Below are 120,790 nucleotides of genomic sequence, written 5' to 3' on the forward strand. Positions count from 1 at the left end.
GGCTTTCACAGAACGTTTGAAAGCAGAAACCACCAAGCAGCTACAAGAGCTGCTGCCTGGTCGATGCAAGGAAGGCAACAGATCTCCATACACTCGGCCACACGTCTGCCCCCCACCAAGCAGCTCACCAAAGAAGGTCCCACCCAATCACGTAACCAAGGGTAGGAGATTGGGCTTCAGCACATAACCAGGGTACAGTTCTAGCTGGGCCACTTATTAGCTGCATGGTCCCAGGCAAAGCTCTCTCAGCCTCAGCTTGCTCCTCTGTAAAATGGGGTTAACAATAACAACCTCCTAGGGCTGTGTGAGACTAAATGAGATAATTTGCATTCAGTGCTTGGCACACTATGAACGTATTAAAACTTCGAGCAATAGTGGCTGTTATTACTAATCACCCCCAGATGAGAACCTGCTGGCTTAACCAAGCGTTGTATGTGTTGTTCTGTCCCCCAGAGTCAAGGCATTTTGGCAGCTGCTACCCCAAATTCCTCAGCCAGCCCATCTCTGCAGCTGCCCCAGAACAGCTGGGCATGCAGAGGCTGCTTCGGAGCCAGCCTGGGCCCCGGGGAGGGGAAGCGCAGGGCTCCCTATAATCAGGCCAGGCCATGGAGGTCTGTTTCATCTGGATGACCAAGCCCCTGGCAAGCTATCATTAGCTCCCCTGCCCTGCCCTGCCCTGGGCCCTGACCTGGCCATGGAAGCCTCAGAGAGAGGGCAGCAGGTATTTAGCCAAAGCCTTTCATTCCCATGGGGCCCTCTCCAGGCTGCCTGGCGACACAAGCAGGAGGAAAAGTCTGCCTGTAGCCAGAGCCCCCACCCCTCCAGGCAGCAATTAGCCCCAGGCAGGACAGAAATTTGGCACTGAGAATCCTGCAACATTGGAGTTGAAGGAAACTCAAACCCACCTAGTGTATATCACACAACAGAATATTATCCAGTCTTAAAAAGGAAGGAAATTCTGATACAGGCTACAATATGGATGAACCTTGAGGATATTGTGCTAAATGAAATAAATTAGGCACAAAGGGCAAATACTGTATGATTCCACTTAGATGAGGGGCCTAGAGCAGTCAAAGTCACAGAGGCAGAAAACAGAATGGGGGTTTCCAGGGGCTGGGGAGAGAGTGCAATGAAGAGTTATTAAAAACAGTGGGGGAGGGTATAGCTCAGTGGTAGAGCACCTGCTTAGCATGCAGGAGGTCCTGGGTTCAATCCCCTGTTCCTCCATTAAAATAAATAAACAAATTAATTACCTCCCCCTGCCCCTAAAAAAACAATTCCCAGGAAATAAAAATAGAGTCTGGGTGATTAAAAAAAAGAGTTATTAAAAAAACAAAAAAGCACATCAAATGTGTCCTCTCCTTCAACGTGGGGAAACTGAGGCTGAGACAGGGGAAGGGATGGCATAAGTGTGCACAATGCGTGAGGGCTAAGAGATGCTCTACGACTGGCTGCGTCTTCCCAAGTAAACCCCACTGCACCCCCCCAGGCTGCTCCAGCAGCTGCATCCGCCTCCTAATCCGGACTCCAGCTTCCCGCTGATTCTTTGACACACCTCCCAGTGCAATTTTTTCCATCCTTTTAAAAAATAACTGTATTCCTTTACTCTGGGTTTTGTTTCTCCCAGTTATAAAATATACCTGTTTCACAAGAGCAGGGAAGTCATCTGCCTGGTTCACCCCAGTGTCCCATCTCCCAGATTTGCATCTGGCAGGGCACGACACAGATTGAATATATTAATTTTAAGAAATTAGGAAAAGACAGAAATGCTTTTAAAAAGTAAAAGGATGATGTCACTTATATGTGGAATCTAAAAGAAATGACACAATTTACAAAACAGAACTTGCTTACAAAACAAATTTGTGGTTACCAGAGGGGAGAGGGGGTGGGGGAAGGGATAAATTAGGAGTTTGGGATTAGCAGATACAAACTACTATATACAAAATAGATAAACAACAAATAACATTCCATTATATGAATATAGCACTTAAAAATTCTATTTGTACATCAGTTGATAGGCATTCAGGTTGCATCCACTTTGGGGCTATAATGAATAATGAAATGCTGTTACAAACATTGATACACTACTTTTTGTGTGGACGTTTTTACTTCTCTTGAGCATGCACCTAGGAGTTGCCTTTCCAGGTCATATGGTGACACTGTTTAGCATTTTGAAAACTGCCAAACTGTCTTCCAAAGTTGCTGCACCCTGTTACATTCCCGCCAACAATGGGTGAGGGCTCCAGTTTCTTCACATCCTTGTCAACATTTGTCATCGTATTTTTTTATTTTGACCATCTTAATGGTGTGAAGAGCCATGTTTGTTTCAACAGAAAAATATGGTTTGAAATTACTTATCATCAAATAAAATCAACCCCCCTGGAATGCACCCCATGTCAGTCACATGGCTTGGAGAACCCCAACACACCTCTCAGGACCTGTGAGAACAAGGGAATCAGCCTGATCTGTGTGGATTAAAGTCATTTCCAAAGTTTTGATATTGTAAACAATGTTTTTCAATAACAACAAAAAAATTACTTTTGATTTATTTGACTACTAGTGAAGTGGAACTTTTTTCATTTGTATTTTTATTTTTTGTATTATTTATACATACTATTATTTATATGTTTCATATATTTATTATTTGTATTTCTTATTTGGTGCCAGAAAGATCTTTTAAATTAATTAATTACTTAATTTTAAGAATGGGGGTACTGGGGATTGAACCCAGGACCTCGTGCATGCTAACCATGTGCTCTACCACTGAGCTCTTCCCCACCTCTGAGAATGATCGTTTTAGAAGGAGAATCTCATTACACCCTTGTTTAGAACTCTGAGTGGTTCTACACTGACTATGGAATAAAGACTCAACTCCCTTACTCGGCCCACAAGGCCCTGTACCTTCTGGCCCTACCTGCTCCTCTGTCCCCTTTTCTCACCATCGCCTGGAAAAGTTGCAGTTTCCCAGAAGAGTCTTTGCATCTCTTTCCTCTGGCCTTTGGCAATTTGTGGACATCACCTCCTCCAGTATGACTCCCAGGTTCATCGGCCACCACATATGTCTGATGGAACCACTTGCGTACTGGGCCAGCTTCCTGGGCGTACGGCCTCTGCAGAAAGACCCATAATCAGCAAGCACCCCTTGACTGGTTTACTGTTCTGCTGTCACCGCTTTGAAATTCTTAATAATTTTTTTTAACAAGGAGTCTCACATTTTTATTTTGCATTGGAACCCATCCATTATGTAACCAGTCCTGCTTTTTTATCTTCAGCCACTTACACAAGTTAATACGCCCCTTGACCTCAGGGTCTGTCCTACCCACTCTGTGCCCTCAGTGACTGGCAGAAGCCTGATGAATGAGTGCCCAAAATGTATGAGCAGAATGAATGAATGGGAGGGAGGGAAGGAAGGAAGGAAAGAAGGAAAGAAGAAAGGAAGGAAGGAAAAAAGAAAAGAAAGATAGAAAGAAGAAAGAAAGAAAGAAAGAAAGAAAGAGAGAGAGAGAAAGAGAGAAAGAAAGAAAGGAAGGAAGAAAGAAAGGAAGGAAGAAAGGAAGGAAGGAAGGAAGGGAACAAAAGAAAAGAAAGAAAACAAAAGAAAAGAAAAGAAAAAGAGAGAAAAAAAAAAGGAAGGAAGGAGTTCACCTGTTATACCTTGAAGAATAAGGAAGGCGGAATTTTCAGTGTAAACAGAAGTTGAAAGAACATTCCAAGCGTGGGCAAAGGCACCCATGGGTGAAAATTCCCCATGGGCAGGACCCAGAGGCCCTGGGAAACAGGGTTGCACTGGCCTCAGCTGAACCACCAGCATCTGGGGGAAGTAGGAGGGGTGGAGGCAACACCTAGTCTCTGAAAGGAGATCTTTCCTCGGCTGGGGGCAGGGAGAAAGCCCTGGAATTCAGAGATGGGGTGCTAATTAGTGCTCCCGGAGGGGCCTCTCTTGTCCTTGGGGGTGGAAGAAGTCAGGCCAGGAAGTTGAAGGGAGCCAGTAGGGACAGCTTGGCTCAAGTTCAGGCCATCAGGGCTGGGTGATCTTAATAACTACAATCAAAATGCCTTCACCACCACTGGGACAGACCTCGGAGCTCTGAATCAGTGGTCAGCATCTCCTGCCTGGTGCCGTATCAGTCAAAAAGGCTTCTCTGGGCCCCAGGCCCTTCACTCCAGCCCACCCTTGGCCCCCTTCCCTTTGGCAGCTAGATAGTCCTCAGTGTCCCAGGACCCATGAGAGGTTAGAAGAGGCCCCAGCTGTGGGTGCCCCAGCTGCAGGCAAGGGCAGCAGGTAATGACACCTTGGGGTTTATGGGCGTAGGGCTTGGCCCTGCCAAGCTCAAGGGAAGAGGACCAGATAGCTGCAAACCCCCCGATGGAGTTTAATATTGCCCATCTGGGCACATCTACCCCTCCCCTCCCCTACTAGCACTGTCTCTCCTTCACACCTGACTTCCCAGCCACAGTGGCTTTCTTTCCAGCCCTTGATAAATCAAGTTCATTCTTGTCTCAGGGCCATTGCATTTGCTGTTCTCTCTGTCTGCGACGTTTGTCCCCAGATCCAGGCATGGCTGCTTCTTATCACTAGGCGGGTCTTACCTCAAACACCACCTTCTCACTCAGGAAACGCTGGAAGGGTCCTCCGCTGGACGCAGAATGAGCCCTTCTCTACCTCGTGACCTTGTTGAATTTTCAGACTGCCTGGTTCTTCCTGGCTCAGAATCCTACCCCTATTATCTACTAGCTAGGGCAAGGTTACTGAACTTCTCTGTGCCTCTATTTCCTCATCTGTAAAATGGGGATAACAGCAGCACTTATGTCATGATTCTTTCGAAGGAGTAAATGAGATGATACAGGCACATAGTAGGGCTTCAAAAATGGTAGCCATGGTGACCATCACTGTCTGTGAGCTGCCGCTCCCCTTGAGAGAAGAGACTGTGTCTGATTGCTCAGAGCTGCAACCCCAGGGCCTAGAACAGTGCTTGGTACATAAAAGACGCTCCAGAAATTTGTATTGATGTAATTGATCTGTTTATTCTCTCTGAATATTTATATTTTGCCCTTTTCCTACTCTCCTGGCACTCCATACAAGCAGAAGGTCTGTTAGGTAGACTAGAGGCTTCCCCAGGCTAGAACAGGAGGAAGGATGGAGAGTGGTGGGAGCAGAGACATCATGGCCCCTGAGAGGGCCCTGCAGGTGGCAGCCAGAGCCCCGAGGGGACCCACCAGAATGACCCCCAAATCACAGTGTGACCTCCAACTCAGCAGAATGATTCCTGCGCCCTCCAATATGACCCAGAAGATGTGGAGAGAGATACTGGCCCCAGAAGGGCCATTCAAAGCAAAAGGGATGGGGAAGGGGGGCAGAGGAGGCAAGGGTAGGCTATGGCTCAGTGGTAGAGTGCCTGCTTAACATGCATGAGGTCCCGGCTTGAAAAACAAACAAATAAATAAAAATAAATAAAGAAATCTAATTATCTCTCCCTCAAATAAATAATGCAATAAAATAATAATAATAATAATAAAAATTTTAAAAATTCTTTAAAAAGCAAAAGGGACAGTGGATGTCACCAAGGTGACCTAAGCAGACACATGGCTGGGAAACACACTAGCCTACTCAAGCCTGAGTTCTACATAAATTCCTCTCCCACCCCAAGTTAGACACAATGCTGGACTGAAGAAAAAGAAAGTTCCACTTCTTACACCCTTGAGTCATGGCCTGGTAATCTTACCTGGCACTCGACTCGGAAGTTCCCTCCTTATCCGACCTCTCTGGGCCTCTGTCTTCTGTGAAGAGGGTTTCACCGGCTCTCCCAGATGCTATGCAGGTTTCAGTCTTGATGTGTTATCTCATTTAATCCTTTCAAAACCCCCTTGAGATAGAACTGCTATAATCTCTGCTTTGCAGACAAGGAAACTGAAGCACCAAGAGTCTGCTGCGCCTGAGTAGCTCGTGTGACTGGAGCCCACCCCGCCTGACCCCAGGCCAGCCCTCTTCTCCACCCACCCAAAGCAGGCAAGCAGAGAGAGCGACAACATTTCCGAAGCCACAAAGACCTGTGTTGATGACAGGGGGCACGGGGGAGGGTGGGGTGCCCTGGACAAAGCAGGGGTGAGGGCTGGGGCACAGCACTGGCCCGTGTGTCTCAGGGAGAGCTGCAGTGTCATGCCAGCCGGGGATGCGGCTCAGCACAGCTTGGTGTGGGGCCAGGCAGGGGGATGGGGGGGTGATGGGGCGAGGAAGATTAAGGGGACTGGGGAAGCGGGGACCTCGAACGGGCGGAGAAGCCCCGCCCTCAGGCCACGTTCCGCCGCCCAAGGAATGCACCTGATTGGTATCAAGAGGTCCAGGTCAAGTGCCAGCTCTGCCTCTGGCTCTCAGGGTGACCTCGGCAAGTCACTCTCCTGCCAAAGCCTCTGTTTTCCCATCTGGACTAAATACAGAAGAACCGAGGCTGGAGGCTCAGTGAGAGGACCGCTCTCCTAGTCGGGCTCCGTTGTGCCCTCTAGTGGACAAACTGGTGAGTGCCTCCCTCAACTCCCGGGTGAGAACCGGAGGAATCCTCCGTCTTGATCCCTGATCCTGGGTACATGGAGGCGGCACCCGCAAGTCTCATTGCCAGTCCTCAAAGGAAGGGAAAGGAACGGGGGAGATCTGGGTGGGACAGAATTCCCGAACCTTGGCTCTGCCCCTCAATTGCTGTGTGAGTTTGTGCTCATCTTCTGTCTAGGCCTGCTTCTCTACCTCTAAGAAGGGAGCTATCAGATGAACCCCGATCTGGGAGGTGTAAAGCTTGTTTTCTAGCCTATGAATGAGCTGTGTGAGCTCAGGCAAGTCCCTGTCCTTCCCCGAACCTCAGTTTCCCCATCTGCCCAAGTTAATAGGACCAAACAGCCCCAGGACCCCTCTGGCTCTGACATTTAGGGGGCCAAGTGGGAAATATGTATTTAGAGAGATTAAGAGGAGGTGCAAGGGGCCTCAAGGAGAGCTTCCTTGAGGGAAGGACCAGGTCGAAATCATCTCCCAGGGCTTATAGGAAGCCCCATGGCATGGAATATATATTCCGTTTTTTTAACTTAACATATTTACTGAGAAAACCCTCAGGGCCAGACCCTGTACTGGCCACTGGCCACACAGTAGCATACATGACAGACACAGCCTTTGCCCTTGAGGAAAAATTCACAGCCTAGTCAATGGCACTGATTAGTAAACAAACCTTCACATTCTTGTCTGAGTAAATATAACAGGAATATGGACAAGTCATAGCCACAGCAGTGCTGGAAAATGAAATATCAGAAAGGTGACATGTGAGTGGGGCTTTGAAGGATGAGGAGGAGTATAACAGGTACTGCATTCTTTTAAAATTAAACGGTTTTCCCCATCACATTGGCTTGTGCAGAGATCACAATCTTAGTGGAAGTTTTACGGACGAGCAAGTGGTGATGGAGATGGAAAAACCCAGCAAACAAGAAGGGCTGGCTCGGGGGAGGGTATAGCTCAAGTGGTAGAGTACATGCTTAGCATGCATGAGGTCCTGGGTTCAATCCCCACTACCTCCTCTAAAAATAAATAAATAAGCCTAATTACTTCCCTCTCCCCACCAAAAGCAAACAAAAATTAAACTAAAAAAAGGAATAAAAGCGAGAAGGGCTGCTTCTCTGGGTGCTGGGTCGAAAATAGGCAACTATAGACTGTGATAAGCTTGGTGAGTCTCAGACACAGAATGGGGTGCAAAGATGGACTGAGGCCAAGGGTCAGGGATGTCTGTTGAGGACTTAATAATTTTTTTAAAAATCTCACATTTTGAAATGACAGGATCAAAATGGCTGTGCCAAACTGGCTGTGTTGATGTGTCTTTGAGTTTAACGAAGTCATTGCTCCAAGTTTCTTCCTCTGCTCCAAGTCACAAACCAGCTCAAACCACCCCCAGGGAAAATGTGGCTTCACCACAGTCACTCCAGTCATAGGGCCCCTTTTGTTGACAGTGTCTCATGGGATGCGTTTGGGAGGAGACTAGACCAGCAGTGCGCCAGAACTGTTTTACGCCAACTAGCAGGAACCAGCTGCTAAAGTTCCAGGAATTTCGCAAGCTGGTTGTTGAATGGGCATTATTCAAAATTCAATCGCATAAATTTACAATTAAGAAATATATACATGAAAGTTACTTGTTTATATGAATGTTTATCATTACTTACATCTATAAGAGCAAACAATGGGAATAGACTTAATGCTGAATTCTATCTCTTTGTGGAATTCATTTTCATCCAGAAATATAAATGAATTAGAAAAAAATCCCTAGCCATTTGTTGAAGAAGTACACTTGTAATAAATGTTTACTTTTAATATTTAATAGCTATTTATCAAATTGTGTACTATATTTCTAGTGTTTGGGTTAATTGTGTTCTGATAATAACTAACAGATAATCCAATGAAGATTTTTTTAACCCCCCCCCAAAAAGAAATATATACATGAGAGACAAGTTTTTCATTAACACTACAAGGGTCTCTGGCCCAATGAGTGGGGTTTGATAGTAATACTTGCTACAAGTAAAAAAAAAAAATACATATATATATATATAAAGTATATAAAAATAATCCTCAAAAGTCATGCCTTCCTAATGATTTTACTACCCTTCACTATTCTCTGTTCTCTTGAGGTTATCTGCACCTATCGTAGCTGACAGTGGAATTTGACATGACGGTGCACTTCCACACACCTCTTCCCAACTCTGTCCTTGGTGACATCACGTTGGTAACTTGAGGTCGGCCAAGGTGGGAGTATTTACAACACGGGAATTGGCAAAGGTTACAAATCAGGCCTTGCTTTGTTGTTTTGTTGACTTTCTAGACTAAAGAAAATGATGGACCAAATAGTAACAGTGCAAACTAAATTGAAGTGCTGAAGCTGAAAGAGGTTTCAGTTTAATGGATATATTTACGGGAGAGTGAGAATAGTGTAACAGTAGATCATGTATCAGACTATATGGCAATACATTTATTGGGAAGAGAGTTAGTACAGGCTGGAATGCAGCTCCGTTTCAAATTTTAGTTGAATTGTAACCGCTGGTTGACTAGAAATACTAGAGTTGGGCAAAAATTAACAAAAGCAGGAAGGTTGAGCTTAGTGGTAGAGTGCGTGCTCAGCCAAAAAAAAAAAAAAAAATTAGCAAAAGCCTTCTGGTGAATCAATTGACAATATGGAATTTACAATCAACAGTTCCTACATCATGTTGTTATTTGTAAATTCTGTTCTACACATCCTTTATATCAGTAAAATTTATAATAAATATATATGCATATCTATATAATGTCTACAGTTGGATTCCTGAAGAAACAATTGTCAAATATTTGTGGGCACACCACCGAACAAATCCAAGTTTTTTTGGTGGGGGCAGCTAATTAGGTTTATTTATATATTTATTTTTAATGAAGGTACTTGGGGATTAAACCCAGGACCCCCTAGGTGCTAAGCATGCGCTCTACCACCTAAGCTATACCCTCCCCCAAGGACAGATCCAAGTTTAATAGAGTCCTTTGCAAAGCACATTTCTGAAACTGAGCAAAGGGCTCGTGTGCCTGCGGTGCATGCAGAAAGCCAAACTCTGACAGCAGGAGCTTGTGGCAAAGTAAGGGTTTATTGCAGGGGGCCGACCATGCAAGGGAATGGGAGACAAGCCTCAGATTCACTCCAGCTTGGCCTTTGTGTTGGGGTTTCCTTTTAAGGGGAAGAACAAAGAGGCTGGGATTAATCATTGTCTCGTGACATTTCTGTGACATTTCTTAGTTTCAGGAGCCAGGGTGTTTCTGGTTTATGATTCTCTGGCCAGTTGGTCCATGGCTCGTGAGTCTGTGAGCTTATGTTGCCCTGGAGAAACAACCTGAATTTGTACATTAATGATGGTTATCTATCATAGCAATTTTAGTACATTAACGATGTTCCTGACAACAGCAATTTTAGTTATCTGACTCTGGTTGATGAGTGTTCAGTTAGCACAGGTTTGAGGTCAGTGGGGACAACAAAGGGAATAAGTTTTGGATAGAGTGATTAATCATAAACTCAGTAAGGACACTTGGTTTCATATCTTCTTGGGAAAGCCCTCTCCACTGTGGGAAGTATTTTCAAGACAAAGAGACAGATGACTTCAAACGTCCTTTGGAGACACTCCCAGGACACAGGGACCTCTGTGCCTTTGGGGTCTGTCATTTTCAACAATGCCAATACAACTAGCACATTCAGGGACTTTGTGGTATTTTTCTTTGACGTTTTCCAGTTTAAACTTAGAAAAGGCTGTTGGACTGCAAGTAACAGCAGTTTCTCAGGCTAACTGAAACAAAAGCAGGAGTTATCTTATGGAAGGATGCAGGGGAGGAAGAGAAATGGCAGCCCCCACATATCCTTTCATCCCTACTTTATTCTTTTCTTCTCCTGTACACAGCTTCTGGCCTCTTTTCTTTGGTGTAAGCAACAGTGAAGGTGAAGGCAGTTGCTCTAGGTTTACCTGTTCTTAGGTAAGGGACCAGCCCAAGCCGACTGACAAACAGATCCGCAATCCCTAGACAAAAGATCTGATTGGTCCGCTTGGACCGGGTACGCATTCCTGGACCAATCAGTCATGGCCAGGATGTGAAGGGGCGGAGTCACAGGGTTCAGACCGGCGCTCGGGGGCCACACCGAGTGGAGAGGAGCAACTCTGGAAGAAGGTGGGTAGGTATGGGAAGGTCTATGATATTAAAGGAGGCCAGTTGGACGCCCAGGACTCGCTGGCACAATGCGTTTCCCTTCATTCCAGTTAGTGGGAAAGTCTTTTCCATAACTGGCCACCATGTGGACTCTCCATTTTCCACCCATGTAAACCGTTGTCAGTGAAAAGGAGCCTTCATTATATATTTGACATTTCTGTTTTTAGAAAGAAAAAAGGGATATATTTCTAGCTCAGACATCTCCTAAATAGTGAGACTGTAATTAAGGCAATCATCTCTGTTTCTGCTGTCTGATCCCAGCCACGGCTCCGGGGTTGTCCCTGGGTCCTGGTCAAGGTGATGGTACATCATAATCACCTTTTTTCTTCCTTTCACAGGAGGCCCTGGGAGCTCTGGGTTCACAGTGCCTGACATACTTCCTGGTGCAGCGCCATGGCAACAATTGACAGCTTGGATTCAAATCCCAGCTCCCTTCCTAACTGTGTGATCTCAGACAGGAGACTTAACTTTTCTGTGCCTCAGTTTCCTTATCTGCAAAATGGTGACATATAACAAGAGCCAGCTCATAAAGTTGTGAGGATGAAATGAGTTAATATTTGTAAAGTGTTAGAAGCGCCTGGGGCATGGTAAATGTTCAAGTGTTGGATATTATTTCTACTATGGGCATCTCACTGACAGCTGCTCCCCTGCAGGCTGGCAGGCAGGGTGGGTGGAGGAGTTGGCATCGCCCTGTCCTATGTCATCCACCTCCAAGCCAGCAGGCAGGGTGGTGTGTGGAGTAGGTGGGTGGAAGACATCATGGCAGCCAAGATGAGGGGTGGGTGTAAGGGGACTGCGGCAGCCCTGGTGGGGGCAGCTGGACCTGCCCAGCTGGGAAGGGCTCTGGCTCAGTGCAAGGCTCCAGCAATCCGGGACCTGGTTGCAATTGTGTGTTCCTGGAGGGAGAGGAGTGTGTGCCTCAGTGGTGGCGGGTCTAGGGATGTGGTCAGCTTCATGGGTGTGAGATCTATGCTGTTGAACAGGGCCCTGCACTCAGAAGGACCTTGCTCTTGGTTTAATGCTTGCTGTCATCATCTTGAAATTCTGCATAATTTTTTAACGAGGGGCCAACATTTTCACTTGCACTGGATCCCACCAATTGTGTAACCAGTCAAGGGTAGGTGACATGTGAGTTGGTTTTGAGTGTGGTTATGTGTGTGTGTATGTGTGTGTGTGTGTGCAGGTACATGCCTGGGATGTCTCTTCCTCGGGATTTGAGGAATGCTGGTCTTTGTGGGAATTCCAGAAACTGCAAGGCAAACCTACCCCATCCCACCCCAGATGCAGGGAAAAGCCTCTGTTCTCAGTTCCTCCCTGTATCCTCAGCCCAGACTCATGCCCCTGCCTCTACACAATCCCAATGCCCCATTGCACCCCCAGCCCCACCCCTGTGGGAAGATAGGAAAGGCAGCTGGAAACTCCCAGATCACCAGTCCCTGGCACAGAGGAGAGGAAGCCACGCTGTCTGGGCTTACACTGTGCGCCACGATCTCCACAGGTGTCACCTCTGTCCTCCCTGCTCCCCAGGGATCAGGGAGGGGTCAGTCTCCTCACTTCTCAGATTGCTCCTGCACTTCCCAATCAGGGCTTCCTGTGAGGAAAAGCTGACACGGGTGGTCAGGAGTCCTGGTTCTGGGCCTGGCTCCACCCCCAGCCCATTCTGGGACCCTGGACAACTGGTGGCCTTCCTCGGGCCACCTGTAAACCACCTGACCCCTAAGTTGCCTTCAGCACTTGCATCCTACCTGACTCTCAGGTTCCCCGTACCTGTGACAGCCATTCCTGGCTCTCTGCACAGTGGGACCCTGGCCCTGGGTCAGTTCCAGACCCCTGCCCCAGTCTGCTTCCAGACACAGTCACTGACTCCTGGATCTGGTCCCCTTACACAGATGGGGAGAATGTGGCCCCAAGTGCAGACAACACACACTGATTCAGTGGTAGAATCCAGGCTCAAACTAAGCCTTCCTGCTAGCCCAGATCACCACCACCCCAGCCCCTCCATGCCTCTGGTGCCGTACCCACCACCCCTGCCTCTGAATTACAAGCAGAATCCCGTCTCTCTTAGGAAACTCAGACCCACAGCACAGTTTCCAACCCCACCCCATCCTTCCCCCAGTCACAAATGAGAGGGTTTGAGGATAGCATCAAATTTCCCCATACAGACGGGGAAACTGAGACCCAGAGAGGGGCAGTGGCTGCCCCAGATCACTTAACCCGGCGGCACCAGGCACTTCCTGATGCCAAATCTCATGGTTTCCCCTCATTTCTTCTCTCCTTATCCTCCTACTCAGGACTCCAAGCCCTGCTAAGCATCCAGAGGCCCTGAAATCTGAGGGTTTTCTCTGGGGCTCCTCCTACCATCCCAGGGACCCCAGAAAGGATCACTGTATCTTTGTGGGTGAGGTTGGCTCCCAGAAATAGAAGGGCAACCGGGGAGGGACTCTGCCTGCTCTTTGCCGAAGCTACTTAGACACCCATCTCCTCACCACCGTCCCCGCCCCCACCCCTAGGCTGCAGAAGGGACAGGCAGCAGTAGGGCAGCCAGCCCCACAGAGATCCAAGCATCCATCCTGGTGCTCTTCACACTGGCCTTGCCGGCCCGCTAGACCACACAGGTAGGTTCCAGGCCCCCTCCTGGCATCCACTGGTGCAGCTCTGCTCTACGTTTCACCTCTTGGACTTCCACCTAAGAACTTGTTTAAAGATAGGAGTCTCTGGTGTGAAATGGCTCTCAAACCACAGCGCCTCCTCGTGCTGGTCAGATGGGAAGACCGCTCCACAGGGCAAGAGGTTTGTCCCAGGACACAGAGCAAGGCAATGAGGGTGTCTTGCCTGGGACCCGGTCTCCTGCCTCCCAGCTGCATTTCTTTCCGCTCAAGGCTGACTTTCAGATCTTCCTCTGAGCAGAGTCTGGGTGGGGGGCTTCCTGAAGGCCAGGGCAGAGGGTAGGGAAAGGAGGCTGCTCAGGCAGCCAAGGAACTCTGACAGCAGACCTATTTTCTGTGGGGGCTTATGCCGTGTCCTGGAGGTGGACAGAGAGGTGAATGAGGCACAGCGCCTGCCCTCAGCAAGCACCCCATCAGGTCCTGAAGAATGGATCTCTCCAAGGCTAACTCTAGACAGCTCCCCACTCACATTAAGCTTCTCCTCCCAGCCTGCGAGCTCTCAATCTTACCACTATGCTTCTTTCCTGAAGTTGCTATATCTTCCCCCTACTCCTCCCTCCCACCCCCAGCCTTCTAGGTTCTTCTCTCGCTCCCACATCAGCTCTCTTATCTCACCCTGCTTCACAGCCAGTAGCCTGGGGAAGGGAGCACAGGCCACAGTGGGGAGGTGGGACAAAACTGCAGTGCTCCCCCTTCCCAGGAGAGGGCGCCCTGTCATCTGCAGCAACCCATCCCACCAGGCGCTCAGCTTTGCAGGTGCAACCCAATTCCAGAGCCAGGACTAATATGCAGTCTTCACAGTTACGTGGCAGGAAGGCAGGAGTAAGTGATCCCAGCTTCCAAATGGGAAGACCCAGGTCCAGAGAGGGCAATGGTGGCTGGAGGCCTGGGGTCACACAGCAGCTATGTGTCTGAGCCCTTGAGCCCTGTTTCAAGTGCCCTTGACTCAAAAGAAACCAGCTGCTCCTGGTCCTGGGAGGTCTGCTGTCCTGCGAGGGGAAGGGGCTCCGGGCTGGGCAGTGTCTGAAGATCCTAGGTCCAGACGTATCTTTTCTTGGGCCATGTATTCTTGAATTCTTTCCAAAACTGATATCCCCCACTCCCGGACTCCCATGCCCTGCTCCCAGCATCCTCTGCCTCAGCTAAACCATGGGGTTTAAAGGAAAGGGCTAAATAGTCCTGGGGCCCTGGCCATACATCCGCTCCCATGGGTGCCTCAGGGAACTCAGGCATTACCTGTCCCCAAAACACTCCCTTTCCTCAGAAACCAGAGACAGCTCTGGGCCTCACTATGTGCCAGGCTCCGCCCTCGGACTTGGTGTGTTAGCTCACTGTACCCTCAGGGGAGGCGACTGAGGCACACAGAGAGCAAGTGACCTGGCCACATGGCCAGTAAGCGGCAAGGCAGGACTGAAACTCAGGAAGTCTGATTTCAGAGAGAGACTTGTAACTACTATATCAGAGACCTCTGGTCCCCTGATATCCATTCTCTCCTTTTTCTAGACTAACAGGCTGTTTAGAAGAATGACCATGTTGCCCAGTCTCACTTGCATGTGGACGTGTGACTAATTTCTGACCCAGGGAGAGATGTGTGCAGCTGCCCAGTCACGCCTTTAATTAGGAGAGGTGTGTTCCTGTTCCCCTTCCGGACGGCTGTGGGTGTGAGTGAGCAGACTGGGATGGCTGCCACAGCCTCCTAACCAGTCTCCGGTCCAGGCTCCACACAAGAGCCAGAGAACTCTTAACATGTGTCAGATCATGGTGCTGCCCTGCCCCAGATCTTCCATGACTCCCCATTTCTTCAGAAGAAAGGCTAGCCTCCTCCATGATGGGCAAAGCCTTTTCTTGTCCGGCCCTAAACTATCCTCCCAGTCTCATCACTTGCCACTTCTATCCTCTGCCCTCATCCCAGATCAACCATCAGGAAAAATCTCACCCTTGCTTACCTATTCCCTTTCCTCTGCCTCCCCAGTTTCTCTCCCACCTGGCAGATCCCAATGTATTCTTCAAGACCCAGTCCAAAGGGCATCTTCCACATGAGGCCTTTCCTGACCCTCCTGGCATAATGAGCTGTCCCCTCCTCTGGTCTTCCATGGTCTGGGTACAGCCCTCTGGGATACCGATAGCCTTTCTGCATTGTCATAATCTGTAGACACATTCACTTCTCCCATCTCTCAAAAGGGTGAGAGTCGAGTCTGGGCTATTTGTTGACTGTCAGTACCCTATACAAGGCCAGACACCAAGCCAGTGGTAATCGAGTTCAATGAGAGAGTGTGTGTGTGTATGTGTGGTTTATGTGGGTGTCCTGAGCTGGCTAGAAGCCCAGACCAAGGAGACAAGGAGGACATCTAGAAATAGCCCTATCCCAAGCCCCAGACTGGCCTGGTGCCCAGATAAACTGACCCTGAGTAAGAAGGTGGGGGCCCGGAATGGCTGGGTGGAGACTAGGAGGTGTGGCTCTGGCTGGCTGTCACCTCGCTGCCCTCTGAGGTCTGCTAGCCGAGGTGGACAGTCCTGGCACTCAGAGTTCAGTGACCCTCAGTGACCAGTGAGTATTTCAGGCTGGGGCTAAGCATCACCTGCTCCCTTGGCCCCAGAACTTGTAGGGCAAAGGGGACCTGCTAGTCTACCCACGAAGGAGGGGCGGGATTGGGACAGAGATGCTGGAAACATTTGCCCTCTCCCCGCTTTGGCTCCAACTCACCCTCTTCCCCACTTGGAACTTCCCTTCCTGAACTACCAGCCGCCAAAGCTGGAAGGATTAAGGAGATCATCTGGCCCAGCCCCCCACCATGGAGGTGGGGACACTGAAGAAAAAGAGAGTGGCCCAAGGTTGCAGAGCAAGATGGGGCGAAGATGGTTACAGGGAAGGGCAATGCAGCATAGTGGTGAAGCCATACAAACTCTAGAACCAGTCTGCTGGGCCCAAATCTCATGTGTACGTGGGTGATGGGGATAACGACCTACATCACTGGGTTATCGTTAGGATTACAAGAGTTGAAAGACAGAAAACTGCTAAGTCCAGTGATTGGCACTTGGTAAGGGCTCTGTCTATGGCTGGTGACTAGGTTCTTGTCCTGCCGTGGAAAGAATTCAGAGACAAGACCCAAAGATTAAGAAAGTAAAATGGAGGTTTATTAAGGGATAGATAGCCCACTCTCAAGGGGAGAGCGGACAGGCTGAGGTGAGCAGCTGCCCTGAGTTTCTTTGGCAAGTTGGTTACATAGAGGATAAAAATGAATGGGTGGAATATTCATTGGGGAGGGAAAGGTTTGGGATCATTATCCCTGATTTTCATCCCAACTCCATCTTCCCGAAGGGAGGAGGGATTTTTGCCCTTATTTAGTCTGGATCGGAAGTGTCATGGCGTTGGTGCATGATGGGTACTTCTGATCTGCAAGGCTAACTTTATTGATCTGAGGGCATAATGAGCAAAAGGTTACATTTGGACACTGGTGATTCCTGCCTTTTCCCACCTTTCTTTGTCAGCCTCCAGGCCACTTGTCATCCCCAAATTTGTGACCGTTTATCAGCCCAGAGGTTCCTGCTTTTCCTTCTCTGCCCAGGGACCCCTGTGGTATACACGATGTAGAGTTTCCTGCATTTGGCCCGTGCCCGTCCTTTTTTGCTCTGTTCCTGCCATTTGGCCTGCATCCCCCTTTCTCTGCTCATATCCAGCCATCTGCCTGCTCTAACACTTCAATGGCAGCAATCATTTTCTGCACCACAGCATACAAAGCTTCTCAATGCCCACAGTCTTATTTGTCCCTTCCAACAACCCTGAAGGGTGGAGATTACTAACCCCATCACACAGAGAAGGAAATAGGCACAGAGATTGACTGGTCATGTTCACAGAGCTGGTATCATGTCTCCCAACTGCCCTACCAGCAATCTCTCCATACCCAGCCCCCTGTCCCTGGCAGCTCATATGCTGGTTCACCAAATGGAGAAGGCGACCAGACGGAGCCACATGGAGAGCCAGCGCTTGACTCCTGATGCTGCCCTGGGCTCTTCTTACCCCTGCATCGGATGGCCCATTGCAGGGAGGCCAGCCTTGGTCATTTGACATCATCCCTCCTGACTCTGATCCCAGCCTTGTAATTTCTCAGTCTTGTCACCTCCCACCCCTAGAAGAGGGGAAATGTCTCACCATGGGCTCCAGTCCTGGTTGTCCAGAAGCCTACCCAGTCCTTCCTGCAAAGGACTGTTCACTCTTCCTATCTAGTGTCTATTTATTACTGAGCCAGGGGATGCTGCCCCTCACTGACCTCCAGCCAACCCCAAACTCCTAGGCCCCTAAAAAGCCCAAGCCAGACCAACAGCCTTGGCTCTATACCTGCTTCCTAGAACATCTCTGGCCCCAGGCTTCCGAGGCTAACACTCATTCCCTGCCAGGCCCCCCGCCATGGCTTGCCAGCTCTCTTCACCTAAGGACAAACAGCGCTCACATGTCCACACCAGCCAGGCGCATTAGGTCTCCTGGAGCTGCCTGAAATTTTCCAGAATCTTGGGCAAGCTACTCCTGATTGAAGTGCACTCAGGGGAGTGACCATTGAACCATCTGTTTGGTGCCAGGTCACATGACACTTGAGCATGTCACGGACCTCAGGATGGTGTGAGGTACTGCTTTGTAAGCGTTAGGTTTAACCTGGCTAATTATACTTTGCTTAATCCAATATCAGTTGTATTTTTTTCAGAGGCAAATTTTTCATTTGATAGAGGAGTAGTTCTGGGAAGGAGCCAGGGGTAGCCCCAAGTCTTGTTTGATTACTTCCTGCGAACTGCCTTTTCCCCAAAGAGATCTATTGAAACAGCAGGACCCTGTGGGGTCCTCCCTGGTACAAATCTTTTCCATGTCCCCCATTTCTTGTTTGTAAGAAATAGGCTTCATTCAGCCTCCTACACCTTCCCTGAGTTCCAAAGGACAGATCCAAACACTTGCTAATCAGAGAAGGGAGGGAAAGCAGAAACTAAGGGAGGAACATAGTGTAGCCATGAGGGAGGGTCCTGGTTCCTCCGGTAGGAACTAAGGTCCCCAACCAGGTGCAGGATGGCAACCTCAGGCAGAGCACAAGATTCTTGCAATACCGCCCTGTTACCTCACCACCAACCAATAAGAAAGTCACACACCCTGCAGCCCTCATCCCAAATTTTGTCTATAAAACTTGTCCCCCAAAACCATCTAAGAGTTCGGGTTTTTCGAGCCTGAGCTGCTCGCCCTCCTTGTTTGGCCCTGCAATAAACCTTTCTCTGCTCCCAACTTCAATGTTCTGGTTTGTTTGGCCTCACTGTGCATTGGGCACATGAACTTTGGTTCAGTAACACTACCTCGGAGGCTCAGGCTACATTTATGTGCCCAGAAGGGCAATTTTCCCCTGGGAGTACTTGGGGCCCCACTCTGCACAGGAGAGGGCCTCATCTGGTGGCCCTCAGGGATGGAGTGAGAAAGAGGACACGAGAAGGGAGACTCTGGCAGGAGGAAAGTTGAGAGCAACAGACAAGGGTGGGACCCTGGGGGAGGGGGAGACTTCAAACAGAACACTGATGAGGACAAGTAGCTTTCTTTGCTCAAGAGAGACTGTCCACTCCACAAATCCATGCCGGCCCTGCACCACGCCCTGTGGGCACAGTGGGGAGCCCTCACACCATTTCAGGTATAATGGGAACAGACTCTGAAATAAAGATGATAGAGGAAAATGGGGTGTAAGAAGATGGCCATGTCCCAGGTCCCAGGTAAGTCTCTGGGAGGGTCCTTGGCTTCATGCAGGAAAGAATTCAAGAGTAAGCCACAGTTGAGTAAAGTAGGTTTATTCAGAGAGATGCACACTCCATAAACTGAGTATAGGCCATCTCAAAAGGCCAGAGACCACGAGGTTTTGGGGGAGGGTGGTTAAAGTAAAAGTAGATACGCACTCCATAGACAGAGTACGGGTGAGGGAGCAAGACGCCACAAGGTGTGGTGTTGCTGGTTTTTAATGGGCTCACTTGTTAGCATATGAAATGCGAAGTATGCTAACAAGTGAGAGGATTATTCCAACTACTTTGGGGAAGGGGGCGGGGAGTCACAGGAATTGGGCCACCACCCTCTTTTTGACCTTTCATGGTTGGCCTTGGAACTGTCATGGCACCTGCAGGAGTGCCATTTCCCATGCTAATATATTACAGTGGGCGTATGTTCAAGCTCAAGGTCTACTGGAAGTCAAATCCCCTACCATCTTGGGCCTCAAGGTCTATTGGGAGTTGACTTTTTTGCCATCTTGGTGCTTATTGCTGTGTCATTCCTTTAATGGCTGCCCCCTGCCCTTCCTGTCTCATTGGGACCCCATGAAAGCAGGACACCGTGCTATGGCAGGGAGGACGGGGTTTCCTGGAGGAAGCAGAGTTAAGCTGAGAGCTGAAAAGGGAACAGGAATTAACTAAAAGAGTAAGGCCTGGGGAGGAAGAGTATTCTAGGCAGACAGCAAGCAAGAAACATGGCACCCCTTCAAGGCATATAAAGGGCAGAGTGACTGCAGTGTGGAGAGCTTGAAGAGGCAGGTGGGAGCCACAGTATGGGGGCTGTGGAGCCGTGGCAAAGGATGTGGGTCTTCTGCTGAAGGCCATGGCAGCCAGGGAAGTAGGCTGAGAAGAAAAACAACCTTTGTACTGCATTCCCAAACTTACCCTATCTTATCTTCCTAGAGTCCTTGGGAGGCCTGGCTGGGTAGGAATTCTATTGTGCTTTTTGCAGATTGAGAAATGGAAACCCAGAGAGATTGTGACTTGCCTGAGGTCACACAGCTACTGTGTAACAGGGGCAGAATAGTGAGTCTCATTCCAGAGCCCTAAAGCTGGGGAGGTAGATAGATTCACTCACTCACTCACTCACTCATTCATTCAATATACTCATTCACTCACTCAGTTAGTCAATGGTCATTCACTCATGCCTACTGTCTGCCAGGCACTCCTCTTGGAATAGGATTTCAGTAATAAAGTAGACTAGTGCAACAGATGAGACAAGCTAAAGAGTTTGAGCTTGATCCAGTCAGCAACAGGGACGTCAACTGGTTTCTGGGAGGGCAGGGGTGACTGTCCAACGCTTGGAGCAGCACCCTCTCCCCTCCCCCACCCCAGGCAAGGAGAGCCATTGTTCTCCTTCCGGGGAGCACCCTGCCATGGGCAGTGGTTTCTCAGAAGCAAAGTGGTGTTGAGTAAGCCTCTATCGTTTGCCATTATTTGTTCTTTCAGACCCACAGTATCTAGAACTCTTGGGGAACGAGGAAGCAATTTCCTAGTGGCAGAAAGAACACTCCATTCCACTGACTGTGGCCGCAATCCTCCCACACTGTGAGCTCAGGGAGGGCAAGGCTGCAGCTGTTTACCCTGGGTCCCCACTGGGCCCAGCACAGGGCCTGGCCATGGCAGATGCTCGATGAGACTGGTGGAATAAATGAATTCTTTCAAAAGAAAGGGAGGATGAGGAAACTTCTCTGCAGCATCTGAAGGCACTCAATGATGTCAGCCAGAAGGAGATGGAGATTCACTGGGGTCCTCTTCTATTGGTTCCAAGTCTCAAAGGGCTCATTCTTGTGCACCGCTGGGTCAACTGCCCTGGGGAGGAGACCCAGAAGGAAGAAGGAGGTCACCATTCATTGAGTGTTAATGAGTGTTAGGCTTTCCGTATGTTATCTTCTTCAATCCTCAGGTTGATTAGGGTAGTAGATGGCCCACCTCCATTTGGGAGGAAAGGAAACTTGGAAGGGGGAAGTGCTTGCTCTGGATCTTTAGCTAGTAAGTGGCAGGCTTGGGACTTAGAACCAGGCCTCTTTCTAAAGATCCTGCTTCTGAATAGACCAGGCACCAAGGGAAGGGTATGGAGGGTGTGGAGAAAAGGGTTGTCTAAGACTTGATTCCACGGCTGGCAGAGTCAGTGAGCCCCACCCCTATTACCAGCCAAAGAGAAAAATTTCTAGTTGCAGGTACTGGGGTTGGGGTGGGGGTGGTCAGCATCCACTGATTTAGACCCTGAAGGGGCAAATGAGGGGTGTCTTCTACGTCCCTGGGTCAGTAGAGCCTCCACACTCAGCTTCTTTGGCCCCTACCTCTCGCATCTCTCCCTGTGCCAGCAGCACATCCCCTTGCAGAGGCGTGCGGATAGCAGGGAGGGCCAGGGAACAGCTGAAGGTGCTGAGTAGGCCTTCCTCTCCCCGCCTCCCCATGGCCCCACAGATCATCCGGTGCTGCCGGCCCATCTCATTGGCTCTCTTCTGGTTACTCATCTCTCCTCTTCTCCATCTTCCCAGCCTGTGGTTGCCGTGGAAACATAGAACAGTGACATCACCATAGGGTGAGGGCTGGGGCGATGCTGCTCTTGGCAGGGGCTGGTCCTGCCTGCCAGATGTTACATCCACAACTGGATCTGACAAGGGCAAGAATGGGGGGCTGGATAAGGGACAGGGTTCACATTCCCTCCCCTTGCTCCTCTTTCCCCAAATGTAGTGGGCATACCAGGACAGGGAGGGTGCAGGTAATCAGAGGAACGAGGAGAAGGCTGTACACACTTTGAATGGAGAAGGCTAAAAGTCGAGTGGGAAGGAGATAGGGTGCGAGTGGCTTAGGAGTCAACTTTGGTGAGCCAGGTCTGAGTGTGGTGGGGAGGCAGGGGTTGAGCAGCGAGAACAGCAGGCCTGGGGTTTGTCTAGAGTTCCTCAAAGCACCACACTGCTCAGCTTAGGCAGGACCCAAGAGAGGAAGCAAAAGGACTTTCTGGCAGTGTCCCCCTCAACCCATCCTAAAGACCTCTATAGCCCCTTCCTCACAGCTGCAGCAGTTTCAAACTGTCTCAGAAATGAGAAAATTTGAGGATTAGGGAAGCAAAGCAATCTGCTTTGGGTGGCCCAGCAGGTGAGGATCCGAGCTGAGACCAGGTCTGAGGAATCCTGCACTGTCCATGGAGAGGGTAACAGCAGTGACAGTGAATATTTCTTCAGTCTACTGTGCTCTGCATTTTAAATGCGTTATCTCATCTGATCCCTAGCACCTCTGTGTGGTCATTACTGCCATTCCCTCCATTTTCAAGATGAAACTGAGACTGGGTGGCTTAAGTGAATTGCTCACAGCCACATAGCTGGTACCCACGGGAATCAGAATTAGAACCTACATCTCTCTGCCAGCAGCTGTTGGCCCAGCCCCAGCTCTCCACCATCATAAAGACCATGTAGGGAGAGAGCTCTGGTCTCTGGGTCTCTAGCCATTCAGTGTTTGAGAAAGGAGGAGGCCTTGTGTCTAAAGGCCGTGACCTTCAGTCAGAAACAATCCCACTCCCCTCCTCCCTCTGCACCTGCTCCGGCAGTGAGGTCATCAGGGCTCCATGCCCAGCCCTGAGGCCTGTCCCTACAGCTTTGGCAGAAATAGGCCCTTTGGTCTTCTGGAAAGTGGGTCTGTCCAAAAGAACCAAGGCCTTGGGGGAGAGAGGGCTCTTCCTCCCTGGCCATCTTCCCAGAAAGTTAGGGGAAGGGAGGTGGGGGCAGATGTTCTCCACTTCACATGAAGAAACAGAGGTCCAGGAAGGAGGGTTGCCACACTACCTGTGTGTGGCAGAGCTGGTGGCACCCCAGGGCCCCTGGGCTGGGTCCTGCTTCCCCACCCTGTGCACACCTCTGCTGGCTGAAGTTTAGTTGGGCACCACTCCCTTATGTTTTGTGTCTTCCTCGGTAAGTGTGTGTCTTGTTCATGGTTGTCTCTCCAGAGCCTAGCCCAGGGCCTGACACAAAGTAGGCGCTTTCATAACTGCTGGATTAAGAAATGAATGGGTTCCTCTAAGCTTAAGTTAGCTCCTCCGTAAAAGGGATAATAATAACACCCATTTCATGGACTTTGTTTTAAAAGTTCAGTGAGACAATGCACTTAAAGCCCTCAGCATGCAATAAACATCCATACAAGGTGGATCTTATTAACAGTGCTTTTGAAACTGTAAAGTGTCAAACAAGGTCTTTACAGGAGGTGACTGCCGGTCTCTGAAAGTGCGGCTGCTTCCTGGTGTGTAGAGGTCGGAGAAAGCGCGGCAGGTGGGAGCCGCAGCAGTCAGGCATAACGGGGAGGTGTCCTTGAGCCTTGAAGAGCTGGCTGGAAAGGCAGAATTTCTGAAGTAGGGTGAAGAGGGAACCGCCGACCGGAGGAAACGCTCGTAGCTGTGCGCAAAGGTCAGAAAAGCCTGGAGCATTGGCAGGGTGGAGGGGGGAGTTGGACCGCCGGGCGGAAAGGCGCGCGCGGGAGGCATTCTGCGGGGAGGGGCGAGCACGTGTGGGAGCAGGCGCCGCGCGACCGGAAGGGTCACGCTTTTGCCCGGAGGAGGCGGAGGGCACACGCTGCCCCTGGTGACTCTCCCAGCCACGGGGCAGTGGGGGGTGGCAGGAGATCATGGGGTCTGGGGCCAGCTAGACCAGGCTTGCGATCTGGATTCCAACACACCCTCTCCTTATTTCTTGTGACCTTGTCAGTCCCCCTCTGAGCCTCGGACTCCTCACCTGTTAAATGAAGACCACGATGCCTGCGCCGCGAAGAGTGGGCCAGAGCTTTCCCAGCTTGGGCATCAGCCCAGGGGCGAGTTTCCTTTCGCCTCTAGTCTCTGATCTCTGTTCCGACCCCAAGCTCGGGGAGGAGCGGAAGATGTCCGCGGCGTGCGCCCCAGCTCGCGGGCACAGCGCCCCCAGTTGCTTCCTTCTCAGATTCCTAAGAGCGCCTTGAGGCCAGGAAAGGGAGCAGGTGCTGCCAGCCCGGGGCAGGGACTCGGAGCCCGGGGATCCGCGCTGACGCAGGCGAGCTGGGCGCCACTGGCTGCCCCTTCCCACTTTGGCGGGTTGGGGGATGGGCGGTCAGCCCCTGGAGAGTGAGCGCCAACCTGGGGCTTCCTATTTCGGGAGCGGGGGTGTGGGCCACGCCCCGTCACGTGATGCAGGGGCCATTTAAAGCGGCAGCGCGCGCTGGGAGCCGCCGGTCCCAGAGTCCTTACACGCCTGCTCTGTTGCCTCTTCTTTTTCAGCCTAGTCTCACCATGGTGGACGCGTTCGTGGGCACCTGGAAGCTAGTGGACAGCAAGAATTTCGATGACTACATGAAGTCACTAGGTAAGGGCGGCTCAGGATGCTGGGCTGAGGATGCTGGGCTGAAGGGAGCTGGCCGCGAGCCCGGCGTGGAGCAGGGCTCCAGCCCTGGCTAGTACCTGCAGGCCTCTGCATCCCTCCGGGTCAAGGTTGGGGAATCTCAGGACGCGGAAAATGCGGCAGCCAGGGCTAGGACGTGCGAAGCCTGTTGGGAGGGGGCTATCATTGTCTGAACCTGGCAAGAGGGATTCCCAGGGAAGGAGGAGCAAGGAGGCAGCTGTGTCGGTCGGTGTGGGGGAAGGGAGGCGCTTTCGAGGAAGAAGGGTATATGATCTGGAGGTAGGGGGCGGGTTTGGATAAAAGGAAAGAAAGCACTGATCCCAGAAAGTGGGAGACTAGCTAGGGGAGGAAAAGAACAGAAGCTTGGGTGGTTTAGGAACTGGAGACTGAGCACGGAATGGGAATGGGGTGGATAGGCGTGTCCAATGGTCTAAAGAAGTAGGGAATCCCTGGGAGGTGGAAGATAAAGGCGGAACCATGATGAATGGGATATGAGGAGAAGTAAGACTGGGGCCTGCACAGTTAGCAACAACTCCTGCCCCTCTATGTTGGGTTAGTAGGGTAAAGGATTTTCACTGGACGGTGCCCTTTCTCACTAGCCAGTCTCTGTCCTGCAGTGGTGTGTAACCAGGCTTTAATCACTCAGCCTAGTGGTAGGGTAGAACAAGAGACCCTATCACCAGCTGCAACCCGAGGATCACCATTCATTGGGTAGGTGTCTGGTGGAGGGGTGCAGCAAAGGGGTCTGGAGCAGAGCCAAGACCTGGCAAAGGCAGGGAGGGTCTTTGGTCTAGGAGGATGTGGTGCTGGGATGGGGAAGAATGAATAGTCAAAGAATCTTGCAGAGGAGAACTTTGGAGATCCCCATACCTTACCTGGTTTGACAGATGGAGAAGCTGAGACCCAGAAAAAGTAGAAACTTGTCATATCACTTCCATAGCAGAGCTGATATGAAAGCCTAGATTTCTAGACTGGCAACCCAGAGCAGATCCCACTATGGGCCCTGGGGGTGGGAATGGTAAGAACTGCTTAACTAATGATTGACCTCAGCCCTTCCCCTCCTGATAGGGGTTTAGACAAGAGAGGGTGATATCCTTTCTCTGGAATCCCCAGCTTTGAGATTATCCTAGCCTCCCCCCAGCTGGGATAGGGAAAACAGGATGGCTGTTCATGACTGAGCTAGGTACCATGCCTTCCTCCCAGGGAACGGGGGCAGGATGACAGCACATGCCAAAAGAAGGGTTGGTTCACTCCAGGCACCTCCCCACTCTGTTCTTGCCCCCTGAAATAAGGACCACAAGTGTTGGCTCTTGAGGCCAAACCAAAGCGCTCAACTGCCCCTACTCTATGCTGGGCACTATGCCCAATGACTCCAGGAAGGAAGTCATTCTTGGAGAAGCAGGGGGCCCTGCTGGGCAGCTGTTGGGGAAGTTGGAATGACCAGAGCTAGTTCCTCTCCCAAACCTCTTCCAGCAGACATTAGAACAGAAGACCTGTGTCCCTGAAGTGAGTTGCAACATCCTTAACACCCTTGCTCCTTTATTTTGCCCCAGCTTGGGCTAGGGTGCTGAAAATCCATCCAGCCTGCTTGTTGTACAGACGGAAAAGATGAGGGGCCCAGGGGAGAGAAAAGACCCTCCTCAGCTTTCTCAGGAAATAGCTTCAGCTTCACTTCTCAGTAGAACCCAGCTTTTCCCAAGTCTCCTAATTCTGTAAGTTTCTCTTAGCTCAGTCCCTCACCTACTCCACAGTGCTTTCCTTCCTCAAATACTCCACACCTCTAGGTAGGTCCTAAGTAAACAGAGCTCCTTGTGCAGCGACAAGGCCCTGCTCTGTGCTGGGGATGGGATTGGCCTGACTCACTCTGATAGCAGGGGACAAGGCCAAGGCCCTCAGTGGCCAGGAAGGTGGGCCAGCAGCTGCACAGCTGCAGAGGCTGCCTGTGCCCCTCTTGTTTTAGACCAAGAGTTCTCAGGGGACAAAGACGCTCAGCCTAGTGAGTACTAGTCATCTCAGGCACACTTGGTGGCCTTAGGGCCTGGATGAATTACATGCTGGGAGGCAGAATGGCCCAGGAGGAACAGTGAACAGTTTTAGAGCTTAAATTCACGTCTAGGTCAGCTACTTACTCTTTGACTTTGGGCAAGTCACTTCACTCTGTAAGCATCATTTCTTAATTGGGAATAATAAAGCTCATCTTTCAGGGCTGTTATAAGCATTAAATAAAACAACCCACGTAGCCAGGCACGTTTGAGGACTTACCACCCACCACCTCATCACAGCCTCTGCCCTTGGAGGACAGCTCAGTAGAGGCTGCTGGGAGTAGAGGGGAGGTTGGAGGTAAAAGGACAGATCTCAGGGAAGCCACGACCTGTAGGGCTCTTTGTTCCACACCCTCTCGCAGCACTCAGACCTTTGCCCAGCACCCAGGGAAGCCATGCTTGGGTCCCGAGGGGTCCCCACAGGGCCTTAGACCAGGGGCCAGGAGACCTGGACTGGAGTCTTGACTGCCTACTACTTTAGGCCTCTCCTAGGTCTGTACACTGAGATGAACACTCCCCTCTGCCCGCCTCCTACATCATGGAGAAGAGGCTTTGAAAATATCTTTGTTACCATATATGGGGGAAAGAGCACCAGTGTCTCAGGGTAAAACTTCCAAAGGTGGGAAATTCTTGTCCATAAAGCCTGGAAGGCAAAGTCCACATTAATCTACTTTCTCCCTCAGCCTGTGCCTTGAGAGCTGCTCAGGTGCCCTGAAAGGGAGCCTTGTGCTCCAGTCTTGGGAGGCAGTACAGCTGAGCAGTTAAGTGAGCTCTGCACTCAGACACCCTGGGTTTGAATTCCAGATTTGTGACCCTGGGCCTCAACTATTGTCAGTTTTTGCACCTGCAGAGATAATAACGTCATTGGTCCTTCAGGGAGACTGGATGGACTGAAGATTACACGTGCAGTTTTTGCCACACAGAAAGCACTTAACAGTGGCTTATTTTGATCTCAGCTCTGCCACTTTCTGTGAGGCATGTCTGTCCCTTAAGTTTCTCATCTGTCTAATGCGGTCAGCAGTCTCTCCACCTCACAGAGCTAGGAGGAAGACTGAATTTTAAAATGGCCACGCAAAATCTTTGAAAGTTCTTGCCCTCCTCTTCCCCCTTCCCCACATCCAGGCCTGAGAGTTGTTCACTGAGCTCCTTGCACCCTACCTCTCTGCTCCAGCTCTTACTCATAACCTTCCCTCTGCCCTCAGGTGTGGGTTTTGCTACCAGGCAGGTGGGCAACATGACTAAGCCTACCACAATCATCGAAGTGAATGGGGACACAATCACCGTAAAAACGCAAAGCACCTTCAAGAACACGGCAATCAGCTTCAAGCTGGGAGTGGAGTTCGATGAGACAACAGCAGATGACAGGAAGGTCAAGGTGAGTCAAGGAGGGGGTCATGGGGAAGGGAAGGCCCTGAAAGGGAATAGGATGGCGCCCTATTATGGCACCTTGACGGGTAGGCTATTGTGGGGGAGTCCACGAAGCCTATGCCGTGCTGGATGTCCCAGGCGCTAAATGCATGTAGTCCTGTCCTCTTGTTTTCCTCCCTCCCTTCTTGCGAAGCATCTACCTGTTGCCTCCAGGAGCCGGCAGCACAGAGCCAGGATGTCCTGACCTCTGAAGCGTCTACTTCAGCTCCAGCTGGGTGACCTTGAGCATGGCATGAAACAGCTCTGGCTTTCTCTCCCCTTCCATACATGGGGGGAGTTATGTGGACATGGCTGTGACCTCAAGTGCTTTAGGAACAATGCCCAGAAGTCAGGGTCTTCCACTGAACAGGTCATCCTGGCTTCCAGCAGCAAAGGAGGCATGTAGGGGCAAGAGGTTGAGACCCACTCAGATGCTTCCTCTTCTCCAACCTCACTTCCTGGGCTTGGCCAGCGACCCTGAGGAACTATTTCCAATGCTGCCAGCCTACAGGCAGGAAAAGCTATGTTCTGGATGGAGAATTGTCTTAGGTGTGTTTGTAGTGTCTTCTCGCCAAGCCTTAGCCCCTCCCTCCTTCTAGGGAGAGGGGACATCCACTCCCAGTCTCAGGGCTTGTCACCCTGTGGTGGCTATCTTGGCAGCCTGCCTCAGGCCTCCCAGCCCCTAGGCCAGGCATGGACGAGAGAGAACTAAGGGATTTTGCCCTCAACAGGGTGTCCCTATAGCAGTATCCTCCCACCAGACATCATTCAGCTCCTTAGCTGTTTCCTCTTCCTCACAGCTGCCCCCAAGGACAGGAGAGGGTCTAGTCTCCTCCTTGTGGAGGAAGCTGGAGCCCAGCCCAGGCTCACACAGGAAGCTGGCAGCAGAGACAGGATGATACCCAAAGATGGCAGCCTACCTTGGAGAGAGGTGCCTGCCCTACCACATGCCTTCACCTCCTTGAGCTCACCTACCTGGCAAGAACCCCAGTTAAACCCAGCAGTAGTTCTCTGGGATGCCTAGGCTAAAATAACCTACTCTGAATGGAAAAAAAGTAGGGGAATGGGAATGAGGAGGAAGGTGGTGGGAATGAGGAGGAAGGTGGTGGTATGGGTGCACAGCCCACCCAACCAGCCCTAAACACTTACACAGATTCTGATTCTCCTACTGAACCCTGCTCAGTCAGGGTCCCTAGCCTGGCTTAGAGCCCCCAAACTTATAGAGAAGAGAGACCTGGGAGAGCTGCCATACGAGGACCAGCTGATGCAGGCTGGCAGCACTCAGAAGAGTAAGTGGACATTTGACTAGGGCTGCGGAAAACTCCAAGGGCACCCAGTCCGAGTCTGGCAGTTGCTGCCCACTTGTCAGCTGAAGGGGTCATGTGATGTGGACTAATAGGAGTAGGAATACAGGATAGAGTCTAATTTCCTAATACCTCCCATCCCCAACGGTCTTTCAGACATTACGTATGATCAGTACTAGGCTGGAGACTCTTAGGACTACTCCTCCTCCTCAACAGTCTTTCCCAGGGGTTAGGCTGGTGCACGCCCCCTATATCTTGGTGGGACTGGGGCATCACCTAGAGCTTGGGATAAGTGCCCATCCTGAAGGCTGGTGGTGCTTCTCAGAGCCAAGATGTCTGACTCCACTATATGCCTCTCTCCCCCTACTCGCCCAGCAGCTGAAGGCCCCTCCCCGGGCCAGGCAGCCATGATGAACCAGACATCCTGCGGGGCTAGGCTGGAGGTGGGCTGCCTGAGCTGGCCCTCACACCATCAGTGGTTCTTTCCGGCTAGAGGCTGAGTCCTCTGTGGCCCCAAGGACCAGACTCCTTCCTATCCCTCAGTCCTAGCTTAGATCACAGCTCAGGCCTCTACCCTCTTTCCACAGTCCACTGTGACGCTGGATGGAGGCAAACTTGTCCACCTGCAGAAGTGGAATGGACAAGAGTCAACACTTGTGCGGGAACTCGTTGATGGGAAACTCATCCTGGTAAGATGGACAACTTTGGAGCCTTACCCAATTGGTTACTACTACCTCTTCAGCCAAGCCTATTGTGAAAAGCCAAGGTCATCCCCTGGGACCATGGAAGCTGGAGCGGTGGAGGGTTAGAGGCAGGGCCTGGTGGTATTAGGTAGGAATTTTCTATGAAGTGGCTTTGGACTTACACAAGCCTAGGTTCAAATTTCAGCTTACAGGCTGCATAACTCTGGAGAAGTCACTTTCTTCAAGTCCAACTATAAAGTGGGTATTAAAACACCAACCTGTGGGGCTGCAGGGAAATCTGAAGGAGACAGTGGCTGGAGAGCACAAAGCATCACTGGTGTGGCAGGACTACAGTAGGTGTCCACAGCCTTAGTTTCATCCTCTGTGTTGGCAACTTGCCTCACTCCAGCAAGAGGAAGAAAGCAGGGCCAAATCTGATCCCAGGCCCGCAGGAGAGGCTCCCATTTCCTAAGCCTTTGGGCAGGGGACAGGCTGGTGATGGGTGGGGCCGACTGACAGCACAGTCCTTTAAATTTTATTCCAGGCTCACCTCTTCTCAGTGCTTTCCGTGCCTGCCTTATTACAAGTAGCTGACTATGGCCTGGGTTGGAGGTGACAACCAGGCTGGGAGATCTGTCTATTTAGGCAAACTTGAGGACCTCACTCAAAGAATGCAGTCTTGACAGAACACCTCCAGGCCCAGAGGCAGAGACAGCAGCCACCCATGTTCTCTGCCTCCTAACTCTGTACGGCCTCGGGGTTCTGCCTCAGCACCTTCACTGCAGACCCTCTCGGGTCAGTGTAACCTGCTCACTGCATTTCTTGTACTCACACGGGGCAGGAGACCCTGTGGAGTTAAGAGTGGGATACCCAGCTCTGGTGGGAATGTGACAGGCAGGAATAGATACTGGGCAATCAGGCTATGGTGAAACCATGGGTGATGCTGGGCTGGATGATGAGAGTTTGGGCCTCTGGCCCTGGCCCTCCCCTAAGTTAGGGAAGGGGTGGAGAGAGTTGGTGGCCTAGTACTGTCCTTCCCTAAGAGTCTCTGGACATTTTTATTTATCTTTTTGTTTACTATGTGCCAGGCACGATTTTAGGCACTAAGGATGAAGGGAGAGGAATGGTACAAAGGAAAGAAACACTCTGGGATCTTGACCAAGTTACTTCCTCCCTCAAAGCTAAATTTTCCCAAATCTTGAAAAGAGGAATTATAATACCTAACTTAAAGACTTGGCGTAAGCATTAGGAAAAGATACATGGCACGTAGTGGGGAGTCAGTAAATGAAGATGATTAGCATGAAGGCAGAGGGCTCACCCCTTCGGAACGGAGAGTGCTCCCAATACCTTCCGTGCCCTCACCCCTGCCCTAACCTGACTGTCTTTTCTTCCAGACGCTCACCCACGGCAGTGTAGTTAGCACTCGCACTTATGAGAAAGAGGCATGACCTGCCCATTCCTTCACCACCTGCTCCTCTGCCAACTGGCTGCTCCTGGACTCCGTACCAGATTGCCTCATTTTTCCTTCTGGCATTTTGTACAAATGCACTGATTGGGGAAATTCTTCTGGGGCCAGGTGGCACCAGCCTGGATCCAGTTCCAGTTCTCATTGTGTATGCTTGCTTTTTAAACTGCATCCAAAGGGTGCTCTGAGGTCAATAAAGCACAGCCAAGGCCACCCAGTTGCCTTTTTGCCTTTGGTGACATGACTTTGGGAGTCTCAGTTTCCGTGTGTGTCAGAGTGGGCAGAAATGACTGCCACTCAGGAAGAAGCACTGGACAAGAGACTGAAATGGACAGTCTCAGGGACAGTGACAGCTGATCACCTTACACCTACAAAAAATAAAACAGCTGTACCTACACCATGACTTTCACTGCCCCCTCCCTGTGGACAAATGAGCTAGTCTAGCCTGGAATAATCACTCGGTGGTGGAGCTTCTGAACCGTCACCCCAGGCCCACCCTGCACTGAACGCCCTTAGGTCTGGACAGCTGCTCTTCCGGAATGCTGTGATCACTCTTTCCAGAACGCAGGCTCAGGACACAGGATCCAGGCTTGTGCCAGTGGTGGTGGGAGAAAATTTCCACTGGCCAAGAAGCTGAGCTTCCACCTATGCGCCAGGCCATTACTCATACAAATTATTACTGGTTCTCCAAGCCCTGGGGGAGAGGTCATCTGATCATTACAGAAGCGAGGGCTTGTAAGTGATCCCCCTAGAAGGCTGTGACCTGCTAGTACTCTGGCTCTGTACCTTAGCTGGGCCTCTCTCCAAAGTCTAAGGTAACATATTAAATGTTTTTCTGTCAACTAATGCAGACTCAGTGACTTTTAAGTCCGTAAGTTACAGAAAGAGATTATACCAGTACAGACTCTCAGTACGTTTAAAACCAAACACACTTCCATATAGTGCCAGGAATTTAAGCAGAAACTTCAAATGGAACCAGTTGACTCACACAGTAGTAAATACAAAGCAAAGCAATGATCTTGGCTTGAGCTGTCTGGTTCAGTGGTCTGGAGGAATGTCACACACAAGCTCAGTCACTGCAAACAATGGTTTTCTGGCTGTGACCACTGGCTGTCACTTCTAACATAGTAGAATCATGTTAGGGGAAATGGAAAAAGTGAGCACCACTTCTCACCATGTTCTCCCTCTGCCCCTGTGTTGGATGCAGCAGACCCACCAATCAGCCCAGGGCAGACGAACAGGGAGGGGCCAATCACTGTTCTCCAACTACAGCCAGACCCCCCTCCACAGCAGTGCCTGTGGCTGTAGACTGGACTCCGGTACAGGAATCCGGCTCTGGCAGTGGCAGCTGGAGAAGGTAATAGGACCTGCTGCTGAATGAAGGAAGTTGGGTGAATGAATGGGTGAGCTGCAGGGGTCATTTGCAAAGGGACCAGGAGTGGTAAGGGAACAACTCATTCAGACAGATGCCTTTGATATCTAACTCCCAAACCTGCCTGCGGCATGAGGGGAAGCTGTCTACCATGGGAGAGAAGTCATGGGGTGGGAGGCCATATTCTCACTATGGAGTCTTTCGAGGAACCAGGGTTTCAAGGCACAAGGCTGCTGGTTCCTTCTTCTCTCAACCACCCCCTCTATTCTTTCCACTCTCACTCCTTGTGCTTCTTCTTGTGTTTCTTCTTCTTTTTCTTCTTCTTTGCTGCCTTGCTGTCTTTTGATGTATGTCTTGCTTTCTTGCCTGTATCACTCTCAGAGTCTGAGCTGTCAGAGTCAGATGACTTTCTGTCTCTATGTTTCTTTTTCTTCTTTTCCTGGAGGGAAAAAAAAACCCTCAACATTGTATGTGTATATTTGCTTTAAAAAATAAATTACATCTTTACTAATAAGAAAAAATGCTCAAAACAAGTGAAAAGGGATTAAGTCATAATGCAGTATATATTCTAGGTTCCAGGGTGAATAACATATATATATGTATGTTTATACACATATATACATGCACACCATATATATTATATAAGCATGTATAAATTAGTGTATTAAGTAATATACACTTAATATATATACTTGTACATATTTATGCAGAAAACATGGGAAGTACACAAGCAGGCAGCAAGTGCTACCTCAGGAATGAACTAAAAACAGAGGCGCTGGGGTCTTTGTCCTTTTTCATTTTTTTTAAACAAGCATTTATTACTTTCATTTTTTAAAAGCACAGGATATTAAAGCTGAAGGAGTCCTCAGAGATCACCTAGTCTGTCTAGAGATAGTACCTCATGGACCCAAGGATAAGACAGTCATGGAATAAGAGAGTAAATAGATTAAGGATTTCTGCCTCCCAGTCTGGTTTCCATTAGCTGCCAGGAGAATAACTGCTATCAATGAATAAGGCCCCACCTGCTGCCCTTGAATGTTTATCATCTCTAACTTTTGCAACAACCTTACAAGAGCATACTGATAAATAAAAAAGCTCAGAAAGAACTTTCTCAACCCTATACCCCCAACACCATGCTGCCAAATTCACAGCAAAGACACACACAAAGGAAGAGACACACATTCCCAGGCTTCTGCATTCTGTACGGTGCTCAGAGCAGTTTTTATGTATTGCACAAACCTTTTCTTTGAATTGTAAATGTGTATATTGCCTCAGAAAGGTTTCTAAGGAGAGATTATGGGCGAGGAAAGAGCAGAAGAGGGCAAGGCTCCTGCTCCTCCTATGGGCTTCCAACCAGCATCCTGAGAGCTGTAAGTCTGTCGGATAGACTAGGCCTTAGCAACTGGCTTTGAGAAACAACACGTGGAACCAGGTGTTAGACCCAGACTTGAGTTTGGTTCTGCCACTTACCATTACTTTTCTGTAACCTTGGGCAAGTCATTTCACCTCACTGAGGCGTAGTCTCCTCAAATGTAAAACAGAGATAAGAAAAGCACCTACGTCCCAGGGCTGTGGTGAAGATTTAACGAGACAGCATCTGCAGGTGGAAAGGCTGAAAGCCACTTGCCCCAGATCACACAAGGCAGGGCTGGGATCTGCATGTAGACCATATGACCGGAAACCTCCTGAGTTTTCTTCTATAGCACACGGTCCTTTTCCTGTACAGAGACAGGAGGCCTCATGGTGCAGTGGTCAGAACAACAATTTTGGAATAAGACAGAATTGAGTTCAAATCCCAACTCTGCCACTTATTATGTGATTTAGAACAAGGGACTTAATTTTTTTGAACCTCAGTAAACCTTCAGTAAATTACCAATAATAAATACCTACTTCAAAGGATGCTATGAGGATTAAACATGGCAAGTACTAACCATAGTGCCTGACACATGGTAGGCATTCAGTGGTTGCTAGAAGCATCATATTATTCTCTCATTTCAGAGACCTCCAGAATGTTGTGACAGTCTAGCCAAGTTTCTACAGAAGATGAGTCAACATTTTGAGAGGAGATTAAACCAAAATTCTCTCTTGGAATCTCCGATGGAGTAGAGAGAGAAGCTTCCCAGCCCTCATGACCAAGATGCAGGAGCCATGGCTGAGAGGAGCTGAGAGCTGGCAAACCAATGGTTTGGCTTGTGGTGTTGCAATTTCCTGGATGGCAGGAGCATGGAAGCCAGTCACAGGCTGTATGGGCTGGCAGGCTCACCAGTTTCTGCCCCTTAGGTAGGACGGAGTCCTGGGAAAGTAAAAAAGCAAACGCAGAGTTTGACACCAGTTCCCCCAGGCCTGGCCCTGCCTGGATAAATCAAAGAGAAAGGAGAGTATAACACCTCCTTACAATCAAATAGCACTTTAGCTTATCAAGCTTTCTGCATCCTGTATCTTGTGACAATAACCTGGTATGGTCAAAAGGCATTTTACAGAGAAGGAGACTGCAACTCAAAGAAGTAAAGTGAGTTAAGCTACACCAAAGACAAGAATATTGTACTTTCTAACTCCGAGTTTGGCATTATTTCCACTTTGCTTTCTCTCAATGATGCAGGCTCAGGAGGAGGAAAGAGAAAAACAAATTGCTAGAGAACCCTGGCATGCTGGAACATGGACCGTAGCTAGCAAGGAGGACTAGGCAGATGGCCTTCTAGACCTCAATCTTGATATAAAAGCTCTTCTGCAACCTGAACAAAGAAAATCCAATGGCCTCATTTTCACTGTGTATCTAACCTTGAGATAGAGAACAAAAATTACTTCATATGCTGTAGTTCAAGACAGAAGTTCGGAGTTGGGGTGAGTGAAGATGGAAAGCCAGAGGTGAAACTAGCTTGTAGCCCCTTGACTGCATTCTAGGGGGGAGGGGAGCTAAAGGGTAATGACCCAGGGATGTGAGCTCACAGAGGGGCGGGGGAAGAAGCGTGGCTCAAAACCACTCTCTAGGAAAGGTACGTGTCATGTGCTACAACAGCCAGCTCATCCACTTTGTCTAGGGTTCTGAAACAGGACAGCAGCAACCCTGTATAAGAGAAAAACAATAACTGACAAGGGAGAATAACAGCAGCTAACATTTACTGAGTACTTCATTTTCTCGATGCTGAGTTAGACATTTTGCACACATACCTCATGACCCTCACAACAAATCTATTAAGTGGGCATAACTGTCTCTGTATTTTCAGGAAAGAAAATTACAACTTCAGAGAGGTTGACTGAGATAAAATGACCTGCCCAGGTGGTAGAACCTCGATTTGACTCAGGCTAGGCCCCAAGTTAGATGTTCTTTTTAGCCCTAGGCAGCACCTAATAACCTAGCATTTCCCGAAGGTACCGATTTAGCCAGATATCAAGCAAGCAAACATTTATTCTTTTTTATTTAGTATTAAGAATTATTCTTGAGAAAGCATTGGTTATTAATTCTCTTATTCTTTAGAAATTGATGGATTCTCAAGAGATAATTTGATTCTCAAACTGATTCACTAGGGCAAACTTTTGGAAAGTAAGATAGAATGTGACTCCTGGCTAGAATTTGCCTGCAAGTACTAGTTTATTATAGCTTGGAAAGGGTAGGACCAAAAGGAATAGGTTTATTAATCAACTCACAAATATTTACTGAACTTTATTACCTACAAAGCACATTAGAGAGCCACAGTTTACAGTATTGCTAAGGAGATAAGAAAAACACACAGATTTTTAATAGAAGTCAGACAAATAGAGAGCGCCTACTAGTGCAAAGCCTACTAGCAGATGTGAGTAAACACACTCAGGACCTCAGTACTGGTGACTGGCACCATTCCTCCAAACCTGAGCCAACCTCATCAAACAAGGGAAAGAGTAACTCCTTGTAACCACACAGTATATTCATTCAACAAATATTTGTTGAGTACCTTCTATGAGCCAAGAATATCTATTAACTAATTTGTCTTTTATAATAGCTGAATTACATTAGAAATCAGGGATCAGGAGCCTTGAAGGAGTAAATTCATCAAGGAGAAAGGCTAGTTAAGATACTAGGCAGCCCATGGAAGTGACGTAAGAAAACTATAAAAAACATGCCATGGACACACAAGGGAAAGAAATCAATTATGTCTGAGGAATTTGAGGATGGCCTCATGAAGGATACGTAATATGTTGCACTTTTGAAGGATGAACATGGTTTTTGGCAGGTGGAGTGGTGGTGGTAGTGCCGATGGACGAAGGGAAGTAAGGGCCTTGCAGCCAGAGCGAAGATGGAAGGAGGCAAATGCCTGAAAGACCTTGTGCTTATTTACCTGCCATTGGATCCCATCCCTTCTCTCCTATTCAAAGACATCAGCCCCAAAATTGTACTCTCTCCTGCATCAATTTTTCCTTTTTTACTGGCTCATTCCCAACAATAAACAAATATGCTATAATAGTTCCCATTAAAAAAAAAACCCTCTTAAACAATTTCAACCAGGTTGTCACCCTACCACTCGACTAAAACAGCTCTTGTCAGAGTTGCCAGTGACCTCCATATGGCCAAATTCATGGTCAGTTCTTGGGCCTCATTTACTTGATCATTAGTTGCACTTGACACAGTCCATCTTCCTTAGAACACATTCCTCACTTAACTTCCACAACATTCTCTGATGAACGTAATGAGGTGAAAGGTAAAATATAAAATGAAAGTTCATCTTCATCTCCATAACCTCTAAAAGTTGAAACACTCTGGGGCTGAAGTCCTCAAACCCCTTCTCTTCCCTGTATTTACTCTCCATGTAATCGCATATATGAACTTAAATCCCATCTACGTGTAGATGACTCCCAAATGTGTATCTCTCACTCCAAACTACACAACCAACTGCTTCCTCTACACATCCATGTGGATATCTGATAGGTGGCTCAACTCCGATGCCCTGCCCCCCCAAACCTACTCCCTGCTCCCCTCTCCAGCTTTCTCTCCCATTTGCATAGATAGTATACTCAGACTAAAGTTGATTGCTCTCTACTCCCATATTTACTTCTGCATTCCTTCTCTTAATTCAGTTAGTCCAAAACCTTGCAGTCATCTTCAGCTGGTCTCTTTTCCACCTCACATTCAATCACTCAACGAATTCTGTCAGCTCTACCTTCAGAATATATCCATACCTCAACTCCCTTCTCAGAACCTCCACTACTATCATTCTAGTTCAAGGTACCATCATCTCTCACATGGATTATTAACATTGTCTATTAACTAGCTTGCTACTTTCACCTTGACCTGACTATCTAATTTCCACAAAGTAGCCAGAATAATTCTCTTAAAAGATAAGTCAGATCATGTCATCCTTTTAGTCAAAACCTCTAATGACATCCATCATATTCTAAGTGAAAGCTGAAGTCCTCATATTCTCCCATAAGGCCCTGGTTTCCTCTAACTCATTCACTTCCTCCAGCTACGCTGGCCTCCTCACTGCTCCTTAAACATGCCAAGCTCACTCCTAATATCTAGCTATTGTATTTGTTGAAATGCTCTCTCACCACTTTTCTGAGTAGCTTGCTTTCTCATTGCCTTCAAATATCCACTCAAATGACACTTTATGAGAAAGACCTGCCCTTACATCCTATCTAGACAGGCAAGTCACCTACCCTCTTCCCCCCATTCTAGTACTCCCTATCTCTCATAACCAAATTAATTTTTCTTCATAGCACTTACCACTACTCGACGTATTAGTACTATTGTGTATTTACTTACCAACTCATTGTCTGTGGCCCCCATTAGAAAGTAAGTGCCTTGAAGATATTTTACCTGTTTTGTTCACTAGAGTACCTGCAATGACTAGAGCAGAGCTTTGCACATAGTAGCTCTTTTAATGAATGGTGTAGGGGGAGGACTGGTGAGAGATGATGCTGGGAAGTTGGACAGACAGGGAAGAGTCTCAAAGGAACTTAGACTTTATTCCATAGAAGAAAGGGGATCACTGAAGGCTTTTAAGCAGACTACACTGGACAACTCTCTGTGCTCCAGCAGAATGGGCCCAGGCTTGGCAACCTCTAAGATAGGCACCAGAAGTTCTCTGGACAATGGAACAGAGCCAGCACTGCAGCCAAGGGATGACATTCCCATTTCTATTCTTATATATATAGTACAGCAAACAGTAATTATAGTAGCCACATCAAGGGAAGAAAATTATATTCTGGACCAAATATAGCTAAACTTCACTATATTAAGTGGGCAGCCTGATCCCCAACACAGATGCTTCCTCCTAAGATGGTATGAATGATTCAGAAAGACCTATGATGGCACATGGTAAGTGAAAGAGGCCAGCAAGGCACAGACCACAGGTTCATGAAAAGATTATCCAGAGCTTCACTATAAAAGCCTCTATTTGTATTTACCAACTGCTTCATAGTCCATTTCCATTTGCAACACACAGTTTCCTCTTGTTCTAATTATGCCCAACAAAAATGACTTAACAATTTGCAGACACTGGGATGTGTCACGGTACTGAATAGGTATAGCATAGAAATAAACCAAAGCACATGAGATTTTTGGACAAGGACATGCATTCAGTTCATGTATGTTTGATGAGAAGAGGCTCAGGGCTAGGAAGATCTCTCACTCCTGCCCCTGCTCCTTTCATTATGACCCACTGGTAGCAGCAGGAGTCAGTCCTTATTACTCTCCAAACTGAGGGCAGGTCTCAGTGAGTGAAAGAATCTGAGGAGCTACAGAGAGCAGAGATCATGGAGTCTGTCCCATCCAAGGCACAGGTCTGTATGTGCCAGGCACTATTTGGAACAGGTGACATCCTTTCTTTATCCTGGGCTGTTTCTTGGTTCTGCAACATGCCTAGCACCTTCTCCTGTCTTAGAGGCTTTACATTAGACATTCTCTTCACCAGACTGCAGAAGGAAGTGGGACAATGAAGCAGTCTTGTGAAGAAGCAGAGATGAGAACCCAACAGCGTGTTTCTGACTTTCTGGGTTCTAGTTCTGCATGGTCCGGAGCCAACTAATGCTGGAACAGGTGTCCAAATCTGTCACTCTTGCACACTCCAAAATATCCATCTCAGGTAGGTTTTACTGGTAAGGAAAGCCAACCTCCTGTTGGAATCAAAGATTTAGAGGGGGAAAGGAAACAGACAGGAGGCCTGGAATCTTGATTTATGATTCTGAACAAAAATAGATCAACAGAGAACATCAGGTAATTGCTGAGGGTAGCTAGTAATAGGGCAAAAGTTGCAAAAAAGTGACTTTATAAATCCTGATAAGTCAATCACCTAACACAGTGCACAACAGATGTGTATGAGGCACTCAATACATAGTTGTTGAGTAAATAAATAATTGAAGAGCTAAATGAATTAATGGTAGCAGTGTGGTATACAGAAAGAACACTGGGTTAATAAGCTGAAGAACTGGGTTCTTATTTCAGCACTCTCTCTTGTAGCTGTGTGTCTTTGAGTGAGACAATTTCTTTTAATCTCCATTTTCCTAATGTGTAAATTGGTGGGATAATAACACCTACCTACTCTGGTTACCACATAGGACTCTATAAGGATAAAACAAAAAATGAAGGTATTTTATAAACTGTAAGTATTAAACAAATATAAGGCATAAAAGATAATAAAGGGATTAACAATAAGATGAAAAGACAATGATGCTAGATGATACCTTGACAGAAACAATGACCATTAAGGGAGAAGTTTTCACAGTTTCAGCTCCCCAGAGCACTTCTTAATCAAAGAGAATTCATGAGTTAGAAGTTAATATACGCAAAGGTACTTTAAAAAATAATAAGGTATGATGATTATTACTGCCATTGTTCATCAGACCATTTCTTTACTAACTGAAGAGCGATGGAGAGTAGGAGAATGGGCTGACTAAGCAGGCCATAAAAACCCTCATACCTAACAGCTCCTTAATAATTATTGGTGAACTTAATACACATCTCAAAGCAGCTTTAGAAACAAAGCAATAACTAATTGCACCAAATATATCAAGCAATGCAAAAGCAACTTAACCAAAGGCTCACAGAAGTGAGATATCCACAGAATGACTTTAGGAATCTAGCATATACCATTTAACCCCTAAAAGGTTAAGAGAGAATGAAAAACCCTTGGAACATATAAATAGGATCAGAGTTAAAAATCTAGCTCTACTAAAGAAGCAAAATTACCTGTTTGCAGACATGATCTTATATGTAAAAAATCCTAAAGATTCCACCAAAAAAAAAATCTGTTAGAACTAATAAATGAATTCAGAAAAGTTGCAGGATACAAAATCAACACACAAAAATTAGTTGCATTTCTATATACTAACAATTAGCTATCCAAAAAGAAAATTAAGAAAACAATTCCATTTACAATAGCATCAAGAAGAATAAAATATTTAGGAATAAACTTAACCAACGAGGTAAAAATACTTGTACACTGAAAACTACAAAACTGCTGAAAGAAATAAAAGACAACACAAATAAATGAAAAAAAATGGGAGACTTAATATGGTTAAGATGTCAATACTACACAAAGTAATCTACAGATTTGATGTAATCCTATCAAAATTCCAATGACATTTTTTGCAAAAATAGAAAATTTCATCCTAAAATTCATATGGAATCTCAAGGGTCCCAAAGAGCCAAAATAATCTTGACAAAGAAGAACAAAGATGGAGAATTCACATTTCTTGATTTCAAAACTTACTACAAAGTTAGAATCATCAAAACAGTGTGGCACTAGCATAAAGACAGACATTTAGACCAATGTAATAGAATATAAAGAGTCAGAAATAAATCCTCATGTATATGGTCAAATGATTTCTGACGAGGATGCTGAGATCATTCAATGGGGAAAGGACAGTCTTTTCAATGAATGGTGCTAGGAACATTGGATGTTTGCATGCAAAAATATGAAGTTGAAACTTCCTTTACACCACGTTTAAAAAAAAAAAAACCCAAAATGGATCAAATATCTAAACTTAAGAATTAAGACTAAACTCTTAGAAGAAAACAGAAGAAAAAAGCTTCATGACATTAGATTTGGCAATGATTTCTTATCTGTAACATCAAAAGTACAGGAAACAAAAGAAAAAAATATATATTGGACTTCACCATGACTGAGAATGTTTGTACATTAAAAGACACTATTATATACTTAAAATGTGAATATACTTAACTCTCCTTCTGAATTGTATACTTAAAAATGGTTAAGATAATAAGTTTCATATGATTTTTCACTGCAATTTTTTAAAATGTAAATCTGAAAAATAAAAATAGACTATCAACAGTGAAAAGGCAATCCACAGAATGGAGAAGACATCTGCAAGTCATAAATCTGATAAGAGATTGATACTCAGAATATATAAAGAACTCCTTGAACCCAGTGTCTGTACTTGAACCCAGTCTCTGACCACAAAGCCTCTATTTTTAAGCAACAGCTAATTGTAGTTGACATGCACTGGACTTTGCTTTTTGCCAGGCACTGTGCTTAGAGTTTTATGTGTATCACTTCATTTTAACCACTTTATGAAACAGATGCTTATTGTTCCCATTTTGTAAACAGAGAAACAGATTCAGAGAAGTTTAGTAACTAGCCTAAGTTCCACAGTGAGGTGACCCAGCTGAGATTAGAACCTGGGCAGTCTGTCTCCATAGCCCAGGTTCTTAAGTTCATCCTCTACTGCCTCCAAAAATCAATTCCTCAGCACCCACCTGATGCAACACTGCAGAGACACTGCAAATGAGCATTACAAGATTGCATGGCAAAAATGGAAAGATGCTATGACAAAGTAAAAAAGCAGGAAATAAAATGGTACATACATTTTAAATACACCTAGGTAAAGCATGAATTTGAAAACAGCTGGTAGGAAATATGTGACACAATAATATAGATTCTGATAAAATTGTGAGATTATGGGTTGCCCTTCTTTTGCTTTACATTTTAATGAGGTTACATGGGGGAAACTTCCCATCTCCCTCTTTAAGTCAAGTCCTCAGAGCTCTATGAGGAAGGATCTAGAAATACCAGCACCAAGGATAAAGGTAAGTTAGGCTCTGTTTACAAAAATAAGCAATACTCAACTTATTATGTATAAAATAAACTACAAGGATATATTGTACAACATGGGGAATATAGCCAGTATTTTATAATAATTATAAATAGAACATAACCTCTAAAACTTGTGAATCACTAAACTGTACACCTGTAACTTATATAATATTGTCCATCAATTATACTTCAATAAATTTAAAAAAAAAAAAAGTAATACTGCAGGCAAGGTGGGTCACAGTTGCCTCTGAGGGAGCTAGACGAAACATGGCAATTCTGAAGGTTTGCAGGCAGCTTCTGGAGGGCAGCACTTGGAGTAGGGATCTTTGTTAAATTCTATTTCTTTGGTTCACAGGAGAACAGTACCAAACTCAGATAGTAGCCCCGCTGCTTTAAATCAGTGTTTTCCAAGTGCCATTGATTCATCTAATATTGCCACAATTTTTTCTCTGAGTGTTTTACAACTTGCTATTTTTTCACTTAAATTTTTTTCATAAAATCTGAATACTTTCCTTTTAACTTTAAAAAGTCCTACTTAAAAGAGAAATATTATAACAGAACCACATAAGTTAAGTATGTGTAAATACAAAACTTGCAGCCCTTGTCTTAAGTAGAAAGTAACTATAAAAATAAGCACATAAAAAAAGGTACAACAATGATTTAGCTAGATATAATGTACTGTCAGTGCTAAAGGCAGTAGCTGAAGAGGAATACAATTAGACAGTTTGTTTTCACAGGAGGCAGTTTGGATTTTAAGTACAATTGGAAATCATTGAAGGATTTTAAACAGGAAGAGACATGGACTGACTAGACAGTTTAACAACTCTCTCTTGGGAATTAAAAAAAAAGAAAGAAAAAAAAATGAGAAAAGACAGAACAACTGAACAACTGAACAACATCATTATCCACTTTGACCTAATTACCAATTGTAAAACACAATGCTCTATTAGAACTCTTGTGTACTACTGGTAGGAATGTGAAATGGTATAGTTGCTGTGAAAAACAGTGTGGTGGTTCCTCAAAAAAATCAAAATAGAATTACTATATGATCCAGCAACTCCACTTCTGGGTATATATTCTCAAAAACTGAAAGCAGGGTCTTGAAGAAATATCTGTACAACTATGTTCACAACAGCATTATTCACAAAAGCCAAAAAGTGGAAGCAATCCCAGTGTCAACAACAAATGAATGAATAAGCAAAATACGGTATACGCACACACTGGAATACTTTCAGTCTTGAAAAGGAAGGAAATTCTGACACACGCTATATCATGGATGAACCTTGAGAACACTGCGCTAACTCAAGTAAGCCAGTCACAAAAAGATAAATACTGTATGATTCCACTTTATAAAGTACCTATGGTAGTCTAAAGCATACAGACAGAAGGCAGAATGGTGGTTATCAGGTGCTGGGAGGAAAGGCGAATACACTACAAGAGAACAAGTATTTCTGACCAAACTACAGCATAGTTTTTTTTCATTTCCTCTCTGTGCTGCACGCTACAAATGTACTGGTTTTTTTCTGCACCACAATAATGTCTGTTTCCTGAATTGTTCTGCTGTAAGTAGTAGACGGGAGACACAACTCAGTGAGACAGGCACTTTTATCCACTGCTGGGTGCAAATAAGTACATTTTTGAAAGACAGTTTTATCAGATGTATCAAGAGCCTTAAAGCCCTAACTCGGTAATCTTATATAGGAATTTACCCAAAGAAAGCAGTAAGAGATGTGGCCAAAGATTTAGATATGAAGTAATAAAAATATCTAACAATACAAAAATTATTAAATAAACCATCATACAGCCATAGGGTAGAATATCATATGTTGCCCTTAAATCAGGTTCCTGAAGAACACTTAGAAGATACTAGAAAATGCTTTTGTTAAGTATAACAAAAAAAGATATAAACTATACCTAGTATGACCATGATTTTGTGTTCATGTGCAAAAACAGACGTATATACATGAAAATTATATATCCACATTTACCTTGAAAATAGTATGTTTATTTAGAAAAAAGATTGGATTTTCCAAAAATACTATAAGAGTCTCTCTGGGTGCAAAGATGACAAGAAATCTGAATATTCTTTATGTTTTTTAGTATTTCTAAAATTTCTGCAAAAAGTACATTTTTATTTTAAAACTCAAAAAAAAAAAAGGTAAAATATAAGCAAGACAGCACTCACCTTCTTTCTTTTTCTAGAAGAATTTCTCGTGGGGTCAGGCTTCTCAAACTCTGCTGACTTTGCCTCTTCCTTCTCCTCCTCCTCCTCAGGTATCAGTGAGTACTTGGTCCCACCTGGCTGCATGAAACAATCCTTTGCAAAGTGGCCTGTGGAAGAGACGTGGAAATGGTAGGGAGGGAAAAAGCAGTCTCTCCCCTTAGCATGCCAACCTTCCCCAGACCGAGGCTCCTGAAAGGGGCTAGCTGGTTCAGGAGGTACTACTGAGCTCACTCAGAGCAGCTGTTGCATTCAGAGAAGATTTCCTGTCTCCTGAGGATGGCACTGCTCACTCAACCAGAGCTAGACTTGCAGCTGGTCCTAGAGCTGTGGGGAGCATTTGTCACTGCTTTGGAAATGGCACAGGATATGAGGACACAGACTTGCGCTGCCCTCCATTAGCAACTGGGCTTAGTAACTTTTAAAGATCTATTTGGAACTCATTACTGACAATGAAAGGCTGCTCCAGAGAGCACAACACTTAGCAGAGGGAGCTGAGCGACAGGCCAAGCCCTAAAGGAAGATAGCTCTTAGGCAACAGGCAGGAAGGCAGCACTCAGATTCAAGCTAACGGAGAGACAGCACGGTCACCTAGGGGCCCTCAACGTTCAGACTGTCAGGTCTGGCAAGAGCCTGAGAGATCAAGTCCAACACTGCATGTGCAGAGGATATGAAGGCACAGAGTGAAGCACCTAAAGGCCACACAGATAGCAGCAGAGCTAAAACGTACCCCAGGTCTCATGCCTCTCTGCCCTGTGCTTTCTACTGTACCAAAACCAACCACCTTTGGCCTGCCTGGGCCAAATTCCACCTCTCATTATTCTTCTCTACCTCATGTAACACCTGGTGGACACAAGCTGAAGTTAAGAGAACCCCAACCTCCCTGAGCCTATAGTGCTATTAAGGGGTCCCTTAACAGATGCTACACAGCTGGTTTTTGCCTGAGTTTTTTGTAGATCCTGTCTCAGGAGCACAAAGAATTTGATGAGATCATCAAAAAGCTACATATAAACTACTTTGCAACTTGGAGTCCAGAAGCTGGATGGTGTCTGGAAGGAGAGAGAATAAAGCATAAAGTTTTCCAAATATCTGGAATGTTCCTATAATAAGAGTGAGGAAGTATTCTTTCTTTCAAAATTTAGTTTTCACTTCCTCCCTCTACTTTAATGATAAATTGGGGCTTAAACTCCACAACCTCAACCAAGGCAACCAGGGCTGCTACCAGTCATTTTAGAAAAATCAAGAGAGCAGGGTAGATGGAAGGCTAGGGTAAAGGGGTGACAAATTGACGTCCCTCTGAAAATGAGCAGCTGGCAGTCCCTTTCATTATAGCTCCAACAAAGGAAGTCAGGCTGAAAAAGCTCTTTAATATTTGAGTAGAACTAAAGAAGACCTGAGGAAACAGAGCTAAAAGGAAGTGATTAGCCGGTATTCTCTACTACTAAAAAGATACTGAATTCAGAACTCTGAAGTTAAAGAGATAAAGGTAAGCAAGAAAAGGTTTGACTTGGATTCTTAAAGGCTGTATTTCCAAGTTGCTTAATTTTTGAAGCAAAACAATAATGGTCCTTCGAGATAAAAACTGAGTGTTAGTCATAATCCAACACTCTTACCCCTCCTGGCATAGTATCTGAGGACCTTGTACAGGCAGGGCATCAGCTGTGGAGAGAGGGGAGTCGTGATGATGGTATAGTCCCGGCAGGGACAGAATTCAAAGGAACAGAAGAAGCATCAGGCCATGAACTCCGATGTGAGTCTAGTAGGAACAGTAGAATAGCAGGTGAGGCCGTCACTTGGCTAAAAAACAGAGTGAGCTAAACATACACTGGGTGGCTTCCCTCATGCAGTAAAGGGTCTGTCTGTAAGGAGAGAAAAACTGAAACAGCAGAGGCTTCGCCTTACCTTTACAGCCACACTTCTTGCAGGTAGTGTTCAGGACAGCCTCGAGGGTAATCTTCTGCCCAGTGTAATCCTGGAAGGACCGCCTCCGCCTCTCTTCTTGCCTGTAATGAAAAGGATACTGACTGCTGGCCCTCTTAAGAGATGTGGTCAGAAACACTACAAGTTAATACTGTATGTTGGTTTTTTGCTTTGTTTTTGGTGGGTAGAAGGGAGAAAGAAGGAAAAGCACTAAGCCTAAGGAGACAGGCAGTGAAAGCAATGTGAAATAGACAACTTTTCTCATTCAGGACAAGGCTCTGAATTAATAATTATAAATGAGACTAGGTTTCATCTCCCTGATGTACAGGGGATGAAGATATAATTACTCACCCCACTAAGCCCACTACAACCTTTACACAGTCACTCCTGGGTTTAAAAGACCTTCAATGACTTCCTAGAAAATCAAGTCCAAATTGTTTACCTAGGTATTCAAGGCCTTTCACAGTCTGTCGCTAACCTACTTTCCAGGCTCATCTTTACTTGTACAATATGCTCTGGCCAAACCAGACTATTCTACTTTCTCCAGATGGTTCACTGCTTTTGCTTAGGCAGTTCTCTTTCTGAAATGCTCTGCTTCCCCTCTTTACTCCCTCCTCACCACCTAACTACACCCAAACACTTCAAGGCTCAGCTCAGTTACTGCCTCTCCTCCTATGAAGTCTTCTTTCCTGAGCCCCTCAACCAGAATTAGCTCTCTGTTCACATTCCCATAACACTTTAAAAATATTCTAAACATTTGACCAAAGTATAATATACATAGAGAAAAGTGTTCGTAAACACACAGCTTGACTGATTTTCACAATTTGAAATACCCATGTAACTAGTACTCAGATAAACAGAACATCACCAGCACCTCAGAAGCCCCTCTGGTCACCATGCCTCCCTCCCCCAAGGGTAACCACTATTCTAATTTCTAACAGCATAGATTAATTTTACCTACTTTTTATGAATTACATGAATGGAATCACAGTATGGACCCTTCTGTGTCTGGCTTCTTTCACTTATTTGTGAGAGCCAGCCATACTGCTGTGTGCAGTTGTGGATCATTCATTCTCACTGCTGTAAAGTATTTTGCTATTGATGCGCATTTGAGTGATTTCTATTATGAACAGTGCTTCTGTGAACCTTCCAGCACATGTCCTTCGGTGAACATATATATGTATATGCATTTCTGTTGGGAAGTGCCTGGTTCCAAGTAGGAGTGGAACTACTGGGTTCTAGGGCATCTACTTTAGGAGACACCACCAGACAGTGTGTTTACCAATTACACCTCTACCAGCAGAGGCTAAGCATCCCAGTTGTCATAGCTCTTGTTTTTTACCCTTCCTCTAACACACAGGACCTGCAGAGCAGGTACTCTTGAAAATGTTTAACTGAAGAATATCACCCCGATCATTCTTTCTTTCAAACTCTGTATTCTACACACACTTCAATCCTAGCACATATCACAGCAAATTTACATTTCTTCTCTAGATTGTGGGCCCTTTAAAAAAATATCTTACTTGCATTGGTTTACCTGGCACCTTAGCCCAAGGCTTGGCAAGCAATAGCATCAATAACTCCTTGTTGAAATTTCTTTATTTTTCATCCAAAATATTTTCCTTTACCTGAACATCTTTAGCTTTGAACTCTGACTCCACCTAAGAATTTCTCACTGTTCACCAGGTCTCTGTAGAGTCTAGCAAAAACCGAGAACTATCCTGCCAAAAGAGCCACATTACCCAGAGAAATGCAGGGTAACAATATCAAAGCAGAATAAAGCCATCTACTTCACATATTTTAGCCAACAGTTTCATGGGATGCATGGGCTCAGGAGAAGAAACAGAGAGGATAAAGGTACTCAGGTCCTCCATATTCTGTCCCAGTTATTCTTCAAAGTTCAGCTAAAATATTGCATCCTCTATGAAATGCTGCCTGCTACCATAGGCAGAGTTAATTACTCATTTTATTTTACTAGGTTTGTTTTACATTCTGCCTCACCCTCTGTCCTATGAGTAACAAAAACCAAGTTGAGGAGAGTGAAGAAGGGAATGATGACGTATCAACAGCCATAAAGTCTCAGTTAAGGAAGATGAGTAAGTTCTAGAGAGCTAATGTATAACATTGTACCTATAGCCAACAATACCGTATCACACACCTAAAATTTTGTTAAGAGGGTAGATCTCATGTTAAATGTTCTCAGTATACTAAAATTTAAAAAACCCAACAATAACAAACAAAAAAACCAAGGTAGGCTCTTGGGGACATAACCTGAACAGTCACAAAAACTCCACGGCTTTCAGATGTCCTTGTTTATAGAACTGAGTTTCAAGTGGCTATGAGTTACAGCTTAAGCAAACCCTCATTATAATTAATTCCAATACTCTGTGGATTCAAATATACTATAAGCCAAATCAAACCTCCTACCTGACACTCCATTCAACAAATGTGTCACCACAACATGTCTCCCTTTCTGTCCTTATCGCCATCATGCTAGTTTAGGCTTCATTACATTTCACCTAAACGGTAACAGTTCATTTACCAGTGTCCCAGCCCCTAATCCAGCTAGCACACATAGTTGGATTAATCTTTTTTTTTTTAAGTTTAACTAATAAATGGCAAGCACCAACGCTAGTACTAATGATACGAGTAAATATATTAAAATGATAGGACATGGTCTTTTTCCTCAAAGAGTGGAGGGCAATATATAAACAGATAATTTCAGTGTGGTAGTACATAAATGTTCTTTCTAAAGACTATACTATGCTGGCTAAACCTAACTGGAAACTGCACTTAGCCCCATTCCATTTGCAGATTCCCTTATTAGATGACCTTGTTAATACTTTGGGGCCTGAGGGAATGAAACAGATGACAGCTAGATCTTGATGGAAAATGAAAGGTAGTTGACAAACTGTGGGTAGCTGGAAAGAGCATGAAGATATTGAGCCTAATGGAGTGAGGCCAGAGAATGAGGTACCTGGAGAGAATAATTTGATGAGGAATGTCTCCCAGTCAAAGGCTTTTTAAAAATTCATATTATCTGACTGACATTCAAAGCTCTCTGCAATCTGCCCCCAACATACCTTGCAAGCCTTACGTTCTAGTACTTCACTACACCCTCTTCTTTCCTTAAGCGAGACTCTTGAATATGCATGTGCTTTCCTGCCTCATGCTTTTCCTCAAACTATTTCTTCTGCCTAGAATACTATTCTTTCTCTTGCTGTCTGACAAAACCTTATCCATTCTTCAAGACCTAGCTCAACTGCCACTTCTTCTCTATCAGGGCCTGATATCAACTCTTCTTCTTCAAGCTAATTTCTAGAATCCTTCCCTTATGCCACTCTTTTAGCATTTATTACATGTTGCCTTATGTTAAAGTTATTTGTATAATTATCTCATTACACCAGGCAGTAATGTCCTTAGGTGGAAACCCTGGTAATGCCATTTTACCTCAAACAGAGTATGAACCCAATGTATACTTGTTGAATGAGTAAATGGATGCACTAACTAAATGACTACTACACACCAGGCACTATGGGAGACAATAAAGATAAGAAGTGACCCTTGTTCTCATGGGTCTTATATATTCTTTCAAAAAAAGGGTATATATAACCTCAGATATTAGAGGAAAAACAAAGAAACACTTTATAACAATAACTACAAGTAGCTACTGTGTATTAAGTTTCTACTATAGATCAGACAATAAGCTAGGCTCTTTATAAACAAGATTTTATTTAAATTGTACCATCATTTCTGAGATGTAGGTGTCATTACCTCCATTTTATAGTGAAGAAGTTGAGGTTCAAAGAGGCTAGGTAATCTGCTCAAGGTCAAATACTAGCTTGGGCAGAACTAGGACTCTTTCTGACTCAAGTCTAATTCTAAAACCTGGGGGGAGGATATAGGTCAAGTGGTAGAGCACATGCTTAGCATACACAGGGTCCTGGGTTCAATCCCCATGTACCTCCTCTAAAAATAAAAGTAAACTTAATTACACCCCCCCCAAATAAATAAATAAATAAATAGAATTAAACAAAAACAACAAAAAAACCTATCATTATTCCACTATGTGATGCCTCCTTCCTGGATGCAGTCTAGAAATAGCTGCATAAAAACAGGGAGTCCTTTCTCTTCCCTACCCTTGTTGTGACAGAGGCAGCTCTTTTATCTTACTTATTTTATATTTTATCCTTATAAGGGTGAGTTTGGGAAATTTCACTGCTTTTTGATGAGTCTGTATACACAGGGTTCTTTGGGCCAGAAGTCATTTATTACAATGCATTCAATCAATGCTAGGCTTAAATAACACTTCTGAATTACAAAAGATTCCTAATGTAAGTGGAAAGTATCTGTCACTAATCAGGCCTACAAATATCAATATTTAGAGACTAAACTACAGAAACATGAAAAACTCTGTAAGTCACATGAGACACCTAGAAACATCCTGTGGTGAAAGGGCATTAGTTTAACATCAGGGAGACCCAGATTCCAGTTCCTGACCCACTCTAACTTGCCATACAACCATAGGCAAGTTATCACCAAGCATCAAGCTAGAAACTAAGAAAATAAAATAAATGGGGATAACACCCACTTTGCAGGTTGTTATGAGAAACAGAGGCATTAATGTACATAATGTCTGGCATATAGTATGTATTCAATAAATATCACCTCCCTTCCTTTTAGGTAAATTTCCTTTGTATCCAAAATGATTTTGCTCAGAACTATAAACACACAGGTTTCCAAACATTTTGCCACCAAGATCCCATTCAAACAACATTTAATTTTTTTTTCTTGTTTTTAAAAAAATAATCAATAACATGATGGCCACTAAGAGCAGTTGATTAGCATGAGATAAACAATTTGATATTTTATTATCAGAAGCAACAAAATAATGTCACATTTAACCTGAGGATAAACGTATGATTTTAGTTGTTTTCTAAAACACTAGAAATAGTTCATAAACCCCCAAGACTCCTTCAAGGGATCTTAGGGATCTAGGAACCCCTGGTCAGAAATCACTGGCATATACAGGCATACCTCATTTTACTGTGTTTCACAGATACTGCATTTTCTACAAATTGAAGGTTTGTGGCAACCCTGAGTTGAGCAGGGCACTATTGGCAGTGTTGGCACTATTTTTCAAACAGTGTTTGCTCACTTTGTGTTTCTGTGTCAAATCTGGTGAATTTGTAATATTTTAAACTTTTTCATTACTATTATTATTAGATCTGTTACAGTGATCCGTGATCAGTGAACTTTGATGTTACTACTGTCACTGTTTCAGCATTTTTTAGTAATAAAGTATTCTTTTTCTTTTTTTTTCAAATGGAGGTACTGGGAATTGAACCAAGTACCTAGTGCATGCTCAGCATGTGCTCTGCCAACTGAGCTATACCCTCACCCCCAATAAAGTCTTTTTTAATTAAGGTATATACACTGTTTTTTAAACATGCTGTTGCACACTTAACAGACTAAAGTGTAAACATAACTTTTATACACACTGGGAAACCAAAAAATTCCTGTGACTTGCTTTATTGAGATATTTGCTGTATTGAGGTGGTCTAGAACCAAACCCACAGTATCTCTGAGGAATGCCTATATTTAAGAAAGATTGAGAGATAGACAGAAAATTCCCTGAATCATCAGACAGTAGCCTACATAGATAGAAAATCTTTCATTTCTAGGTGAAAGGTCAGAAGAACCAGTGAAAGTAAGGTATTGTGTTCCCAAGATGTAGGAGTCTAAAACCCCACTGGAGTTGCTCCTCCCATGTGGTCACAACATTTTTTTCAGCCCTAGAGCTAGGAGAAAGGCAAACAGAAGGTACCTCATGAATGCTTGTTCACAGTTAAAGGGTAGAAGCAGGGAAAGAGTAAGAGGAAGGAAACGAAACCACTGATAGAGTACTTCTATGCTAGGAGCTGCACGTTAGCATTTCACCTCAGAACTTTATGCAGTAGAGTGTTGTTTATAACACTTTATACCTCTAAAACCCAAAGATTACATAACTCATCAATGTCACAGTCTATCTATGGTAGAGTTCCCAGGCAGGCCTGATTCACTAGAGCATTCTGTGGTTTAAGAGGTAGAAGGACTTTAGCCTTTCCAAAACTTTTACCTACTCAATGATAACGTTGTTGGGATCAAGGTCCTTCCCAGTCCCTTGGTTGACAACTTTCATCGAAAGGGATACTTTTATCCTATCATTTTTCATCTGAAAAAGACAAAAGCAAAGTCAGCAAAAGCTCAACATACATCATTTAGACTGCTGCTCTAAAATTATCTAAGAATTGACATAACAAACACTGAGCTCCTCTAATGGCTGAAGTCCTGTGCTAGGAAAGTTGGGGGTACTAATATGCATAACAGGCAGATCCTGGGGCAAAAGCCTTTTAGGAAATAGTTTTCATCTCATTCTGACCCTCCTGGAAGGAAAGACAAAAATGGCTGCTCAGAAATCCAAGGCCTGTGGAAGTAACCAGATAGAAAATAACAGTTGTTTCTTTCAGATAGTTCAGCGTAATAACTGGTTTGGAGATTCAGGAATGCAGAATGGGTTTCAGAACATTCCAGTAGACTAGGTCTCTTGGACTTCGTCTAAAAGCTTCTTAAACATGAAGACGAGTAACAGCATCTTTAAACATGAAGATAATTGTTAGCCACATTGGTCTCCTTTCACCTCCTCTAGCACTTGAAGGCCCCCTTCACTTTGGGGTCTTTGCATCAGCTACTTACTCTCTTTGCCTCGAATATTCTTATCCCAACTTCACATGACTAGTTCCTTTCTCTTTACCATCCCCCATAAAGCCTGTTCCTGACCACTTTATCTAAATCTACCTCGGATGCTGTCTGAACCTATTACAACACTTACTGTAACCTGTGATGATTTTAGTATGCTTACTTTTTGTCTCCTCCAGTTATATGCTATGTAAGTTCCATAACCGCTGGAGTCATTCATGTTTGGTTAACTCTTATATCCCTCAGACCCAGTACATATTAAGCACTCAAATGTTTTTGAATAACATCTCTTTCAGGCCTGTCTTCCCTGCCATTCTCTGCTAAAAAAACAGGCCTCAGTGTATGTACACATTTCTCTTGTGGTCTGCCCACACCCACAGCCCCTTAAGTGAGTTTTTTAACAGGGACTTCCAGTGCTTTCTCACTTCCCTCACACTGCATGGTACCAGGTATTAAGAAAAATGACTGTAAACTCTGTCCTTTTTTGTTTTGGTCCACGCTGAAGTGCACCTGGCAGCTCTGTTATAAAAGCCTGGCCCACAGATTAAGTTTTCTCTCTTTTTGGTTCTTTATTTTTTTGGTTTTTTTCTTCACACCCACCATTTGGGTGAATTTCAGGGAGGGATGTTTTATAAACATGTATTTATTGCACCACACTTCTTACTGGTCACACCATTCCTTCTGAGTTTGCATGACAGACAGCCAAAAGGTTTAAATTCAGGTCAGATTATAGCAGCAGGAAAATAAGATTATCAGCCACAGTTAACAAAAGTACACACACTCATGAAATATCATCATGAAATACTAAGAAAATATCAGCTTTTCCTAAACCTTTTTAAGCAGTTAAAATTGCAGAGAATTTTACCTCTCGGCCAATAAGCTTCACCCACACTTTGTCTCCAACATCTACTATCTCAGAGGGCTTGTCCACGCGACAGGATGACATGTGAGTTCGATGGACCAGACCTGGGCACAAGAAGGAGAAAGGAAATAAAGCACAAGGCATGTCTGGTATTCATACTCTAAATAACACAGTAAGGAAAAGATAGGAGCTGGGGATTTACTGAAAAAGTTTTCGTTAATTTAAAACTGCAAATTAAAACAACTGAGGTCACTTTTTTATATCTAATCAACTGACAAATATTCTTTAAAATAATGCTCAATGTTAGTAAAGATGTGATACAATAACTACATTTATATAACACTGGTAAAAATACAAGTTGGTCAAATTCTTTTAAAACAAAGGGCACAAAGATGTTTGTATCTTTGATGCAAGAATAACACCACTGGAATTTTTCTGAAATGAAACTCAATTGAGGCAAAAACCTATGGCATATAAAATACTTCCAGTATTATTACATACAGAGGTTAAAAGTAAAAATTATAAAACAGCCTAAATGATTAATAATTGGAAAACAGCTTGGTAAATTATGGTACGTCTTTCAAAATGAAGAGTAAATAGCCATTAAACTGCAGTTACAGAAAATAATTATGATAGGTGTTAAGTGAAAAAAGGAAATATAAACAAGGAGCCATTTTTAATCTATTAAATTAGCAAAATAAATTAAAAAAATAAAATTAATAATACCCAATGTTGATGAGACCACAGTAAAATTAGAAATATTGCTGAGGTTAATATAAATTTTTAGAAATCATTTAGCAATGACTATCAAGAATGATAAAATATTTAATAAAATTAAATTAAAAATATGTAATAATTATTAAACAACTTAATAATGACATTTAATAAAATATTTATAGTAGACATCATTTTCCTGTCTGACCAAGGTCTTTTCCTGGGAGAACTGTCTTTCTTACATTCTATAAAGTAATCTGGTCAGTCCTTATAATTTGGTTGGAGCTGACCTAACTCCCAACTGTGGGCATATGACACAGACTTAGTCAATCAAGGTACTTCATCCCCCTGGTCACAGTAATTGACTGGTTCAGGGACAGACACAAGACACTAGCTAAATCAAATCATTTGTCTCAAGACTTCTGTCAGGATTATAAACTACAAAAAGTTAGCAATGTCCATCTTTACCACTAGATGGCAAAAGTCAGCCAGAGGGAAGCAAAGAAGAGCTTGCATAAACAAGAGACAAAGCCCTGAAGGCAAAAACTGAGCACCTGATCCAGCCCTGGGGGAAGCCAGATTTATCTTGCACTCCCCAGAAAAATTAGCCAGAAATTAGGCAAAATGTTTCTCCTGTGTTTCTGTCCCTTGCAACCAAGAGTTCTAATAATTAACTTGACCCATAATCACTTCTGAGACTAAGAAAATCATCTTATACATAGAAAAATCTACATGTATCTAGAAAAGTGATCTACATCAAAATATTCAACGTATTTTTACAACAGAAAAAAATCAGATTAACAACCTAATATCCAGAAATAGGGTAATGGTCAACTATGGTACATGTAGCCACATGATGGTCCAATAAAAACAATGTTCAAAAGATTATGTAAAAATACATAAATAATTCATTCTTTCGTAAATATTTATCGAGTGCCTACTATGTGCCAAGCTCTATAGGCAACTAGCATTTTCTCATTTAAATAAAAAAATGATTAAAATAGATTCTAAAAATAAGGAAGAAATAATCCAAAATACTATAATAATGGTTATGCTAGGGTATAAGATTACAGGTTAATTTTTTCTTTTATTTTTAAATGTTTTAATAATAGAGAAAATTTTATCTATTCTGAGGGAAATGAATATAATATACAGTTATTTTGAATGAAAATAAACCAGGCATCTACAGAAAAATCTTGATAAGTCAAACAAAGATCAATATCCAGAAAAACTGCCCTCCCTGAAGTTTCCTGGGAGAATTACTAATCTTTACTCTCTCTCAGTCTCTTTCTCACACATGTGCATCCACAGGGCTGTACCCAAAGTATCTGCCCTCTCTGGAGCTCCTATGCGAAGCCACTGCCTTCTCTGATCATGGTAATTGGTTCTCTCAGACCTACTTCAGCTGATTCTGAAGGCTGATATATCTCTCTGGATACCTCCAGAGCCAAAATGTTTTATATACATTATATAAACACATTTTAAATTTTAGACCATCACATAATCTCCAAATTGGATAAAATTCATGGAGCTGGGCTTTTTTCTTTTTCATGATGGTATAATGAGCAGACTAGCCTAATTGGAAAGTCAGGAGAGGAAATTCAGATACCCTAAAGGAAAGGAAATCTTTCACTTTGACATGTTTTTGCTGCAACTGTCCTCTAATTCTAAAATTCACTTCTTTCCTGGATGCTAATGGAAGTTGTGATGAAAATTAATGTTGAGTCTAATATACTTGAGAGAACATTTTTTTCCCTTTCCTGAAACAGGCCTATTTATTGGAGTACTACAAAGAAGGAAATAATGAATTAACCATTTGTCCTTCTCTCACTGATCCCAAAGCAGGATATATTTTGGCCCAAGCATCACTCTTAGTTAAATATGATACTTCTCAAAGCACTGATAATGAAAAATTACAGACAACTTAAAATGATTATGTGGTACATCTGAACGATAGAATAATGCCATTTAAATGTTTACAAAAAGGATTTTAAAAGATATAGGAATGTTTAACATTCATTAAGTGTAAAAGCTACAAAATGGATATATAGAATATACTCTTAATCTCAATATGTTCATTTTTATGCACATATGTGACTATAAAGAAATATACTGAAATATTAATGCCTATCTCTATGTGCTAGTAATATCACATAATTATTATTTGCTTTTGTAGTTTATTTTTCTATAAGCATGCAATATTTTTAATCATAAAAACCAAAATGTATACTTTTTAAAGCAAAATGTGAAAATGATATGCACACTATGATTGAAATTATGTAAAACTACGTCTCATGTGGACACAGATGAAAAGGGAACATAAGGGAACATAAAAATAGTTATGCTAGGGTAAAGGGTTTTTATAGTTGAGGCATTAATGGATTATCTCCAAAAGGCCTTAGCTTTTTGGGGGGGGGTGTAATTAGGTTTATTTATTTATTTATTTAAGTGGAGGTACTAGGGATTGAACCCAGGACCTCATGCATGCTAAGCACACACTCTACCACTGAGCTATACCCTCCCCACAAAAGGCCTTAGCTTATTAGGTGAATTAAACAAGGGAAATGATCTAGCTCACGGTCTTGAATGTGAATGTCAGGTAGGCAGTTGGATATGTAAGTAGCTCAGAGGAGGGGTATCAACTGAAGATACAAATGTAGGAGTCTTCAGCATGCAGATGTTTATATGCTAAAATACATTAATCAGACTATGAATTTAGTGATTGGTTAGGGGACAGACACAATTCACCAATTTATTAATTTACAATAGAGGATATACTTCTCTTATATCTGGAAGGTTCCAAATCCTTATCTAGGTAAACTACCCGCTGACCCCAGTATCAAATACCTGAAAATTAAATTAGTGATCAGAAATTGCTTCAACATGGAATCAGAACAAGAGGGAGACAAACGTTTTGAGAAATGTTTCTAGCCCATGAAGGTTTAATGGACTATCACTTTCTCATAAAAGAGTCTATCTCTCTAGTTCCTATCATCAGGTTCATTTCTGCCTTAGTAAAGCAAGATAAACACTGCCAACTTCAGGCTCTCAGGCTTCTTTTACTGTGTTCCAGAGGCTGATTATCTGTTCATATAATCTCCCCCTAGATAGAATGATACAATCAATTAGATTTCAGTCTCCTAAATGCAATTTCATTCCAATCTCTTTTCTCTGGAATTAAACCCAGATTATCCTATGAAGTCTTGAATGCTCCCATCTCTTCAGTCACAGATTTACAGGCAATTACCTGGTATACGTCTATCTATGGCTAATCCTATATACTCTGTACAGGGGATTCAACACTAGTTTCATTCTCAGAAGACAGTCTGAATTCTTGGGCGGTACTTCATTGATACCCATATACACCACCAAAACTTGAATTAAGTGTATGTGGTAGAGAGCATCAAATAAAACATGAGACTCCCTCATTCGGTGCTGGGTACCTCACTAGATACAGTACATCCACTGATTCATTTAATCCTTACATCAGTCCTGTGACATAGGTTCACATGAGGAAACAATCCAGAGGTTAAGTAAATTGTTCAAGGACACAAGCTGATAAAGAATTGCACTTCAAATATGACTCTGTCAGGTCTTCTAAAACATATTGATATTTCTCCATTTTCTCTTTATTATTAGTCTGTTATCTTTTCAATTAAAGAGAGAAAGATGATCTCATCTACAATAGCTGGAACACATCTAATTCTGTTCTAGCATATGCTCCAAGACAGAAACAAAAATGCTTTGCTCATCATGCCACATGGAAGAGCGCAGTTTATGTCTGGATTTAAGCCATAAATGCCCAAAGGGCATATCAAGTCCATCATCACATTCAATAAACCCAACACAACACTTAAACAGAAGAGTCCCATCTGAGGGTCTGCTGGGAGAAGAAAAAAAAAATCTGACAACTTGAAAAGAGTTAGCATCTCAATCATCATATGAGAAAAATAGAGATAGCCTATTATAGTTCCCTTAAAAATATTCTCCCAACTGTGTTAGGTTCAACTTAATTTCTTTCACAAATTCCATTGACAATAAAGGAAAGAGGTAAAAATTACAATCCAGTAGAGGAAAGCTGAAGCCAAAAAATGTCAAAATAAGAGATTTCCTTTACCTTTGGGGGATCTGAATTCCCTCTCTAGACTTTTCAAATAAGTTACCTTCAATCAGCAGGATATGACAATAATGTAAGCACATAAGTTAAAGTGCTTTCACATCCTTTATCTTGTTGGGATTTTGGATTCATTCAAACATTTACTAAACACCCACTATCTTGTAAGCAAAAAATGGATCCAAGGATGAGTAAGACATGATCCTGCCAGTCAAGAAACGCTAAAACACACACATCCTTCCCATTTCACAGATAAAGAAACTAAGGCTCAAAAACTAAGCAACCTGCTATAGTCAAGAAGCTAGTAAACGGTGAAGCTGGGACTAGGATTCATTTATTCATTTAATAAAATTCACTGAACACTCACTATACCTCAGGCACTGTAGTAGGCCAACTCATCCCACTAGCCTAACTATTCCACAGCTCAGTGGATTGACTGCAACTTCACTCATTTTATTACACCATATTGTAATCTCTTTAGATCTCTAGACTGTGAACAATCTGAGAGCAGCAGGGGCTATGTTTTCTTATCTCTGTATTCCCACATAATATCATGACCAAAAATTAGAACTCAAAAATTATTGGATAAACTGAATTCACTACTAAAATATTTGCACTTCCACCACAAACAAGGTACTTTAAAAGCCTAACACTGAACAATCTCGACTCTCAAAATTTCGTCGTTTACTGCTGGTGGGCAGAGGATAGTAGAGGGAAAAAGAACTTCATAAATACATAGGACTGCATCACCCACCACGATAGTCACTAGCTCTGTAGCTATTATTAAGTTTACATTTAAATTAATTAAAATAAACCAAATTTAACAGTTGGTGGGCTACTGTATTAGACAGCACAGATGTGGTATAACAGAAAAAATATATTTGGTTTTTGTCCCTGGTCCCTACACAGAACTCTCAAAACTCTCAGAATTTCCCCAGTGACAAGAGTGTCTTTGTAATTCATAATAAGCCCCTTTTAATAACACTAGAGTTTATGTTAGTGAGGTGAACTAGTTGTGGGGCCCCTTGATAGTTTCTGGATGGAGCTAGTCACCAGAAAGACCAAGTGATCAAAGGATTAGAACTTTAGCTCCACTGACCTCCAGGAAAGAGGGGGTAGGGGCTGGAGACTGAGCTCTACAAAAACTCTTGAACAATGAGGTTCAGAGAGCTTCCGGATTAGTGAACATATCAGCTTGCTGGAGGTTGGTACGCCAGAGGGCGTGGAAGCTCTGCATACTGCTCCCCCACCTTCCAAAACTTTGCCCCATGCATCCCTGCCATATGGCTATTCCTGTTTGTATCCTTTATAATAAACCAGCAAACAAAAGGGAAGTGTTTTTCTGAGTTCTGTGATGCGCTTTAGCAAATTATGAAACTTGTGGAAGGAGTCTTGAGAACTCCTGATTCACAGTGGGTCAGCTGGAAGTAAGAGTGGCTCAGGACTTGCAACTAGCATCTGAAGTGGGGACATTCTTGTCAGAATGAGCCCCTTTAACTTGTGGAAACTGACACTAACTCCAGGTAGATAGTATCAAAATTGAACTGAACTATTAGACATCCAGTTGGTGCCCAGAGAACTGGAGATGTGGTTGGTGTTAGAAAATACATCAGAACAGATACAGAATGTGTCCATCGTTGTATAACGGGAAAGGAAATCTGAGAAAAATAACTCAAATTAGAGTCAACCTTCTTGAATCATAGATGTTAAAATCCAGAGAGCAAAGTTATTTCATAAATCAGTCCTTTCAAGATGGGACTTTATGCACAATCTTCCCCCATTTAAGGGCAGAGAAGCTTTAAAAAAAAAAAAGCTTTTCTACACTGGAATGCAGAAAAGCCAACTGCTCAAGTTACTCAATAAACCTACAGAAGGGCCCAGGATTAGAACTCACAGAGTTTCCACCTAATTATTTGGCTCCCTGAACGCTCCCTCGGAGGCCTGTCTCAACACAGCTGTCAGATGGAGAGATTCACTTGTAAACTGGCAGCCACCATCAGAGGCATCACCTGACAGGGTACGGACACAAGTGAGTTGAAGACTAACTGCTAGAAGATGGCAGGCCTGTAATCCCCACACAGTCCCCAAAGTGTCAAATAAATGCTCAAGTAAGGATGGGACTTCCAGGTACTGGCAGCTAGGGCAAGTACATTGACAAGAAAATCTGTCTTCAGACCAAAAGAGGTGCATACCCTACAGGGATGAGGATGAGTTATGGCTCACTAAATTCCAGCCAACATAAAACAAGAAACTTTATTACAGATTGCTGACTGCTAGCTTGGAAGCTACTAGTAAGCTGTTTCTAATTCGCCAAGATGCAATTTGCAGAGTAGTCAGTCTTCAAGGCTAGAGGCATGGCTTTAAGCTGAAGATCAGCTGTTGGACTTCTGTAAAAGAAAAATTTGGGAAAAAAAAATTGCAAGTAGTGAAAGTCCCTTTTCCACGCACATCTCCTCTCCCTTAGCAAGCTAAGCTCCCTGGAGGTGACCTTTGTTATAATTTATTGAATATTCTTCTAGACTTTCTTCTAAATATACACAATAATGTTTAAACATAAGCATATATAAACATGCTTTAAAAGGGGGAAAGGGTCACACTATACAAATTCTTGTGCAACATGTTTTTTCATTTTGTTAGTTTAGGCACCTTTCCACGTCAGTAAATTGAGAGTTAGTCTGCTTTATCAATGCACTTTCCCCCCCACTTTAAAATCTCTGAAATTGGAAAGCTACTTATAACCACTGGTGTCTTATATCACTGTGGTGGAATTATATGAAAACTTTCCACTGACTTTTCTGGTAAAATGAAGAAGGGACCAGCACCAGAGTATCTTAGAAATACAGTTATCATTCTTTTTATCATCTGTATAGTTCACTGCATAGAGGTACATAATTTATCTAATTCCATACTGCAAACCAAATTCCTCAAAGAATCACTAGATTAAAAGAATAATAAGCACATTAAAAATGTTCACAGGCATTACCAAAGTCTAACAATTTACATGCTCTCAGTAGTAAGTGAAACTATTGTTGGAAATACCCAACACTTCAAAAAATACTTTAAAAATAATTTTAAAATGTAGTTGAAATAAATCATAAAAAAAGATCTTATGAATCCTTAACCCAGTTTCCTCCAACGGTAACATCTGGTAAAACTATAGGATGCTATCACATCCAGGATATCGGCACTGACACCATCATATAATAAGAAATATATATTTGGTCTTTGTCCCTGGTTCCTGGCACAGTGCTCCTAAACTCATGGAATTTCCTGAGTGATAGGAGCATCTAGTTACTTATAACAAGCCCCTTTCAACCTTGTCCAAATTTATGCTAATGAGGTGATTATTGGTGGGACCCTAGAGAGCTTCAAGGTATCACCAGAGGAACCATCATATGATTGAAAGTTTAGTCTGATTAACGGGTTGGAACTTTCAGCCCCATCCCGACTTCCAGGGAGGGGAGAGAGGTTGGAGACTGAGTTAAATCACCAATGGTCAATGATGGGAACAACTGTGCTTACCTAGTGGGACCTCCACAAAAACCTGAAACAATAAGGCCTGGAGAGTTTCTGAGTTGGTGAGCACATCCACATGTCAAGAAGGCGATGAAACTCAACTCTACAGAGACAGAGGCTCTTGCACTCAGGGCCCTTTTGGACTGTGCCCTATGTACTTCCTCATCTGGCTGTTCATTTGTATCTTTTATAATAAACTGTAATACTAAGTATGGTATTTTCTTGAGTTCTGTGAGTTGTTCTAGCAAGTTATCAAAAGTTGCAAAGGTGGTATGGGAACCTTGAGATCTGTAGCCAAGTCAGACAGAAGAGTGGGTAATGTGGGGACACGATACGTGCAAGTGGTGTGTGAAGTGAGGGAGTCTTGTGGGACTGAGATCTTAAACCCATGGAGTCTGACATTATGTCTAAGTAGTTAATGTCAGAATTGAACTGAACTGTAGGACACTCACTTGGCATCAGAGAATCAAAGAATTAGAGAGCTGGTTGTTGATTCCACACATTTTGGAATGGCAATAAAAAGGAACGAAGTACTGATACTGCTACAAAATGGATGAATCTTGAAAACATGCTAAGTGAAAGAAGCCAATCACAAAAGACCACGTGTTGTTATGATTCCATTTATAAGAAATGACCAGAATAAGCAAATACATAAGTTGTCTAAGGCTAGGGGGCTGAGGGAAGGGGGAGATGGGGAATTTGGAGTGACTGCAAATAGGTACAGAGTTGCTTCTGGGTGATGAAATTGTTCTCAAACTAGACTGTGGTGATGGTTGCAAAACTCTGTGAATATACTAAAAACCACTGAATTGTATACTTTGGATAAAATGTAGGTATGAGAATTGCAACTTAATAAAGCTGTTAAAAATGTTACATAAATGGAATCATAACATACATAACTTTTTGGGATCAGCTTTTCACTCAGCATAATTCTCTGAGATGGACTCAGGCTATTGCATGTATCAATACTTCCTTCTCATTCCTTTGTACTGCTGAGCAGTATTCCATTGTAGGAATAAATTACAGTTTAAGCTATTTTTTTAATCAATATTGAGAAGAGTATCTTTTAAGATACTTATTGCTCAATTGCTATTTTTTTCTCCTGTGAATTATCTTTCCATATTCTTGCCCACTTTTCCTATTTCCTTCTTTTTTATTAGTCCTTTGTCATTTGCACTGCAAATTCTTTTTCCTAACTTAACTTCGGTTATGATAATTTTTGCAATAACATTTTTGACTTTTATGTAATCAAATATACTCCTATATCAACTTTTATGTAGTCAAATATTTAAATATTTTCAAATAATACTTTTATGATTACATCTTTTACATTAAAATCTCTAATAAATCTTTCACTTACTTTAGCACAAGGAATTAGCAAGTTGGGTCTTTTGATTCACTAGCAGTGTAACAGAGCAGAAAGCCCACTGGGCTAGGCATCAGGAGGCCTGGGTACTAGTCCTGGCCATGCCATGACCTAGCTCAATCATTCTGAGCAGCCACCAGTCTTAGAACCTGCCTTTTCTACTTAACATAATTGTTTTGAGAAACAAATAAGACTACAGATGTGAAAAGGATTCTCGAAAAATATTCCAAAGATACCTACCAATTTATGAAGAAAATTTAAAACATTATATGTATATTTGTATTGGTTACAATACTATTTCCTTTCCATATGCCATATACTAGAAAACTCACAATGTCAGCCTCAGAGACTAAGTAGCTTGCCCTCTCCCAAATTCTAAGTCCAAAGAGGTCAAGTGACTTATCTAGGGTCAAAGGTGAAATTTAGGGAAGAGCTAGCTCCAGAAGTGAACACAAGTGGCTATGTACCAGCCCTTGCCCCAGGCCAAGAGCACTGTTCTTCTGAGTTAAGAATTACTAAAAATGAACTGTCATCAACTACCTATATTCGTATCTATACACTAAAAACTAGAACAAACTACTATCTGAAAAATGTAGAGCCTATAATTAGGATGTGGTGGGGGTAACAGGAGAGAGAGGGAAATGAGAGTGCTGAATTTCAAGATATAGGCTCCCACCTTGCTTCCGACAGCCTGGGATTTTGATAAAGGCTCCATAGTCTGTCACCATAGCAACCTAGAAAGACAAAAAATAAAGAATCTATGTCACACAAATGACAATCTCTCTCCCACAGCATTTAACCTAGTCTCCCTAAATTTTTACTTGGTACTGCCTGCCTCTGCTGCAAAACTGCCTAAAAGTGATATTCTGTCAAACATTCTTTCTGTTCCTTTTGAAATTTAGACTGACAGGTATGTGTGATCATATTAAAAACAATGGAGAGCCTGAAGTGTTATCAGATGATATGACAGTATTTGGGAATGCCCAAATCCTACACGTACTAAAATCCCCCAAGAAAGGTATACAAACAAAAGGAACAAACAGCAGAAAATTAGGTAATAAATTTACACTTTTATATTATCTGGAACTGAGACCTCCCATTTGAATACAGAGAAGTTTGGCAATTTGTGATGGTTCATGTAGGAAATATCTTTTTCCTAAACTTCAAATCAACCAGACTATACGGTTTGCTCCGTTTCACTCCAAACGAGGGTAAGGTTTTATTTATCAAGACAATTAGAGAAAAAGCCAATATGCAGACTTTAACAGAACCTGAAAAGATGTAATCAGAGAGAAAAAAAGTTGTCTTTTTCAGAGCTGACAGATGGAGAAGCTAGAGGCTTGATGGATCTATGTAATAGTAACAAAAAGCCCAAAAGCCTTACCAGATAAGTCACTATCCCAGACTCTACCTCTACTCTTCTCCTACCCTCTGTCTTCCAGCCCAATCCCCCAGCTTGGGAACCAGGATTAAAATTGTCACTCATACTATATTTATCACTAAATTCATTATTACTTATAAAATATTCAATACAATCTTACACATATAAACTTTGTTCTTTTCAGTGACTTTAGTTGTTTAACCTTGGGCAAGCACTGCTTCAGCTTCACCGTAACTAAAACAACAGGAAGGAATAAGATAACGCCTGCTGCACTGCCATTCTCTAATATATACTGAATACTCACTACATGCAAAACACTATTCAAAGTGCTTTACATCATCCTTGTGACACCATATGATGCTGGTACTATTACTATTCTCACTTGATGGATGACAAAACTGATGCATGGAGAGACCAAGTAACTGATCCGATTTCCAAAGCTAATAAGGAGCATAGCTGTGATCTGAACCCAGGGAGTCTTGAACTACACTAGAGGTGCTCATGGGTTCACTTTAACTATAAAATTATAATGGCCAAAGCACTATGACATTTGATTATCTTATCTGCTCCTGACAACAATCAGGCGTACATATGGTAGGCCCCCATGTTCCAGATGAGGCAGAATAGTATAGATGGAGAAAAAGCACAGGCTTTGGAGTGAAAGATGTGGCTTCCAACCCCAGCTCTGCCACTTCTTACCTGTGGGATCCTGAACACAACTTGCCTTTCAGGGCCTAAGTTCCCATTTGTACTCACTTTGCTGCTGTAGATAACAAATCATGTACATAAAGAGCCTGGAACTTGTATATGGCACTTGTACCTAATGTACATTCAATAATTTGTTAATTTTTTAAATAATTTACAGTTCAAGACACTGAAGCACAAAAAGGTTAGTGACTACTGGAAAGGCACACAACTGAATTAGATACATGGTAGACATAGAACCTTTGTCCCCTGACTCCTAGTCCAGTGTCTCGTACTTCACCAAGTATCATCACTACTCACTTCAATGTTAGGACAGAAATAGAATAAAAACTTTCACACTCTTCATTTTTTAATGGGCACTTGAACTAACTCTCCAACGTACAGCATTAAGAATGGGTTAAAAGTTCGAGATTTGCAGATACTGACTGGTATATATAAAATAGATAAACAAGTTTATATTGTATAGCACTGGGAAATATATTCAATATCTTGTTGTAGCTTACAGTGAAAAAGAATATGAAAAAAGCATATTCATGTATGACTGATGCATTGTGCTATACACTAGAAATTGACACAACACTGTAAACTGACTATACCTCAATTAAAAAAAAAAAAAAAGAATGGGTTAAAACCCCAAATTTCTAAACTCCTGTTTTACAATGATGAATATGCTATGCCAGGGCAGGTACCAGATATTCCCCAAAAACAGTACAACCAGGCAGATACTAGTACCTAAAATCAAGGCAAGGTAGAAATGGAGGAAAGACTAGAGATTAGCTGGTCCAATCCTGTCATTTTTCAAATGAGGAAAGTGAAGACCAATACTTATTCAAGTTAACAAAGCAAGCTGTTCCCTGTAAAACAGGGCCACATCTATAAAGAAGATGAGACTTAAATTTTTAAATTATAATAAAAGCAAACCCTTCCTTTCTGGACCAACTAAAGGCACTCTCATTCTAGAAAGAGGGCTGAAATGCTTCATATTGCATAACTACATTTATTTAAGGGCATAATTATCTAAACAACTTAAAAGTAGCACCTGGAAGTTGGAGCCCAAATCCCCTTACTGCTGTAAATTAAGACAATCTCACTTTTCAATCCTGAAGCTCCAGTGTCACATTATGATCTTAGGAGGAAATGTCATAACAGACCTTAATTTGGCCTCTCCCCAAAGAAATGTGCTCCAGAATGGATGCATTCAACCGCTCAGTGAGGAAAACACATCCTTGCCTATTTCCAGCACCAGGTGTTTCCATCACTGTGTCTCCTAGGGTGCAGACAGATTAAAAATTAACAGAAAGGCATCTGCCTTAGATGATCACAGAGTCTGCCTGGTGTCCCAAGAATAATTAATCAAATAGCTCAAGGGAAAAAGTTCAGTAATTATCTCATCTGAACTCAGTGTTTCGGCAAAACGAGTTTACCATCTTCAGATTAGAGGTTGTACAGGCCTTGAAACTACTTATCCCCATAATGTAAATGAGGAATTTGAGGCTCAGAGACATAAGCTACTTGTCTAAAGTCACAAAGTTAGAAAGTATTATGACCAGGTATGGAACAGAAGTTTTCTGATTTCTAGTGCAAGGCTATTTCCAACTTGCCAACACCAATCTCCCCTCAGCATTTCTTTGGCTATGGCTGGGCTAAGCCAAGTCCCAAATCACACTAACATGCTTAATAGACTCCAGCACCAAGATGCCTCTCAGAAGACAAAAGAAAGATGACTATTGGCGTCTCAGCTTTTCAGTCTCTGGCCCCCCAACCCTGCTGAGCCTGCTAAGAGAAGAGCTGCTAGGATACGGGCTGTACCACCAGTTTCTTCAAAGGCAACTGGTCCTAAGAGGCTTGGATTCAATTTAATTCAAATACTTACTGAACACCTATATGCAAGATACCATGTCAGACACTGTGAAAAAGAATCAACTTAAAAAAGTTTTTAAATGAATTTGAATTAGTTATCAAGATACATGAGATAACTATGGCCTCTGCTCTCCAGTAACACACACTCTAGTAGACGAGACAGACACATATACAAGTGACAATAGTCCAAGACAGGCTATGATAAATGGCATGACAGGTACAAACAAATGACTCTGGAATAATCCGGTTTACCATCTACTTTCCTTCTATACTACCCCAATTCAGTCAAAATTCTGGGTCTTTCAGTTCCTCCATGCATTTATGAACAGCTGAACAATGCCAGCTGCAGAGCTGGAGAACTTGATTTAGAACTTGCCACTTATTAACCATTTGGGCAATTACTTAACTTCTGAGAAGAGTTTCCTTATCCATAAAATGGGGTTAGCAATTTCTTTGGAGAGAGTCAAGGACCCATAATGTGTGAAAGTGCTGACATACATTAGGCTTACAAAACTTTTTTTTGAATTTTAATGTAACCAGGTCTTCTTTATAAATATTAGGCACTCACTGAATGTTGGACGAATATTCTGAAAAATAGCTTCTTCTTTTCAATTTATCATGAAATTTCTCTTTCCCCAATTCCAGTCACTTCTAAACATTTTTCAAAATGTGCTCCTGAAATACTAGAACTATAGTTCTAGCACTAGAACTATAAAGTTCTTTCAGAACGTTACTGTAGCCCATCCACCCTTGACAATAAAATATAAAACCTACACTAATTCAAGCCCCACCTCATATAAGACAGGTCAGGAACCATTGAGTTAGTTTGCAGAGGGCAGAGAGCAGAGAGCTCTTGTTTCTTTCGTGGAGCACCTGACAAGTGAGGGCTTCATGATCAGAAAAATCTATTTCATTTCCAGTGCTACCATTTCCTTCTCCTGAGCCCTGGTACCTCGCTAAACTTTGGGGATACCACGGGTCCTAAAGAAAGAAGACAGAGGCTCTGAAGAGCAGAGCTGTTTGCTTTTTGTTATAGTGTTATCATCCTTTGTATCTTAATCATTTCATTACAAGTTGGGATCCACTTAACAGAAGTCAAGAGCCACAAATATGTATAACCAACTGTCAAACTCTGTCCTCAAAGGCCTCACATTATTAGGTGGTTAAACTTTTGTCAACCATAAAGCAAGTATCAATGCCATAAGAATGATAACAGTTAAAATACTGTAGGCACTCACAACACACTGAAAATAATTTTTTAGCTTTACTTTTGCTTCAAGAGAAGGGAGAGAGGGTCTCTGAGGGGAAAAAAAAAAAAGAAGGGAGATAACAATGAATTCCTACTATGTCTCAGGCACTGTGTTTTTATAGATGTTAGCTTATTTAACCATCATCACAATCCTATGAAAGTTGTTTTTATCTCCATTTAACAAATGAGAAAACTGAGGCTCAAAGAAATTGATGATCTCAAGGATTACACAGTTGGTAAGTAAAAGAGCTAGGATTGGAATCCAGGTTTTGTCCAGTTACAAAGCCTCTGCTCTCTAAACAAATACTATGCCTTCTCCCTCAAACGCTGATCATTCACTTAGTTATCAAAGACATATTGAGCACCTACTATTTTCTACTCACCTACCTGGGACTGAGATATACAACAGTGAACAAAACAGACAGGGCTCTGCCCTCATGGCACTTACTGTCTTGTGAGGAAGACAGACATCAAACAAGTATAAAATTAATACAGTATGAGTCTATTTATTTATGGTAGGAAAAAGATCTCTGAGGAGATGACACTAGGGCTGAGACCTAAAAGATGAAGAGAAGCTGGTGAGAAAGTAGGGCAGTTAGAAACAACAGCATGTGCAAAAGTCCTGAGTAGGAAGCAAGCTTAACATGTTCAGAGCTACAGGGAGGCCAGGGTAGCCAGAGTATGTGAAGAGTGGAACAAAACAACATTGTCCAGCGTAAGCAGAAGCCAGCTCGGGAAGGGTCATGAAAACAAGTCTGGATGTATTCAAGTGTAATAAGAAGCCTAGAAGAGCTTCAAGAAAGTAGCTTGGTCCAAACTGCTTTTAAAATGTTATTCTGGCTGCAATGTGGAAAAACAGACTGAAGGGGGACTACAAAAGAAGTAGGGAGCTGAGGAAGGGTCAGGCAAGAGATCGAAAACTTAAACTAATGAGATGTCATAGGGATAAGGAAGCATAGACAGAAGAGACTTATTTGGGAGGTAGAAATGCTAGGACTTGCTAAGAGACTGGAGAGGGAGGGAAACAAGATCAAATCAAGAAAAGAAATTGAGGATGGTATCCAGATTTCTAGCATAGGTAGCTGAACGGATAGTGGTTCCACTTGCTGAGATGGAAAAGACCAGAAGAACAGATTTGATGAGAAAACCAAAAATTCAGTTTAAAACATAAGTTAGAGATGCTGGAAGGTATACAAATGAAGATGCCAAGCGTGCAGTTACAAGTCTGGAGCTTAGAGGAGGTACGTGTGGGAAACAGATGTTCTCCTAGCCCTTCCCATCTAAACTGTAATGTTCAAGTCATTCTAAAGTGGACAGGAGCTCCAAACCCAGCTGCTTTTCACCCTTAATCTACGCTTAATATATATAGTAGGTTTTCAAAGCCAAAAGACTATACCTCTCCTTGGAAAATAGTGTAGAGAGCAGGCAAGTTCTCCATGGTATCGGGTCTTCCTGAATTCATCCTTAATGTTCTATGGCTCCTCCATTTCTCTTCTGCTAAAGCTAATTCAAGTGTCCTGTCACAAAGAAATAAGACAGGCAACAATAAGAGAGACATTTGCAATAAAGAAGAAATGTGCTGGGGGGAGGGTATAGCTCAGTGGTAGAGTTCTGTGCTTAGCAAGCATGAGGTCCTGGGTTCAATCCCCAGTACCTCCATTAAATAAGTAAATAAATAAATATGTAAATAAACCTAATTACCTCCCTCCCACCAAAAAATAAATAAAAATAAATTTTAAAAAAAGAAGAAATGTGCTGACAATCCATAGGTAGTCTCTACAGGACACACCATTAGATTTAACCCCATGTACTTTTATCCAAATCTCTTTTGTCTATTGGAGGGAGTTTTGGAAACCTTGATCTTACTGCTTTTCAGTTTGATACTTACCCAAAGCCATTAACCTACTGTTTTTTTTTTTTCTGGTTTTTAATTACTATCATTGCTATTCTTTTGCCTAGGGAAGGCTTTTGGGGTGTGTGTATGAATGGGTCTTTAAAAAAGCAATAATAATAGTAATAAAAGCTAACACTTACCAAGCACTTACAATGTCCAGGCCCTGTGCTAAGCACTGGACATCCAATATCTCATTTAATCCTCAAAACTCTCAAGATGTAGTTCTATTACTATAATATTGTATAGACAAGAAAGCCAAGGCTTCCAGAGGCCAACTTATTAGGCCTATGTCAGAAAGTCAGGAAATGGTAGAGTCAAACTCTGGCTGACATCAGAGTCCACAATTTTAACCACTATGCTAGGTGTTGAATCTGAAGTAACTTCAAAAAGAGAACACAGGTTACTTTTTCCCTAATAAAAATAAAGACACACACGCTCATTTTAAAAGTTCAGATAATACATTAATAATGAAGGAAAGAAAATCATCTATAATTCAACTTGATTTATATCCTTTCAGACTTTTTTATATGTGCAAGTGGCTTTTTAATGGAATCATGAAACCATTAATAATCATTAATTAATAGCCATTTTCTTATTATATTTTAGCTATTCAAATATACACACACTTTTTTTTTTTTGGATTTGAGAAAACCATTTCTTGTTATAATGAACCAGAAACAAAACATTCCACTGAAACTGGAACAGTTGACAGCATATGACTGAACTTAATTAAACCTTCAGGTAAGAAGAGGGTCAAACAAAGCCAATTACACACACCTTTTTTAATGCCTGTATAATAATCACTATTGGATACATCAAATTTATGTAACTACTTATAAATCATGTTAAAATGCAGACTGCAGTTCAGTAGGTCTAGGTGGTGCCTGAGAGTGTGCATTTCTAACAAGCTCCCAGGTGATGCTGATGCTGCCTAGGTAGCAAGTCTTAGAGCTCTGGAGTTAGAAGGGACCCTAGAGATACTCAGCCTCCTGGTTTTAAACAGAGAGGAAACTAGCAATCTAGTAGCTCTTACTCATATGCCTTTACTCTGCTGGATATATCTACTCTGCTGGATAAATCACTGCTACTTAAAGATAAATCTCAGGTCTCTTTTTCCTCTCAATTACACTTAGCATCAATAAGACCTCAAACTCCATTTTACCTGGGTTTTCATAAGCAAATACTTCCTTCTCTCCTCAACTCTGAGTGCAACCCTCACCTTCAGATGATTACTCCAGGTCACACTTTTGGAAAGTCTTCCTGATTTACAATGACCATCCATTAACTTAACTGCCTCACTTAAAACAAATGGAAGAAAATTCTGTCAGTCTTCCAAACCCTAGTTCCCAAGGCCCAGGAACATCTCTGTCTTTGAGTTCCATAAGACAACCTTGTAACCTCATAATAAACTTGCCCTTTTCTGTTTAGGTCAGCCAGAGGTGGGTTTTATTACTTTATTAATAGCACACAGATAGAATGAAGGCAGACTTGTCAGTTCTTGAGAAGTGACTGGTAAACAGGTTAAATCCAAGTTTCACAGCATGGTTGGATCCTGCCTCTTCTACTTCCCGGCTATGCAGTCTCATCTCTAGTCCTTCTCTTCCCTCTGCCCAGCATCCTTCACCTCATATCCCAGAACAAAGGTTATTAACCTGAAGCCAATAGCTCTATCAAGAAACCCTAATTATACCTCCAACTCTTGGAGCACTAGTGAGACACAGAATCCACAGAGGCATCAGCAGCTAGGACATATAAATTAAGCTCAAACCACTTAGTCTATCAACTGTTCTTCTCTAAACAAAGGTCGTGGAAAGAGCAATACCATCTCAAGTTATTTCTTACAGATTTTTGTTGTGATAATAGTATGAACAGCTAAGTTTAAAGCTCTCCTATTTGCTCCTTTTGTAGAACAGCAGCCTGAGAAACCCTATGCAATTCTTCAAGCAGGAAACTGCCATGCATTTTTGAGAGAAATCCTGTTATATAACAGTAACAGGCTTACAATTTCAAGATTGTAAAGGGTTGCTGTTTTTTTTAAAATGTAATTAAATATTTTTCAAATTATATGCTGTAGAAATCTAGGGTTCTATGGCAGTTATTCAAAAGGAATCCAAATTGGAAAGGGAGATGTAAAACTGTCACTGTTTGCAGATGACATAATATTATACACAAAAAATCCTAAAGACGTCACTGAAAACTACTAGAGCCCATCAATGAATTTGGCAAAGTTAAAGAACACAAAATTAACATAAATACAAAATAATACATAGAAATCTGTTGCATTTCTATACACTAACAACAAACTATCAGAAAGAGAAATTAAGGAAATAATCCTATTTACAATTGCATCAAAAATAATAAAATACCTAGAAAAAAACCTGCCTAGGGAGGTATGGTGGTTATCCAGAAGCTCCTCAGCTAACTCAAGTTTATTTTTAAAAAGTCAGTTCTAAAATATCTAGGGTCAAGAAGACCAAAGTAGGGCCCTAAGCCAACCAACCAGAGGAATGCCTCCTTACTGAAGGTGGGGGAGCACCACCCCAAAGAAATCAGAGTTAGGAGAGACCTCACCCCCCCGCCCCCAGAGCAGTTGGGAAGCTAGGAGCCTCTACCTAGTAATTAGGCAGAGGTTGATTACTGCTGATTCTCACTTGCCTTCCCAGCTTGGAGTGGGCCATGGTAGCAAGGCGGAGTGCAGGTTACAGGAGGAAGGCCCTACCTTTAATAGGAGGGCCTACTTAAGCTTTGATCTGGTTTACCTGTTAAGATTCTGCATAACATTTCATTTGGAAAAAAGAGTTCTGCTACTTTTTAGAAGTTTATAAAACACTGAGATAAATGTAAGTCTAGTTCGATAGGACCACATTTGTAGACTACTGACAAGGACTGAGGTACACCACATGGAGTTGCCTTGAAATAGTTCTAGAAACAGAAAATCTTCCTTAAGCGTTCCATTTTACTTAAATATTTTAAACAACTGTATATGCAGGGAAGTAATAGGGACCCAGGTATTAGCCACCTCCTTCCCCAAACAAAGGACAGAGCAAGGAAAGTATAGTGTGGGAGTGGGAATGGGAGGTGTGTCAAGGGAATGGAAGCCCAGAGTGGGGTCATAGCCTATGCTGGGTGAGGAGGAAATCTGCAAAGAAGAGCAACCCAGTGTGGGAAGAAGTAGGGTGATGAGGGTGTCCACACACTGGGGCAATTCGGAATGGGAGTCAGTGCCCAAGCATGGAGAAGCAGGGCCTGAGGATAAGAGATAGTTATGCAATGTTAATTTTCTGATATTAGAAGTTATATTATGGTTATATAGAAGAACGTCCTTGTTTGTGGGAAAGCTGTTCACGGGTGATGGGGCATCAGGTCAGCAAACAGATCTCTCAAATGATTCATTTAAAAGTGTTATTTGTACTGTATCTCCACAATTTTGTGTTTTTTAAAAAATATGCCTGCAATTGGAAACAAAAAATAACCACATCCTCTCCTCTTTCCCCTCAAGCAATGAGAAGCATAGAACAGTATTAAATTGGAGAGATACTATACAGTCCCTTTGGAACTTCATCTCATGTGTCACCTTACTGATGTGGCCAAGATTTTTGTTGTTGCTGTTTTGAAGTTTAAGATTTAGATTTACTGCTGTTGTTAGTTAACAGTACTAACTGGATAGAACTCTAAGAGTTACAGAGATTTTAATTTATTTTTAAACTATGTATAAGAATTGAGGAGAATCAATTGATAAGTCAAAATACTGAGATACAGCAAAGACAGAATAATGACAGTCTGCATTCTCAACACTGCCTCAAAAAGAATTCACAGTCTGTATCTAAATTTTGAAGAGTATAATTCTAACACTAATCAGGTCCCAACATTAAAGATTCCAATAAGGAATTATCAGAAGAGCATCATTCATAGAGGCTGGGATGAGCAGGGTCTGGATTTATTCATTCAAACATGTAATCAAGGACCATTTCTCATTTGATTTTGAGTTCCCAATGCCTGTACACAGTGGGCTCAAAGTTTTCTTGAATGTGTGAATAGAGTCTTACTATGTGGCAAACACAGGTACAGAAAGAAGGAAGAAAGCATTCTGGTCTAAAGAATGTAGGAGAAGGAATTGAGCTCAATATGCTGGATAGGTTAAAAGATGGGAGACTTTCAAATGCCAAACTGGTGTCCCAATCTTCTTCCTTCCTACCAATTTTCTAAAGTGACTGTGTTAGACAGATGCTTCCTCCATTTTGAACTCTGATCATGGATCTATAGAGAAAATAGTCAAAAGCGAGGAGAAAAACAGGCAAAAAAAAAGAGGAAAAACACAAAAATGAACTCATAAAATGTAAAAGCTGAAAGCATTTATAGAGGTCATTCAACCCATTACTCTTACTGAACTAAGAATGAGGCCAAAAGAAGTCAACTGACTTGACAAGGGCCGCTCACAGTTAGCCATGTTGGTACTGTACCAGTACCAGCACCATGACCCCAAGACCAGCTACTACCCACACTGGTCTTTCAGTCGACAATCCTTAAAGTCCCTTCCAAGTCTACTACTAATAATAGCTAACATTTGAGTGTTTCCTATTTGCTGTTAACCTAAAGTTTTACTTGTCTTCACTAAGTTAATTCCCTATGAGACAGGCAATCATCACTGCGATTTTACAGATAAAGAAACTAAGACACAAGACAAGCTAAGTTACCTTGCTCAGGATTGCAAAACTATGAATGATGGAGAAAGGATTCAAATCCTACTTACAAAATATTTTTCTTTTATTTCTAGATTGTGAAATTCTTCCAAGCAAGCCCCTGTCTTGCACATCATCATATCCTTCGAATTTCCAGTGCCTAGCACAGTATATAAAGCACATAGAAATTCATAACTTCTACTGAAATACTGAAGTACTTAATTTTACTTTATTTACTTTATTGATAGTTAATTCATCAATTCACCACATTTATTGATGTTTATATATCAGGCTCTGTGCTAGGCACTTCATAAACCTCTTTTTAATCCTTAAAACAATTCTACAAAGTATTTAAAGAAATGAAGTCCAAAATTCACAGCTAGAAAGAGACAAATCTTAGGCCATTCCAAGAGCCACACCCACTTGCCAGTAAACCATCCTTTTCAACACAATTCCTGTCCTCAAAGACTTCCTAGTCATATAAGGATAACAGTGACCAGTCACAACACAGTATGATCAGTGAAGTATTAAAACAAAGAGAAGAAGGGCCTGGGGGAAGCAAGGAAGTTTAAAGAGTGACAACTGAGGAGGCCTTTAAGGATAAATGGAGGTCCTCCAGCAGAGAGTACTGTTCTTTGACCTCATTAGAATGCCAATCTATTAACCTCTACTTTCTTCCAATCTATTAGCCCTCTCCCTTTTCTTCACTCTTCTCGCTATCCAGCTTACATTCCACAGTTCATCATTTAAACAGTAACCTAAGTTCCCTTAAATGTCTTTATAGCTCACCTAACTGGCAATACCCCTACCCTGATAGAGTACAGTTGCAGGTACTGGAACCCATTCTAGCTAGGTTAAGCAGAAAGGGATTTATTGCCAGGTATTATGTGGCTTACAAAATTACTGGATGGGCTATAGGAAGTATTGGTAGAACTTCCCAGGAACAACTCCTAACCCACAAAATAACACAATCTTTGCCATGATCAATATTTGCAAATGATGCAACTGACAAGGGCTTAAATCCAGAATATACAAACAATTCATACAACTCAATAACAACAACAGAATAACCCAATCCAAAAATGGGCAGAAGACCTAAACAGACATTTCTCCATTGAAAACATACAGATGGCCAATAGGCACATGAAAAGATGCTCAATATCGCTAATTATCAGAGAAATGCAAATCAAAACTACAATGAAATTATCATCTCACATCAGTCAGAACGGCCAACATTAAAAAGTCCACAAACAATAAATGCCGGAGAGGGTGTGGAGAAAGGGGAACCCTCCTACACTGTTGGTGGGAATGTAATTTGGTGCAGCCACTGTGGAAAACAGTACGGAGATTCCTTAAGAAACTAAAGACAGAGTTACAATATAATCCAGCAATCCCACTCCTGGGCATATATCTGGAGAATACTCTGATTCGAAAAGATACATGCAACCCAATGTTCATAGCAGCACTATTTACAATAGCGGATACATGGAAGCAATGTAAATGCCCAACAGCAGATGATTGGATAAAGAAGTTTTGGTTTATATAGTCAATGTAATACTACTCAGCCATAAAAAGAACAAAATAATGCTATCTGTAGCAACATGGATGGACCTAGAGATTATCATACTAAGTAAGTAAGACAAAGACAAATATCATATGATATCACTTATATATGGAACCTAAAAAATGACACAAATAAACTTATTTACAAAACAGAAAGATACTCACAAACACAGAAAAAAAAAACTTATGATTAACAAAGGGGAAAGGGGGGTAGGGATGAAGTAGGAGTTTGGGATTAGCATATACAAACTACTATATACAGAATAAACAAGGTTTTACTGTATAGCACAGGGAACTATATTCAATAGTTTGAAATAACCTATAATGAAAAAGAATACATATATATATATATCATTGAATCACTATGCTATACACCAGAAACTAACATAACATTGTAAATCAACTATACTTCAATAAAAAAAATTTTAAAGATCAATTAAAAATAAAGTTATGGCTATCATTGCAGAAAGTCACTAAAACCAAAATGTTGTTGACTAAGAAACACACTGCCTCTCCTGTGGAGAAAAGGGAACCCTCCTACACTACTGGTGGGAATGCAGTTTGGTGCAGCCACTGTGGAAAACAGTATGGAGATTCCTCAAAAGACTAGGAATAGACTTACCATACAACCCAGTAATCCCATTCCTGGGCATATATCCAGAAGGAACCCTACTTCAAAAAAACACCTGCACCCCAACGTTCATAGCAGCACTATTTACAATAGCCAAGACATGGAAACAGCCTAAATGTCCATCAATAGATGACTGGATAAAGAAGAGGTGGTATATTTATACAATGGAATACCATTCAGCCATAAAAACCAACAACATAATGCCATTTGCAGCAACATGGATGTTCCTGGAGAATGTCATTCTAAATGAAGTAAGCCAGAAAAGAACATAAATACAAAACAGAAACAGACTCAGACAGGCATATGTAGAATAGATAAACAAGATTATACTGTATAGCACAGGGAAATATATACAAGATCTGGTGGTAGCTCACAGCGAAAAAAAATGTGACAATGAATATATGTATGTTCATGCATAACTGAAAAATTGTGCTCTACACTGGAATTTGACACGACATTGTAAATGACTATAACTCAATAAAAAATGTTAAAAAAAAAGAAAAAGAAAAAGAAAGAAACTCACTGCCTCTGCCACGGTACTTGCCTGCAAAATAGGATGCCTCTCACCCTCCTCCTCTCAGTTCCATATTCAATTCTCATCTTAGGTGCAAAGGAGTCTAGGAAATATCTGGCCCTCACTTCCACTTCCTCACTACCTCAATCTTCACCACCACCAACTCTCACCTAAATAGTCTGTCTGCATCTATCTCCCCTCCAATCTGTTCATACTCCTGAATCTGAGGGATCAAGCCGCTTCCCCCACCACACCATCCCCTCTTCCTGCAAAACAAACAAGCAAACACACTCTCAGTGATTTCCCATCAGCCTTACAGTAAAAGCTACAAAGTCCTACAGAGTCTGACCTCTATCCACCTCCAGCTTCATCTTGTACCACACTCCCCTTCATTCTCTTTGCCCTGGTCACACTGGCCTCTTTGTGCCTTTTGAGTCATTTTCATCCCATTTGCTACAGGGCCTCTGCACATGCTGTTCTATATGGAATACTCTGCCTTGTTCTCTTCACCCATCTAATCAGAATTCTCTTCAGTTATCAGTTCAGGCATCTTTCCTTAGAGAAGCCTTCCTGCTTATTTCAGGCACTTATAACACCAGGCATCTCCCCTAGGCAGCACTTACTTTGCATTTCTTACTGAGATCATTGGTGAGCATCCGTTTTTCCCACCGAACTCAAAGTCCTGAAGTCAGGGACCGTGTTTGGTTCACCATGTCTCCCTGATGCTTTGCACAACAAGTATCAGTTGGACGATTAAGGAGAAGGCCTAGTTCACAGGCATGACTCCGAATTTCTCAAGAAGACTGTGCTCTGGGGGCTAAGAGTTGGGCATTTCCTTCATCTCTGTCTCTCTCAGAAGCACTGAGCAGGCGCTAGTAAAAAGTTGCAGAATCATGGCAGAAACAAGTCGGCCTCCTCAGTCAGAGAGGACCCTGGTGGAAACTGAGAAACAGGCTTTTCTCCCTGGGAGCGCCCGGCAAAGGGCTCGACACAGAAGGCGCCTGTTGAAGTAGTCAGCTGTCGAGGGCCCCAGGCAGCCGCAGAGACGCTAAAGCTCTGCTCCAGCCGAGAAAGGGAATCCAGGCCACTACACACCGGAGTTAAATTCTCGGGCCCCCTGCTCCCCCAACCCCCGTCCCTTCAATCAAAGCTGCAGCTGAGAAGGATCAGCCTAAGACCACACAACGGAGGCGCCGCCTCCAGATCCCGCAGCCACCCACTCCCGAACTGCCTCACACTTACTCGGTGTCAGCGTCAGGTCTTCCAGCCGCAGCATTGCACGAAACGCCAAAACCCAGTCAGCGCGCTTCCACCCACAAGACACAGCGCGCCTAGGCGGGACTCCAGCTCCATCCACCAATCCTGGAATCGTGTTCTCGTGACGTATGAAAGAGCCGACCAATAACAGGAGACTCCTCAGAGGGCAATGCAGAGGGGAGCGTTGGAAGCCGATTGGTTTCTCCAAGCCGGAAGTTCTAGGGGAAAGATTAAGTCCGAGCCAATCGTGTGGTGCCTGAGGGTGTCGGCGCGGTCAGTGGCGGTCTGAGTAGAGCGGCTGCCGCCATGATAGAACAGCAGAAGCGCAAGGGCCCAGAGTTGCCGCTGGTCCCAGTTAAGCGGCAGCGGCATGAATTGCTGTTGGGAGCAGCGGGGTCGAACCCCGGAGCCGGGCAGCAGCAGGCGGCGCCGGGAGCTTTGCTGCAAGCGGTGAGTGAAGGAGCAGGCGGCCTTAGGCCCTCAGCTCATCTTCCTCCTCAGAGCGGTGCACTGGGTGATCCCGCACCGGCCCTTTCCCGGCACTGCGGGGGCGGAACGAGACTCTACCTGGAGTTAAAGCAAATAAACACTGTAAAAGCTGTCGATATACTGCGATGCTCCATGTGTTTCCCCGTTTGACCCCCGTTTTCAGTGTCTCGACCGCCCACTGGGGTGACGTTAGAATTATTAAGCTCCTTTCGCATCCTAAATCTTTTAGGGATCCTGCATAGAATAAACGTTAAGAAAAGTTGGTAGAGTGGATGATGAATGAATGAATGAGGGAAGAACGGAAGGAAATGAACGATACTGGCTAGCTTTGGGACTTGGGGCAACTTGCTTTTCCCCTGTTTCTCTGCGCTAAGTAGTTAACATTCATTGAGCCCCTGTACTAAGTGCTTTGTATGTGAAAGCTCCATGTAACTTGGTAACAGCCTAAGAGTTAGGAATTGTTATTATCCTATTTTGTAGCTGGGGAAACAGACTTATCTAGTAAGTGATAGGAACAGATTTTAAACCCAGAATCCCTGCCTTAACTACATTTCTTGTAAAATAGAAGTAGTGATCACACCTCTCCTTCTGCGTTGTTGGACTCAAATGAAGAAATATATCCCCTCCCTAAACTCCTCTCCCAGCCAGTCAGCAAATCCTGCTGACACCTTCCTGAAAATATATCCAGCCTTGTTACCACTTCTACCACCTCCATCACTAGCTCCTGGCCTCAGCCATTATTAATTATCTCATCTGGCATTACTACAGTAGAATCCAAATGGTTTTCCTGTTTCTATTCTCAGATGCTCAATCTGTGCTCAATCCAGCAACCGGAGGACTCCTAAACATCAGATCGTTTTACCTTCTGTTGAAAACTTTCCATGGCTTTTTACTTCACTCAGAGTAAAACTAAAATCCTGACAGTCTTTTGCCCTCTTTCCCTTAATCTCTGATCTACCAGTTTTCTATTGTTCGTGCTATTCAAGTCACACGGGCTTCCATCCTCCTACCCCAGAGCCTTTGCATTTGCTGCTCCCTCTACTGGAATATTCTTCCTCTAAATATCCACACGGTTTACACACTCAGCTCCTCCAAATCTCTGCTGAGATAACACTTTTTCAGTGAAGGCTTTTCTGATCAGTCTATTTTAAATTGCAGTACCCTGTATTCACTAATCCATATTGCTACTTTGTTTTTTGCCATAACACATTCCACCATCTATATGTTTTACTTGTTTCTGCCTTCGCTCCTTTCTGTCTCTCCTTCCCACTAGAATATAAACTCCATTGCTTATTTTGTTCAATACTGTTTTTTCAGTGGCTATAACAGTGCCCAGCTCATAGTATTTTTTGAATAAATGAATAAGCTGGAAACTACTGAAGAGCTCTGGGGATTATTAATACTGTACTTTTTCTGTCTGACAAGTAAGAATATCAGCCCAGATTTCTGTGAATTGCCCAGGCCTAGGCTTAGTGTCCAAGACCATCAAAGCTACTTTCCTTAATAATATGTCCCCTGCAGGGTTGTCGGGAAGCTCAGTTCAATCATTCATTCATTAAATGAACTAGAGTCTGAGAAAACAGTGTTGAATGACACTGGTAGGGTTCCTGTACTCACAGAGCTTTTCTAGTGGCAGGGCAGGGGAGACGAAATGTAAACAAACATAAAGAAGGTGATTTCAGGTAATGATAAGTGCTGTGAGAGAATACAGTAGGGTTGATGGAGTGCAGAGGGGAGGTGGGGTGCTGCTTGAGTTTGAGTGATCGAAGAAAGACTTTCTGAAAAGGAAACATTTGAAAAGAGCCACACACAGGAAGGTCTGAGATAAGGGGATTCCTGTCAGGGACAAGTGTAAAAGATCCTAAGGCAGAAATGAGTTTAATGTGTTTGAGCAATTATAAGTTGGCTATGGGACAGGAGCAGAGTGAGGGAGGAGGAGAGTTAGTATGACAGACAGACACCGGAAACCTCAGCAGGAGAGTGTCAGATTGGAGACATAAGTTATGTGAGAAGAGTTGCCGTTTTCTGAATCAGGAGAAATATACTCAATCATTGTTTCCTCATCTTTTCCTTGCACACCCCCCCCACACTCCCCGATTTTTCAGTCTCCTTTTCCTGAATGTAATGACTACCATGTACTTCTCTCTTTTGTTTAGGGGCCTCCAAGATGTTCCTCTCTTCAAGCCCCAATCATGCTTCTTTCAGGACATGAAGGGGAGGTGTATTGCTGCAAGTTTCATCCCAGTGGATCCACCTTAGCATCTGCAGGATTTGACCGACTGATTTGTAAGGCATAGTTTTTGAGTTGAGTAATTGATCTCTGCCAAATAGTAATTATTTTTTAAAGTTTTCAGTGCCATAGAAGGTATCAGTTTGAGTTGGTCACATAACAAACTATGTAGCTAACATGCTAAAATAGGGTCATAAAAATGCTGAATGATTTTGGTTATAGAACTCTGGGTCCATGTGGTAAATACAAAAGGAATTATGCTACCAGTTGGAAAGTGAGTTGAATCTAGTTTGAGAATAATCTTCCTCATGGAGGCAAATCTTGAGCTGATTTAGCAAGACTGAAGATCTAGGCTTAACAGGCTAACGGGAGTAAGAGGAGAGAGAGAACTTTTATTTTTCCCAAAGATAGGAGGCTCTTCTCTTGATCCATTCTCTCAGAATCTTAGCATTTGGGAAGGAAGGAGTGTATCTATCCTAAAGTAGCAACTCACTGGATAATCTACCTGTCCATCATCAGGATCTGCTACCAGATTCTCAGCTACTAGTCAGGAATACCCTTTTTGGGGAAATAAGTTGGGGGAAAAATCACAGTGGGGAAGTCATGAGAAAAAGCAAAAGAGGAGGTAACAGAAGCATCTGACTTTTTCCTCTGGCCTCATTTGCCGAATTGTGAGATGAAATGAGTCCTTTGGCTCTTTGCTTATAACTGTGCCTCAGGCTGAATGATGTCTTCACTGTTTTGATTTAGGTATTCTAGTTCTATGGTCCTTAAACTTACTGGTGGCCAAGTATCTGGAAGGCTTAGGAATCCTTGCAGAACATTCTTGAATTACTGATATGCTTAATTTCATTGAACAAACTAGAAACAGTTTAATCAGCAGAAAAGTAGCTGTAAGTACCTTATTATGTATAGAGTGTTTCTTAATAACACTCATCACACTTCAGTCTGTGCTGGACCAAGGTCTCCAAGGATAGAAATTTTGTCTCTTCATTTACCTTATTTTACCCCAGCACCTAGTGTAGGTATTTGCTATGTGTGGAATGAGTAAATGTAGTAAAAAGTTATTGCCTTGTGACCTTCAAGTCAGATGCAGCTTCCTAAGTTTCCCATAAGTACCGTCATTTTTGCAGTCTGCTTCTGCTCATAGCAGACAAGTAACAGTGAGTGCCAACTTTTTTAAAAGTACAGAAGAAAACACTTAAGATTTAAAAAATTGTATCTGTTAACTAAAATGTTTTATTTTATGAAATGTGAAAATACTGCATTATTTTTGTTTTAATATGAGGAAAATTGATTTAGCTAATAGAACTAATAGTGTTCCAATGGAGTATAATTTCAGAACTGTTGTTCTAGTGAATTCCTGAGTACTCTTTCCATGCCAATGATGAGTTTTCTTTTGCCTAGTAATGCTCACAGAACCCCTGTCTCCCTAACAGTGTTGTGGAATGTCTATGGTGACTGTGACAACTATGCTACATTGAAAGGACACAGTGGAGCAGTGATGGAACTGCATTATAACACAGATGGGAGGTGAGTGTCCTGCACAGTGAATGACAACTGCTTCTCGTACTTAATTCTTTTTGACATCCTTTCACATTTCACCCCTGAATTTTCTCTCAGGAAACTATGCTGTCAAAAACTGCTGCATTTTGGACAACCACTTTATTGTCCTATCTCTGACCCCAAGTGAGGTTTTTATTCTTGCATGTATGCATTTATAAACACATCATTTCTATCTAATGTATAAACAGCCTAGAAAAGTTTTTTCTCTTTCAAGACATAAAACAAAATGTAATTTCTATATGTAGAAGTTAGTTAATTTTTATTATAAAAGTAATAAAACAATCTATTTTGAGACAACTCCAAAAAAAGGAGGAAAATGACAAAATAGCCCACATTTTTACTACTCAAAAGGTGATCACTATTAATATTGTGATGTGTTTTTCTCAAGCCTTTTTCCTATTCAAAACAGTTTGGTTTTTATGTATATATTAGAACTATTTGTATAATCTTGTCTGTTGCTTTTTACCTTTACCATTATTCACCTGTTTACATATTATTTATTATAAATATTTTAATGATTGCATAATTTTAGAATAACTATAAATAATATAGAAATGTGATTGTACAAGATTAATTAATCCCATTAGGTATTTCAGTAAACATTTATTGTTTCACACTTCTGACCTCTAACAATTTTAGGGTTCCCTGAACAACTGAGTGCATAGCTTTGTGTACATTTTTCCTGTTTGAATAAAGAAAGCATTATAAAATCAATCATAGCATAGAAATCCTCAGAGACAAAATAAAGGGTTTAATTTTTAAAGAAAGAGTTAGAGTTACTGGGCCATTGAGTCAGGAATTTCTATACTCTGTCTTAACCTCCATAGCAGGAGTGGATGTCTTACGTGTAAAGTGTTGTATATCACAGAGGAGGAAAAGATTGAGAAGACTGCTATATTAGATGTATATTCTGTCATGGGGACTGACAAAGGGAAATTTTTTTTAACATTTCATATGGTAGACCTCATAATTGTGTCTGGAGCACCATTAGGGTTTTGGTAAGTGGGGATAAGGCATTCTAGCAGCACGTACCAAACTGTCAAAGCACAACATGTTAGTGATCTTGAAGAGTTTGACACCTTTTGGCAGGTGGGGGAGATAGATTGCTATTGTTTGTCTTCACTTTTTTTTGTTGTTGTTCTTCCTCTTATCTTTTAGTATGCTCTTCTCAGCATCCACAGATAAAACTGTGGCTGTGTGGGACAGTGAAACAGGCGAGAGGGTCAAAAGACTGAAGGGACACACTTCCTTTGTGAATTCCTGTTATCCAGCCAGGAGGGGCCCCCAGCTTGTCTGCACTGGCAGTGATGACGGTACAGTTAAGGTGGGTGGTGTTGTCTGTCTGTGTTGAGGGTTTCTAAGGTGACATAATATGAACTTTATCTTGCCTTCCCACCTGTGCTGTACCTCCTTGCCACAACTTTGTTTCATCAGACAGTTCTCAAAACAGACACTTTTTAAAATAAGTTTAAAATAATAAGCAGTTGGGGTTTTTTCCTTTTTTTAAGTATCCTACAGAATAATATTGGAACCATACTGAACCACTGTGACTTGGAATAAAATGGATACCATTCAAGAATAAATGGGTTCTTGGCTCAGCTATTTACTTAATTGTATGACCTTGGGCAGTTCACTTTTCGGATCTTCAGCTTCTCAATCTTTAGAATGGTGACAGCACTATACATGTCTTACAAAGCTGTTGTGAAGTTATAGTCAATATGTAACAAGAACATTGGCTTTAGTAACATAGAATGGAATATTAAAGGTCATTTAGTCCAGTGATTTCCAACCTGTCTGCATATTAGAATTCCCTGAAGAACCTGTTAAAAATACCCAGATTCTGGTTTAGTAGGTCTGGAATGGAATTTTTTTTTTTTAAGACTATTTTTTCACAGCAGTTTTGGGTTCATAGCAAAATTGAGGAGAAGATACAGAAATTTCCCATACAACCACTGCACATACTCATGCATAGCTTCCCCATTGTCAACACCCCCAACCAGTCTGGTACATTTGTTACAACTGATGAACCTTCACTGACACATTATTATCACATACCCAAAGTCCATAGTTTACGTTAGGGTTCACTTTTAGTGTTGTACATTCTATGGGTTTGGACAGATGTATAATGACAAGTTATCTGTCACTATGATATCATACAGAGTATTTTCACTGCCCTAAAAATCCCTTATGCTCCATCTATTCATTCCTCCCAACCCCAGGCAACCTCTTATCTTTTTACTGTCTCCATGGTTTTGCCCATTCCAGAATGTCATATAATTAGAATCATAAAATGTGTTGCCTTTTCAAATTGGCTTCTTTCACTTAGTAATGTGGATTTAAGATTACTCCCTGTCTTTTCATGGCTTAATAGCTCGTTTCTTTTTAGCTCTGAATAACATTCCATTGTTGGATGTACCACAGTTTATTTATCCATTCATCTACTGAAGGACATCTTGGTTGCTTCTAAGAGTTGGCAGTTATGAATAAAGCTTCTCTAAACATATATGTGCAGGTTTTTGTGTAGACCTAAGTTTTTAACTCCTTTGGGTAAATGCCAAGGAGCATGATTGCTGGATTGTATGATAAGGATGTAAGAAACTGCCACAGGTCTTCCAAAGTGGCTGTACCATTTTGCCTCCCTACCAAGAATGAATGAGAGTTCCTTTTGCTCCCCATCCATGTCAGCATTTGGTATTGTCAGTGTTTCAGATTGTTTTCTTTTTTCATTTTTCAGTTTTATTGGGTAGAGTTGTTGCAGTTTGACTGCACATGTACAATATATTGCATGTAAATACATATACACAATATACTGCACATATTTTTTTAAGTTTACATATATGCGCTATTCATTGTTTCTAAGAACGTTTAAATCTCTAGCTTTTTAAACTTACATAGTTATCAAAGGACTAAAGCAAACCACAAAATAAGAATTAATTCCAAAAGATAACATACACCCTGCTATTAATAGCAACATTATTTATAATTGCCAAGATACAGAGTGCACATCCTAAGTGCACATCAATAGATGAATGGATAAATAAGATGCAGCATATGTATGTAATGGAATACAACTCACCCGTAAGAAAGAAGAATATTTTGCCATTTGCGGCCCTTCATTCTCTGTTTCAGATTTTGGCCTTAATAGGTGTGTTGTGGTATCTCATCATATTAATTTGCATTTCACCAATGATGTATGATGTGAAACATCTCTTTTTTTTCCAGTTTTATTGGGAAATAATTGACATACATATATTATACATGCATAAGTTTAAGGCATACAGCAAGAAGGTTTGATTTACATATGTTGTGAAATGATTACCACAATAGGTGTGGCCAACATCCATCTTCTTATATAGATACAACAAAAAGGAAAAAGAAAATTTTTTCCCTTGTGATAAGAACTCTTTAGATATACTCTCTTAAAAAGTTTTCTATATATCGTGCAGCAGTGTTAGCTCTAGTCATAATGTTGTACATTACATCCTTAGTACTTACTAATCTTATAACTGGAAGTTTGTACCTTTTGACTACCTTCTTTCAATTCCCCCTTCCTCCACCCTCCTCTTTTAATCACAATGTAGAGTATCTTTTCATATGCTTATTTGCCATCTGTATACTTTGGTGAGGTGTCTTTTAAGTTCTTTAGCTCAATTTTTGATCTGATTATTTCCTTATTGTTGAATTTAAGAGTTCTTTGTACTGTATTCTGGATAACAGTCCTTTAACAGAGAAGTCTTTTACGTATATTTTTTCACAGTCGGTGTCTTGTCTTCTAATTCTCTTGACCTTGTCTTTCACAGTTTTTAATTTGAATGAAGTTCAGCTTACCAGTTACTTCTTTCATGGATTGTGTCTTTGGTATTGTATCTAAAAAGTCATCACCATCCCCTAGGTCACCTATGTTCTATGTTACTTTCTAGTTTTATATTTTACATTTTACATTTAGGTCTGTGATCCATTTTGAGTTAATTTTTGTGAAAGGTGAAAGTTCTGTATCTGTATTCTTTTTTTACATTCATTTTTTACATCTGTATTCATTTATTCATTTTTTACATTCATTTTTTTACATTTTTTTACAGTTGTGCCAGCATCATTTGTTTTGCTCCCTTGTATTGCCTTTGCTCTTCTGTCAAAGATCAATTAATTATATTAATGGGGGACTATTTCTAGACTTTCTCTTCTCTTCCATTGATCTTTTTGTCTGTTATTTTCCAGTATCACACTATCTTGATTACTAACTTTAGAGTAAATCCTGAAGTTAGGTAGTGTCGGCCCTCCAACTTTGTTTTTCTTCAATATTGTGTTGGCAAGTTGGAGTCTTTTGTCTCTTCACGTAAACTCCAGTTTGTTGACTTCCATGAAATAACTTGCTGGAATTTTGGGTGACATTGCATTGGTCAATATGATTAACCTGTAGATCAAGTTAGGAAGAACTGGCTTCTTGACAATATTGCATCTTTCTACTCATGAACATGGAATATCTCTCCATTTATTTAGTTCACCTAAATACTTCTCTCTCTTTTTTTTTTTTTTTTTTTGATGCTAATGTAAATGGTATTGTGTTTTTAAGAATCAGAATGTTAAATAAGTTCCTCAAGTAATTTGATGTAGCAAGTATGATATTTTGGGAGCTGTTGATCTCTTCCATCATCTGCACTTTACAAATGAAGAAAATGAGGCCTAGAAATAGTAACTTATTTCAAGGGTACACAGGACACACCGCTTTGTAATACCAACTATTTTATTATTTCTTTGGCACTAATTTTGGACTCTGGATTATATTTTTATGATGAAACAGGGAGGGACTTCAAAGGAGTACATCTGAGAAGCCAGACTAAACTTCTGATTGTTGCTTTTTTTTAAATTAATTTGTTTGTTTGTTTGTTTTTACATAATTAAACGTTGTGACACTGACATGCTAGATTATCTGCTTTGAGATGTTTTCTACTAAATGGTTTTTTATAATAAACCATCACTTGAGCCCCCTTGATGCTTGACTAAGAAGAGAGTCTGTGGCTTAGGAATGATTCCCAGAGCTCTTAACCTAGATGTACTATAGTTGGAGAGACTTAACAGTAACTGACTTACTAATTGGCATTTCAAAAGGCAGTAAGAGATAAGCGTGCCCTAATGAATTTTGTTAACAAACATTTATTGACAGCTTGCTGCAATAAACATCTAGAAACTTAGTCTTATTTAGTTTCACCCTTCCTTTCACTTTCTTCTCATTGTTTTCATTTTGTCTTTTCTTCATCTCTGTCCTCATGTTTATCTTTCCATTTCTCCTTAGCTTTTTCTTTTTCTACTTCCTTTCATTGTTAATATCTTGCCTTTTCTGCTCTTTCCTCCTTTCAGTTTCTTGTTTCTCTTCTCCCTTAATTAAATGTAATTTGAAATAATTATTTTAACTTAATTACTCAAGGTAGTATTTTTTTTAATGTGTAATAAATATATCAAGGGGAGGGTGTAGCTCAGTGGTAGAGCACATGCCTAACATGCAGAAGGTCCTGGGTTCAATCCCTAGTACCTCCATTAAAAATAAATAAATAAATAAATGAACATAATTGTCTCCCCCCACCAAAAAAACATTTTTTTTAAATGTGTAATATATCACATTACTTAAAGGTAACTGTTTTTTTTAACCAATTCTTTATTTTTAATTTCAACTTATTTATAATTAATGCTTCATTAAACACCCTTTTACGTATGCCTTTTAGTTACTTGCCAAGTTGGAATGCTGTTTTGTTTTCTGTTGCCAGATTTGTAAGTACAGTACAGGAGTTAGTAACTTGTTCTTATTTAAGAAGGAATATGTCATGTTTTTGTATTTGTTAGAGTTCTCAACAGAAAGCAGAGGTTTCACTGTAGCATTTTTCAGTCTGGAAGTGGTATCTTGGGCATTATCTATGCTAGTCTTTTCAAACCGTTTTTAGCAATTCATTCTTTCTTCTAATGAAGCAATTAAGTGAAATATACATTATTCCCTTTTAAGAACAGTTCAAGTTCTAGTGCCATTACATAGACCAAAGCAAGGAAGCTGTTTGGATTAGAGGTGAGGGTAGGCAAAAGTGCCTGGAGTTGGGTGTCAGAACCCAAGTGAGGTGAGAGGAGAGCATCCACACAGGACGGGGGCAGTTCACTATGGGGAGCTGGAGACTGTGTAGGGGGAGGAGGGCATCCACACTACACAGGGCAGGTAGCCCAGTCTGGGCAACTGGAGGGCGAGAAGGGGGATGCAGCCCAGCAAGGAGAATCAGTTCCCTAGCAGGGTCCAAGGATCATCTACACACTGGTAGGAGAAATAATGTGGGTATCAGAGCCTGAGTTGAGGATACCCACACAGGGTAGGAGCAGTTCAGGTAGGGAATCTGAGGCTGAGCAGGATGAGGATGGATTCCCTGGGGAAGAGCAGCCTGGAAAGGGGTATTAGAGCCAGAGTAGAGTGAGGAGGGCATTCACAGAGAGGGATCACCCAAATGGGGTGAGGAAAGGGGTTCCTATAGAATCAGCCCAGCCCAGAGTGGGAATCACAGTTCATGCAGGAAAAGAGGACATCCATACAGGAGAAGGTTGGAAGAGGATGTAGGAGATTGGTTGCATACAGGAATCTTGATCAAATAAGTAAATATAATAAATATAATGGGATGCAGATTTCTTACTGTCAGAGAAAGGAGTTACCAATACAGAAAGAGAGAAGTAAAATGCATCTTGCATTGTCTGTATCGAATTGAAAGTATCATATATGAACAGATAGGTATAGGGGAAAACATAGATGCAAATGTGTGTTCATAAATGTGTGTGTGTGCCTATGTATGCATATATTGACTAACTGTCCACTTAGCGGGTTTAAGATCAACAACACCCCAAAACTAATGAGCACATCTTCTGTCCAGGTCTTGGCCTTTCAGGACCATTTTCCACTAAAAGAGTTCCTTATTTCAGGACTGGGCAGGGAAAGTACAAGAGGAGCCTGAAATGTCTTAGGCAAAAAAGCTTGTCAGAAAAATCTCTTAATCAAATGATCAAATTGATTGCTGCCAAAGGTGCATAACAAATCTAATGCGAAAACATGAGACAAATCGAAATAGAGGAACATTACTGTCCCGTAGTTTTGAGAAGTGTCAGGTGTTACAAAACTCAAGGAAAGTCAGAGAAACTCTTCTAGGCTGAAGGAAACTAAAGAAACCTGACAGCTGAATTCAGCATATGATTCCAGGCTGAATCCTTTTGCAATGAAAGACCCTATTGGGACAAGTGGTGAAACTTGAATGAGATCTGAGGATGGTAGTAACGTATGGGTGTTAGTTTCTTGGTTCTGATGGTAGTGTTGAGATTATGTAGAAGATCTTTTTAGGACAAACATACCAAAGTATTTAGGAATCTCAGGACATTAGGGCAGCAACTCTCAAATGATTTAGGCAAAAAAAGTTCTCTTTTACAGCGTCTTTGGTGTGACTGTTTCAAAATAATACAATCATTTTAAAATTATGGTTGTCTGGAGCTAAAGTTCTAAAATATTTGAATCAAAACAAAGTCTCTCAGACATAGAAAACAAACTTATGGTTACCAAAGGAGGAAGAATAGGGGGAGGGATAAATTAGGAATTTGGGATTAACAGATAACACAGTACAATATATATAATAGATAAACAACAAGGACATACTATATAGCACAGGGAACTATATTCAATATCTTATAATAAACTATTTGGAAAATAATCTGAAAAAGAACATGTATATATGTATATATAACTGAATCACTTTGCTGTATACCTGAAACATTGTAAATCAACTATACTTCAATTTTTTAATAAAAATAAATTAAAAATAAAACACTTGAATCAAACTTTAAATGGCTACTGTAGCTTTTAGGGTGAAAACTAAGATTGATTTGATCTGAGTAGAGAATATTTGTTAAGACAAAGATTGTAGTAAGTCTGGCAAGGTATGTGAGAGCTAGATTATCAAGGCCTTGAATTCCAGGCTAAGAGGTTTGGACTTTATAGCCAGAGAGTTTGATGGGTAGGGGTTGGCTGTTGGGTCTCTTGAAGAGGATTGAAGCACTCTTTTTAACTTGGTTAATTTTTTTTTTTTTTTGAAGTGTAGTTAATTTTTGATGTTGCATTAGTTTCTGCCTATAGCAAAGGGACTCAATTATATATGTATACTTTTTCATATTCTTTTCCATTACAGTTCATTACACGATACTGAATTTAGTTCCGTATACAGTAGGACCTTGTTATTTATCTATTTTATATATAGTAGTTTTTATCTGCTAATCCCAAATTCTTAATTTATCCCTACCCACTTAAGTACTCTTTTTTGGAACATTTATCTTTCCATGTGCTTATGTCTTCTGAAGAGAAGTGTTTATCCAGGTTCTTTGCCCATTTATTAATAGTGCTTTTTGTGGTTTTGATGTTGAGTTATAAGAGTTCTTTATCCTGGATACTAGATGTTTATCAGATATATGTTTTGTAAATATTTTCTCCCACTATTGGTTGTCTTCTCATTTTCTTGATACCTGTCCTTTAATGTACAATGTCGTTTAATTTTTATGGAGTCCAGTTTATCTATGTTTTCTTTTGTCACTTGTGCTTTTGGTGTCTTGTCTAATAATTTGTTACCAAATCCGAGGTCCTGAATTTACCCCTTTGTTTCCTTCTAAGAATTTTATAGTTTTAGCTGTACATTTAGGTCTTTGATCCACGTCAAGTTAATTTTTGCATGTGGTATGAGGTAAGGGTGTAAGGGGCTAGCTCCATTCTTTGTAGTGATTCAGTTGTCCCATTTGTTGAAAAGACTATTAGTTTTTTTTCTTCTTCTTCTTTATACTTTTTTGCTTCTTTCTGTGCTTCATAATTTTTCATTGAAAACTGGACATTTTAATATTGTAATGTAACAACTCTGGAAATTAGATTCCCCCTAGAGTTTGTTGTTGCTGTGTTTTGTAGCTGTTGTTTGTTTAGTGAATTTCCTGAACTAATTTTGCAAAGTCTGTATTCTTTGTCATGTGTAGGCACTGAAATCTCTCTTTCATCAGCATAGTGGTTCACTAATGATTGAACAGAGATACCTTTAATCACCTGACGGGGCAGGGAGAACTCTGCCAGACTTTGTAGATTGGCTCTCTGGGTGTTTTGGACCCTGCTTTCACCTCTCAGCCAGGCAATTTACAACTCTGCATTAGCTTTCACTTCCTGCTCATGCAAAGCCTGAAGGTCAGCAGGAGGTGAGAGCTTAGGGCATTCTCAGTTCTTCCCTAAGCATGTTCCCAGCCATGGACATGTAAGTGGCCTTCTAGGGTTCCAAGAATATGTCAAAGCTTTTTCAAAGCCCTTATTCTCCAAACTGTCTCATTTCCCAGCCTTTCCTCCCCAGTTTTTTGGTTTGTCTGTTTGCCCCAGCTGTTATCTCTTGCCCCAGCCAGCAGAGAGGCTAATGCATTTGATTTTAAATGTTTTAGACAAATGCTCTGTCCTGGGAGAGTTTCAAGTTAGGCAAAATAAAGTCAGACTGTTTAAGATCATTGTTCAGGGAGCCACCAAACAGGCAAATAATAATAATAATAATAATAATAATAATAATAATAATTTAGAGAGACAATTTTTGGGCATTCCCTACTGTGCCATTTTCACTGATGTAACCTCCTCTCTCTACATATATATTTTTTAAATGTAAGTTACAGCCCACTTAGGATCTACAATTTTAAAACACTGGTCTAATATCCTTGATGTACTAAGAACATATGAACTAATAAACAAGGTGAAGATTTCCACTCTAAGGGCGTGTTGATTAACCATTCAGAGTATAACAAAGGAGTCTAAAAATATAACCAAAGTGATTTGTTCCACCAACCTTCAGGTATGTTGGCAAAATTGTAGTCACCACTCACCATGTTAATAGGATATCCAGACAAGTTTCTGAACAGGGTTCCTGTTACAGATATTTTCACCTCCACAAAGTCCTTGGACTGTGTGGTGTACTGTGCAATTACTTCTTAGAGTGATGTTACTATAGACTCTTGTCCTCTTTTTCAGCTTTGGGACATCCGTAAGAAAGCAGCCATCCAGACATTTCAGAACACCTACCAAGTGTTAGCTGTGACCTTCAATGACACAAGTGATCAGATTATTTCTGGTGGAATAGACAACGATATCAAGGTATGTTAGATGTTTATGTTATGTTTACCTTTTACCTGTCTCCACTCACAGAGATAAATCTTTCTGAACTTCTTAGCTTTGCACGTTGTACCAATTAAATGGAAGATAATAACTTACAACTTGTTTTCTTTCTGTCCTATCCTCATTGACTTCCTAAATCACGGTTATATTACAGCTCATATAAATGCTGTCAAGGACTGGGCAGTTAATGTGAAGTGGGAAGTCCCTGTGTGGGAACTCTGGAAATGAAGAGTGCATTCCCTGCCTAAAGGCATTTGAAACCTTTTTTTTTAACCTACACTGGCCTCATAAGATAGCAGTAAATCAATTTGTGATTCTGTACCCTAATCTCTCATTGTGTCTTTCTTTTTGAGAATATGGAAAGGAAGTTTGGGGGGGTCCATAGCTAAGAATATGAGGAGGTAATGATGTTAGAGAAAGAAGCAGTAGACTATGTGGCAGTACAGTGTCGCTCAAGCTTTCAAATAACTGACTTGGGGTCTAATCTCAGTTCCAACATTTTCTCGTTTTTTGTGACTTCAGGCTAGTTCTTACTTCTTTCAGCCTCTGTTTTCTTGTGTGTGTAGCAGGGGTAATAATAATATCTACCTCATAGGGTTGTCACCGGGATTAAATGAGCCAAATGCATTAGAGCACCTAGCAGAGTTTCTGGACATAGCAAGTGCTATGAAATATGAAATGTTTGAGGGTAGGGGCAGAGGGAGGTGATACAGTTTGTGTCTGCTTTTGCTTATTGGCTTCCTTAGGTATTTCAAAGACTTTGACTTTACCTTCTTCTTTGTCATGAGAGTAATAACTGGGTAAATACTCAACTTCTTATGTTGTCTCTACCTAGAAATTGTACTGTATTCCCATCCCTCCTTGCCTCCTTTGCAGTTACTATGGGTGAAATGTCCTTGCTTTTGTCTAAAGGTGGTCCCTTAAATGAAAGGATTTCAACTCTTTTTTCCTATCTCTACCTTGTGCCATCAATTTTCCCAGATCCTATGTTTTCAACCTCCTCTTCTGCTTTCTTCTCATTAGCATTTCATCATGTTCAGATTTCCTCTTGGTGGGGAAAGGGGTCTTCTATTCCACATTTTCTTGTTACTGTCCTGTCAGTCTTCCCCTTTACAGCCAAACTTCTTGAAAGACAGTGATGGTGGTTTTAATAATAATAGTGTTACCATCACCATCATCTAACACTTAATTTTGTGTCAGGCATTGTTCTTAGAACTTTACATTATTAATTCATTTAAACTTCACAACAACCCTATGAAATAAGTACTATTAATGCCATTTTACTGATGAAGAAACTGAGCTAAGAGAGGCACAACAACTTAACCCAATGTTACACAGCTAATAAGTGATGAAACCTCAGTTCCAAACCCAGAGTTTGGTTCCAGAGTCATACTCTTAATACCTGTGAGAAATCCCCTGAAGATTTTCTCTACTTACTGCCTTTAATTCCTCACCTTCCTTTCATTCCTCAATTCCATCTCATGATCACTCCTCAGCAGTCTGGCTTCATGCCTCCATTGTTTTATTCTCTTCAAGGTCATCAGTGATCTCTCTGTTACTAAGTCCAGTAGATCCTTTTAGTTTTTTTGTTTGTTTGTTAAACTGGCTATGACAATGTACTGTCCTACCCCTTCCATCAGGCATATCCTTCCTCAGATACCTCTGCAAGCTATTCTGTGTATTCTTTAAATGTCGTTATTCCCCAGGGTTCTTTCCTTGGTGCTCTTCTTTTTTTTTTTAACATTTTTTTATTGAGTTATAGTCATTTTACGATGTGTCAAATTCCAGTGTAGAGCACAATTTTTCAGTTACACCTGAACATACATATTCATTGTCACATTTTTTTTTTCGCTGTGAACTGGTGCTCTTCTTACTTCATACCCTTCCATGGACAATTCTCATATAGTTCTGTGACTTTAATTGTCATCTCTGTTGCTGGTGATTCTGTGTTCTCAGCCTAGAGCTACATCTCCACATCCACATATACAACCAGCTACTCAGCATCCCCCACTTGGATGTCTTATAAGTACCTCAGAAATCACCATTTCCAAAATTCAGTTTCATATCCCTTTCTGCCCTATAACTATTTGGGAAATGTGCATTCAGAACATGAGGGCTTAATTAGATTTTTTTTTAATTGAAGTATAGTTGATTTAGAGTGTCTCAGATGTTAAAGTGATTGTTATATATTCTTTTTCAGATTCTTTTCTATTATAGGTTATTATAGGATATTGAATATAGTCCCCCGGGCTGTAGATTAGGTCCTTGTTGTTTGTCTATTTTATATATAGTAGTGTGTATCTGTTAATCCCAAATTCCCAATTTATCCCTCCTCCTAATTAGATCATCTTAATAGCTAATGCGTTATTTCCCTGAGTGAAGTTTGGGAGCCCACTATCATTAGAATCACTAGAAGGCTTCTAATATGTATGAAAGCGGATTAGTGTCACTAAGCTATGATAATTTCCATACTTTTAAGTTGTTGTTAGTATTAAATTTACATACAATGAAATTAATTTTTAATTTTAATTTCTATGAATTTTAATGCTTGTGTAGATTCATGTAGCTACCACAGACTGTACAGAACAATTTCCATCACCCCAATAAACTTCATAGTACTCCTCTGGGTCAAACCTTCTGCCCAACCTAATCCCTCCCAATCATTAATCTGTTCTTTGTCCTGTAGTTCCTGTTCTAGAACATCATATAAATGGAATCTTACGGTAGATAACTTTTTGAGACTGGCTTCTTAAATTTAAACTATGAGAATTTGATCCTCTCATCTCTACTGTGGGGATAGTAGCCTAATATTAATATTCTTGTGCTAGTAAAGTCTTCTTGCCACAAATTGTGTGGCTTATTTCGTGCTCTTTGTCTGTACTGTTTCAGGGCCTTCTATAAACAAATGTATCCAGTTGTTCCATAGTCCTGAAAGGACTGAGTCCCTTTTTTGTTTTGAAAGCTTTCCGTATCTTCTCAGACACACGCTGTATGCTGTACCTTCTCTTAGGTTAGATTATTTCTTCAGGTATCTAATCCCAGCCTTTGTCTGTAGATACATACTAATTTTGTTTTGAAATCTGAACTTATCTCAGATTTGAGGAATGTATAAATATAGTCCCATGAGTATGGCAGTTAATGAGTTTACATTCACAGCCTTGTAGTCTTTATCTTTCTAAACTAAAAAGTCTATCTGGTTCACAAACATTAGAATTTTTCTTTCAGTGCCTCATTTTCAAGGAATTTTTTTAACTAGAAGTGCACAGAGTATTCCCAAAAGTGGGACATTCTTATTGTGGTACTTGGTCAGGATCGTTGCATTCTCTTGTCAGCATTGGAAACTCTGTATGCTATTTACAGTATATCTTATTTTCCAAATTAAAAATCAAGGTAGGCTTTCCTGATTTGACTACTTATTTACCTTGAAAGTTTTGCAGAAATACAAAAATTGCACTCAAATGTATATTTAATAAAACAACTTTATCAGGAATAAAATTATTAAAATGAGATTAAAGTATTTATTATAATTTAAATTTTTTATTAATAAAAACGATCATTTGTTCATTGAAGAAAATTTAGAAAACGTAAGAATAGGGGGGAAAAAATCACTTGCAGTCTTAGCATCCAAATTTAGTCACTCTTGATATTTCAGTATATTTTCTCCCAGTCTTTTTCTGTGCCGTAGTGTTTTATATGTAAACATCTTAATGTTCACACTTTGGGTAAAATCTTACATGTTGCTCTTTTCACTTAGTAACATATATCTAGTCTTTTGTCTGGAACCCCCCACTGTACACATTGCTATGGCTAGTTTAGTCTTCAAAGCTCAGCTCAGACATCTCTTTAGAAACGATTTCTTAGATGAAACTAGGCCCTCAGTCTAGTTGCTCTCCAATATATCGCTCTTATTTTCTTCTTAGCAATGTAGTTAGGATTATTTTTCTGTTTCTTTTTTTCTCTAGTTTTATTGAGATATAATTGGTATAGAAAATTGTATTAGTTTTAGATTTACATCGTATGATTTGATATATGTATATATTGCAAAATGATTACCATAAGATGTCTAGTTAACATCCATCACCTCACATTGTTACTTTTTTTTTTTCTTGTGATAAGAACATTTAAGATCTATTCTCTTAGCAACTTTCAGATATTCAGTAAGTATTGTTAACAGTAGCCACCGGGCTATGCATAACATCCCAGAACTTAGGATCCTTTTTCTGATTCTGCCACTTAATTTGCTAGCTATGTGATCTTAAGAAAATTGTTTAACCTCTCTGAGTTTCCGTATCTTATCTCTAAATGGGAATAGTCAGTCTTCTTCATAAAATTCTTGCATGGATTCAGTGAGGTAAAAAATATAATATTCTTTGCAACGTAGCAGTTACATAGTAAATGTTCAGTATATGTCAGCTGCCATCATCATCATTTTTCTTTTATTATTAGAATAATCAATTATTTAGTAATCAACAATCATATACTGGACATTTAGGCTGTTCATATGTATCACTATCACAAGTTATGCTGTCCTGGACATATTTGTGTGTTAAACTCCATATTTAATTACTTTTTTAGAATAGATTTCTAGATGAAGATTAATGTGTTAACAAATACAAGGCTGTTTCATATTTTGGATACAGGTTCGCAGATAGTGTTTTGGTGATAGCAATTAATAAAGACAGTATTTGATACCAGGTTGCTATGGTTGTTTGACTTCATTTTGCTCCTGTATGACTAAGGGGTGTGCTGGAGAGATGTGAGACCATAGAATTTCTGTCTTCTCTTTATTTAACAACACCCTATTCTGACATGCTTAGGGGTGAGTAACTGCCCTTGGATCCAGAAAGACAGTTGTCCTTCGGCCCTCATAAATTTCTTTAAAAATGCAAAAGAGAGGCTCCTTTTCCATCAGAAACACACAGAGAATGTCAAACCTGAAAGGGACCTTAGACATCTCGTTATCCCTTTTATTTTACAGATGACTAAAGCAAAACACTAGGAGGTTAAGTGATTGGGCTAAGATCATGTAGTCACTCACTCAGTGATTGAGCCAGGACCAGAACTCTGTCTCCAGACGGCCAATAATCTTGCACTCTACCATTGCCTCTAGTCAATTAACAAACACCTTTTAAGCAGTCAGAGACTTACCAGTCTTGAGCACTTGCTTGACAAAATTCCTACACTGCCTTACTACTTCTACAGGAAGTGCTCCTGAAGAGCCTGGTTTTTGTTTGCTTCTCAGTCTCAGATAGCACTGCCTATTCTAAGAAGGGGGGAACAAAGAGGGAATGGAAACCTGTTTAAAATCTAAGGTGATACTTACCTGGCAGGGGAGATACCGTGATCACAAAGGTGATTTTCTCAGGGCGAGGCTTATCCATTGTACTACAGATGTGCTGATCCCTGCAATTTCCCTAAATGTGGGAAACTCGACTGCATAATTTGTGGTAGTGGGGGACTGCGTTCATGCTCTCCAATAAATAAATAAGTAAATAAATTTTAAAAATCAATCTAAGGTGAGCAAATTCTGTGTATGTTTCTGAGCAAATATGTTTCTCTTGGGATTTTCTTCCTGGGCATAGGATTGGGGAATCAGAGGAAGATTAATAAAAGAAGAAAATGCTCTTCTGCTTGATGACTTGAAGGTCTGGCTGGCAGTTCTTTGACATTTGTTACAATTCTGAGCTCCAGTTAAAATGGGAGTTTAGTCGACTTTTTTTCTTTTTAATGTAGTGGGTAAAGGGATAGAATATATCCTCATTGATTCTTCTGCCTCAGCTCTCATCCTTTCCAATTATCTGGGCCAGAAGGACCTTTCTAGAATCTGAACAACGCATTCCACTACTCTGAACCCTTCTGTGGCTCCCCAGTGAGGGAGATTGAAAAAGTCCAAGCTAGGCATTCAAAACCTTTCATGAGCTGGCCTCTGCTTGCCTACTGCTCACGCAGTGTCTGTTGCCTCTCTTTGCCCATTCCCTACAACCCAGCAGTTTTTTCATGTCTCTCTGCTTTCATACATTCTCTTTGCCTGGGAATACCCTTCTACTTTGTCTGAATGAAAAAATACCTCTTTCTTCTTCATACCCCACTCAAGTGCTTTATTCTCTATGAAACCTCCCCTTACTCTCATCCTTGTATCACAGGAGCATTAAACCCTCTGCCATCTTTGCTGTTGCACCTTGTACAGACCTCTCATCACTTGTTTACTCCCTACTAGACTGAAAGCTCCTTGAGAGCAGGGTTGTCTTTTTTATCCCCAACAGTGCCTGCCACTAACAGATGCCCAGACATTCACTGAACAGCTGATTAGGACATCTGCAAAATGTCTTTGCTTAAATTAGTGCCCTGCTCACTCTTCCTTTGGCAAATCCCAGATGCATTTTGGCTCTGCAAAACAACGTGTGCTGGCCTCAAAGAGGAAAGTCTAGAAATAGCACCCAAATGCTGTGGGGGATGAGGAATTGCATTCTCTCCTAGAAAGCTAAAGATTTCAACAATGCCTTCTCTGAAGAGGAGGAACAATGGCTTGAACAAAAAAAAAGTCAGCCACTCAGGCCTTCCTGATTATTGAGGCAGCAAACATCCTGACACAAAAATGATTGTATATAAAGTGTGTTGGGTTCCACACATGAATGAGTTATTGATGGAAAAAGTGGAGTTGTGTGCCTTATGTATTGCTTTGACATAACAACACCGAACTCATTTCTAGATGAGGAAAATGCCTTGCTTAAAGGGACAGCAAATTTTTCTTTTTTTCATTTAGGAAAAGTACGTGGCAATATTAAATCAAATTCAGATGAAATTTTATATAATAACAATGACCTTAACAAAATTGCTATTCTTTTTCCATGTGACATTCCAGACCATTTTTATTGCCTTTAATACATTTTTTACATAGTTGCAGTCTATGTAAATATAAATACTGTTTTGTATTTTACTTATTTGCTTAATAATAGCTTATTTTATAAACATTTTTACATTTGATCATCAGAATATTTTTAGAAAGTTAGGTAGTTAATAATAGCTACCAATTGTTGAGGGCCTGCTGTGTACCAGGCACTTGCTAAGCATTCCATCAGTAATCCTCACAATAGCCATAAGAGGTAAATGTTATCCCCATCTTACAGACCAGAAACAGTCTAAGAGAGGGTTAGTGGCCCAATAACATATAACTTTTGAGTTGCAATGACTGGGGTCAGTTTGACCCTAAATCCTCACTCTTCCCACTCTGCTATTCGATCTCCAGCATGAGAGCTTGTAGTGTTGCAGTGTGTTTATCAGCCATAATTTAATAAACAGTTTCTTTTTCCTGTTTGACACTATGTCATTTTCAGCCGAACCATTTCTCTTACCTTTCCTACCCTGGCAACAGTGAATGTACAGTTTATTTTTCTTTTAATAAATAGCTTTTCTGTAGTGTGTATGTATGTATATATGCATATTATGACATTCAATGAAGTTTTAAGGCATGGTTTTGCATATTACCTTGCTGTATACATTTTACATGCAATCATGCCTTTTCAAATGATTTGTTTCTTTGTTTTCATATGGTTTTAATAGTTTATTTTTAGTTGCTAAGAATCATAGTTTAAGCATTTTAAATGCTTCTTAGTTTTTAAATTCCTAATATATTTTGTTATGGGTTGAAAATCATCTCTTTAGATTCTATTTCTTTTTGTTAAACTTTATCTTAGTATTTGACATTCATTATATTTTTCTAGTCTAACATAGTATCTTTGACACTTCTTTTAGAAAGACAAAAGAGTTTTTTCTTCTTTGATAGAAATCCTGTATTTTGTGGTAAAGTAATACTTGGCCCAGAGGCAGATTAAGAAGGGATACCAATTTTCCCAGGCAGTTGACTCTTTAGTAATTCTATTTCTTTGCTGTTCACAATTTGATTTCTGGGAGCGCCTTCTTACTTTGTTTTGCAGGTCTGGGACCTGCGCCAAAACAAGCTGACGTACACAATGAGAGGCCACGCAGATTCAGTGACTGGCCTGAGTTTAAGTTCTGAAGGCTCTTATCTCTTATCCAATGCAATGGACAATACAGGTAACTTTGGAAAAGAAAGCTCTGTCAGTGCCCTGTGGACCCTAAAGAAAATGGTCACTAGGTGCTAGAGATGTGTGCTGGGATAAAAGAGTTAAGGATGGCTTGCAGGTATCCACCAGGGCAATTAGGAAAACAGGTTGTAATAGAAAAGCTTTAGAAGAGATGGTCAGGAAGCCAGGATTCTAGTCCTTGATCTTCCATCTAATCCCTGAGCAACTTTGCATATAGCATTTCTCCTCTCTGGGCATCAGTTTCTACACTGATAATGTAAGAAGAGTGGACTTTCCTTTAAGGCCCATTTCAGCTCTGGTATGCTATGCATGCAAGGCTATGGATCCAGGCAGGATCCAAAACACTCCTAGTGATTAGTTTGTTGAGAATGATGAGAGTCTGGAGATCCATCCAAGGCAGTTCTCAAGCATTTTGAAAGAGTAACTAACAAGCTCAGATGATCAATAAACCCATTGATATCTCAGTTGTGCTTTTTCTGCCAGTATGTCTTTCCTCCCCACTCCAAAGCATTGATGTGATAAGAGATCCTCATTATTCTGGATTTACACAAACACACTCTTGTCCTTTCTTTGCTTGTTTTTGAGTTGTTGGGTGTGAGAATGGGTTTACTATGGCAATAAAGAAAGATGGCTTGTTGGATTATATGCTTAATATTGGGAGAGATTGGAAATACCCCTCTGGTTCATAGACTCATCAGGAACCAAAAGGTTTTCACTGACATTTTGTAACAAAAACAGTGCCTCACACTCAGTGGGTGCTCAATTAATAATTGTTGAATGAATGAACAGGCTTATCTCCTGACTGTATTCTCAGCTCAATAGCAAACTTCCATGTATAGCTTCACCTTTTTATGCCTGTCTGACTTCAAAGATTTTTTTTCACATTCAAATAAAATGACATCACTCAAATTCCACTGTAGGTTTAGCTTTAGTTTACAATAGCTGTAGCCACTGCTTACTGTGAGTGTTTACATCCTATTTCAGTAGACTTGCTGTTGTCTAATTCTAGCATTGTTCATAGTAAGGAAAGATGAGATCCATAAATGGTTATTAAAGTAAAAATAAGAATTTCTTGTTATGGTTATATAATAAAATTACGAATTCTTTATTTTTGTTTATTGCCACCAATCTTTTAGAGCCCTTTCACATATATCATCTTATTTGTTTCTTAAAATATTCTTATTTTTTAAAAAAAGAACAATGATATTCTCATTTTACAAAGGAGACCAATACACAAGGAATCTTGTTCTTTTCCTGATATCCCCCATATATATAATAGAATTGGGATCAAAGTTCACTTTTTCTAATTCTTGGTACAGTGTTTTTATATTTATATATATATATATATGTATACACACGCACACGCACACGTACACGTATATATATATTTGACCTTGTTCCCAACTAAACTGTAAGGTACCCCTATGAGCAAAATTAGAAAAGGTAGTCATAAGTTTGGTTTTTATAGATTATCACAGTAGTCAGTGGTATTTAGATTGTCATATTGAAACTTTGCCAGATGTGACTCTTGGGGTTGGCAGAAGAATCATTTACAAAATGTTTTGTTGAAATCAGTATCACACCCAGCTGCTTCCTGTTGCAAATCTCCAGCAGTGTGTTTGACATTTTCACTTCCTACGCTCTCAGTTTTCCTCTGTGCCCTTAGTGCCTGTTAATGGAACTCGGCTGCATTTCATTCCCATTAGAAAAAGAGAAAAGCCTTATCAGGTAGCAGAATACTATGGTGGTCCTTCTTTACCCAGGAAATAACATCTGTCATTGACATGATACTGATTTCAGCTGGGTTCTCAGGAGGCCCCTGGCTGATAACTGTTTTGCTTTGTTTGAATTCACAGTGCGGGTCTGGGATGTCCGGCCGTTTGCTCCCAAAGAGAGGTGTGTGAAGATATTTCAAGGAAATGTACACAACTTTGAAAAGGTAAGTTCTGCATGGCAGAGGAATTTTACTGTCCATTTGATTCAAAGAAACATTTAAGATGGTACTAGGGTGCAACATTTATACATATCAAATCATTATGTTGTACATCTAAAACTAATACAATGTATATAGGTCAATTATATCTCAATTTTTTTAAAAAGGTGATGCTAAGGGTAAAGAGCCCTGAGAAAGGACTACGTTCCAGTACCACTGTTTTCCATCAAAACTGTTCTTGCCAGAAATAAAACTAACAGAAACATATGGAAGAAGGCACTCATATAGATAGATAGTGATGGGATTTCTGACTTCAATAAGACACTCTTTTTAATTCTTTGGGAACTTTGACCCTTATAGGGGAGTGTTGCATGTGGGACCCAGCCTCCCATGGCCGTTACCCAGATGGCATCCCTCCCCCTCCAGTAACCAGCTGTTCGAGCCCTGAGAGTACATCCCTTCCTTCACTGAGCACCACAGGCCAAGTTCTGAGAGAGAAATTTTTCTAAACTCTGAAATCCTTGGTCAGCTCTTACAAGTAGCTTTTCCTACATATAGTTTGTAAATATAGACTAATGTTTTTCTTTTGAGAACCCATTGAGATTCGGTTTCACTTTCTAAATCAAATTTTATTTTTTGATGGATTTGGCTTTATTTTTGTTTTACTTCCAGATAGAAAAAAATTAATGAGGAACAAGATAAATGCAGCAAAGGGAGCCTCCATTTGTAGGCAAAATTTTGTTACCAGGTCCACTCTTAATTTACTGTAAATTAAGCATTTTCTACAGTTGGTTTTTATATGGTTTGAAATACAGCAAAGCATGCTGTCTTGGGCTGTGGAATATAAGATAATTGCTGGCTATATTCTGGGGAGAATAATTAAAACTCTACTTAAGAAATTTAAAGTTTCTTAGTGATGCTATAGCCTAATAAAGATGGGTTTGGTACATTATGGTATTCATTGGATTCCTGCTTATTCATCACTATAGAATCTTCTGAGATGTTCTTGGTCACCTGATGGAAGCAAGATAGCAGCTGGCTCAGCCGACAGGTAAGGATTACTGGGTGTGAGGTAAAGAATGATGTAGCTATGCAGGTGTCTTCTCATGTTTAATACATTAAGTGCAAATACTGAGCTGAGCAGACAGAGTTATAGCTGTGCTCGGAGATGAAGCCATGTTCAGTCTGAAAGGTTTAAAGCTCGTGTAGACAAACACATCATTTCTACCCTCTTTGGATACATTTTAGACCTGAAGGGTAAAAAATTTCTTTGATTGATGGATTCCCTTTGCCATCAAAATAAAATTCAGACTCCTAATCTGGCTTCAGTTTCCCTTATTAGATTCTTTTGCCGTGCTTCAGTTCATTCAAATGCATATTGTATGTACTTCTCCCCCACCGTCAACACAATGCTTCCCTCACTTAGAACTTTCCCTATTCTTACATCCCTTGTGCCTCCAGTCTTCTCTCTCATATCCCCTCTTCTCCATTATCCAAACTCCTATATCTCTCTAGTAACCACCTTTATATCATATCTGTAAACTTCCCTGGCCCTCTATCCCTCACCTCTTGGGCATAACTAATTGCTCTTTGCTCTGTCCTGTAGTCACACCATATACACCTAACCTTTTTTAGCATTTATTACATCTTACAGTAAGACAAACACAGTGGGAAACACCTACTGAATTATTTGTTCCTAGATGCAGGAAGTGAGTCTTAGTCATCTCTGAACCTTGACCTATTCTAAGCAGTTAGTGAATACTACATGAATGAATCCCTAGCTCAAGGATGGCAGTCAGACTTTGCCCTGCATATCAGCTCAGCTATTGATAATAGCTGTCAGTGTTGAAGATGATTCAGAGCTGGGTCTGGGTTCAATGGGAAAAGTGTCATGATTGCTAGATGAGAGGTCTGGCAGCATGTGGGTTAGGTATTTTCCAACCCTGAGCTGAATTAAAAGACTGTGAAGCTTTAACTGTCAATGTAAACTGGCTGAGGAATTAAATTATAAATGAGGAACAGAAGGGAGAGAATTCTTTGGTCAGATGATCGTAGTATTGATATGTCTATGGTGACCTATAATTGGGAGAGAGTCAGAAGTTGAATAGGGATGTCCAGGTGCCCAGGCTGTTGGGGCACAAATGTGAAATGGTAAAGAATGATGCCCTCTGAAGGCAGACCCTAGGTTTAGTCCCATTGGGAGCTGTCTTACCCCTTTTTAGCTTAATCTCATCTTCCTCTGCCTTCAGAGATTTTTCTGCTGCCTGACTGAAACAGGCACCATCCTGTAGATGTGAAGCTTTTCCTAGGCTAGGTTGGGCTTTCAGCATGTTCCATAGTCTTCTATTTGGGGCTCTAGCACAACCATAAAGAAGCCTCACTTTGGTCTGTCCCACACTTTCTGACTTGTAAACAATGTTGAACATACTTGAATATTCTATAGTCCCCCCTTTTTTTTCTGGCACATTTAATGAAAAATACAAGTATTCTGGTATTTTCTAGGGGAGAAGGGACCCAGGTAAAACAGTGGCACATTGCTGATTTGAGTGCTGGTGGTTTGGAGAGCTGCCTTGAAGAGAGAATCAAAAGAATTTTCAGTTGCCAGGTTTCTAAAGACCTTAAAAAACAGGCCTAAGGTGTCTTACATTCTGACAGTAAGAACCATTCTAAGTATTTCTGCATGATTTTCATCAGAGATGTTGTATCTTTCCCATGTAATTAAGTTTTTTAACGACACCTGCCTAGCTTTTCTTCTGAGCAGTTTGCTTCTAACATTGGGCCTTTCTGACTTTCAGTGTCCTCTCTTCCGTCTTTCCCTTCCCATGTTCATTTAAACCTCACATGTGGAAGCATGGCACTGCTCCAGCGAAAGCCTGTGTGTCTACCTGTTGAGGGTTGCCACATTTCATAGGCCACCTCGCCAATTAGCCTCAAGTCAACAAGCAGCTCTGTTACATAAGGAACCTGGTCCCTGCCGAATGTTGCCATGCCAAAACAAGGAGAGGATAAGGATTCCCTCCAAATTTAGCATCTAATTGGCAGCCATGGAGAGGGAGCCCCTGAAGTAAACCCTTGGAGATCTGGAGTTCTGCTGGCTTTCATGTGCCTGAGAAATGTATCCTTCCTTCTCAGAGAACTGCTTTTCAGCTTGGCCTGGATTTGGCAAATTTCCCCTCCCTACATGTAAATGACCTACCTCCTCATGTTCAGACATGAAACCGTTCAATAGTTCCTATCAGTGACTACAAGAAGACTGGTCAGTCTCTCTGCTATGACTGATGTTTTTAGTTTTTAGCCTTTTGAGTTCTTGTGATTCTGTTTTGATAACAAATATTTTTATTCATCATAACAATAACTGTCATTAATTCTGCATGCCAGGCACTTTGCATATATTTCATTATTTTTCTCAACCAAGCTGTGAAATCAGTATTGTCTCCATCAGTACTCCGTATCACTAAGGAAAGAGAAGCTCAGAGAAGTTAAATAAATGTCTAAGGTTACTTAGCTATTAAATAGTTGCATTGAGACTTGAACCCAGGTCTTTATGACTCCAGAACTCATACACTTTTCCAATATGCCACGTCGCCTTAGCTGGATTAATGGGGACAGTTACTTGTGCATGGCAGGAAGGAAGACAGTAGGGAAAATAGGAGCATCAGAGCCAAGGAGTCTATAGACACATAGGGCTCCTTCTTCTTTTCCACCTTGCTTGGAACTTTTATTTAGTTCCTGTGGAGCCTAGCCCTTGTGAGCTAAACAGTGTAATTAAGAAGCTCTTATTTATTTGCATCTTAGACCAAAAGTGTGATATTGTTCAGAACTAGGCATTTTATAATCAAGTACTGATGAGTGTACCCTTTCAGGTGTTGACTGAACAAAACAAATATGTAAATAACCTGTTTGAAAACCACTAGCATTTAAAATTTACCAACAGATTATCTTTGTGTCGTCATATAAAGATAATATTTATTTATTTTACCTTCATGTTAAAATCGCCCAAGCAAGGCTAAGGGTCAAAGGAACTTCTTTGGGAGGTTGGGGGCGCTGCCAAGGGTCACGAGGTGTTTGAAGATGGTAAGTGAAAGGGGAATACTGAAATGTATTAAGAGTTCTCATTTTAGTTCTGCCACTGAGCTGCTAGTAACCTTGGAAAAGTCACTTCGTTTTCTTATCTGTAAGATGAGTTTAGACTGGCTGATTTCTGTTGGCCCATTCCCATGCTACAATTTAGTGTTCTTCCCATGAATTCATTGCAAAATTTGGATCAAGTGAGTATTTGGGTTGTGTTTATATAGCCAAAATTTCCTGTCCCTTTTGAGGGCTCTGATTTGAATACAATACTAAGAAGTTCGGGTGGATCTGCAACCTAGGCTCCCAACTTGCCTTGAGTTGGGTTACCTTTAAGACATTCCTGGATGCATATGAAGTTAACTACACATCCTAATTATAAAGGTGCTATTTAAAGAAGATTTCTGTGTGGGGTCTGGAGGAAAAACTGTTCATCTTACTTCTCCATGATCATTCCTATTTCAGAAGTTTTTGCTTGAAAATACCAGTAATGCTTATATTTTAAGCTATTTCTATTTCTCCACCCAGTTGCTCAAGGGCAGGATCCATGCCTTATTTAAAATCTGTATTCCTAGTTTCTAAAAGTCAGAACACAGTTCAGTAAATATGGAGTGAATAAATAAATGGTTGCTTCTGTTTCCCTTAAAAAGCTATGCTTCTGTGCTGCTCTCAGCTCTGGGAGGCCTTAGCCTTGTTCTTCATCATACCTTGCAGGTTTGTGTATGTGTGGGATACCACAAGCAGGAGGATTTTGTATAAACTACCGGGCCACGCTGGCTCCATCAATGAAGTGGCTTTCCACCCTGACGAACCCATCAGTAAGTCTGTCCTGACACAGGGGAAAGGGAAACTGTGGGAATCCCCCTAAAGGGACCCTGAGAATACAGAGGCAGAGTTTTATGTGAATTCCCATGCAAGCAGTCTTTACGGGGATCATTGACAGTCTCACCATTGTTCTAAGTAGTGAGAGTAAGAGCAATGATCATTTTCTTCTCAGCCTCAAAGGGAAGTTCGTTAGTCTGTTTCTAGTTCCTTTGAGTTTACTTGCTTCAGGTCTATGTTTCAATAATGTATTCAGATAAAAGAATGATGTTTCTTAATATTCAGTTATGAATTGCAACTTACACTTTATCGGCTAGCTAAACTAAATAATGGGCCTTGAATTTAAGGAGAAAATGTGCCTTCTTCCAGGGCTAAGTATAACAAGCAGAAGCACATTTATAAAATGACAACAGACGTTGATTCTTTTTTTCTAGAATTACTGAAAAGGTCTTTTCGTAAGGTTTGACTTACAAGGGACATCAGGGTTTAGACCCTGATAGTGTAATTCCCGTAGCACAGTCTGTCCTCGTGGTTTCGAGAGGACTTGGGTTGAAAAGCCAGGCTGTAGTTTTCTGTGAATGATGTTTAGGAGGAGGGGAATTTAAGCTAAATCCAATTGCTCTTTTATACCAAAATTGCCTCTTGATATAAGAGCCCTTGAGCACCAAGTCTCCTTTAGCCTTCTTTATTTCCAGTTATCTTCTCTGTTCTTTTCACCTCAGTTCTCTCAGCATCCAGTGACAAGAGACTATATATGGGAGAGATTCAGTGAGGAGACTCCACAAGGCTGCTTGACCCTGAGACCTCAGACAGCATAAGTGGCATGAAATGATGCCCAAGCCAGCATCCTCCCTTCAGATGAAGATCAATACTAGCAAGAAAGAAGGAAGAGGTGGCCATATTCCAGCAACACATGTATCCCATTTCACCAGGATGATTAAGGCAAGCTTACAGTGGTCTCTTAAAACCACCTGCCAGATTTCAGGGACTGTTTGGTTTTTTTCTTCTTTTTTTTTTAAATAAGTTTTCTTCAAAGAGACAGACATTGGTTGTAGTTTCCTGTTTCCTGATCCAGGCTGAAGACAGGGAATATGACTGAAATTTATTTCTTGGGGATTTTTTTTTTTAATTCAGTAACTTGTATGATATTTTCTTTCTGTGTTTCTCTGACTCATTTTGTATTAAAAGCCAAATAGATGTCTTTTTACAAGAGCCATGTGGATTGGATTTATTGCTGTCTTTTCCTTGAGGCTTCATCTCCGTAAATTTAAGCAGGGCGTGATGTGGCCGGGGGATACATACAATCCTTTAAACTCCTGAGAAGTTAGTGGGATATCTTGGGCTTTTTTCTCCTCTTCTGTGTTTTCTGGTTTACTCACTCCCATGAAAATGACAGAATAATTATCAGTAACAAATACTTGTCTTCTACTAGAAGCATAGCAGTCATGAGGTGATAAATAAGGTCTGAAGAACCTGGTTCTTACATATTTTTACATGGTCTTTAATGAACAGGGTCTGTGTTTACTGTGCCTTCTACCAAAAACACTTCTCTGAGCAGCAGTACCTGTTCTGGTTTGCTGAAGTGGGCAGATTTGGGGCAGTCTCAGCTGGTAACCAACAGCATTGTCTGGAATGCTGTATAAAACTCAACTCAAAAGGAGTATGAGAAAGTTATGGTGTAACTGGACCATGATATTGTCTAAGACTTTTTTGATGATTCTGTGTATTTGTCTGTCTTTCTCAAACTAACAGGCATTAAGAAATGCTATTAGTTGCCTTCTATCCTCAAGACAGGTTGCTATCTCCCTGGGTGACTGTGCCCAACACACAGATCGGCACTGATGAACTGGGGAGTGGAGTGTGTATTTTCTGAACCTCCTGTCTCAACTCAAAGGTCTTCACACGTCCAACCTGTTCTGAAAATGTTTGGTTATATATTTTTGGCTCACAAATTGAATCCTCTATCTTAAGTTATGGAAGAGAGGATAGTTTTAAGTGAGCACATGTCCAAGATTTAACTTGGACATTAATGGAGGAACTAGTGGGATGATAAAGCTGTCAAACCAGTTACTTTTAATACAGTGAATAAAGTTTAAATAAAGTACACTGGAAACAGCAATTTGTTGTTCCTGGGAGTTAAGGAAGTTTCACAGATTGTGTGATTATGCTTAGATTGGGTCTTACGGAATGAGTAGGACTTTGGGACTTTGCCAGGTGAACAAAAAACATGTGCATTCCAAGAAACGGCAGGCACAAGCTTGAAAGTTTGGTGTGTTTCATGAACCAAAAGAACTTCAGCATGGTTAGCAGCGGGGAGCAGCAGATAGTAAAGTTGCAAAATTAAGTAGGAGCCAAATCCTGGAGAGCATGTACTTTATGTAATGTATCCTGTAGGTTGAGGCTTCCTAAAGTGTATTCCACAGCATACCATTTTCCTGGTATGTTAGATATGTTGGGGCATAAAGATCTCATGCTCAAATAAGTTCAGGAAAGACTGGGTTAAATAAAGTGAAACCGGTTTCTTTATTGCAGGAATGCTTAGAACCTTAACTATACTAAGTATAGTGGGATCTTCGAAGGGAATGGTGATTCAGATTTTAGGCCTGAGCAATAATTATATATATATATATATATATATGGTTATGCCTTTAACCAAAAGAGATCTGGCCAAAGATGGTTTGCAAGCCACTTTTCACACCTCTAGCACAATCATAGGTTACTTCCTAATCCCTTGTAAACACCTGGTCTACATACCTCAGAATTAGTCCAGTCCCCTTCACCCACCCTCATCTTTTCTTGGCTAGGGGTAAAACAAGGCTTGAACCTTGACACTGCATTTTTAAAAGCTTACCAGTCCCTTGAGAAGTTGGCAATGATTGGGAAGAACCAACGTCCTGGAGAAGGGCTTTCCTCTAACCTCAGCCTTTTCACTCCTCCCAAGTGCCTTCTTCAAAGGAGGGTAGAAGCCATTAGCAGGAAATAGTGCCACTTAGAATTTGTAGGGAATAGAGGCCCTAGCCTGGGGAATATAAAACATCCCCAGAGGGTGCACATTGTATCCTCACTTTGGGAGAGATAGATTGCTCCCCAATGAGTAATGGCATCTCTGGTTTTCAGTTAATTTCCCTTTGTGACTTACACAGTCTCTGGCACTTAGTACTGCTGGCACTTAAAGAGCCAGGTCTTTTTTTCCGCTGGGTGGTTGAGCTTTGTGAGCTGAATGGTCAAGGAGGTGGATTTGGACGGGTCAAGGCTCTTATTTGAGTTGTTTCTTCACAGCAGAGCTACAGAGTTGTTTGTTCCTGGTAGACCTAAAGTCTACTGCTTGTTAATATCTCATAGTGTGTGGATGGGAAATTGAGGTAAGAGAGCCCTGAGCGATTTGGGGCTGCAGGCAGTTGAGCCTTAGGGAAAGGCCCTTTGGGGTAGGACAGGATCTGCTCCTTCCAGAAGACTTTAGGGCTTGACAGCTGTGTCCCAGGACAGAAGGAGGGGCCAGACTTAAAAGCCTCTATTCCTGTGGGACCGGATGAAGCCAAGTCTGACCTCTGAGCCTGCCTTCTGGTCAGTTGTCTCTATACCCCAGACCCATAGTGATCCTTCTTTGGAGAAGCTCCCCATGGGTGCTTCCGCTGTCCACATCAGGCCCTGAGCTATCCCAAACTCCCTTTTTCTCAGCTTCAACTTCTTTTTCTCACTTGCCTCTGCAACTCAACCTACGCTTTTAGATTCTTCTTTACTGTATATCCTCTAAAGCACTAGTTCTCAACTCTGCAGTTTTGCTGCCCCAGGGGCATTTGGTAATGTCTGGAGACATTTTTGATTGTCACAGCTGGAGGGATACTATGTACATCTAGTGAGTAGAGGCCAAAATGCTCAAAGAAGCAGGTACTCTAAAATGTCATTAGTGATGCTGTTGAGAAACCCTGCACTACAGCAGTGATTCTCAAAGTGTGGTCTCTGGAACAGCAGCATTAGCATCATCTGAGAATGTGCTAGAAATGTAAACTCAAGAGCCCTCCCTGACACCTACTGAATCAGAAGCTAGGGAACGAAGTGTTCAGCGTTCTGTTTTCAGAACACTTCCTCGAGGTGATTCTGATGCAAGTTTGAGAACCACTGCTCTACAGACTCAGAGAGTCCTAGGGAGGCCACAGAAGCTTCTCCTGTATACTCAGTAATAGTTGTCCTTAACTATTTAATTGTTCTTTTTGGCTTACATGCTTTATATCACTTGTCACATTGAGGGGCAACAGGTTCAAAGAGGAGAAGTAACACTGAAGATCAACCAGCTCTTAAGTAGCAAAGCCAAGACATAAACCTAGCTGGAGTTCTTACCCCATCTCCACAACGTAGGCCTTGGTGGCTCTTAATCTTGAATGCACATTCGAAGTACCTAGGGAGGCTTTGAAAATTCTGATGCTTGCATCGTACCCCAGACCAACTAAATCGGAATCTCTGGGGTGAAAATCAATATTTTTTTAACATTTTTTATTGATTTATAATCATTTTACAATGTTGTGTCAAATTCCAGTGTAGAGCACAATTTTTCAGTTATACATGAACATATATTCATTGTCACATTTTTTTCTCTGTGAGCTACTATAAGATCTTGTATATATTTCCCTGTGCTATACAGTATAATCTTGTTTATCTATTCTACAATTTTGAAATCCCAGTCTATCTCTTCCCACCCCCTCCCCCTTGGCAACCACAAGTTTGTATTCTATGTCTGTGAGTCTATTTCTGAGCATCAGTATTTTTACAGCTTTCTCAGGTGATTGCAATGTGCAGTCAAAGTTGAGGACCCAGGTGGTAGCCATGGCTATAACTATAGCCAGGGGGGCAGCATGAAGCCAGATGGGCTTCTCCTGGCACCCCTTGGCTCTCAAGAAAACCACTACTATGACATGTGGTCTGTGAGAACTTAAGAACGCTTCTCCCAATGCCCACGACTGAGCTGAAACATGAGTTTGGCCAGGAGGCAGGGGTTGATCCACTGTGTTCATCTCTGCCTGATTGACTGTGGGGCTTTGTGCAGAAAAATGACCTCTAACCTTCCTTCAAAGCCCCAAGTATAGCATCCAAATGTTCTAGAACTGGAAAAGGCCTTACAAGTACTTCATTCATCTAGTCCAACTTCGTTTTATGGAAGGGGAAACTGAAAGGAGATACAGTTTTCCCAAGGTCACATGCATATTAAGTTAATGGTTTCGCTCATTCAAGAAACATTTATTCAACAGGCCTCTGTGGCAGGCCCTGTGCTGGGCTCTGAGAATACAGAAATGACTGAGTCATAGCCTCATCTTTGGAGGATCACAGGGCAGAATAGTGGGGAGAGAAACAAAAATCAGGGCTTCCCAGACTTTTCCCTATAAGTGCCTTAATGGCAGAGGAGAATGAACTGGGGCAGAAGGAGGGAGTCCTGAAATTAATAACTTGCAAATCTTACCTTGGATCTATAAAATGTATGATTCTCCACTCAACTTTTCAGTTTGATAAGTTTCAAACATAAACATTAAAAAAATTGAAAGATTAATGTAGTGAATATGTTCGTTTCATCTAGATTCAGTAATTCAATAGTCTCTCTTTCACACACACACATACATATATAACTTTCAATGACTATTGAAGGTAAGATGCAGACATCATAATTCTTTACTCCCAAGTACTCTTAAATACTCCAGCAGGTATCTGTCTCCTAAGAACATTCTCTTTCATAGCCACAATACCATTACCACACCTAAGAAAATTAACAATTCCATAATACCATCTAATGATCATATTAAGATTTCCCCAATATTAAAAAAAACTTTACAGCTAATTTTTCAATCTAGAATCAATGAAGTTTTATGCATTTGGATGTTCTGTCTCTCTAGTGTCTCTTAATCTAGAATATTTTCCCATACCTTTTTTCCCAGTGGAATTGGCTATTTAAATGTGTGGGATTTTGTATGCTGCTTCATAATACAGCTGTGCTTGTTTTACATTAATAAGTGTTTTAAACGACTGAGCACCGAGTAAAATTGACACTCCAGGAAGATGTACCACATTTATCTGTGCTTTGTGTCTTCTCATGTACTGTTTTAGAAACAGATACAAATAAGCAATTCAAATTCAATCTAATACACACTGTCAGAGGTATACCTCCAAACTGGGAGGCAGTGCCTAAGGAGAAGTTAGAGAAAGTTTTACTGAGGAAATGACACTTCAGGTGAATCTTAAAAGGAGATTGGAAACTGGAGAAAAGAGGAGCTGGGAGGGGGAGTAAGTGCAGTCTAAGTAGTGGGAAAAACATGGACAACTTCACAGATCACCAAAACTCCTGGTGTGATAAAAAATGACACACAGCATGTGGTGATGGTAGCAGCATGTTGAGGGGAGTGACAGATGAGTAGGAACCTTGGAAAGTGTTGGAGCCATATTGCAAATGGTCTAAAAGCCAAGTGGGCAGCTTTGGGCTTCGTTTTATGGAAAGGAAGCCAGCAAAGTTCTCTCGGTACTCAGCACAGGAGTCAACCACACCTAGGATGTTTTTGATTCTGGGGAAGCCTCAAAGTACAGAGCCAAGACAAGTGGATGGTAAGAAGGCTGATTTACACTCAACAAAGAAAGCAGCTGAATCGGAGCTGTCCACACGCAGAATGGTAGAGAGGTCCTCCTCTCTGGAGTGGCCAAGCAGAAGCTGGATGACCATTTGATGGGAATGCCTGTGTGGTATTGATTTAGAGGGTTAGAGCTGCTCATCAGAGTCCCCAAGGAGAATATTTTTATAATACCTATAACCAGGTCCCACCTGCAGAGATTTTGCTGGAGTTGAGCTGGTGTGGGGCCCTGATTCAGATGCAGGTGGTCTACACACTAACCTTCGGGAGCCACTTGGTTAGAGGACCTCTAAGGTCTTTTGCAACTCCACTATTCTATGATTTTACATGCCATTTACCTCGGCCTCTAAGATAGTAGTTTTAGGATTCAGTGAATTGTTTGCTGTGAAAGGACGTCTGGGTGAGGGCTTATGGAAAATAGGGATGAGGAGCCAGCAGGAGGTTGAGAATCCTATCAGGGCATTTGGGACCTGCTGGAGGGGCCAGGCCAGAGCTGACTCCATCTGTCTTCCGATCCCCAGTTGGCCCTTGGGCCAGCCCAGTGCAGCATAACAAAGGCCCAGGCAAGTATGGGGCTGATTGGAGAAGGCTTCCTGCCATCTCTCAATGTCCCCAGCTCAGCTCACCTGAGGACAGACTTTAACTGAAAGCCCATGTGGCCCCTAAGGGCCAGTGAGAAGGGAGATTTGTCTTGGCTGTCAGTGGAGTCTGTGCTAAGGATCCTGAACCCAGACAAGGAGAGTCAACTTTCTACAGGCTTATCTGCCATCAGAGCTGTTTAGGGCTTCCTGACCATTCATATATGCCCTGTTCTATCCTCTTCCTTTATTCTCAGCCATTCTTTCTTATCAGAGTTTTTTTTTTATCATTTTAAAATTTGAAGGAAGTTGGTTGGAGAGGGGTGATGGCAGGAAGGGGGCAATAGGCAATAAAAAGTATGTGTAGAAATTAAAGAGTAGGGGTCATAGCTCCTGAATGCACCTTGCCTTTAAACGCTTCTGTGTCTGCACTTCTTGTTCTGTCTGGCAGCCTATGTTGTAGTCATCTTTTCTCTGAAGTTTCCCTTACTACCTATTCCCAAGCAGTTAGCCATTCTTTCCATCACTTGGTTTCTGTACCTCACAGTCACTATGCCATTCTGTGTATCATTCATATCTGTTTATATGTTCTGTCTCTCCCACAGGCCCAAGAGTCACAAACTCAGATGGCATCAGGGCCCAGAGAGGAAAGGCAAATGGGTGAAGCTGCTGGGTTTAGAGAAGTAAGCAGTGAACGATGTCACATTGTTGGCCGGTGTGCTAACCCCCAGGCTTTTAGCCCAGGGATTCTCAGAGGCACCTACCCTCTTCATCTTCGGTTCCAAAGCTCCTAGCTCAGTGCCTGACACAGTAATGGAACTGACCCAGAGGTCTTGAGATCCAGCTCTGCCCTTACTGTGCTGTGTGACATTACAGAACCCACTCAACCTCTCTGCTCTTCAGATTCTCCCTTTATGTCTCCCCTCTTCAAAAAAGGCACCTTGCAGATCATCTAGGCCAGTGGTTTTTGCACTGTTCCTGAGGGACCTGGGATTGAGGTGCTATCTGGGGACTGTCACAGGATGGGAGGGCAGACTGAGACAGCAGCTCGCCAGTCCTCTTTCTCCACACAACCAGAGCAGTTCACTGGTTTTTCAGTTCTACAGATGTGTGATTTCTTTTGAAGAGAAGCGTCTGCTGCTAAAAAAGAAAAATTTGAAAACTGTAAGGAATGCAGTAGGCATGGTATAGGTAAAGTAGTTCTGCCTGGATTCAAATCCTGATTCTGCCACTTCCTTGTTGTATGACCCTGGGCAAGTGATCTAACCTCTTAGAGCCTCAGTTCCTTCACCTAGAAACTGGGTAGTGATAACAGTACCCACTTCAAAAGGCTTTTGTGAGGCTGAATGAGTTAATGCATTGAAGTTGCTCAGAATAGTGTCTGGCACAGAATGCTTAAGAGATGTTAGCTACCGTGATAGAATGAGGTCTTTGTCCCTCTCCCTGGCACAGAGCTCCTGAAACTCTTAGGAAGTCCCCAGTGATAGGAGTGTGTCTTATTTATGAGTCCCTTTGATCACACCTGAGGTGACTTAGGATGGGACCCCTAGACAGACTCAAGATGCGACTGATCACCAGAAAGACCAAGTGAGTGGAAGAATGGAAACTTCTAGCCCCTCCTACTGAGCTCCAGCTGGAGACTGAGCTGTGTAACAGCTCTGGAACACTGAGATCCAGAGCACCTTCCTGGCTGATGAACTGGCTGGGAGGGTTGTGCACCCCAACTCCACAGAGACAGGAGTGTCCAGGCCCTTTCCAGACCTCACCGTATGTACTTCTTCATCTGGCTGTTGATTTGTGTCCTTTCTAATAAACCAGTAAAGGTGAGTAAATTACCTTCCTGAGTTCTGTGAGCTGTTCACAAGCAAATTATCCAACCTGAAAAGGAGGTCGTGGGAACCCCCAGTTTATAGCTGGTTGGTCAGACGTAGGGGTGGCTGGAGATTTGCAACTAGCATCTGAAGGGGAGGCAGTTTTGAGGGTACTGAGTCTTTAAGCTATGGGTCTATGCCAACTGTGCGTAGTTAGTGTCAGAATTGAATTAAATTGTTGAACAACCAACTGGTGAAGAATTGGTTGGAAAACACCCCAGGAACTATTATTAGTATGCTCAGCCCTCAAACTTGGAAGGAGAAATTACTAGGTGTAACATTTCTGCTATCTTACGAGTGAACTTTCTCAGAAGCCTTCAATGTTTTAACCCATAGAGGGACTAGTGGTAGAAGATTCAGACACTGACTGGGCTTGGTTTAAGGCAAGGGAAGAACTTAACACCTCATAAATTTCTCTTCACTTCAGCAGCTCCTAATGCGCCTCTCTCTAGGGCCAAGCATGCTCCTGCCTTCTCACTCAGGAAGTGTGGGTATGTTCTGAATCATCTGTCCTTTATTTCTAAATCCTGCTTCATTTCCCCCACGTTCTTTCCCTAGTCCAAGGCTGAGTCATCTTTTTTGTTGACTCCTTTAAGCCCTCCTGACATCATCCTTAGCTCCTAACACCCACAACTTCTTGCCAAAGATGCTTCTATCTGTTCCTACAATTAGATAGCCTTCCCCCTTAGAATCCTGGACTTCCGGGTGGTAAAGAGAGCACGAGGTATGCTAGGGCCCAGGGCAGGAAGATCATTCTTTCATCACGCATTTGCTGACTCCTGACATGATCCAAGCCTTCTGGGATACAGAGATGATATATGACACAGTTGCTGTCCTCACAGAGCTCACAGTCAACTGGCAGAAACAAAATCAGACAAGTAAAATAAATCCTAGTAAAAGCTCTCCTGGATGTAGCACAGACCACATGTGATCCCAAAAAAGGGGCTCCTCCTTGAAGTCACAGTGTTAAGGAAAACCTGGCGAGTGGGGAAGTAACAGGAGAGCTGAGATTTGAAATGTGAATGGGAGCTCTCCAGGCTAAGAATTTGGATGGGAGATACCTTCTAGACAGAACAACATGTGCAAAGCATGGAAGTGAGAGATGGCATGGTGCATGTGTGGTGTGGGCAGGACTTCGACTAAATGGAATGACCAGGGCAGAGGCTAGTTCTGCTGAGGTCAGACAAGCCATCATCCCTGGTCCCATAGGCCAGACAAGAGTGAGTTAGCCTGGCCTTGGAACAGGGTGTCACAGGCATGATGTGATACAGCCAGGTGCCTGGCAAGGGATGGTAACAGCCCCAGTGGAATCCTCTCTTATTATTAAGATTAAATGAGATAGTATATGTTAAGTGCCTGGCTCAGAGTAAGCACTCAACAAATGGGAGCTATTAATGTTATTATTACTGAATTGCATTGTTAGCGTCACAGAGGGAACTGGCAGACAGTCTGTCTGGAAGAGGCCCCAAAGAGGATCTGCTAGAAAACTTACATCTGGGCTGAGTCCTTGTGGGACTGGTTCTTCTTACTCTTTTGTGGGAAACGGACTCTTTGGGGAATCTGATGAAACCTGTGGACCCTCTCCCCAGAAAAAGACACATCTGCTCAGATGAAGCTTTGCATATTATTTCAGGGACTTCACAGACTCCTGGAGGCCTGTCTAGTCATGGAACCTGGTTAGACACAGCTGTCACTCGCCAAGCATGGCTGAGAAAGTTCCCACTGTTATCTCAGCTTATTCCAAGTGAAAACCAGCTCACGTAATTTCAACTCTACCAATATTCTGTGTGTTTTAAAATTCCAAGTGGCATGCTGGTGAGTGGGTGGAGGGGGGAGACCAATGAAGAGACCACTCTGCTAGTCCAGGGAGAAGACAACGGCTGCCTTCAGGGGTGGGTGTCCTCTGCAGGCCCGCAGGGCCCTCCCTGTGCTTGGTTTAATGCTCCGCTGTGTCTTCATTCCTAATGAGCCTTAAGGAGCCATGCATTTTCATTTTGCATTGGACCTCACAAATTATGTAGCCACTCCAAGGAGAAAAAATCATGCATCTGAGTGCTCACTATGTAAGCAGCATACAAGTGGCAGTGCTGGAACTACAACCCAGGCTGCTTGGGTCCAGAACCTTGGGTTGTAATACCATACTGCCTGCTGAGTCCAGAGGGCTAGAGAGAGTGAGGAGGAAGGGAAAGAATAAAAAATGTTGTTTCTTCTACCATATCACTGTTCTCCACTCCTCTGCCACTCCTTCCCGCCTTCTCAGTATCAATGCCATGTCCACAAGGAGGCCTTCCTGGTCTCTAAATCTGAATTATGGCCCCCTTAGTCTTTTACTCTTTGTTATCCTTTAAGGCACAC

The 120,790-nt window shown here is 42.0% G+C and overlaps 3 protein-coding genes, 1 long non-coding RNA gene and 1 other non-coding gene across 13 annotated transcripts; 4 read left to right on the forward strand and 1 right to left on the reverse strand.

Moving 5' to 3' along the window:
• Positions 1-5,725: 5,725 nt before the first annotated feature.
• LOC123616068 (uncharacterized) lies at positions 5,726-12,032 on the forward strand. Its single transcript, XR_006723923.2, has 3 exons — positions 5,726-6,512; positions 8,650-8,764; positions 11,071-12,032. It is a non-coding gene; the product is annotated as an uncharacterized LOC123616068 (long non-coding RNA).
• Positions 12,033-19,190: 7,158 nt separating this feature from the next.
• ZCCHC17 (zinc finger CCHC-type containing 17) lies at positions 19,191-80,131 on the reverse strand. 9 transcript variants are annotated; one of them, XM_074376998.1, is made up of 10 exons: positions 80,010-80,130; positions 70,883-71,003; positions 64,968-65,025; positions 54,585-54,685; positions 53,104-53,195; positions 46,964-47,064; positions 45,026-45,171; positions 23,904-33,251; positions 21,480-21,681; positions 19,191-20,983 (listed from the first exon to the last, which is right to left on the reverse strand). In XM_074376998.1, the coding sequence occupies exons 2-8, from the start codon at positions 70,946-70,948 to the stop codon at positions 33,090-33,092; spliced, it is 726 nt and encodes a 241-aa protein (XP_074233099.1). In that variant the 5' UTR covers positions 70,949-71,003; positions 80,010-80,130; the 3' UTR covers positions 19,191-20,983; positions 21,480-21,681; positions 23,904-33,089. The 9 variants fall into 9 exon arrangements, with proteins under 9 accessions (XP_074233099.1, XP_074233097.1, XP_074233098.1 ...); XM_074376996.1 differs by having other exon boundaries at positions 19,191-20,988; XM_074376997.1 differs by having other exon boundaries at positions 19,191-20,988; positions 21,480-21,796.
• FABP3 (fatty acid binding protein 3) lies at positions 24,425-31,653 on the forward strand. Its single transcript, XM_010952191.3, has 4 exons — positions 24,425-24,503; positions 27,784-27,956; positions 29,880-29,981; positions 31,370-31,653. The coding sequence occupies exons 1-4, from the start codon at positions 24,431-24,433 to the stop codon at positions 31,421-31,423; spliced, it is 402 nt and encodes a 133-aa protein (XP_010950493.1). The 5' UTR covers positions 24,425-24,430; the 3' UTR covers positions 31,424-31,653.
• Positions 80,132-80,273: 142 nt separating the features above from the next.
• SNRNP40 (small nuclear ribonucleoprotein U5 subunit 40) lies at positions 80,274-110,593 on the forward strand. The gene is made up of 10 exons (XM_010952198.3): positions 80,274-80,474; positions 82,670-82,799; positions 84,183-84,276; positions 85,468-85,633; positions 94,349-94,471; positions 102,427-102,547; positions 104,415-104,497; positions 105,481-105,542; positions 109,274-109,377; positions 110,104-110,593. The coding sequence occupies exons 1-10, from the start codon at positions 80,331-80,333 to the stop codon at positions 110,151-110,153; spliced, it is 1,077 nt and encodes a 358-aa protein (XP_010950500.1). The 5' UTR covers positions 80,274-80,330; the 3' UTR covers positions 110,154-110,593.
• LOC123616070 (U1 spliceosomal RNA) lies at positions 99,808-99,971 on the forward strand. The gene has a single exon (XR_006723927.2). It is a non-coding gene; the product is annotated as a U1 spliceosomal RNA (small nuclear RNA).
• Positions 110,594-120,790: the final 10,197 nt, after the last annotated feature.

Source organism: Camelus bactrianus, chromosome 13, assembly GCF_048773025.1.
Source record: "Camelus bactrianus isolate YW-2024 breed Bactrian camel chromosome 13, ASM4877302v1, whole genome shotgun sequence".
NCBI lineage: Eukaryota > Metazoa > Chordata > Mammalia > Artiodactyla > Camelidae > Camelus > Camelus bactrianus.

Bases quoted from the DNA above. Each gene is read 5' to 3' on its own strand.
- ZCCHC17 (XM_074376999.1), bottom strand. From the start codon at position 70,948: ATGAATTCAGGAAGACCCGATACCATGGAGAACTTGCCTGCTCTCTAC. The intron at 65,026-70,882 runs GTATAGTCTTTT...TTGTCTTTCTAG, and splicing joins ACACTATTTTCCAAGGAGAG to GTTGCTATGGTGACAGACTA. The intron at 45,172-46,963 runs GTAAGGCGAAGC...TCTCTTCCACAG, and splicing joins CAAGAAGTGTGGCTGTAAAG to GCCACTTTGCAAAGGATTGT.
- FABP3 (XM_010952191.3), top strand. From the start codon at position 24,431: ATGGTGGACGCGTTCGTGGGCACCTGGAAGCTAGTGGACAGCAAGAAT. The intron at 24,504-27,783 runs GTAAGGGCGGCT...CTCTGCCCTCAG, and splicing joins TGACTACATGAAGTCACTAG to GTGTGGGTTTTGCTACCAGG. The intron at 29,982-31,369 runs GTAAGATGGACA...CTTTTCTTCCAG, and splicing joins TTGATGGGAAACTCATCCTG to ACGCTCACCCACGGCAGTGT.
- SNRNP40 (XM_010952198.3), top strand. From the start codon at position 80,331: ATGATAGAACAGCAGAAGCGCAAGGGCCCAGAGTTGCCGCTGGTCCCA. The intron at 102,548-104,414 runs GTAACTTTGGAA...TTGAATTCACAG, and splicing joins CAATGCAATGGACAATACAG to TGCGGGTCTGGGATGTCCGG. The intron at 104,498-105,480 runs GTAAGTTCTGCA...TCATCACTATAG, and splicing joins ATGTACACAACTTTGAAAAG to AATCTTCTGAGATGTTCTTG.